This window comes from Oryctolagus cuniculus, chromosome 16 (genome assembly GCF_051225735.1).
Source record: "Oryctolagus cuniculus isolate XC-2025 breed Fujian yellow rabbit chromosome 16, ASM5122573v1, whole genome shotgun sequence".
Lineage (NCBI taxonomy): Eukaryota > Metazoa > Chordata > Mammalia > Lagomorpha > Leporidae > Oryctolagus > Oryctolagus cuniculus.
In genome coordinates, this window is record NC_142882.1 from 77,864,190 (window position 1) to 77,988,208 (window position 124,019).

Consider the following 124,019-nt stretch of genomic DNA (forward strand, 5'->3'; position numbering starts at 1 on the left):
GGTGCTTCTTCCTGGTCTCCCATGCAGGTGCAGGGGCCCAAGCACTTGGGCCATCCTCCACTGCCTTCCTGGGCCACAGCAGAGAGCTGGACTGAAAGAGGAGCAACTGGGACTAGAACCCAGCGCCCATATGGGATGCTGGCACCGCAGGCGGAGGATTAACCTAGTGAGCCATGGCGCCGGCCCCACTCTAAATATTTTTTTAAATGAACTTATCTTTAATTCCATTTTCCCATGAAATTTTTTAAAGATTTATTTCTTGAAGGACAGAGTTAGAGACAGAGAATGAGATCTTCCATCCACTGGTTCACTCCCCAAATGGCCACAACGGAGGGAGCTGGGCCGATCCAAAGCCAAGAGCCAGGAGCTTCTTCTGGGTCTCCCTAGCTGGTGCAGGGGTCCAAGTCCTTGGGCCATCCTGTGTTGCTTTCCCAGGCCATTATCAGGGAGCGGGATCATAAAAGGAGCAGCTAGGACTTGAATCAATGCTGGCGCCTCAGGCGGCGGCTTTACCTTCTATACCAAGGCGCCGGCCCTACTCTAATTATTATCTTTTAAAACCCAGATAGGGGCCGGCGCCGCTAATCCTCCGCCTGTTGCCGGCACACCAGGTTCTAGTCCTGGTCAGGGCGCCGGATTCTGTCCCGGTTGCCCTCTTCCAGGCCAGCTCTCTGCTGTAGCCAGGGAGTGCAGTGGAGGATGGCCCAAGTGCTTGGGCCCTGCACCCATTGGGAGACCAGGAGAAGCACCTGGCTCCTAGCTTCGGATCAGTGCGGTGCGCCGGCCACAGTGGCCATTGGAGGGTGAACCAACGGCAAAAGGAAGACCTTTCTCTCTGTCTCTCTCTCTCACTGTCCACTCTGCCTGTCAAAAAACAAAACAAAACAGGTTTGCGCTGCTGCTCTTTGGGTCCAGCTCTCTGCTATGGCCTGGAAAACAGTGGAAGATGGCCCAAGTCCTTGGGCCCCTGCACCTGCGTGGGAGACTGGGAAGAAGCTCCTGGCTCCTGGTTGTGGATCAGCTCAGCTCTGGCCTTTACAGCCAAATGGGGAGTGAACCAGCACATGGAAGACCTTTCTGTCTCTTCCTCTCTCTCTCTCTCTCTCTAACTCTGCCTCTCAAATAAATAAATAAAACCTTAAAAAAAAAAACCCAGATGGTCTAGTCTCATGGAGAAGGGTATACTCTTTTGACCTGTGACTTATCAAACAAACAAAAAACTAATTTTATCATTTAAAAATGAGCCGGAATACACCTTGCCAAATAAGTTTCCCCAAATCACAACTACCCTAAGAATGAGCAATTAAGTCACATCTCTGTGCAACAATTTTTTGTATTTTGCAGAGAAGTATTCAAAGTAGAAAGATGGGCTGAATTGCTAATCAAAATTGGTGCTCTTCAGTCTTTGCAATTAAGCTAAAGGGTACATCTTTTCTAGAATGATGTGAAGAAATCAATCTCTTCCAACAGTTTCCCAAATCTGAGTATGATGCTACCCAACCACCTGTCACACAGCGGACTCCCATGTGGTGCATCCAGTTCATCAAGCACTGCACTGTCTGCAATGCAAGCCAGGAGACATGTCCACTCTATGATATAAATGACTACACGAGGTTCTTAAAGTTTTAAAGTGATTCTTATGTAATAGAACAAAAAATGGACTTTAGTTCCTTGTTCTTCCAAAAACATTAATTGCTGGGGCCGGCGCTGTGGTGTAGTGGATCAAGTGCCTCCTGCAGTGCTGTCCATCCCATATGGGCACTGGTTCAAATCTACTTGCAATCCAGCTCTCTGCTATGGCCTGGGAAAGCAGTAGAGGATGGCCCAAGTCTTTGGGCCCCCCACCCATATGGGAGACAGAGAAGAAGCGCCTGGCTCCTGGCTTCGGATTGGCACAGCTCGGCCGTTGTAGCCAATTGGGGAGTGAACCAGTGGATGGAAGACATTCTCTCTCTCTCTCTTTCTTTCTCTCTCTCTCTCTCTTTGTGTCTCTGTAACTCTGCCTTTCAAATAAATAAAAATCTTTAAAAAACATTATTAATTGCAATTTCCCTCTACAAGTCATATGTCATCACAATACCACTTTCAGCTCTCAGATTCACTAATTATTAAATTTGTTAATATTTGTCAATGTAAAATTTCAAGATATTCTCAATCCTCTCAGTAAACCATCTCCTTATGATGATCCTGACATAGGGATGTTTCGGGGTCTCCTGGTTACCAGAATTCTCACTGAAAACACAAATATAATTTTTCTAGGTTGGTTTGTTGATATCTAGGCTCTCATCAGTTGCAACAGAAAATGTCACATCGAGGGCCATTCCATCCTGAACGCACCCGATCTCGTCTGATCTCAGAAGCTAAGCAGGGTTGGGCCTGGTTAGTACTTTGGACAAAACGTCACAGATTGCATTTCTTACAAACTGTGTCAGTTTTTCAAGTTCTCAACTGCATCTTGATGTGCTGAGGGTGACGGCCATGTTCCCAGGGAGCTCTACATGCATCTTACTGTTTTGCAGGTGATTTCTGCTGTCGTCACAAATGCGCTTCTAAAATCCAATATGTATACATTACATGTTTTGATGTAATTTTTCATTTTATATTTTAATTTCACAGCATTATTGTATAATGTTTAAAATTTTTTTTTGAAATGTAGCCTTAGAGGCCAGTGTTGTAGCATAGTGGGTAAAGCTGCTGCCTGCAGTGCTGGCATCCCATATGGACCTTGGTTTGAGACTCGGATGCTCCACTTGTGATCCAGCTCTCTGCTATGACCTGGGAAAGCAGTAGAAGATGGCCCAAGTCCTTGGGCCCCTGCACCCACGTGGGAGACCGGGAAGAAGTTCCTGGCTCCTGGCTTTGGATCAGTGCAGCTCCAGTTGTTAAAGCCATTTTGAGAGTGGACCAGCGGATGGAAGACCTCTCTCTCTCTCTCTGCCTCTCCTTCTCTTTCTGTGTAACTCTGACTTTCAAATAAAGAAATAAATTTTTAAAAAATTAAGTCTTACTGAAATTTTAGGTGTTTATGCAATTTATTAATCTGTTTTTACATATAGTGGCATTTAGATACATATTTCTGTGTATTGGCACTAATTTTTAGAATAATTTGTTAGTTTGTTTTTGGTATTTCTTTGACAGTCATGTTATGCCTGTTGAATACAGAGGAATATTTTCAAATCTCACAAAAAACTAAAACATCTTTTTCTTAAAAAATACAGTTTTCTTGACTTACCTTTTTCAGTTTCCTACTTTTTATAGATACTTGATTCCAAAGAACAAATTCTCTATTATAAGCAAAATAATGAAAATAGTGTAAGTGCAATGACAAGTGGCCATCAACCTTCGTTCCAGTACAGAGTGAGAATGTAGTGGATGGTGGGGGACCACAGCGAGCAAGACTGCTAGGCTCTGACTGCCAGCTAGTGCTCAGCTCTGGTAGGTACTTGCCATTCAGAATTGCAAGACTCTCAGCCTGCTGCAGACACACTGCTTATGTGGCTGTGTTTGTGGGTTACCCTATTTTTTATGACACTATGCAAATCAACATGGTAAAAGCCAATTAGAATATATGAATCCCTAAGGAAAAAGAAAAGTATTTCCTCAACTGCCTCTTCATTTGCAGGGCTGCCCACATGCCTCAAAAATATGGTTAGTACTTGACATGGTTTTGTAGCATGCGCTGATTCATGAATTCAGCACTATTTTTGCAGCTGGAGACAGAAAGATGCATTCTAATGGGAGATGATGGAAAATGAAAGATAGTGAGGGGCCGGCGCCGCAGCTCACTTGGCTAATCCTCCACCTGCGGCACCAGCACCCGGGGTTCTAGTCCCGGTTGCTCCTCTTCTAGGCCAGCTCTCTGCTGTGGCCCGGGAAGGCAGTGGAGGATGGCCCAGGTCCTTGGGTCCCTGCACTCGCATGGGAGACCAGGAGGAAGCACCTGGCTCCTGGCTTTGGATCAGCGCAGTGCACCAGCTGCAGCACGCCAGCCGTGGCAGCCATTTGGGGTGTGAACCAACAGAAAAAGGAAGACCTTTCTCTCTCTCTCTCCCCCTCTCTAACTCTGCCTGTCCAAAAAAAAAAAAAAAAAAAAAAAAAAAAAAAAAAAAAAGTGATAGGAATACATATATCAAATAATAGAAAATAATCCAGGAGAATTGATTGTGATTTGCTCCTGCTTCCCTGCCCGTCCCCCGGCAAAGGTTTAACAGGACCTGTCCTGTACACATAGCTCCCTCTCCATCTCTCTCCCTCTCTCGTTTCCTTCTTTGCCCCTCCCCTCCATTCTGATGGGTCTCCCCACCAATAAACCCTTTCCCTTAAAAAAAAAAAAAAAAAAAGAATGACTGAGGAAGATAGGAAGAAAACAGGAGATGGGATGGCCTGGAAGCTTGGTGGAGACACTAAATCATCCACAGTGGATATTGCTCATAGGTTAAGTAGTGATGACGAAGAAATGATGGTGACTTTAGCAATATGGAGGTTCTTGTTGATCTTGACGAGCAGTTTGGGGATGCAAGAGAAAATAAATGAGAAAGTCGCTTTGGGAGCACAGGGGCAAAGAGGAATTTTGTTTTTAAGATGGGAGAAATTGGGGCCGGCGCTGTAGTGCAGTCGGCTAAGCTTCTACCTGCACGCCAGCATCCCATACAGGTTCTCCCTTCTGACCCAGCTCTCTGCTATGGCCTGGGAAAGCAGTAGAAGATGGCCCAAGTCCTTGCACCCCTGCACCCACACAGGAGACCTGGAAGAAGCTCCTGGCTCCTGGCTTCAGATCACCCAAGCTCTGGCCATTGGGGCCATTTGGAGAGTGAACCAGCAGATGGAAGACCTCTCTCTCTGTCTCCATCTGTAACTCTACCTCTCAAATAAATAAATACTTAAAAGAAGAAAAAGGAAAAATAACATCAGAACTTCTTGGCTGATAGCCAAGGTGTTCTATATCTACTTTCTGCCTAGCACCTTGCTTTATCCTTAAGAGATACCATCTTTCATAGAGTGGTGATCTTACTAAAGGAATGGATGCTATGACAACATAATGGGAACAGGTATTTGGTTTCGCAGAGAAGGTAAAGTTAAAATTCTGCTTTTTTAAAGAAGTTAAGTTTAGGCAGATGAAAAGACTGGGAAATAAGGAACAAGAGGAAAGAACAGTATACAATTGGGAGGTGGGATTCATGTGAAAAAGAAGTGGGTGAAAATGTTTGAATCTTGGCCGGCGCCGGAGCTCACTTGGTTAATCCTCTGCCTGTGGTGCCGGCATCCCATATGGGCGCCAGGTTCTGGTCCCGGTTGCTCCTCTTCCAGTCCAGCTCTCTGCTGTGGCCCGGGAGGGCAGTGGAGGATGGCCCAAGTGCTTGGGCCCCTGCACCTGCATGGGAGACCAGGAGGAAACACCTGGCTCCTGGCTTCGGATCGGCGCAGTGTGCTGGCCATAGCGGCCATCTGGGGAGTGAACCAACGGAAGGAAGACCTTTCTCTCTGTCTCTCTCTAACTCTGCCTGTCAAATAAAAATGTTTGAATCTCAGTAAAGAAAATCTGGCTTTAATATTTAGTCACTGGAGAGTAAAATAGTCAAATAATCTGTGATATCCCCTGGATCAAAAAAATCTTATTAGTATTTTTAAGAGAGCTAATTTCTTCTTCATAATTTTCATTATTAGAAAACTCTCTCAAATGTGTTCTAAATAAGGATCATGAGAGACCAGTGAGATAAAAGCTAATTCAACTAGGTGAACTTTTAAAAACTGTAATTATTTTTAAGCATGAAGATTTCATCCCACACATGACAGACACAATATAGGTAAGCACAATTTTCCTTTTAAAATGTTATCTACCCCATTTTTAATGCTCTAGAATAGTATTCCAAAATGTGTTATGAATTTAAAAGAATTGTCATAATTTCTTATTTATCTGTTAAGCATTTTATAGCTCATAATATTCTTAACTATCTTGGAAAATTGTCTCGTTTATACTCTTTTTGGATTTAACTTTTGTTTCATTGCAGCATGTTTTAACAGCAAGGAGCTTTGAAAAAATCTAAATGTCTATGAATGAAATTTCACAATGCTTCTAATTCCTGTCATGCAAGAAGAGATTTTGTTAAAAAGCAAACACAAAGGTGCTTTTCAAACATGTGTCTTAAGTTTTCATCAATCTTCAAACCACCCTAGTTATAACCCAGCTTAATATTTAGAATTTTTGGAAGTGCTGTTAAATCCAGTTCCTTAGATATCTATCCAAATTACATTTGCTTTTCAGATGGGAAGCTTTTGTAGATCAAAAATATAGCATATTAGCAATTTAATACCTTGGACATAAAAAGCCTAACTTGGTTCTTTGAAGATTCCCTAGATTGGTGAAAGTTCCAAATTTAAAGAGGGAGGGGCACTTTCATAAAAACTGCACATCTCTGCTACACTGCCTTTCATCTAGCAGTGTCTGTTCCATGAAGCCCTCGCCCTATCCTGCGGGTTTTTATTTATTTACTTATCAGTATGGTTTGCAATCTCCTAAATGTATTTATATGTATATATATACATATGTATGTATACAACACACACACACACATATAAAGATACGCCTGTTGGGGCCAACGTTGTGGTATAGCAGGTAAAGCCGCTGCCTGCAACACTGGCATCTCATACGGGCAATGGTTCATGTCCTGGCTGCTCCATTTCTGATCCAGCTCCCTACTAATGGTCTGGGAAGGCAGCGGAGGATGGCCCAAGTGTTTGGGCCCCTAAACCCACATGGGAGACCTGGAAGAAGCTCCTGAATCCTGGTTCCAGCCTAGTCCAGCCCTGGACCATTGCGGCCATATGGTGAACCAGTGGATGGAAGCTCTCTCTCTCCCTCTTTCAAATAAACAACTAAATCTTATATATATATATATATATATATATATATATATAATATATACACATATATATATATATGCTTGTTATCACAAAAGTTAACTTTATCAAGTTTAAAAGACTTCAACATCAGAAATAAAGCAGCATTTGTGGGGAAAAAATTCACCCATCTTCAAAATTTTAACACTTAAACTGGAATAGTGAGGTGACTCTTACTTTAGTACCAGCACAGAAAGTGAGCAATATGTACTAATTCTGAGGTACAATAAATGGTTTTAGGTGTAGGCTGAGTTTTTAATGCTTCTGTTGGCTATCCACAAAAATGAGAAAGTTTAAAGAAAACAAGGGATGAGTGTAGAATTGAGTCAGATAAGTTCCTTTTGGAGCCAGATGGCAGATTTCTGAATGTGATTTCTATTACAGAAAAATCTAACTCCAATGAGTTTATCTCAATTTTAGCATATCCAAATATTCTGAAGAACGGCATGACTGACTAATTCCACTGGTCAGTATATGAGACAAAGCAGGAAAAAATACTAAGATATTTACCAAACATAATTCCTATCATTGTGGCAATTTCACAATAACCTCTTATCCATAAAAATCCAATAAGAAAATAAAAAATGTATTTTTAATTAAAATATAGTATTTTAATATTACTTTAATTATTATACAATTATGTTAAAAAATAATGCTGAATATAGAATAGGAACATACAATAAAGAAACAAGGATTACCAGGTAAATTTTAGGCTTCAGTCCAAATAGGAGAGAAAAACCTATATATTCAGCTGGGTGTCATTACTGGAAGACATGTAAGTGTTTCCAAAAAACCAGAAAGATATTGGTCATCTTTCTTTTTCAATTGTTTCAACAGGAAGAATCTTTTTTAGATGATGAAACTTATAAGCTAAATTAAAATACACTTTACTCATTGGCAAGTTACATGAGCAAGAATAATGTGAGCACAGGACTTGGAAGGTTTGATTTATAACTATACTACTCTCTACTTACAAAGCTGCTGTCGAGGAGGCAGAGCAATGAATCATTACAATTGTCTACCTGGGAAATGTCAAAAGATTAAGTCAGGGCAGAGGAGAGAGAAAATGAAAGAATACACAGTTCTGTCCAAGAAATGCCCCTCAATGAATGGAAATATAGTTAGCACAAAAAGCCAGTATTACAGAATTAATGATTACATTTTGAAAATCTTCATATAAAATTACTAATAAACCACAATGCTTTAAACTTCCTGAGTAGAAGGCAGATTATCCTTAGAAGTCCTGCTAACTGAATTATTCCTTATTCAACTATCACCTAGTGATCTACCTCTCTATACTAAGAGTTTGAAAAACAAATTTAAGTCAAAATATAATAGAAATTTGATAGAATTTTTAAGATTTATTTAATTTATTTATTTGGAAGGGAGTGCCAGAGAGAGAGAGGAAAAGATAGATTTTTTTTTTTTTTTGTGGAAGACTTATTTGTTTATTTGAAAGGCAGTTACAGAGAGGCAGAGGCGGGGGTGGGTGGGGGGAGGGAGAGGAGAGAGATCCTCTAACTGCTGATTCACTCCCCAGATGGCCACAATGGCTGGAGCTGGGCCAATCCAAAGCCAGAAGCTTCTTCTAGATCTCCCACGTGGGTGCAGGGGCCCAAGGACTTGGGCCACCTTCTACTGCTTCCCCAGGCCACAGCAGAGAGCTGGATTAGAAGCGTAGCTGCCGGGATGCCAACAAGAAGTCATATGGGATACCAGCACTACAGGTGGCAGCTTCACCCACTATGCCACAGCGCCGGCCCTGAAAATACAAGCTTCTGTCCGCTGGTTCACTCCCCAGATGGACACAACAGCCATGGCTGGGACAGGCCAAAACCAGGAGCCAGGAGCCAGGAGCCAGGAGCTTTATCCCACGTGGGTAAAGGGGCCGATATGGGATGCTGATGTTGCAGGCAGTGGTTTCACCCATCATGCCACAATGCTGACCCTCAAGATAGAAATTTGAACCAATCATTAATGGATCCAGCTTTATTTAAAAAAAAAAAAAAAGGTTTAATTGACACTTTGCCAATACAAAAAATAATCATTCACAGAACATTTATTTACCGCTTAAATTACTCCATATTTTCACATACTGTGAACAGAAAATATTTTACCCCACACATAGAAAAGCAAGTAAGTGCAATCTTTCAAACATTAAAAACCATAATGAAATCTGTACAACAGATAAATAAAAGTATACCTCTAACGGCTTATAAAAACAAAACAAAACAAAAACATTTATTGCCCAAAGTCACCAGTTTACTTAAATTCTATTATGGTCATACAACTCAATCATAACAATGTGAATCTTTAGCACACTGAACAAGTTTAGGTTCATAAATATTTTTCTTTTTAAATAGGAGGAGGAGTAATAAGAAATACCAAAATGGCTATAAAGAGCTTTCCAAACATTGGAAATAATATACAAAATTAATTAGAGGGGGGAAGCACATAAAATGGATCCACAGGGTATCTGCTATTACACTGCTATAGCTTAAGGAAAGGAGAAAAAGTACATGTTTGGATTGGACAGAAAAGTTGGCCGTTTTTTACAAAGAAGCAGTGATAACATCAGCAATGACAAAACCCTGTTGTGGAGCCTTAGAAGAACTCTGTGAGACAAAACGTACAAGGATTCAGGCTTGCAAACCTGAAAGCCAGAGCGAGGAAGAAACACCATGTCAGGAAACACAGAACATCGGAACATGAACGCACATTAATAAAAGGCCTACTGTTCAGCATTCCACACCATTGCACATATGACAAGCAAACAATACTGCAGTCATTCTTGAGTAAGAACATTTCGGTGAAGTAGGAAGTCCCATGAGGAATACGGATGAAGACAGTCTCATTACCACACATTTAGTAAATATCAAAACACCCAGCGGTGTTGGCTAAGCTAATTATCTACACTTTTCACTGGAAAGGTAATCATTTCCCTGCCTTCATATGTTAACTTAAAATCATTTACAAATGGCAATATTGATCCAGTAGAAAAGATTTTTCACATGCAATCCTTTATGAACCTCTGTGGTTATTTTTTTGTTTGTTTTCTTTTTTCATTTTTAGTATTTCACATGAATATGTACATGTCCAATATATACATACAACCACACATATTCAACAATGTCACCGAACTTCCTCTTGCCGCACATGTTTATATTTACATCTCCAGACAGATGCTCTTCTCCTCTACGTGGATACAATGTAAGCTGAAGAGTTTGTTTTTTAGGATTTTATGAATTTAATGTCTTGATTTATCTTGAATGGATGATAAGACGAGAAGTCCGCAAAAAAACACAGCTATCCCTGCCAACCTTTTCAAGAGGGCTGCGTTATCTTTCGGAATAACGATCTGGGCAAGATCATTAGTAATCTGAGAAATTTCATGTGCCACACAGACAAATATGAAAGTGCTGACAATGATGTTGAGCATAGGGTTTCCAGGTATGAGTACCAAGATACCCCTCGTGTCTGCAGCCAGCCATATGTGATATTGGCAAATAAACAGCTAGGAGAAAAAAATATTGAAAGTTAGGTATGTACCAAGGGTCCATGAGTAAATCGCATTTTTTTCTGATAAACAATTGGTAGCATAATAATGTTGGAAACCTTTTCCAAAATCACTTGATTCAAAATCACTATTGCTCTGAGAAGTCTACTTCAGAGGCAACTTCTACGTCCACACAATCTGTGCTATAAAAGAGACTGAAGAAAATAATGTTTACTCAAGAGCACAAAATATACTTTTCCTATTTTAAGACAATTTAATAAATTTATACTCTAAAATGTACCTCTTGTGATCACAATACTTTTTAAAGATATTCTATCTCAAATAATAAAGCTCAGGCCAATCAGAACATACATTAAAACCTATTGTTTAAACTGATTTTGTGGATAAACTCACACTGTCTTGCATAGAATATTTTCACACAATATCTAAACATAGGGTGAATTTTATTATGGTAAACATCAATAAAATTTATTCCAGTAATATGTATTTAGTTACAGTTAGACAACAAATAAACTTTCAGCTTGATTTCTTCAAATTCTGGTCTCAAGTTTTTGTTTCCTGATCCCAGCATCTTGGTCATGGTTGTGCTAAAGAGCTTAATAATATTAAGAGTCTCCCAATCTAGTCACTTTAAAAGAAAGGCTTTAAAAACATCCTAAAATACGTTATTGATAATACAAGTTCTAAGTCTCTCCCCCTAAAATTCCATAAATAATAGCTTTGGTTTAAAAGAAAGTATATGTCAGATTTACACATGCATAACACACACATACACATACATGCACAAACATATATTTAAACCTGACTAAAAAATAAAGCAAAATCAAAATATTAATGTACCAACCTCTAATGAAATTTTCCCAAACCAGGCAAAAAATGAACTGTAAACTGAACGGGCATAGCCAGGAATATTCCTTATAAGGATGAAGGCTAAAATCTAAGGAAAAGCAAAGGTAAATATTAATAATCTATTTGTTAAAAAGTAGTTTGCATGAAGCTTTCCTTAAAGTGATATATTATCTTTATGTCCCTTAACTTGACACATGTACAATAGTTTTATAAAACAGGCAAAGTATTAGCAAGTTAATTTGCTCCTGTGTTTCTTAATACATGTTGCAAAATATATGTTGCTTCCTATACCAACGTAGGCTGAGTTAGTACCTGGCTGAACATTTCTATTTCGTGTATATTAGGAAAAACATAAACCTTCCTGAAGCCCTTTGTGATATTAAATAATGTTATAAAATACCATATTATTATTTCTTTTATAAAGTACATGGGAGTTTCAAAGAGTTTATGGAAAATGAATATTTTATGCAGGGATTTCAAGCCTTTATTTTCCAAAATAAGTTTATCTTTGAATTCAGTGTTTTGATGAACTTTCTGAAGTATCCTAGTATCTGTCTGGTTGACAGCTACCCTCTCATTACTCGCTTCGAAATGCTTCTTCTAACAGCCACACTGATACGGAAAAAGGGTATGGTCGTGAATGTCTTCATGTTTGCTCTTCATGGCCTGGAACATGATATCTGGAACCGCATTCATATATAGCCTACTTCCTTTCTGCATCTCTCCCTATCCCAAAAAATCTCCAGTTTGAGGGCTCCTGGCCTTCACCCCTCTCCCTTATCCTTTGTATCAGGTACAGCAATTTCGCTTTTTTCAACATTCCAATTCACAGTCTCACATTAACTAACCAGTTTACCAAGGAAAGGACTCTCCTTAAAATCCTACCCTCCTTATAAAGAAGCAAGAAACTGTAAAGAAAAAATGGTTTCCACTTTCACAACTACTTTTCAAGCACTCTTAGAAAAGGACTGAAACTCTTTTGACACTTCAGAACATCTCCATATTCACTGTTGACCACGCTGGGCATTTTGTAGAAAGATCTGGAAAGAACCTGTGGGGTGCATAGAAGATGAGGAAATAGGGAGAGGCATGTGGAGAACTGTCACTGGGAAAAAGGGACCCAGGGGAACTCCTCAGGTATAGACAAGGTGAACGACTCTCACAGGACAGACAGACTCCAGGTTACGTCTGGCCTTTTGCCTGCGTTAGTTCTGGAACTTAGGGCAAGGCACTTCATCTTTGGATCTGTTTCCTCATCTACAGCTTGAGGTAAGCTTAGCTTTGAAACATTGATGGGAATATTACATGAGAAAACATAGATAAGGTACTTAATATAATATACATTGTAAGTCATTTAAGGAAATGAATGAGACAACTCATAATGTACTAAATGATACAAGTCATGAAGGTGAAACTGAAATAAAGCCCTTAAACATGACACCAATTAATGAGTTATTATAACAACTCCTTAGCTCTAAAATGCTAGTCAGAATGACACATACATACAAATCAGTAGACTCAGCAACAGAAACACGGAAACTGTCCTAAGCAAGTCACTTTTCTTCTTTCTGCCCGTAATATTCCCCATGTGTATTTTATTTCCATAGCATATTCAAGTCTTAGGTTCTGTCATACGCTTAGTAAACAAAAGTGACTAGGGGAGTAGAAAATCAAAGAAATAATAACTATGGAGAAGACAACTGGAGTTTGGGGAATTACTAGCTTGATACAGAAATAATAAGGTTTAAGTTTCATCAGCATTTGTGACTTGACGAGTACTGTACTAAGTACTTTGCAAACATTATTTATTGTTCATCATTTGTTCTATAGCTAAGCCTTTCTGGAAATTTCTATCCAGACTAAAGGGCAAAACCAAAAAGTCATGATTTTGCCTTTGCTGGATCAGGCTGGGAAATGCTTTCCAATAGGAAGCAAGGATCTGGATGTGTGTCCAATCTTCAGTAGCCTCTTCAGATCAGTGGTCTAAAGATAGAAACCAATCATATCAGCGTGTGTGTATGAGTGTGTGTGTGTGTGTGTGTATATATATATAAAATCACAATGCCCTAGGGGATTTGTGTACACACACACACACACACACACACACACACGTCTGCATCTGAGAGTGCAGTATGCTCAAAATAAAGATGGAAACTTAGTGTTTGAAGCCACCGGGATGCTCTTGACTTTTACAATGGGGGACAAATGCCCTTGAAAAGTAACTGTGCTTGCATTTGTGTTCATAGTCCATCCTTTTACTCTGAGGTGAAAATCTGAGGCCTTTACAAAAAACTGAACCTCAGAGTTGTGAGTATGTGGGTGGTGGTGACTGGAAGGGCAAGCGATAAGCCTCAGGAGCACACGCTAGGGTTACTCTCCATACAGCCACTTTCATAGTCCTCTGTATTGGGCACTGTGAGTTGTAATGTCTCCCCCGTCATCCTGTGAGCTGCAGAAATGATACTAGATATGATATACAGAGAGTTACTGGTAAGAACTACTGCTGCCTAAAGAAGCCATAAAAATGTTAAATGAATATAGTAGAATGTCTAAAATTTCATTATCAATTGCTTTTGGAGTATTTATCAACTACCTGGTGGTACCAACAATACAGAAGGTTAAGGGAAATCAAACAGAAGTTAAAATCTAAGAAATTAGTCCTCTAGAAATTCTCCTGCTCCTGTTTGCCAGGCTACTCATCTCTCAGAGCGCAGCTCAGACACTGCGTCCTCCAAGAACGCTGTTAATATCCAGATAGGCTACTAGGAGGGCCAGGAAGCACTCCCATGTGCTTCCAAAGCAACTTGTACTAAACTATTCCCACACTCATCACAATGGCCTACGATTACCTGGGAGCAACCAGAAGCATTGTATCTCTGCAAAATGTCCATCTGATGTGAACTGCCTCTGGCATCTGCTTACGTCTCTATCATCATCACATACTTCTCTGGACCCCGGCTGTTTCAGTGCCACCACCACTCCGCCCCTCCCCTCTCCAGCCTTCTTTAAGCTCCTTGGATCTGCCATGCTCCAATCCATTTTAGGGTCAAAGTTATTTTTTTTGTAAAGATATATTTTATTTGAAAGGCAGAGTTACAGAGAGGCAGAGAGGCAAAGAGGCAGAGAGAGAGAGAGAGAAAGAGAGATCTTCCATCTGCTGGTTCACTCCCCAGATGGCTGCAACGGCTAGAGCTGTGCCCATCTGAAGCCAGGAGCCAGAAGCTTCTTTCAGGTCTCCCACTTGGGTACAGGGGCCCAAGGACCTGGGCCATCTTCTACTGCTTTCCCAGGCCATAGCAGAGAGCTGGACCGGAAGTGGAGCAGCTGGGACTTGAACCTGCACCCATATGGGATGCTGGCACTATAGGTGGTGGCTTTTACCTGCTATGCCACAGTGTCAGCCCCTTAAGTTCTTTTTTTTTAAAAGAATTATTTATTTACTGAATTGCAGAGGGGTCTGGTGCCATGGCATAGTAGGCTAGGCCTCCATTGCAGTACCAGCATCCCATTTGGGTACATGTTAGAGTCCCAGCTATTCTGCTTCTGATCCAGCTCTCTGCTATGGCCTGGGAAAGTAGTGGAGAATGGGGCAAGTCCTTCAGACCCTGTACCCATGTGGGAGACCTGAATGAAGTTCCTGGCCCCTGGGTTTGACCTGGCCCAGCCCTGGCCGGTGTGGCCATTTGGGGAGTGAACCAGTGGATGGAAGATCTCCCTTTCTCTTTCACCTTCTCTCTCTGTATTTATGCCTTTCAAATAAATAAATAAATCTTTTTTAAGAAAGAAAGAGAGAAAGAGAGAGAGAGAGAGAGAGAGAGAGAGAGAAAGAAAGAAAGAAAGAAAGAAAGAAAGAAAGAAAGAAAGAAAAAGAGCAACAGAGAAGGGAAGAGGGAGAGGGAGAGAAAGAAGGGGAGAGAGAGAGCAAAAAGGAGGGGAGAAGGATGGGAGAGGGAGGGACAATGGGAGAGAGGGAAGGGGAGGAGAGTTGGAGAGGAAGAGAGAAAGAGAGGAAGAGGGGAAGGGAAGAGTAGGAGACAGGAAGGGGGAGTGGGAGAGAGGGTTGGGGATAGAGGGAGAGAAGGAGAGAGAAAGAGAAATCTTCCATCCACTGGTTTACTCCCCACAAAGGTCTAGGCCACCCAAAGCCAGAAGTCTGGAAATCCATGCTCATCTCCCACAGGCATGGCAGGGCCCAGCAGTGTTCTGTTGCTTTCCCAGGCGCATTAGTAGGAAGCTGGATTGGAAATGAAGCAGCCAGGCTTGAATCAGCCCTCCCGTAAGGGATGCCAGCATCATAGGTAGTGGCTTAACCCTTAACCTGCTGTACACAAAGCTGACAAGGGCCCTCCACACCTCACCTCTCCATTCTCAGTGTACACTCCTTCTATTCTCCTATTGCATTATATACTTGTATTTATAATTATGTGGTTTTATATGATTTCTCTCCGAAACAGAATAATACAGACTCCATGAGGATAGGAATTATGTCTGATTTGGTTACCACTGTATCCCCTCGTATAATACCTAGCACATGGTATCAAATATTAAATATAGTTTTGAAATACATGAAAAAATATTTACATATTCATATCTTTATTAGATTGTATGTTTCTGAGGGCAGGTGCTATGTCTTATTCAACACTGAGCCTCTTACACCTAGCACAGTACTTAATAGCTGGTAGATAATTGATAAGCATGATAAACATTGAAATAAAGACATTTGAATAAGTGATGAAAAAGCAAATATGAAAATGGGAATTAACAATTTCCAGATGTCTATTAAACAACAACAACAGAGCTAGATTTCATATCTGTGTATGTGACACAATAACCCTTGAAGGAAACTTTGATATCTTACTGCTTCAGAGGAAGTAAGGACTTAAGATTAAGTTACTTCTCTATATTTTCTGGAGTTTGATCTGAAATCTCTGTGCCCCTAAGGACTATGTTCTTACCAAGAATTAGGAAGTAAAAAGTCTCTAAGTCAAGATAATTACCTGGACCACAGAAACAGATGGGTGGAGTTCATTGCACTCTGCTTTGTTTTTACAACTGCTGGCCCAGATGGAATAGGTCTAAAACCAAAATGTACAGGTCAGTTCATGAACACAGGGAAGCCTGGAAGAGTACAATTCTCACAATTTTCTCAGTTTTGTTTATAACTTGTGCTTCATTATGCCATAAAAAAGCATCAGCAAAAACTGCCCAAAGGTTTGCTTTTCACTTGTTTTGATTCACACAATTGCCCAAACAGAAGAAACAGAGAGGACAGCACAAGTCTGTGACTTTCTGGAAAGAGTGGTCCCAAGGCAGTGATGGCTCCTCATATCACAAACCTTATATTGTATTTTTCCTAAATTAATTTTATATATACTATATGTATATAATAAGAATATATTTACTTTGAAAGCCAGAGAGAGAGAGAGAGAGAGAGAGAGAGAAAGCAATTTCCTATCTGTTGGTTTACTCCCCAAATACCCAAATACCGGGGAGGGGCCTGGTTGAAGTTGGGAACCATGAACTCAACCTGGGTCCCCCACATGGGTGGCAGGGATCAGTCTAACTGGAGCCATCGCTGCTGCCTCCCAGGGTGCACATGAGCAGGAAGCAGGAATTGGGAGCAGAGCTAGAATTCTAATCCAGACACTGTGATGTGGCATACAGGTAATTTAAGCTCTGTCTTAACTACTTCTTCATATTTCAAATTATATATTTATTCTCTTTAAAAGTTATATCTAGTTTAAAAGTAAGGATAAAATAACTTAAAATTAAAAATTTATTAAAAATAATTGGTTACTTTCCCATATATTAAAGTAAATTTTCTATTCCATTTAGGGTTTTCAGAAATTAGATTACATCTTAAAACTTACCAAGAAAGAAACTACTGAAATAAACAACAGAAAATTTGAAATTTTGTTTGAAAAAAGAGGTTCGCCCTTTCCTTCAGAAAGGACCTGACGCTTCTGCAAAGCCAGATAAATAAAAGCAAACAGCATTCCATGGAAGACAACCTGAAAAAACAGAGAAGAAATCTGTTTTCAACAGCTACTGTGCTGAGGAATTATTGTATGTAAGCAGGTACGTTAAAATCTTTGAGGCTTGGCATTTCTAAGAAGGACTTAAGCTTCAAGAGTAAATCTTTAAGCAGTGAAAAAAATAATGATTGTCAGAAATCAGGAGCAATAAACAAGCAAACATCTCCCTAACAGTGTGAGACACAACTGGTTACTTCAGAGAGGTCTCCGCGGTAAGTGAAGTCATAAGGACAATTCAAAAATAATGGCAAAAAATCTGATAAAAATACATGATAATTTTAATGTGCCCAACAAAGAAAAACCACATTGTATACTGTCCTTTCAGTCAGAGGTTCATGAGGTAAAAGCCTTCTAGTGCTCTTACCACACACCCTCTAAAGAGAGCTCCCTGTTCCTTCTATCACGTGAGGACCCAGTGAGAGACGAAGGCCTTTATCAGATACCAGATGTGTTAGTACCTTGATCTGTTTTGTTCAGCTACCAGAATGGTGAGAAATAAATTTCTGTTACTTATCATCTATTCCGTCTCTGGTATTCTGTCATAGCAGCCCAAACAGATTAAGGTAATCATATCATAGTAGACTGCTCTAATGAAAACGTTGAGGATTTAAAATTATTTGATATGAAGACTTTAGCAAACATTTTTATTCATACGTAGTTTAGAAATACAATAGTGTACACTGAAAAGTGCTCAAAATAGGCATTAGGTTGTACATTAAGTGGCACAAAACAAGTATTAAGAACACACTTGCTGAAAGGAACAGAGTAGTCACAGAGGAAGGGAAAGGAGACAGAGTGAAGTGAAATAATGAATATTTATGTAGTAGTTATTATTTTCCAAATGCTGTACTACATGTTTTACATTGTCTTGGCCAAGTGAATCTTAATCATCTTTCAAGATGGTATTAATGGGGTAATCCAAGACATTCTTCTCTCTTCTCTGATACTTTTACCACAAAACTCATATTGCATATTTATTGCTTCATTCGAAATAATAATCTTGGATTTCAAACTAGATTGTTAAGGCTTACTAGAACCCTTATGGTATGTCTTCCATCAGGGTACATATTGAGATCCAATAAATATTGTTTTGAATGGCTGATGCATACATGTGATGGATTACCCATAAATCAAAATTATAACTCAGACAAAAGCCACTTTGTAATCAACATTTTTACAATATTTTCCTTCTGATATAAATACACATGCATCTCATGTGTATGCCATACAAGAAAAAGGGTTGTGGTGGACTTCTTTGACTTGCTAAAACATATTTTTTGTCCTAAAAGTAAGTAAAAATAGTTCAAAAAATTTCAAGTCATTTTCTAGTACTATCAATTGAAATGGCAAAATAGCACAGAGTAAATACATACGTAACGGTCTAACCTCCATCTGAACCACCACTCATACACATTCCCTTTCAGCTCGAAGCACTTGGACAATGGCCAGAGAGAAAATATCTTCTCAAATGCACCCTGAGAAAAGAAATCCAGAAAACACTAGATTAAGATGATATAAGTCAGTACTTTCTTTACCATTCTGTTATAAAATCTGTTTTCTAAAGCTAGGATAATATAGGTATCATACACAGTTTAAAAATTCCATTCCACTCAGAAACATGATTTCATTTAAAATTCATTTGAAGTTAATTTTTTTACCAAAGGCCATTAAAAATGACTTACAGGTTTTTAAACTTATGTTTACTTCATATGAAAGGCTACAGAGATTGCAATTTTTTTAAAACTGCTGCCTAAAAAATATTCTATTTAAATTATGGAAAATATATACTAATCAAATGAAAAAATGTAAAATACCTCAGCCAATATAGTATCAATAGCCTAAAGAATGAATGTTACAGTTTTTCTTTCTTTAATGCCCTTAATGTCTATTACTATAATTAACGATTTGAGTTAAAAAAGAGTCCTCTGAATTAGCTGTCTTAATCAGCTATACCTAACTATCATTACCAGCTTTTGAAACAAAATTTATAATTTCACTCTGGTCAAGTTAGTGATGATACCCTTTGATTAATCTGGAAAATCTGGGAACAGTCTCAGGTACATTCATGTACACTAATGAAGTTTTATAAAGAAGGGAACAAAAACCTCAATTTCCAGGCTAAACAATGACAACAAACTCTATTAAAGAAAGCTCCATTATTAGACCTAACGCCATAGCATATAAAAGTAACATCATGATTTTTAAAAGGCTATTAAAAAACAAAGAAAAATGTGAAAATAATATTATATGTTAGGTAACACAAAATCCTTAGGTCAGAAGAATTTTATTACTTTCACAAAATGTAAGTTTCCATGTGACATACGTAACATATTAAAAATAGTTCATATCAAAATCTATTACTGAGAAAATTAAGGATGACTCTTACCAAGAGTTCCAATTCAAACTACTTACAGATCATATATACACTGATATTAATATATATATATATATAATGGGCATATATCTGTTAAATATAGATATGATCTGATAGATGTGTGGCATATCTATCACATATGCATAACAATATTTTATTTCTAATTAAAAAAGTATTTCTTATGTGCTAAATAAATATTGAGTACCCATTTCACAAAAGACAGAGGGCTGCACTGTGTGTATTTTCTTTGTTGTTCAATGGTCAACACCAAATCAAAGCTGGAAAAACCTTCTTAGTCCCTCTGCTGAACCTCGAGTCAGCTTGCCTTTCTCTCCCTCAGAAGTACCCACAGAGTGGTAGGAATTTCAATGACTAACTGTCAAGTAGTTGCTGCTATTACCTGGCTATTTCTTTATGCATTTATCTGCTATCTCATTATTATTTTATTTATCTACGAAAGATCTCAAGTTTCTGGCAGAAAAAGAAATAATTCTAAGTCTGAAAATAAGCAGGGGCCAGGGCTGTGGTGTAGCAGGTTAAGCCGCCTCCTGCAGTGCCAGCATCCCATATGGGCACCAGTTTGATTTTCAGCTGCTCCACTTCCAATCCAGCTCCCTACTAATAGACTGGGAAAGCAGCGGAGGATGGCCCAACTCCTTGGGCCCCAGGACCCATGTGGGAAATTTGGAAGAAGCTCCTGGCTCCTGGCTTTAGCTTGCTTAGCCTTGGCCTTTGTAGCCATTTTGGGAGTGAACCAGCAGATGGAAGAGTGCGCTCTCTCTCCCCCTCTCTCTCTAACTCTGCCTCTCAAATAAAATAAATAAATCTTAAAAAAGAAAATAAGTGTAAAAGCCTATGAAAAAGCAAAACAAAACAAAAAACCTAAACCATCTTTTATTATTATTATTATTTGACAGGTACAGTTATAGAGAGTGAGAGAAAGAGACAGAGAGAAAGGTCTTCCTTCCGTTGGTTCACTCCCCAGATGGCCACCACGGCTGGCGCTGTGCCAATCCGAAGCCAGGAGCCAGATGCTTCTTCCTGGTCTCCCATGTGGGTGCAGGCACCCAAGCACCTGGGCCATCCTCCACTGCCTTCCCGGGCCACAGCAGAGAGCTGGACTGGAAGAGGAGCAGCTGGGACCAGAACCCGGCACCCATATGGGATGCCGGCACTGCAAACGGAGGATTAATCAAGCGAGCCATGGTGCCGGCCCCCTAAACCATCTTTATAGGACTGCACATACACATAAAATACTTATAAGGCACCTACACTCAACACAATTAGGTACAAAATAAAGTGTTGGAGATGTGAGTAAACTACAGAATATGTCACAACTATGAGCATTCAAATTAAGATATTTTGTTATAAAAATCCTGCTGCCCAAGTAATAAGTCTGCCAGATAGACTTAACCAGCAAGCAGCAGACTGCCGTCCTGCTGATACAACTAGAAAATCTCAACCATCCCAATAAGAGAATACAAGTTTAGAGCAAGAAAATGACCAAAAAGTTTATTAAATTAAACTACAAATATACAAACCCCCTTGCCCCTACGTTGATTTTACAAACTGCTCAAATTTTACTCCTTGCAGTTAGAGATACATCAAGTAACACTTTGATGCAATGAATAATGCACAAACTAGGCTGCGCATTCTGTCAGAATTTTGATCTCCACTTAGAGCAGTGTCTTATAAGAGGCATTCAATAAACGTGTGACTGATTTGATCAAAGTCAGGTAAAATGGGTCTGGAACAAGTGCCAGAGGAAGAGCTTTAAATGCTCTGACAACAGAAACAGTGCTAACAAAAGCAGAGAGGGCTCGAAGAACTCCAGTGAGTAGGCAACTGCAGAGTGACACTTTTATTGCAGTCATTACAAAATGGAGCGAAAAAAGCTCTCACTCTTCTCACATACTTTAACAGAACTGAACTTGATTACAAAATACAAACCGAAAATTGTACAAACCTGAGAATATGCCAAAAAACATATGCACAACAGCAAAAAGGCCAGTTTCAATAGTAAACCAAAATGCCACAAACAATTTCCTAAAAGGGAAAATATGTAATTTACTAAGAAATATAAGTTTATATTTGAAAACAGAGTAAATCTCTATTTATATTTGAATTGTTCTTACAATAATTTTAGGTTACTTATGAAACTGCACAAAATATATCTGGAAAGTATAAACTACAAATAGGGTAAAAGGAAAAAAAGATGGATGATTCTTTCTAGGAACAAGGCATAACTGAAACCCTATATATTTGCTAGTCATCTGCTATGAACATAATTTAAAATACCTCTGAAACTCAGTTATACCTATTCCACAATGTTCAATGTAATTTTAACAAATACATTGAGTATAACTTAGGTAATATTTCTTAAACATTAAAGTTCCAAAGAGAGAGTTTAAACTCTTTAATGAATTAGGGTCTTACCACAAGATATATTCTAACATACACACATTCTAAATTATGTATTCAAGGTTTACACATATTATTTATTTGATGGACATACTGGGTCTGTGTAGAGTAACTAAACTACAGAGGCTGCCCTAAGACCCTAGTGAACTTTATAATACAGATTGGAAACTCAACTCCCCCCAGAAAAATTATTTGCTAAAGGAATGGAAGCAAAGGAAAAATATTGTTTGATATGTAGTTATTTGGTTGAAAGAGTCAAGTTAAATGTATTTTTTTCCATAAAAGTAAAGATTTTAATGACATGATCTTAAGAGAAAAAAGCATTAAGATAAATGACTGTGGCCTTGCTCCGAGCATTATCAGTAGTAACAGGGTACGTAAAATAGAAAATGACAACTTTGGAGCTACTTTAGTTTCCTTATATGTAAAAGAGGTTGGTAACAACGGCTTAAACAGTTGTCTAAAAGATAAATTACATCAGTGCTTTTATTTATTTTTAATTTTTTTTTACCTTTTAACTTTTCATAAACACAAATTTAGGAACAGAGTGATTCTTCCTACCACACCCACCCACATCAGTACTTTTAAACTTTGAAATAAGAAGTCTTTTCGCAGTTGAATGTTTACTCAAATATACATAAGAAATATATACATTGATATATTTCCCAACACATATAAGAAATCAAATAAAGCAGATCTGCAGCTTGAAGCAGGCTGCAGGGGCATGGAATCCTATTTGGCTTTCCCTTCTCTCTTTCATTGACCTCTCCTCTGGCTCTATATCAGACAGTTTGAAATCTGTTGCATAAGGTAATATGAAAGGGAAGACACATATAAGAAAAATGTAAACTACTATTCTGCACTGGTATTTAGTTGTAATATTTTAGAAAAAGAGTTTAAGAATAGAATTTCAGGGGCTGGCGCTGTGGCGCAGCAGGTTAAAGCCCCAGCCTGCAGTGCCAGCATCCCATAGGGATGCAGGTTTGAGTCCCACCTACTCCAGTTCTGATCCAGCTCCCTGCTAATGCACCTGGGGAAGCAGTGAAAGATGGCCCAAGTATTTGGGCTCCTGCACCCACATGGGAGACTCAGAAGAAGCTCCTGGCTCCTGGTTTTAGATCAGCCCAGATCAGGCCATTGTGGCTATTTGGGGAGTGAATCAGCAGATGGAAGACATCTCTCTCTGTCTCTCCCTCTCGCTCTCATTCTACCTCTCTCTGTAACTCTGTCAAATGAATAAACTACATCTTTAAAAAAAAAAAAAAAAAACAAAACAGAATTTCAAAATGTCAAAACTACCCACAAATTTAAATTGCCTACATCTCTTATTAAAAGTAATAGCCTTCATCAACTAAAAATAAACCTAATACAAAGAAAGAATGTATTTAACAGTAGAAAGAGTATATTTACCATTTGCTTTTTTTTGGATTATTTGTGGCCATAGTGCTAATGTAACATATATGACCATAAACCATACAGTGACCAAGGGGACAAAGTAATAGAATTGGTAAGGCCGATCCATTACTATGCATAACACCACTACCAGGAAATTGAGACGAAATAAGACCTAGTAAAAAAGGAGAAAGATATGGTTTTCATTCCAGGAAACAAGCAAAGACAGATTTTCTCTGACAGTTTATAAATGTTTAAGACCCAAATAATGACTGTGCAGTATATTTTACTAATCCCTGATATTACACTTGTTCTATAATCACTGTAAAATAAAATATTTAAGCATCATTATTTTAACTAAATCCCAGCAAAACACCGGCCTGAATTGGCCTCCCACTACAACTGCCATCTTGTTAAATGTGGGAGAAAAACCATCAACCTCCTTTCCAGGGCTAGAAAAGAGATTTGATTACTTCAAGAAAGGAGTGTTCATTTCATCTCTTGTGTGATGTCGACTGACTCCATTTGGGATTTGACTGAGAGCTGTCATAGACACAAAGTAATATTACTCAAATTAAAAAGTGTCTTTGGGAACTTTGCAACATTCATTTTAGGTATTAGCTGATGCCATTTAAAAACACAGAATTTGAGCAGATTTATATTAGTATTACATCATTTAATGTTACCTTGGGACAATTATTTAAATTCTCTAAACCTCAGTTTCCTCATCTGTGAATATGAAGACATTTAGGATTGTAATGGGAGAAAGGGGGACATAAAAATAATCTTTGGAAATCTGCCTAGTGCATGGTGAAAACAATCAATACTAATTTTCCTCTAAAAAATCATAGCATATTATAATTCTAGATAACTGTTTATATTTCTATAAAACTAAAGTGAATTAGCAATGTTGTACCTAGTATACCAGAGTTTTTATTATATATTCATCCAAATTATATTTGCCTTCCACCTATAGTAAATTCTTTATCTCAAATTACTAAACACAGAAATAATATATTTTAGAATGTTATTTTATAAGTTCAAATGATTCATGGTCTTACAATAATGATATTTATATTTTCTTAACAGGCACAAAAGTATGTTAAATTGCAAGAAAAAGAAAATAATTAAATGCATTCTTACCTGACATACTCTATGGATTCCAAAGTCTCCTTTGATCCAAAAGTATGAGAAATGTCCATAACCTGTCTGAAATAAATAGGCAGCAACCAGAACTCGAATGTGCATGTACACAGGCAAAAACTGTGGACAAAAATAAACAGGTAAAATATATTATGTCATCAACTACACCTTGATTTATCATAAGAAGCACATTTAACAAAGACAATGAATATCATTTTCATTCTGGCATTAGCTCAATGAGAAGTTTTATTCTCAAAAGTTAGGTATTCTAGAAGTGATTATAAAATGTAGACTTTGGAATCAGATCCAGGTTCAAATTCTGATGCCGCTTCTGTCTAATGTGCCTACAAGGCAACAGATACTGGCTTGGGTGCTCCTGTTAATCATGTGAGAGACCCAAATGTAATTCCTGGCTCCCAGCTCCAGACTAGCCCAGCCCTGGCTGTTATAGACATTTGGGGAATGAACTTGCAGATGGAAGATCTCTGTCACTGTGCCTTTCAAATGAACAGATAAATCTTTAAAAAAATTAGTCAAATGAACATTTAGACTATTTATGCTGTGAAAGCACATTTTTGGCAAATGCATATGCAAATAATTTAGAAACATTACTTCTCTCTCACTCTTATTTATGAAACCATTTTGTTTTATATTCCTATGTAAGTACACCCTGACCATAACAGTCATTTATTAAGGTTTTTCAGATCATCAGATCTTCACAGGATATGAGCCACTGAAATGGAACCTGACCCACAAGTACTGCTTGTAACCTTGGAACACAGTCATTTCACCTGTCCAAAATCTACTGGTCCCTGTGGTGTACATTTACCATATCCACAACAGAACTAGTACACAGCATCTTAAGTGATTTTTTAAAAAAGATTTTATTTACTTATTTGAGAGGTAGAGTTACAGACAGAGAGAGGGAAAAAGAGGGGGAGAGAGAAAGAGAGAGAGAGAGGTCTTCCATCCACTGGTTCACTCTCCAAATGGCTACAAGGGCCAGAGCTGGGCCAATCCACAGCCAGGAGCTTCTTCTGGGTCTTCCATGTGGGTGCAGGGGCCCAAGCATTTGGGTCATCCTCTGTTGCTTTCTCAGGCCTTAGCAGAACGCTGGATTGACAGTGGAGCAGCTGAGACTTGAACAGGTGCCCATATGGGATACTGGGCGCCACAGACAGAGGCTTAGCCCACCACACCACAGCACCAGTCCCCTTTAAGTGATCTTTAAAAGGCCGGTTTAGTGACATGCAACCCTTGCAATTATATGGCCATACTTTGAGGGGTAATTAATAAGTCTGCATAAATTTATTTGGCTTCCTTTTTATGGACTCATCTGATCTCCCATGCAATGATTCAGCATGAACACTGCTTTTGGTTACTCTAGGTTAATGTGTCTCCGCCAAGTGATAAAATAATTAAGTGGACATCTTAAATAGATCTTGTAATTCCTGAATGTATATATCTTTTGCATACCTCCTTGAGTTCATTTCCTTTTCTGAGGGATAATATTTATTTTGGAAGAAAAAGCACCTGAATTGATAGAAGAAAACAAATGCTTACAAACAGCCTCTACTTTAACCAAACCGACGAATTGTTTCCTAAATGGCCCTTTTTATGCCTGCACATCAACTCTCTTTTGTGGATCTGTTTATTCTGGCCTAGAATGTTCTCTCTAGCCACATTTTACTTCTTCAAACCTCATTCTTTAGTCCATTCAAAACTCCATATTTTACTATCTGAGGAAAATAATTTTTCCTACCTCTGAGTTCCTACAGCAACAAGCTATATATGAAACAGTTTTATTTATTGCCTTTTATCATTAGTCTCTTAAGATGTCTTATCTAATTATTAGATCAGAAAATTTCAAAGAAGGCATAACATTTTAGAATCATAGAGATGAAAACAGGAAATTTAGTACTGAAATAACCTCAGAATTTATTTAGTCCAAAGGTGTCTCTATACCTCATTCTTGAATTCACTCTAAAATATCTCCTTTATGGATCTGATCCAACACATTTTAATAAAAAACATACAAACTCTCAAGGCAGTCCATTCTATTTTCAGTTGGTCATTAACTGCTATAACTTTTTTTTCATGAAAATTTGAAATCTATATGTATAAACTACCAGATTCAATACTCTACGGCAGCACTGTCTAACAAATAAAATGTGAGCCTTGGGGTCATCATTGTGGCATAGTAGGTAAAGCTGCTGCCTGCAATGTCGACATCCCATATGGGTGCCAGTTCAAGTCCCAGCTGCTCCACTTCTGATCCAGATCCCTGCTAATGCTTCTGGGAAAGCAGTGGAGGATGGCCCAAGTCCTTGGGCCCTTGCACCCATTTGGGAGACCCGGATGAAGCTCCTGGCTCTTGGCTTTGGCCTGGCCCAGCACTGGCTGTTGTGGTCATCTGTGGAGTGAACCCACTCATGGAAGAACTCTCTCTAACCATGATTTTCAAAATAAGTAAATAAATAAATAAAAAACAAAAGCTAAAGCAGGTAAAATTAATTTTAATTAATACATATTTTTATTTAACTCAATATATCTAAATATTATTTCAACATGTAATAAGGTATTTTACATTATTTTTATATGAAGTTTTTGAACTTAGTATGAATTTATCATAATTAATCATACTTAAGCTGGTATGTATGTCATAGTTTCAGAACATCTCAGCCAGGATAACCACATTTCAAGCACGTAACAGCCACACAGAGTTCATGGCTGCCAGAATGGAGCATCTAGCTCTGGGGTCACATGCCCGGGAAGTCCCCCTCACACGTGACAGCTTCACAAGCACTTGGGAGCAGACGCGGATTCGGGTGAACCATCCACAATTACCTCAACTTCTCAATATTAAACTCAGGTTGCAGGCCCCTGCAGGTTGGGGCTGGGACAGCAAAGCTGTTGGGCTTGGTTATTATATTTAAACAACAAATGCAATTCATTTAACTGAATTAAACATTATTACAATTTGCCAAGTTCTTATCAATCCTGGCCTGTTATACATTTCATGTAATATTTCTTTCAAAGTTTAAGGCATTTTAAACCAATAGAAAAGTTGTAAGGCTAGTAAGATGAACATCTATATACCAGGTTGAACTATTTAACATTATGTTGCAGACCAAATATTTCACTATGTATCTTTTAGAAAGAAAGAATAGTTTGATACATAATCACATTATCAATATCATGTTCAAGAAATGTCATATGAATATAATACTATTATCTAATCCATAATCAGATTTCTCTAATGACTCCAATAACAGGATTAAAAATGTTTTGGTTTTTGTCTAGGAATCTTGAATCAAGGATCACACATTGCATTTAGTTGTGAAGCCTCTTTAGTCTCCTTTCATCCAAATAATTTTTCCTTCTGTCTTTCATGAATCAAGTACCAGTTAGAATAAAATTTTAGTATAAAACTATATTTGAAATTCCAACTTCATTAAGTTTAATACCTAAGCTGAATGCTGTTTCTATTCTTTTTCTAGTCCCCAAATTTCCCCTCAGAAACTTTAACTCAGGTCTCATAGTAACAGGAAGTTAAAACTTGAAGGGGCCGGTGCCGTGGCACAGCAGGTGAAGCTGCTGCCTGCGATGCAAGCATCCCATATGGGTGCCAGTTTGAGTCCCGGCTGCTTCACTTCCCATCCAGGTCCCTGCTAATGCCCTGGGAAAGCAGAAGAGGATGGCCCAAGAACATGGGCTCCTGCCCCCACGTAGGAAGAGGCTCCTGGCTTCGGATTGGCCCACTCCTGGCTGTTGCGGCCATTTGGGGAATGAACCAGTGGATGGAAGATCTCTGTCTCTGCCTCTCTTTATCTGTGCCTTTCAAATAAAATAATCTTAAAAATAAAAAAAAAAAAACTAAAGAAAAAACAAAGCATGATGGATCACATAATCATATACTACACTTGTATATACCAAACTTGTAGCCCTAGTCATAATTTTTAAAGAATATTTATACCAACAAATAGGGTATTGCAGACCATGTGGATTATTTGAATAATTCTCTGGAATTTTTGACAGTTTCTCTTTTAGCATAAAAATATAGTACAACTTATTTTACCAAAAATAAACACATTAAGATTAGGTAATTAAAATAATTATGGCAGCTTAAGTTTTTTAATGTATTTTTTAAAGATTTATTTATTGTACAATTATTGTTTGTCAAAAAATACAAATAATCTAATAAAAAAGATTTATTTTTTATTTGGAAGGCAAAATTAGAGAGAGAGGGAGAGACTGAGAGAGGGAGATCTTCATCTGCTGGTTCACTCCCCAAATGGCAGCAACAGCAGGTGCTGAGGCAGGCTATAGGTGCTGAGCCAGGAGCTTTGCCCAAGTCTTCCACATGGGTCACAGGGGCCCAAGTACATGAGCCGTCTTCTGCTGCTTTCCCAGGTGCATCAGCATGGAGCTGGATTGGAAGTGGAGCAGCCAGAACTCGAACTGGCACCCATGTGGGATACTGGCATTGTAGGTGACGGCTTAACTTGTTACCACCATGGAAGCCCCTAAAAAGTTTTTAATAAGACTAATTCTTCAACTATCTAACAATCAAGTCCCCAAACGTAACTTATGCTATTAATGCTTTGCCAATGTAGAAGCAGGTAATTTCTAACCACGAAATCCTATAAAAAGGTATGAGGATATGCTAATTAATCATTACAAACGATTTGTTAATTAAAAGTATGTCCTTCCAGAACAAGGATATTTTAAAATTGCAATTTAGAGTGTATTGGGATGCAGTCTAAGAAGATGTATTAGAATGCTAGGTTGGTAAATGATTATAATAGAATGCCAAATTGCCTTCATCCCTTTATGATCTAAACTCTTTCTGGAATCACTGAATTGAAGAATTTTAATCTGCAATTAATTTTTTCTATCTAATTTTATAGCAGTTTTAACCTTTAATATGTCAGCAATTAATTATGTCTCTCAGTGGCATTTTCTTAAAACGAAATCCTTTCTTTCCTCAGATTAACCCAGTCTACTCCTATGTCAGAGATACTAATGGGATTCAAGATTCATCTCCACTTATTTCGTGGAAAATATCTGGGCATATTCTATAAATTCCAAGCTGGAGTCATAAACTAAGTCTTCCTATCTTTACTTCTCCTTCCAGACCTCTTTTACTATTATGGCTCTTCCCAAACCACTCAAATATACTAACTCCCTTCAACTGCAATAAGAACAGGAATATCACTGTTGCCAGTGATACCATGGTCATATAATTTCAGTAAAAATTATACACCATTCCTCTGCTCTCAAGAAAACCATCAACAATTTTTAAAATAATATACAATGAAGGATAACATCATTTTCCAATTTTTAGAGCTATCTGAAAAATCTCAGTAATAACATTATTTGCTTTCTTAACAGCACCTATGGGATTTTCAAAATATTCCTTTCTGGGCAACACTCCCCTCTTATATCAGTTTAGCATTGATTCAGATGCTGTTTACAGATATGTGCTTTATATAAGCAAACAAAGCAATAAAAAGCAGTTCAGGGGGCTGGCACTATGGCATTGCAGGTAAGGCCAGCACCTGCAGTGTCAGCATCCCTTATGGGTACCGGTTCAGGTCCCAGCTGCTCCACTTCCAATCCAGCTCTCTGCAATGGCCTGGGAAAACAGTTGAAGATGGTCCAAATTCTTGGGACCCTGCACCTGCTTGGGAGGTCTGGAAAAAGCTCCTGGCTCCTGGCTTCAGATTGGCCTGGCTCTGGCCATTGTGACCATTTTGGGGGTGAACCAGCAGATCAAAGACATCTCTTTCTCTGCCTCTGCCTCTCTGTAACTCTGCCTTTCAAATAAATAAATAAATCTTTAAAAAAAAAATCTAAAGGCCGGCACCGCGACTCACTAGGCTAATCCTCCGCCTGCAGCAGCGGCACACCAGGTTCTAGTCCTGGTCGGGGCACCGGATTCTGTCCCGGTTGCTCCTCTTCCAGTCCAGCTCTCTGCTGTGGCCTGGGAGTGCAGTGGAGGGTGGCCCAAGTGCTTGGGCCCTGCACCCACATGGGAGACCAGGAGGAAGCACCTGGCTCCTGGCTTCGGATCGGCGCAGAGCGCCGGCCGTAGCAGCCACTGAGGGGTGAACCAACGGAAGGAAGACCTTTCTCTGTCTCTCTGACTAACTCCGCCTGTCAAAAAAAGAAAAATTCTCTAAAAAGAAAAGCTGGATCCAACTTTTAAAATAACAACAGTTCAGGAGTTCACAAATAGTGAGTTTTCAATTGTATTTTATGGAAATCAGTTTGAATCTTCACTATAACTACTTTGGTTAAAAAGTGGTCCTTGGGGCCAGCACTGTGGTGTAGAAGGCTATGCCTCCACCTGTGGCACCAGCGTCCTACATGGGCGCCACTTCATTTCATGGCTGTTCCTCTTCCAATTCAGCCTTTTGCTAATGGCCTGGGAAGGCAGTGGAAGGTCACCCACGTGCCTGAGCCTCTGCACCCACGTAGGGGACCTGGAAGAAGCTCCTGGCTTCTAGCTTCGGATCAGCTCATCTCTGGCTGTTGCAGCCATTTGGGGAGTGAACCAGAGGATGGAAGACCTCTCTCTTTCTCTGCCACTGTCTGTCTGTAACTCTACCTCTTAAATAAATAAATAATCTTATAAAAATAAAAAAGTGGTTCTTAGGCCTACCCACAAAAGCTTGATTTAACTATAATGCAGTTGGAGTGTTCCAACTCAACTCAGTGAATACAGATAATGAGAATTCTGTCTTTTAAGACCCTTAAGGAGAAGGAAAAAAAAGAACTTCATCCAGGTAGTGAAGACACTGGGTGTCCTCCACAACATAGGAGATTAATACTGACAAGTATGGCATATACATCTGGTCTACTATGACAGACACCTACATCTAGATTCTCTGAATATAGGGGCAAGAGAGTTTGAAGGTTTTCTAAATGCAAAAAGCATAACGAAGGGTAGAATATAAAATACACTAGTGTAACTCAATTTTTTTATAGTAACTTGCCTACCCCAAATCCTTTGTAATTGTTATATACAAAGTTTCTTTACTTTAACTGTTCAACAAGATGATATGAAATAATATCCTTAGATATCAGCTATTTCTGCTGTATTAAAATTAAGGCCAAATAAATATAAATATATTATTGTCTTACCTTTTTAAGAAAATTAATTTTGCTTTTAAAATTGAAGAGTTAGGAGAAGAATGAGAAGGCAGAAAAGTTGAGTGGGAAGAAAGAAAGAAGGATCTCTAACTGGCAGAGAATATAAGTACAAAAAAACACAGTGCCCTACAATTGTGAAGTGACATTAGTTCCTATACTGCCCAAACTTAAATTCAAAATACTTACTGTACTTGCTCCTGAGATGTGATAAATCAAAATCACAAGTTGCATCCAGCCTTTCCATTCATCTGTTTGTTCTCTATTTAATACTTTAGTCTGTGTAAAGGAACAAAATCTGTTTTAAAATTCATAATAAAGTAATTATTTAGACAGTCTCTATTAACTATGCTAAAATTTTTTTGTAAGATATAAAGCTAATCTTTCTATTGAAAGAACTTTGGTGGTGATAGGCAAGGACAGTCAAAAATTATTTTACTTCTTGTTAAAAAATTTATAATAAAAAGCTTTTAAAAATACAATCCGAATTTGAAAAACAACTGTAAACTAAAAGATTTTGAACATTTAAGTTAATTCTTATAGTTTTATATTAGAGTGAAATGCAAACTACAATACATATGTTAAATCTAAAAATTAGTTTTGTTTAGTAAAATTTTAGTATTTCAGAGTTTAAAAAGTCTTATAGTTCTCTTACACTTCATTGTCAGAAAAAGTTCTCTCATTATAGTTTATTTTGCCTAGTGTATTCTCATCAGAAGTGAAGAGCTGATTAATCATCCTCATTTGGGAGTTATTTTAACAGTAGAATTCCTTAATTCAAATAAATCATGTCTTGTAAAGAAGTTACACACACATTCTGAAGTGATGACAGCAATTCTAAAATACAAACTTCAGAATATTTTTGGTAGCCATATCATTATGTAAGTTCTCATTTATGTATGAATGTTTGACAAATACATAAATATAAAATTTTTGTGTATACAGGCATTTGTTAATTTTTTTTTTTTACTACAAAAGATGCTAGTGCTTGCAGATGATCACAAAATCAGGAGTTTTTCTACTTCCTCCATCCCTAAGCAGGCAAAATAACACTACATCACAACATCTTTTTCATATGTCATATTTTCCAACTTTTCAACAATCTTCACTTGACTCTTCTCCAAACTGTCCCAAAAAAGCAACAGTTCAGTGTCCACTAAATGAAGTGCTAATTACAATAGTCCTTCATCCTCATCTAAATCCACATCCATATATTCTGGCACAATAAATGGCATTATTTCTTTAATCTAGAGATTGGAAGCAAAGGGATAACATGAACTAAAAAGAAAATGACTCTTACCTCTTTAGTATTTTCATTGTAAAATACTCCCAAAACCAAGATGTAGATAATTGGAATAAAGAAAGATGAATGTGTATAAAACTTGTTTTCCTTCATAAACAGATTTGCACGGTCACACATATAGAAATAAGCCATAATGAGGCCAAGTTTGCAGAGAGACTGTAAAAGTATTTCTAATGTAGATACAGGAGTACTGATAATATTTTTCTTTTCCTCTCCACTTTCCAAATCAGCACATGGTTTATTCTTCCGATGAGCATTACGATGAATTATATAAAAAATTAAATATCCAATAATAGACACAGTGAAGAAACAAGCAGCCAGTTTCTGTGTGAGAGTCAGAGGAGGGCGTGGCTGACAACAGGAGCCGTCTACAGGCTTCAGAATCTTATTGCAATACACGTTCATAAGAATCATTGCACTCTGCGAACAAATCGAGTTATTTGGTTATTATCTTGTCGGTGATGTATTCGGCATAAGATTTTCTCCTGTGAATACTGCTGAGTTTTCAGCACTGAAACCAAAATGCTTTCATACTTTTTGCTATAATTTTCCAAACCCTCATGCAAATAAATGATGACATTTCTTTAGTCTGCAATTGCTAGTTCAGGGTGTTTCAAATTTCGGAGATGTTGATCCACAATAAAATAATTTTATAGTGAACCAGGACACATTTATAAGAAACAATGCTGATCTTTAGGACTTACACCGTGCTCTAACACCATTCTATTGTTTTAAAACAACAACAACAAAAAGGCAAAAACTGATTTCATGGCGACTAATGGGTTGTGACCTTTAAGAGTGAGAACGTGAGCGGGAGGAGGAAAGGTTGGAGCATAGGCAGGAGGGGGAGAGGGAAGGGAAGTATCACTACATTTCTAATCTGTATATGTGAAATACATGAAACTTGTATAATCCAAATAAAATAGTTTAAAAAAATTTAAAAAGCTAAAAAAAACCACTGAAGTATGTTATGGGCTAAAGAATTTTAATTGGCAGGCTTCACTTAAGATATTGAGTCCCAGTTTTCAGAAGTGAAAAACAGAATGTAAAATAACTGCTACTGAAAAACTATTAACTCTTAGCTAAAATTGTAATATGCCTTTCATTTGGTTAACAGTTTAAAGACCACTTGAGATTCTATAATTGTTTTTAAAGATTTATTTATTTTCTTAAAAGACAGTTACAGAGAGAGAGTCAGAGAGATCTTCCATCCACTGGTTCAGACCCCAAAAGGTTGCAACAGCCAGGGCTGAGCCAGGCCTGGGACTCCATCAAGGTCTCCCATGTGGGTGCAGGGACCCAAGCACTCGGGCCATCTTCCACTGCTTTTCCAACCACATTAGCAGACAGCTGGGTCAGAAGTGGAGCAGCCAGGACTTGAATCAGTGCCCATATGGAGTGCTGATGTTGCAGGCAGAGGCTTAACCATCTGTTCCACAACCAGCCCCAGTATTCTGTATTTTATGACTTCTAACGTTAAGTAAAATGTAGAATCTTCAGATAGTTTGATTACAATAAAATTATTTTAGGCAAGCTTTTGAAATTCTGTCTGGTTGAAGAAGAAGCCAAATTTTAGTTGTATAAAACTCTTATAGCTTAGACTTTTGTGGAACTCTAGATGATGATATTATTTAAGGCTTAGCATTCAAAATACTCAAATGGTCAGATACATTACCCTTTTAGCCCCTGAGACTTCAGGAAGTTCTATGGTTGATACTCTTGAAGACACTAGCCTAAAAATTTCATTACAAAGTTAAGTAGCTTCTAAGCTGTCCATAAAGCTCCTCAGTGTATATAAAAAAACTATTTGTACATGCAAAAATATATATCTTTCTGCAGAGGAGGAATGGAATCATGGTCTTTATTAGATACTCAAAGGGCTTATGCAACCCTCAAAAGGTTAAGAAAAACTCTAACCTGTTCTACTGTATGTGAAAATGTACAACTATGTACTTCTCTTTCACACTTAACCTAAATCTCCTTCCAGCTGTTGATCTGGATCTGTTCAATATCTAATCTATACCTCGGATAATGGTTAGGCTCTATAAGCTGTAAGTAAATAATAGAAATTGTTTTATACCTTTAACAAATGTGCTCTTCATTGAAGCTTACTTTTGCAAGCTTAAGCTTTAATATTAGAGGAACAGGGTAATTTTCAAACATGAGGGTTCTGAGAACTTAAAGCTTCATATAATCAAAAACTAATATTGATTAGCACTCAACAAAAGAAGTTCTTCTTTCTCCCTTCCATAACTTATTTATTATGGTAGACTCTCACTCCCTGTATTTTCAGGTAGATGATAAAAAGCAAAGTTATTTCTAAAAGCATATCTAAATAAAATAAATGGCAATGAAAATGGTAATAAAGTAAATTATTTCTAATCATGCTACAGTGACTTTCGGCTTGAACCAACTGATAGTCTACGTCTATGGACAAACAAGAATTCTTACAGTTTCTCTGCTTGATTCAGGAAGATGTAGGCCATCCAAAGAGTCCATGATGGTTTCTTGAGCAATTAATTTGGAAACACTGAACATCTTAACATTTGATTTAGAATTTCTGGTGCTACTATTCAAAATACTGACTGCAGCTTCATTGTAGGCATCTATCTTCTCATTCGTGATCATTTTCCTATTTTCACTTAATAGAACTTCATAAACAGGATCTACATGCAAAACACATTTTTTAAATGGTAGAAACTGATCATGCAAGTTAGTTGATCCACATTTCATATTTTGTTCTGAAAGTCCAAATAACACCAGGTACTCATCATTTTTACAGAAAGCTGGCCAAAGTTTACAATAGATTTCCTATTTTATATTCAATTTTTGAGTACATTAACATTGTTCTCATATTTAAAGAACTTTTATCTCTATGTACACAGTTTTGCGAAAACAGCTTCATGTTCTAGTATATCTCAAGAGTTTAAAAATCTTAGATTCTGGGTTATACTGGGTAACAAGAAATTAATACTGGATTATGAAAGTTTGCCTAATAAATAGCAGCCAATTTAATTTTTTTCTGTCACTGCCTAATTCTATAAACTTTGTTCACAGGACTAGAAAGTAAGATATTTTGTTTAATTTTTAAGAGGGAGGGAAGAAGGGAGAAAGAAACATTTCCCAACTGCGGCCTCACTCCCCAAAAGGCTACCATAGCTGGAGCTGGCCCAGGCCAGAGCTTGGAGCTGGAAACTGGGAGCTCCATTTAGTCTTCCACACCAGTTGTTCAGGCTGAACTGCTCAGTCATTGTCTGCGGCCTCCGACGGTGTGCATTAGCAGGAAGCTAGCACTAAGTCGAGCCAGGACACAGGCATCCCAAGCAGCTTCTTAACCCACAGCAAATGTCAGTCCCCAGGTGGTAATGCTATTTGAGGACTGAGATGTCTATTTTTGTACTGCTTACGCTAAATAATTTAAATTTAATTTTTTCTCATCTTTATAAGAAAAAGGTTAACAATGAGTCTGTGAGTAAAATAGGGATTGTGGAGCAGATTATTATCACCCTTTCTTGTTCCATTAAATTTGACATTCAACGTGGAGATAATCCTGAGTTTCTGACAAATAACTTGAATTACTAAAATAAGTAAGGCATTTCATATTGTGTGAGGCATGAACTAATGAACATTCAATAAATTCCTGAAAAGAATTAAACTAATATTCTACTTTCTCTTAAGGAATTTCATTACCAAGTATAAACTAGAGGGTGTGAATTTTAATATATTCTAGTATACTTACTTCCCAAAGACTCTAATATTATGAAGCAGATGTTAGTATCTGTTCCCTAATCAGCAGAAGTGTGCTTGATAAGTAGTAAAGCACCAGTGAACAGACCTTTGTTACATTCTGCAGCCACGCTGCTTGCTGAAGTTCCTGATGAAATTTATTACTCTGTTGTTTAAATTTAAAAAAAGTAATTCAAGTTTCCTCTAATCTTAGACTATATTCTCATAAATTGAAACAAACACAAACCCACTCCTTAAAATATAAACAAAATGACACTTTCAAATTATTTGTTTCTTACCTTGTAAGACCCAATAAACATCACTAGTCTTTGCCAATTTTTCTAAAAGTGGTGCAATAGAGGTGATGTTCATCTTATACTGTGAAAGTGCTTCATTGCTCCCATTGTGAATCTTGATGGACCACTGAAAAGAAGTGAAAATTCAGCACTAATTTGGTATTAATCAGAGAAAACTTAATGTATATAATTTACCTAACATAACAAGGAATCTTATTTTAAGATAATTCCAATTTTTACTCAATATTGGAATAACACCTGGTCAAATTAGTTCATCAACTATATGAAGGCAGTCTAATAAAATCATACTTTTTTTTTTTTTTTTTTTTTTTTTTTGACAGGCAGAGTGGACAGTGAGAGAGAGAGAGACAGAGAGAAAGGTCTTCCTTTGCCATTGGTTCACCCTCCAATGGCCGCCGCAGCCGGTGTGCTATGGCTGGCGCACCGTGCTGATCCGAAGGCAGGAGCCAGGTACTTCTCCTGGTCTCCCATGGGGTGCAGGGCCCAAGCACTTGGGCCATCCTCCACTGCACTCCCTGGCCACAGCAGAGAGCTGGCCTGGAAGAGGGGCAACCGGGACAGAATCTGGCGCCCCGACCAGGACTAGAACCTGGTGTGCCGGCGCCGCAAGGCGGAGGATTAGCCTAGTGAGCCGCAGCACCGGCCCAATCAGACTTTCAATGTATACATTAATGAGGAATATAATTTTAGATATAATACTGATACATAACAACAAAATTCACTCAAACTTATTCAGATCTTTTTATTAAAATTCATCAGTCTGATGATTTATAACAAAAATAGGAATTAAGATATAAGCACAATTAAGAATTTTACTTAAAATAACTTTTTCAGCATGTCCTTAACTGTGGAATAAAATTATTATGTAAAAATACAGATAATAACTTACTGTGGCAGCTCCTGCTACAATCACATGGGGCTTTCCAATGGGATCCTAAAGGAAGAAAAACCTTTATAATAGTGTTAAAACCAGTTCAGAGAATGAATGTAAGTAACATCATTTAGTTTTTCCCTTGAAATTTAATTCTTCCTTCTAAGTGTATTTTAAGTTTTTAGAATTCCTTATTAGATACTTGTTACAGCAACATAAATATCCATGCCTAAAATACATGATTATACGGTTACACAGAATGGCATGCTGTTTATATGATTACCTCTTTGGTATTTTTAAAAAAAAACACTACTGAAATCTAATGTAAACTAATATTACTTTGGACTCTGAATAAAGAGTACATAAATCGTGTACAGTAAAGTTGTAGTGTGTTGTATTGGTCTAGTAAAAAGTATTCATGGAAACTTACAGGGTACACAGTGTTACACGGTAAATAAAAAACAAGGTCAGTGCCCTAAAGCAATAGACTTTTGGGAAAATTAAATTCAACATGTATTTAACAAAATAAATTCATAATTATTAAAATCCACATGTGAAAAAAACACTGAGATACTATGCATATCTTATCAAGCAAGGACAGAGCTCAGAACAGTAAGTAGGAGGAGCCCTGGCAGGAACACAGTCAAAACTTCAGGCTTCTGTCTTCTGAGTTCAGCACACTCTGAACCACATCAAAGACCTAACAGTACAATCATGTATATGCTGAATAACTAAAAACACACAGGAAATGTAATAACAAACCTGTCTCATATTTTAAAAAAAGTACAGTTAGTCTCATTACAACGGTAACACATGCTCAATGCAGCATGCTCTGAAAACAGTAAAATAACATTAAAATGGATGACCCAATGCTCTTAAGAGAGAGATTCCCATTTCTAGTTTAGCGATCTTTATTTTATTTAAAATTTTTTTTGTATTTTTTTTTTAACTTTGCCTCTCATTCTTTGGTGGCTCCATTTTTCATCCTCACAGTGGTAATCCTGATTCTTACAACCCCTACACGCTCCCTCTCAGAAGTCTAACTACCAAACTTATCAAGGACAACAGAACTCAGAGCTCCTGCCTGGCTGCCCCCATCTGACATCTCCACCTATGAACGTGCCCCTACTGCTCTCCGGGCTGACCCTTACTCAGGTCCAGACCTTCTCCCTTCTTACTTCTGCAGCCAGAACCCATTAGCTATCCTTCCTCCCTGAGCAGTAGCACCTCATGAGTTACCTCCCCCAACACTATCAGTCTCATCTAAAGCATGAACCTCATCCACTGTGAGCCCTCCCCCCAGTGTCAGTCTCATCCTCCTCCTCCACTCTCCCTCCTTCCCTCAGCCTAAACTGTTCGATCATCTTCACCCTCAGAAATCGTGCTTCGGCCCTGTCTTACTCTCAGTCTTCCATCTCACACCTGTAACCAACAGATGACGTGAAGCAGCATTCTGTTCCCACTAAGCCAATTCCTTTCTCTCTCACTTATGTCTCAATGTGCCACATTTGGAATTTGGCTTCACCTTTAAAACTGCTGTCAGGGGCTGGCACTGTGGCATAGGCAGCCAAGCCTCTGCCTGTGGCACCAGTATCCCATATGGGCACCTATTCACGCCCCAGCTACTCCTCTTCTGATCCTGCTCTCTGCTATAGCCTGGGAAGGCACTAGAAGATGGCCCATGTGCTTGGGCCCCTGCACCTGTGTGGAGACCCAAAGAAACTCCTGGCTCCTAGCTTCGGATCAGCTCATCTCCAGACATTATAGCCATTTGAGGAGTGAACCAGTGGATGGAAGATCTCTTTCTCTCTCTCTGCCTCTGCCTCTCTGTAACTCTGCCTTTCAAATAAATAAATCTTTAAGGAAAAAAAATTGCTGTCAGAACCAGTTAATGTAGTCTGGTCTGCTATGGCCTGGAGCTTTGTTACAGTTCAGCTAGTTTTTTTTGTTGTTGTTGTTGTTTTGTTTTTGGTTTTTTTTTTTTTTTTTTTTTTTTTTTTGACAGGCAGAGTTAGACAGTGAGAGAGAGCCAGAGAGAAAAGTCTTCCTTCCATTGGTTCACCCCTCAAATGGCCACTACAGCCGGCGAAGCCAGGAGCCAGGTGCTTCCTCCTAGTCTCCCATGGACCTGGGCCATCCTCCACTGCACTCCCAGGCCACAGCAGAGAGCTGGACTGGAAGAGGAGCAACCAGGACAGAATTCAGCACCCCAACCGGGTCTAGAACCTGGGATGCTGGAGCCGCAGGTGGAGGATTAGCCAAGTGAGCCGCGGCGCCGGCCATGTTCAGCTAGTTCTAAAGAGACACTGATTATTAGCCACCTCTCAAAGTTTTTCTCTCTCCTGTATGTGAGGTTATACTCTCTGCTCTCTTGCTTTTCTTCTTTATTGCTGCTTCTCAGAATCTTCTCCATAATTCCTTTCCCTACAAGCTCTCCTCTTGAATTCCTAACTCCTTTATCTATTCAATCTTTTCATTCATATAGCTTCAAATATCTCTTCAATTCATACCAAGACCCCTCAAATCCATCCAAGTTCAGACTTTAATAATTCCTATTCACCTACTTAAAATGAAATTACTGATTTCTATAGAATGTAGCCTAATTTCCTACTACTGCTCATCAGTCTCCTGTTTAAAACTTTCAATAGTTTTCCACTACCCTTCAACCCAAAGTCTTTATTTTTAGGAAACATGCCCTGATGTATTTAGAAGCAACAACAAAAATGGACAGACATAGACAGAGGTAGATAAAAATCAATGCCCCCAAACATGATTTAGCATAACACACACAATCTAGTACCTCTTACCAACTTCCCTCAAAATGAGGCTCACAAAAAGAACCACCAAAAGTGAACACAAATAAAGAATCACTTTGTCTTTCAGCTCCAGCCACACCACACAAGCTGCTGAATCCTGGCCCAGGCTGCACACTCTCCTTGACATTGCTGCATAGGGTGTTTCCTTCTCAAGGATGAATCCTACCTTTTACTCTACACTCTCACCTTTGAGATCGCTTTATCGGGAAACTGTAACAATCAGACTTACAGCCTATCCCCTGTAACCTTGTCCCTTGTCAATCGCTTCATCACCTCTACATGTCATCATCTGGAAGCCCTACACCAGTGACAACTCTGTCCCTCTGACCAGCTCATCAACAGTGTTCAGCCCAGGGCCCAGACTGTGGCAGGAGACTTCTAAATTTCTGTTGAATAACAGAGTCTTCTCAACTCAACTGTGCTTTAGGCCTACAGACTTTTATAAGGCTATTCTATTATATGAATTTATCCTCATAGTCCATAACTTTTCTTGAAATGTTATAGCTTTGGTGAAATCTTTTAGACCATCACCTATACTCTCATCACCCATATCCTTAGTTCCTCTTTTCCTTGGTGTTTTCATAGTTCTTTGTGCTTAGTTTTGTGTTAGACTTCAACTTACCTTATCATTATTAATCGACAAGTCACTCTCCACTGAACTGCACATTTTCTTAGGGCTGAGGCGGGGCTAATGCCCAACTACATCCCTAACATTCAGCACAAGGCTAGTCATAGTACATAAATGGTAAAAATGTAGGTCTTTTTATTTTCAGGAACTAGCAAAGTAGTACAGAAATAATGTAAAAATATATATACACACACATACGCACAAACACATGAGAGGTCTACAGAGTTCCATTATGAAAAACTATGCACAGATTAAAACTTTTTTTGTGCCAAAATAAAGTTGTTTTAAAATTCTCCTTTCTTATGAACAAAGTCCCTTGTACATACATACATACTTTGAGTCAATGAGAATCACCAATTAATCAATCTTAGGTGATTACATGCTTATATCTAAATATATAGTGAATTTTTCCCTTTTTCCAACAATCTAAAAGGAGTTTCACAACAGAAATTAAACACCAAAATTAATTTTAGCAAATTATGGGAACTGCAAATTTGGCTACATAATGCAACTCCAGGTTAGTAAGTAACATAAAAACTTAAAGGTTTGTGTGATCCTGCAGGACTTAACACTAAATTGATGTTTAACCATGAATTTCTATTCCTTTACAAGATATTCTTTCAATTTCAGCCATAAATATGAAGCACATCTTTAAATTATTTAAAAAATACATATAATACTGCTGTATACTTCTGGACATCAACAAAAGCAAAATACATTAAGTGCAGACCTCAATTTATCAGAAAGCTGAATTCGAGAAACTGTCCCTCCAAGTTTTATTTTGTTTTGTTTTTTTGAGACTTGGACACCTTTCCTCAAAGAAAAAAGTTAGAAATACTGGATAAGTTCTCACATGATTCTACAAAAACCTATTCATTGTATGATGTTGACTGCAATACTAAACATTTTCTGTGAAAAGAAGCAAAAAGAAATGATGTTGCAGAACAAGCAATTACACAAAACAAGGTCAACAAAATTGAATATTGGTTCATCCACTTCAAATGCAAATGCCTCTGAAGAAGAAGATTGGTTTAATTACAGACCTGACAAAGAGCTATATGGAGACTGCTGTAGAGATTGTAAACTTGTGAGAATTTAGGGGCTTTCTGAGGTTAACAGGATGTCTGCCCTTATATCTAATTTATCTCTGCACATTCTGAGATGAGACATAGTAGCCTCATTTCTTCTGGTACAAATGCAATGATAAAACAAAAGAAAGGCTAAGAAAACAAAACAAAAAGTTTCCTTAAGTATCTAGGCATGAGTTTGAAGGACAAAATGAGAAATGGCTCAAGAGAACAGTGAGCTGGAACAAATTACCAGGGTCTGAATGAGCTAAACTATACCAGTAACAGAAAATTGTAAGCTTGCAAAGTCTGGCAGAAGCAAAATCTACCTTTCCACCTTTCTGTTGGAATGGTGACAGCAGGGCAGAGACAATGGATCCACACTGTTTCTTCCCAATGAGGTGCTACTAACAGTGTGGATCCATTGTCTCTGCCCTGCTGTCACGGCTTAGTTGTGATCAAGAAGGTAGGGACAAAGTACAGGACAATGCGACCATTAAGTAAAGGGAAGAAGAGCCACGAATGCTCATGGGCTTTTAAAATTATTCTCAAAAGGGAGAAAAAAAAAAAGGCCTACATTTTCAAATACAGACCTCAGTCCATACTTTGATGCACTGTTTCATAGAACCATTAACTTCTGGATGCCATAGAAAATCCTAAAAGAGAAATGTCAGAAGCAAAGACAAAGTCAAACCCCTGAAAATGAACTTAACATTCTCTTACAGAGCACTTAAAACTAGATCACCACCCTAAGACATTTTCTTATCTTGTCTCAGCTGGGCAAGAATCTCACAATGGTTCTTGTATCCACTTCTGTCCTGTAATCTACTCCTCACATTTTTGGCAAAGAAATCTTTCAAAAATTTATGTCTGGGCCTGCCACATTCTGTTTAAGTACCCAGTGACTTTTATTTACCCTAAGAATAAAATCCAAAGTCCCTACAATTGCAGGAAGGTACAGGATTTGACCTGCACTGTCTTGCACTTTCCCCTTGCTCTTTGGGTACCATTCAGCTCCTGGGATGCTGTCTGTACTCCTTGGTCACCAGGACTTTGCACCTATCATTCCTTCTGCCCCTAATGCTTGTAGACTCTCTCACTGAATCTGGCTAAGGCCCACTTAGCCTGAGGCCACAGGTGAAACATCTACACTTGGAGGAGGAAAATGACTTGTGGTTCCTTGCTCTGTACGTTTCTATTGCCCCACTGTTCCACTGCCATTCGGATGCAACTGGTACTTGCGTGCAGGAAATTATAATTTCCTGGAAGGACATTTTTCTCTTGATTCTAACTGAAGCCATATATATTCTGTTAAAGACAATAATATTGAACATATAAGAGCTTCAAATGTCCATACAAGATTCTTTTTGCCGGCGCCATGGCTCAATAGGCTAATCCTCCGCCTAGCGGCGCCAGCACACCGAGTTCTAGTCCCTGTCAGGGCGCCGGATTCTGTCCCGGTTGCCCCTCTTCCAGGCCAGCTCTCTCCTGTGGCCCGGGAGTGCAGTGGAGGATGGCCCAAGTGCTTGGGCCCTGCACCCCATGGGAGACCAGGAGAAGCACCTGGCTCCTGGCTTCGGATCAGTGTGGTGCGCCGGCTGCAGTGTGCCAGTCGCGGCGGCCATTGGAGGGTGACCTTTCTCTCTGTCTCTCTCACTGTCCACTCTGCCTGTAAAAAAAAAAAATTCTTTTTTCTCCTGGATAAAAATTTAAGACACCTGGGGTAGGTATTTGGCCTAGCAGTTAAGTTGTTGGTTAAGACACTTGCATCCCATACTGAACTGCCTGACTTCAAGATCCTAGCTCTGTTACTGCTTTTAGCTTCCTGCTCATGTATTCTCTGGGAGGTAGCAAGTGATGATTCAAGTATTGGGTCCTGACACCCATATGGGACCTGGATTAGATTTCCAACATCTGGCTTTGGGTTAGCCCAGCTCTGGCCACTGCAAGCATTTGGGGAGTGAACTAGTGGATGGGGGAGCACTTCTCTGTCTCTCTCTCTCTCTCCATCTATCTCCTTAACAAATAAAAATTTAAAAAAAGATTAGAGAGCCCAAGTTTTCTACTTTATTGCACAAAACAACACAATGTATTCAATTATCTTACCATTCACATCCACTCTTAAAAATACACTGAAATATATTTAGTGTATACAAAGCAGTAGCTGAACCACAAATAAGCCAATGACTATAGCTTCAACATTATAAAACATCCAGCTTACTATCACATTAACTTACCACTTTAACAGAAGAAACCTTGTCTTCAAAAGGAATGTTCTCATGCTGCCATAAAAAAGATGACAGAGAACATTAATGCACACATTAAATCCACATAAATTACTCCCCTTCTACCTGCTTTTGTTAATTTATTTTCTTTATCAAAGCTCAACTATCTATACATTCAACCTGAAGGCAAACAAATCTATATGGAATATAAAAAAGTGACATCAGTTAAATTATTTATATGTGATTCCAACATCTAAGATATGGTTCCAAGATAAAAACTCAACTACAAATAAGCAGACACATGAATATGCCTATATAAACTATTGCCAAGCTTACCAGGATTCCAGTTTCGTCCTGTTGTTACCACCTATGCAGAGACAGGCTGCTTCCCTACATTTTCTGAGTCTTCCAGTTAGGCAAGGCCTCATGACTAGTTCTGGCAATGCAATTTGCTAAATGCCACATTGACACTTGGCAATTCTCTGGTCTTTATTGTGATCTGATGCAGTGACTGAGGAGACTAAATGTTCCAAAGTACACAGGGCCATGGCAAAAATTCCAACAGCAGGAACTCTCAAATAACTGTAGTACAGAGTTTTTTCCCAACCTGCCCAGCACATGAGTGCTAAGTGGGAAATAAACTTCCACCTTGTTCAGACTGTAGAGTGGTTTATTGCCACAGCAATATCTGATCCATTCTCACCAGTACACTAGCATAGGCCATGGTAAAACAGAAATGGGCATATATGATGCTAGGTTATTATAAAGTTCACTTTGAAGACACTAAATAGTTTACTTGTGGGAAAAATTAAAACTTGGAGACTACAATTTCTTGAAACCGGATGTCTCATATAGAGAATGGAAATCCTTTCAGAATTGGAAATCCTGGGTGGGAATGGCCAATACAATACAAAGCTAATTTTGATAATTAGAAGGAGAAAGGCTGATGCAGAAAATGTTAACTGGGGTGGTGGTGCTGTGGTGCAGAAGTATAAGCCTCAGCCTACAGTGCCAGCATCCCATGTGGATGCCAGTTCTGGCTGCTCCACTTCTGATCTAACTCTCTTCTAAGGTGCCTGGGAAAGCAGCAGCAGATGGCCCAAGTATGGATGAGAAGTTACAGTGTTTATATTTAAATCACTATGAAATATAGCTTTCTTTTTTCAACAGGTTAACTTTTTAGATTCCTTTTCTTCCTCCTCAAACATCATATCTGAAAGAAACCTTGAGACCATTAATTTTAGGGAACCTCAAGGTATGTTGCATGAAAACACTTGCTTGAACAAATACATCTGGGAATAATTGGGTCAATCAAAAATCACACAGATGTTCCCCTCCTACTCTTCCATCCCTGATCTTTTTAAAATTTATCCTCAGAGAAATAATGTGTCATAAACCTTCTTTTAATTCAACTCAATTGCTTATTTTCCTTTATTATTTAAAATTTTTAAAAGATGCAGTTATTTAAAAGGTAGACTTACAGAGAGAGAGAAAGAGAAAAATGAGAGATAAGACAGTCCCCTGCAATAGCTGAGGCTGGGTCAACCCAAAGCCAGAAGCCTGGGTCTCCCACCTGGGTGGCAGGGGTCCAAGTACTTGGGCCACTTTCCACTGCCTTCCCAGGCCATTAGCAGGGAGCTGGATCAGAAGTGGAATAGCCAGGACTCGAACCATTGCTCATTTGGGATGCCAGCATTACACCAGTGGCTTATCTCACTGCACCACAATGCTGGTCCTGCCTTTATTATTTTAATATAGCATTTGACATATACAAAAAAGCCACATATATGAAAGCCACAAAGCACAGCAAAAAAATAAATACTCATGAGTCCACGACACAAATCAGAGCATAACCGAGAGACTCAACTACCTATGTGGTACCCTCCCTGTTAACTCTCTGCTTTACCCAATGGAAATGGTTTTGAATTACATAGTACTACTTGGCTTTTTTTTTAAAATATAGTTTTCATCACATATATGCAATGTTAGATGATATAATTTTAATTTTGAAAATTTTCAAATGTGAAATATTTGACAGTTACATGAACACCCAAAACCCTTTACCAGTGAAGGTTTTCTTTTTTTTTTAAAAAAATTTATTTTCTTTTTACAGATTTATTTATTTATTTTAAAGGCAGAAATACAGAGAGAAGGGGGATAAAAGGGGGAGGGAGGGAGGGTGGAAGGGAGAGAGAGAGAGAGAAAGAGAGAAAGAGAGAGAGAGAGAGAATGAATCAATCTTCAATTTGCTGGTTCACTCCCCAAATAGTTGCAAGGACCAGTGCTGGGCCAGGCTGAAGCCAGGAGCCAGGAGCCAGGAGCCAGGAGCTTCCTCCCGGTCTCCCACATGGGTACAGGGGCCCAAGTGCTTGGACTATCTTCTGCTGCTTTCCCAGGCACATTAGCAGGGAGTTGGATAGGAAGTGGAATAGCCACAACTGGAACCCATGTGGGATGCCAGCACTGTAGGCTGAGGCCATGGTGCCACCTCCCAATAAATATTTTCTATATCAGCTTTCTCTTCTTCTCTCTAAAAACACATATACACAGTTTTTCTATTTGTTAAACTCTGTGAAAGTAAATTACAGATATAATATTTCACCCTTAAATACTTCAGTATATAACTCCAAAGAACATAGGCATTCTCAAATATAACTACGATACTAGAATCCCATCTAAGAAAAGTGATATTGATAAAATACTGTTAAATTGTAGTCCATATTGAAATTGCCCCAATTTCCCAATAGCAGCCTCTATTGCTCTTATATTTTAATTTAGAATCCACTTAAAAATCAGGTATGATGTTTAGTTGCCATGTCCCTATGTCTCATTTAATCTAGAATATCCTCTGGCCTTTAAAAACTTGTATGTATCAAATTATTAATAAACATATCAAATATATTATTTGTGTAGTGTCCAGGTCAATTGATACAATATATCATAATCTAGACCGTTAATGGCAGTTATCTTCTCATAGATGTCTCTTAATACATAAGTAAAAGCTTTCCTGATGGTTCCATAAGCTATACAAATATTATCCTCATATGATAATACAATTTATTTATGTAATGCTATTATTTATTTATTTGAAAGGTAGTCTCTCTCTCTCTCTCTCTCTCACACACACACACACACACACACAATCTTCCACTTGGTGTCACTCCCCAAATGCCTGCCAACAGTTGGGCCTGGCTGAAGTCAGAAGACTGGAATTCCATACAGATCTTCCATGGGGATGGCAGGAACACAAGTACTTGGGCCATCATCTGCCGTCTCCCAGACACATTAGCAGCAAGTTGGATGGGAAGAAGAGGTGGGAACTGAACCCACACACTCTAATATGCGATGTGGGTGTTCTAAGCAGCCACATAACCTACTGTGCCACAATGCCCATCCCACAAATTATCTTCTGAAGTGTGACCATCTACAATCTCAAGTTTATAAAGCATCCACTGATACATAGCCCTCTTTAATAGATTTCACCAGATATCATATTTTTTGCTATTGACAGATTCACTTTCTGCCATTATACTTCATCTATGGCCTCAATCCACAATTCCCTGATTACTAGTGACGTTAAACATCTTTCAGACTTACATCAGGATCTGTTTTTCTACTTCTGTGAAATGCCTGGCCATGCTTACTGCTCCTCCCTCTTTTGTCTATTGGGTTGCCTTTGTTAATAATTTGTAGTTCCTTATATTTCTTGGATATATGTTGCAAATATCTCCTCCCCATTTGTAACATGTTTTTTCCTTTAAAGTATCTTTTGAAGAATATATACTCTTAAGGTGGGTAAACTTTTATTTGTATGGTTAATATTTCCTGTTTCTTACTTAAAATGCTTTTTCCTATTATGAATAATAAAGATATTCTTGGAGCCAGTGTTGTGGCATAGCACATGAAGCCACTGCCTATGACACTGGATCCACAGGTGCCAGTTCACATCCTGGCTGCTCCACTTCTGATAAAGCTTCCTGATAATGGCTTGAGAAACGCAACAGAGGCTGGCCCAAGTATTTAAGCTCCTGTCATCCACATGGGAGACCCTGATAAGGCTCCTAGCTTCAGCCTGGCTTAGTTCTAGGCAATGTGGCCACTTGGGGAATGAAACAGCAGATGGAGGACCTCTCTGTCTCCATCTATGTCTCTCTCTATATATAACTCTGATTTTCAAATAAATGAATAAAATTTAAATAGAGGAATAAATAGCTTAAAATACATTACTTTAAAAAAAAGATATTTTCTTAGAATTCTTTTCTAGAAATTTCAAAGCTTTGACTTCCACCTTTAAATCTAAACTCATCTAGAAATTATTTTACTTAGTGGTGTGAGGTGGGGATCCAGTTTCACTTTTTCCCATGCATATAACCAACTGCTTCAGTGTAAATGATCCAACAGGCCATCCTTTCCTCAGCAATCTTCAACTGTATATCTGTTTTTAAGTCTTGGTACACGTGTGTGCCTATTTCAGAGCTCTGTATTCTATTTCATCCATTTATTTAACTCTACACCAATACTACATTGTCTCATTACTACAGAATTAAAATAAATCTTGATTGTACAACAAGTCCTTTCCACTTGGTTCTTCCGATTTGTCATGCTTATTCTTGGTCGACTGCTCTTCTGCATAAATTTTAGAATCAACTGGTTACGTTCTGTGACAAATCCTGTTAGAATCTTATTGGAATTACATGGAACCTGTAATCAATTCAAAAATAACCAACATCTTTATAACACTGAGCCCCCCCATCCAAGAATATAGTATACATCTTGCATTTACTTATGTCTTTGTAAACTGTCTTTTGATAATTTTATCACTTTTTTGCATGTTTTTTCCACATTTGCTAGGTTTAGTTCTTTAGAACATATAGATTGTATTACTATGACACATGGTATGTTTTAAAAACATTTTAACTACATTGCTGGTATATACATATGCGATTAACTTTTAGCAGCTTATTGAGGTTTTGCCATTAGTATTTGTTTATCTTGTAGTTCACTACCTTATAAAAATCTTTATTACTTCTAGTAAATTTTCAATAGATTTTTGGGGATTTTCTGTGTAGGTACTTGTATCATATGGATCCCTGAGATTTTGTTCTCTCCAATACCTACATCTTTTTATTTATTTTTTTTAAAGATTTCATTTATTTATTTGAGAGGTAGAGTTGCAGACAATGAGAGGGAGAGACAGAGAGAAAGGTCCTCTGTCTGTTGGTTCATTCCCCAATGGCTGCAATGGCCAGAGCTGCGCCTATCTGAAGCCAGGAGCCAGCAATACCTACATCTTTAAAAAACCATTCCTTCATCTGGGACTTTTAACTATAATGATGAATAAAAGCATCAATAATGATCATTGTTGAGGCAGGCGCTGTGGCGCAGCAGGCTGATGCCCTGGCCTGAAGCGCCGGCATCCCATATGGGCACGGGTTCTAGTCCCGGCTGCTCCACTTCCCATCCAGCTCTCTGCTATGGCTTGGGAGGGCAGTGGAGGATGGCCCAAGTGCTTGGTCCCCTGCACCTGTGTGGGAGACCCAGAGGAGGTTCCTGGCTCCTGGCTTTGGATCGACGCAGCTCCAGCCGTTGGGGCCAATTGGGGAGTGAACCATCCAATGGAAGACCCCTCTCTCTGTCTGCCCTCTCTCTGTGTAGCTCTTTCAAATAAATAAATAAATAAATAAATCTTTAAATAATGATCATTGTTGCCTTTCCCCTTATTTTAATGGAAATGTGTCTATCACTTCATCATTAACAACATTTACCACAGGTTTCTAGAATGTTGATCAGATAAGGTTCAAATATAAAGTTACTTACCTAAAAGAATAACAATACCAATTCTGATACTGTTTTTTTTTTTTAATTTTTATTTATTTGAGAGGTAGATTTACAGACAGTGAGAGGGACAGACAGAAAGGTCTTCCATCTGCTGGTTCATTCCCCAGATGGCCGCAATGGTCAGAAGTGAGCCAATCTGAAGCTAGGAGCCTGCAGCTTCTTCTGGGTCTCCCACATGCATACAGGGGCCCAAGGACGTGGGGCATCCTCCACTGCTTTCCCAGGCCATAGCAGAGAGCTGAATAGGAAGTGGAACAGCCGGGACTTGAACAGCACCCATATGGGATGCCAGCACAGCAGGTGGAGGACTAACCTACTGCGCCACAGCCCTGGCCCTCTGATACTGTTGTAACTTGCCTAATGGCATAATATATGATCAAAAAAATATTCCACATTACTTTGTAAACATATATTCTCAATTTTAAAGTGTATTCTCTAAGTTATTAAACTATAAGTTTATAAACCAAGCATGTTAATATTCACTTTATGTTTACTACTTTCACTTCCTTGTCCTTTCATTGAAGGAGCAATGAGCAATTCTCTCATTATAATAGAAAAATAAATTCTTATAGAATTAATTTTTACTACTTTATTTTAAAGGCTAATTTACTAGATGCTTACAAGTTTAAGATCTTTTTATTGATATGGATTGTCATTTGAAATGATTTATTTAATAACTCTTATAATGCTTTTGCCTTAAAATTTATTTTTTTGGGGACTGGCGCTGTGGTGTAGCAGGTTAAGCTGCCACCTGAAGCACCAGCATCTCATATGGGTGCCAGTTCCAGTTCTGGCTGCTCCACTTCTGCTCCAGCTCCCTGTTAATGTACCTGAGAAAGCAGCGGAACATGGCCCAAGTACCTGGGCCCCTGCACCCACGTGAGTCCACGCAGGAGACCTAAAAGAAACTCCTGGCTCCTGGCTTTGGCCTGGCCCAGGACGGAAGATTTCTCTCTCTCTGTTTCTCCTACTCTCTCTGTAACTCTGACTTTTCAAATGAAAAAATAAATCTTTTAAAAGAAAATCTATTTTGTCTCACATTAATACGGCTTACCTTTCTAGAGTAGGTATTTGGGGATTCTTCATTTGTAATTATAGCCTTCCTGTGTCTTTTTCTTTTTTATGTATGTGTTTTGCAGTAGCAGAAAGTTCTTTTGAAAAGCAATACGAAAAATCTAATAGCAATATAAAAAACCCAAGCTCACAAGCTTAGGTTACTTGCTCTTATTCTGATTATGTTTCTACATATTATTTTTTTAAAGATTATATTTATTTATTTGAAAGTCAGAGTTACACAGAGAGAGGAGAGGCAGAGAGAAAGAGGTCTTCCATCCTCTGCTTCGCTCCCCAATTGGCCACAATGGCTGGAGCTACACCGATCAGAAGCCAGGAGACAGGAGCCTCTTCCGGGTCTCCCACGTGGGTGCAGGGGCCCAAGGACTTGGTTCATCTTCTACTGCTTCCCCAGGCCACAGCAGAGAGCTGGATTGGGAGTGGAGCAGGTGGGACTAGAACCGGCGCCCATATGGAATGCTGGCGCTGCAGGCAGAGGATTAATTAACCGACTGTGCCACAGCTCTGGCCCCCAGTGTTGCTAATGAGAAACATGCCAGCCCAAGTTTAGTTTTCTACATATGGAAAACTGTAGCTACTGGCATCTCCCCTGCTTGCCAACCTCACTGCTTGCATCTCTGGCCTTTGTTTGCTTTTATAAGTGTGTATGTGTGTGTGTGTGTGTGTGTGTGTGTGTGTACATGTTTATATATACACACATTTTTAAAAATCCAAGGTCTAGTTGGCTTAAAGCAGAAGAAACAACACAAAGCAGGTCTGTCTACTGTCAGACTTCCCAAGTTTTTAATATCCTAGCCTAAATTAAAACCATCTAAAAGGGAGATATGATATTTAACCTTGCTCAAATTCATTTGATTAGTTTCTCACAGAATTAGTCTTCCACAAAGTGTGTGTATGTATATATATATGTATGTGTATATATATATGAGTGTGTATGTGTATATATATATATTTTTTTTTCTAAATGTCAGCTCCAAATCCTATTCAAGAAAAAACTTACCTCAACACTAAAAGGAAATCAAATGCAAACAAGGAATTATCTTCATACACCTATTCCATCCAAATATAACCACACCAAAGCTTGAAAAATATTAGTGAGCTTTTATGGCATGACAGACTCCACTAGGAATAAGAAATGTCTTGGGGAAAAAAATTTTAAAATGTGCGGACAGTTAGAGTCCCAGCTGGTCCATTCCAGCTCTCTGTTATGGCATGGGAAAGCAGTAGAGGATGGCCCAAGCCCTTGACCACATACCCGCCTGGGAGACCCAGACGCTCCTGGCTCCTGACTTCAGGTACGTGCAGCTCTGGCTGCTGCAGCCAACTAGAGAGTGAACCAGGGGATGGAAGACCTCTCTCTGTCTCTCTGCCTCTTCTTCTCTCTCTGACTTTCAAATAAATAAATAAACCTTTAAAAAAAAAAAAGAGATGTGCAGAGATAAAAGAATACATAAAATACAATTGGCAAATGCTTTAACAGCAGTTTGAACTAAATATTTTCTTGATAACTGCCTTTTTTTTTTTTTTTTTTTGAAAGGCAGAGTTAGACAGTGAGAGAGAGACAGACAGAGAGAAAGGTCTTCCTTCTGTTGGTTCACTCCACAAATGGCCGCTATAGCCGGCACGCTGCGCTAATCCGAAGCCAGAAGCCAGGTGTTTCCTCCTGGTCTCCCATGCGGGTGCAGGGCCCAAGCACTTGGGCCATCCTCCACTGCACTCCCGAGCCACAGCAGAGAGCTGAACTGGAAGAGGAGCAACTGCGACAGATCCAGACCCCAACCGGACTAGAACCTGGGGTGCCATCACCGCAGGTGGAGGATTAGCTAAGTGAGCCGCAGCGCCGGCCAATAACTGCCTCTTTAAGACTGGGATACTGGGGCCCCCGCTGTGGTGTAGCGGATAAAGCCACTGCCTGCAGTGCTGGCATCCCATATGGGCACCGGTTCTAGTCACAGCTGTCCACTTCCAATCCAGCTCTCTGCTATAGCCTGGAAAAGCAGTAGAAGATGGCCAAGTCCTTGGGCCCCTGCACCCGCATGGGAGACCCAGAAGAAGCTCCTGGCTTCGGATTGGCACAGCTCCAGCCACGGTGGCCAATTGGGGAGTGAAGCAGAGGATGGAAGACCTCTCTCTCTGCCTCTACCTCTCCTTCTCTCTCTGTGTAACTCCGACTTTCAAATAAATAAATAATCTTTAAAAAAAAAGCCTATAAATTAAAATGTACCTTATTTGATTGCCATAAATGGATACTTGTAAAAAACTTCAAACCTAAGTGTTATAACTAACACTAAGAAACAACATACCATACTAGTATATACTTTAGTCTATGGACTAAACCATTACAGCTTTTTCAACTATTACCCAATCTATTATTCCAATTTCCAGAAAATCACATGACTCTAAGCTCAGAAATAATTAAACTATTTATTTGAAATCAGAAAATTCTTTTTCAATTTTTTAAACTTTAAGAAATAATTTAATGTCCTTAAATTGTTCTGACTCTTCTATATAAATCTGTGTGTATAAATAAGGATGGAAAATAACACAGATAACAAATACAACGCAGAGTTGCCTTTCCTGTTTTCCAGTATTCTCAGAAGGAGCAGTCCCTAAGATTTCAGATAGGGTACCACTATCTCTTGGTAAAGAGTTACTTAGCTGTGATGTCCCTAATTCTGCAACCCTCTATTACAGGGCAAGTTGCTGGGTCTAAGTAGATTTTCATCAAGAATTCATGAGCTGCCTCTTCTGCAACTTTGAACTTTCTTATATTTTTATTTTTATCCCCTTTGCATTCCCCACTCCCAGTCCTGTGTTGCCTGAAAACAGGGATTAGAACCTGGATCTTACAAAAAATGTACAAACTGAGGAATTTGATGAGAGAATTCACCAGGAAAAACCACCTAATTAATGCACATAAAGATAGTAATCTTCAATAGCTTTCAAAGAAGCATGTACTTTTCAAATCAGAAACTATAGCAGAAATGTATTGTGTTGTTGTTCATCTGAAACCAGAAAAGCCCAGAGAATTAGGCTCCGACATACACTGCTAACCAGAGCATAATGGAAATCACTCAGTAATCTAATCAACAAGTTTTTTTTAAGTGTTTATTTTTTTTTTTTTTGACAGGCAGAGTGGACAGTGAGAGACAGACAGAAAGGTCTTCCTTTTCCATTGGTTCACCCCCCAATGGCTGCTGCGGCTGGCGCACCGCACTGATCTGAACCCAGGAGCCAGGTGCTTCTCCTGGTCTCCCATGCAGGTGCAGGGGCCCAAGCACTTGGGCCATCCTCCACTGCACTCCCAGGCCACCAGAGAGAGCTGGACTGGAAGAGGGGCAACTGGGACAGAATCCGGCACCCCAACCAGGACTAGAACCTGGGGTGCTGGTGCCGCAGGCGGAGGATTAGCCTAGAGAGCCGAGGCGCCGGCCTATTGTTTATATTCTTTAGCTTAGTGTTTGCATTGTAGAGATCCCATCCTAAGTATCTAACAAGCAACATTTACACACAAAGTAATTGGAGATGCCCTTTTCTATTGCAAAAAAAATGTTATAAAACTACAAAAAGCTAGAGAAGGGACAGTTATACAAAATCATATCACATCTACTCAATGTGTGTTGCCATTAAGAAGATACTTAAGTTGATGATATAACAATATGGTGAACTGTGATAAGCAGAAGAGAAACAAAGTAAGATATAAAATTACACATTGAGGCTGCAAAATATTAACAGGAAAATAGGAAATATTTTCTCTGTCTACTTAAATGTTTTTCCATGGTAAGAATTTATGATTCCTGACATTTAAAAGTTTAAGTTAATAAAAACCCTACTAATACCATACTCTCCACTTGTTTTTATTATGTTCCCTATTATAGCAAATTACCCCCTCCCCCTCAGTTTTCCCAAAATTAAAGTAAAACATTCACAGTTCCTACTGTTACTCACTTCGAGAGTCACATTCCTCCTATTGACTATTCATTCGGGCACCCTCTAAAACCAAACACTACAGAAGGGAACAGACAACTTTTACCTTATTTCCTTCTTCTTTGAACTGAGGATTAATTATTTTTACAAAAGAATAAAACAACTGACGAATTCTAGAATCTCCAATAAATGCAATATGTTTATCAACAAGGCAGTTCTTTGCTTCACTGAAATCAATAAAGAAACATTAATTAAGATAAGTAAAATCAATATATTGGCACTTCAAATACATGGTTAATAAAGAAAGCTGCACAGAATTCTCATACATATGGTTATGTTGCTTTAGAAGGAGAAGGCCAGGTTCGTTTAAGGTACCAGGCCATCACAGTAGGTATTGCTAACTCTCACTGCTAACTACCCCAGTTATTAAGCGTTTAAGATGTACCTGTGTTAAGTGCTTTATAGCTACAAGGGAAGTATCCAAGTCTCTAAGCAAGCATCCTTTGCTCCAGGGCTATTGCCTTGGGCCTGGTAACCTCACACTTGGCCAGAGTCCTTTCTCTCCGGCTTTTAGGGGCTTGTGGATCAGCTCCACCTCTACCCTCAGTCAGCAAATCTCTGCCACCAAATAGAAAAAAAGTACAGTGCTCTCTCTACTTCCACAATCTCTCTCTAGTAGATAATACAATCCACTATGAAAAGGAAAACAAACAACAAGATGAAATTTTACCTGATTTTGTATTTGTGCATCATACAACTGTGAGGTTGCCAAACTTTCTCTCCAAGAAATCTGCCACTTGAGAGAAGGTATTCACATGAATCATTGCCTGTAATAATTAAACACAGAGAGTACACAGCTTTCCATACTCTACTACACCTTTGAGGTACGTGTTATTCATTCATGAGAAGCACTGTAAATAATAATATTGCCATAGGCTACATGAGGACATTTTGGTCAGTATCAGTCCGCATATATAATGGTGGGACCACGATATTTTAACCAAGCTGAAAAATTCTTATCACCTGCTAGCACTGCAGCCCTCATAATGTTGGAGCAAAATGCAATTCTTCATGTTTGTGATGTCGCAGGTTTAAACAAACCTACCGCGCTGCTGTTTCTGGCCATTGGGGCCATCTGGGGAGTGAACCAGCAGATGGAAGACCTCTCTTTCTCTCTCGCTCTCTCGCTCTCTTTCTCTGCCTCTCTCCTTCTCTTTCTGTGTAACTCTGACTTTCAAATAAATAAATAAAATAAATCTTAAAAAAAATAGCATATGCAATTATGTATGACATACAGTGTTTGAAAATGGCAATGACATAGCAATTGTTACTGGTTTATTATTTATTACAGTATGCACTTACTTTGCCTTTTATCATTGTTTTATTTTATTATTTTTATCGTTATTTTAGAGTGTGCTCTACTTACTAAACAAAATTTACTATAAGATAGTATAGTTATCCCAGTAGCAGCCTCAAACATCTTGATAACTACCTCTCTCAGTTGAATAAAGAGGTTATATGGAGTGACTACCCGAAACCATCTAGGTTTGTGAAAGCACATTTTATGATGTGCACACAATGATGAGATAGCCTAACGACATGTTTCTTAGAACCTCAGAACTAATGCTGTTGTTAACTGACCCATGACTATGCATGTAATATTCAAGAGGATTAAGCTGCAGTCTGCAATGCTGGCATCCCACATGAGCACAGTACCAGCTCTAGTTTCTCAACCTCTAATCCAGTTCCCTGATAATGTGCCTGGGAAAGCGGTGCAAGATGGCCTGAGTGCTTGAGACCCTGTCATCCATATCTCCTCTCTGTAACTCTGCTTTTCAGATAAATAAATAAGAGGATTTGAGCCACTAACGGTTATACATCCCCCTGTAAGAGACTCCAAACTCTCAAATGCTAAGTCTACTGGTTTAGTAGTCCCTTCTGCTTCAAGTTTTTTTTCTAGGGACATCATTTGAACTTCAAACTAGCATTTACATCTGTTTATCACTCCTACTTCTAAGGAAAGCTTAAAGGATAAAAGAGAAGATGTTGGAAATGACTTGCTTTTTAGCCATTATTATACATAGTACATGAACTGTAGAAAGCTGATTTTAAACACAAAGTTCCAGGGCTGGCGCTGTGGCGTAGTGGGTAAAGTTGCCACCTGCAGTGTCAGCATCCTACATGGGCGCGGTTTGAGTCCCAGCTGCTCCACTTCCGATCCAGCTCTCTGCTATGGCCTGGGAGGGCAGTGGAGGACGGCCCAAGTCTTTGAGCCCCTGCGCCAGCATGGGAGACCTGGCAGAAGCTCCTGGTTCCTGGCTTCGGATCAGCACAGCTCCAGCCATTGCTACCACCTGGGGAGGGAACCAGTAGATGGAATACCTCTCTCTCTCTCTCTCTGCCTCTGCCTCTCTGTAATTCTGCCTTTCAAATAAATAAATAAATCTTAAAAAAAAAAAAAAACACACAAAGTTCCATAACTAGCAAACTTTTGTGTCCTGTGTAACCTAGTTTGGCAAGAGGAACACTATAGAACAGAAACAGCATTGAGATACTCAGATATAGAGAGCGGAAATCCAGAGATATTGAAAGGAGAGCACACCTCTCTTTTCAGAGACGTTATTCTCTGATTTGGTCGAAACACAGACAAAAGGTGAAACCAACCTAATACAGGGGTGCATAAATACTGACAGTGTCATTCCTCTGGGGTCATAAATTCAAAATAGAACAGGAAGAAAAGTGAAACAATTATTAGTGGAAAACTGGAAAATGAAAGCAAGATATTGGTTATCGAAATTTTGTGATTACATATGTAGCTTAAGTAGGAATTTTGGGAATTTTTTGATGGTTTTATTTTATTTATTTATTTATTTTTTGACAGGCAGAGTGGACAGTGAGAGAGAGAGACAGAGAGAAAGGTCTTCCTTTGCCGTTGGTTCACCCTCCAATGGCCGCCGCGGCCGGTGTGCTGCGGCCGGCGCACCGCGCTGATCCGATGGCAGGTGCCAGGAGCCAGGTGCTTTTCCTGGTCTCCCATGGGGTGCAGGGCCCAAGCACCTGGGCCATCCTCCACTGCACTCCCTGGCCACAGCAGAGAGCTGGCCTGGAAGAGGGGCAACTGGGACAGAATCCGGCGCCCCAACAGGGACTAGAACCCGGTGTGCCGGCGCCGCAAGGCGGAGGATTAGCCTAGTGAGCCGCGGCGCGGGCCTTTTGATGGTTTTAATAACTTGTCTTTAAGTAAACCATAAATAATTAGTTCTTAATTCTTTTTAATTGTTAAAAACTAATTCTAGTTCTAAAAAACAAAATTAAGCTACATAAATAAACCAAAGTTGAGTAAAAAGGACTCCAGGCATACAATTAAGTTATTTCTCTTAAAACAGCATTCTTTTATAGTGGCCACATAGTAAAATCCTGCAAAAAACTAATAAAAATTTAGAATTTAGGAAGAAAATCACCTGTACAGCATTTCTAGCTGTTCAAACACATCTGTTAAACCAAATTAAAAGTTAGAAACACATCTATTTTCCAAAAAAACTATAATTTGCCAATAATTAGGTATTAATTCTGTGGGCTCCATCAGCTTTTCTTTTTCCATTTTACTTGCCTCTTAAAGAAAAAGGCAGAGTTACAGAAGGAGAGAGGAGAGAGAGAGGTGGGAACGAAGGGAGGAAAGGGTGGGGAGAGAGAAAGAGGGAAAGCCTTCCATTTGTTGATTCACCTCCCAAATGGCCACAGTGCCAAAGCCAGTGGCTGGAACTCCATTCAGGTCTTCCACATGGGTGGTAGGGCTCAAGTGCTTCACTCATTTTCCACTGTTCCAGGCACATTAGCAGGGAGCTGGATTAGAAATGGAGCAGCCAACCACAGCAGAGAGCTGGACTGGAAGAGGAGCAACCAGGACTAGTACCCAGCGCCCCAACCGAGACTAGAACCCGGGGTGCCGGTGCCACAGGCGGAGGATTAGCCAAGTGAGCTGTGGTGCCGGCCACAAAGTTCTTTCTCCACAGGAAAATAGACTAGAGTTGTCACCAACCAAGAAGACTACACAGACAGTACTATAGAGACTACTGGTCTTTCCAAGAAAGAAAATCTCAATTTGCTACTGAATGCTAATTGATGATCACTCTTCTAAATAAATTTCATAATGTAAAGTTTTTCTATAAGCGTTGCTTGAGCTGAATTAAACAGTTTCTGTGTCATATAAGCTGGGTCTGGGCAGAAGACAGAAACTCTACCAGTTATTTTAGCAGAGAGAATCCAACATAAAAAATTATTAGAGAAGTAGAAGAATTGCTAACCACACAACCAGAAAGACAAGGATGGCTTTAGTTGTAATAATAAATACTATCATAATCTGATTAAAAATAAATTAACCTGATATAGAAAGCTCCACAAAATTCCATACTATTAAATAATTTCTCAAGAAAAAAAATTACTTTGTATCAAATCACTAAATGTAAACTAATATGCTAAAATAAAATAATATGCTGTATTTTTTATGTATCATAACTATTTATAAATATCTGCTAGCATGTATTATCCTTTCCAAATTTACCCAAAACCAAATCCCCGGCCATTATTCTTAATTGCCTACTATAATTTTGATAGCTACTTTAATGTAACCAAGGTGAGGTGAAAGTTGCCGAGTGTTCAGATAAATCAGGCTAGGAACACAATATAAAAGCAACTAAAGCTACTTCAGTTATCTCCAACACTAAGATCATTTAAATGAATAGCTAACTTCCTCTTTATTCCATTCTCTTAAGTGTAAGAATTTGGTTTATCAATTTACATTCTCAGATTTTTATGCATGACTTTTCTACAATAGAAAGATACTTTAAAAAGCCAGCAGAATAAGCAAGAAAGCAAACAGAACAAGCTAAACACACAAAAGCAACAACTAAAGAAAAACCTGATGTCCTAAGTAGATCACAACTTGTATTTTGGTTTGAATGGGATGCCTCTGACACACTGTTTCTAAAGGCTGAATCATCTTAACTCAAACTGTGTGTTTTCTATTGCAAGCCCTGAACACCCCAGATCATAAAGTTTACAATTTGGCTTGTAGAGTATTTTGTTTGCCTAAAATCCAGTTAGTTGTACTTCAGTCTGTACTGGAAACCAACATTCAAATTTTCTTTAGACAAGCTAGGAGGCACTCACCACAAATGGTGTCATAGACACCAGGATCCTTCCAGCAGTCAAAGAAAGAAAAGGCTATGAGACCAAGGGTGGCTTTCTTAAAATTCTGAAACATTCAACTTATTTTTCTCCAAAGCATGCAGAAATATTTAACACTGGCATTTAATATCCTTGGTGACAGAAAGGCATTCAATTTCCACAACTTTAAGACATCTGAAGCAAGTTAACTTTATCAACTTAAAAATTAAAGCTTATCCAGATTGGAACCATACTTACTACTACAGATACTGGCCTGTTGCCCCAGAAATGATGTATTTTAATCTATAATTCCACTACTAATAGACATTTTAAAATTCAGGAATGTTGGAGATTGGTAAAAGTTAGAAAAATTATAGTTGATAGTAATTATTTTATAAATGTCATTGTACTCTGTTGTGTGAAAATATTAATAATGCAATAAAACACTCCACCGTAGTTCCTAAAATTGAGATTACAACACTAAATTCAATAAAAATCACAAAAGAATCAAATGCAGGGAGGGAAATGGAAGAAAATAAAGACTATGAAGTCTATTTATCCAATAGTGATTTATGGAGTTCCTACTGTGTGTCAGGGTCTAATGATCTAATGATGAATAAGATACTTGTAGAAGCTCACAGTCTGTGTGGAGGAGGCAGGTACCAATTACCACAATACAACAAGATTAAGTAGGTCCAAGTTGCTATAGCAGAACTAAATTCCTAATCCCCACTTCTGTGGTAGTGACATTTGAACTAGGCCTTGAAGAAAAAACACTGACTTTTTTCCAGAGTATGAGGTCTCTGAAGGCAGAGCAAATCAGATAGCTGTGAGATATCTAAAATGGCAGCATGTTTAGACTATGAGCCTGGAGTTTAGGAAGGATAAGGAAAACACAGGTAACCACAAGTAGGTCTGGTTCGGATTTCGAAGTTTTACAACTTTTAGAAGATTACCTCTTGGCTGACAAACAAAAAACTCATGGCAGGCACTGAGTTTTTGTGGAGGTTCAATCTGTGTTTCTAAATTGTTTAATCCACGTCCCCTCCCCTAGAAAGTGCTGTCCCACTAAACTGTCTACACTTCCCAACCACCAAGAAGCGCTGAGAAAGGCTGACCAGAAGGCAATGGCATGGGCAGACAGACCGGGCTCTAAACTCTATGTAGCTGCACATCCTCACGTGATTTCCATACCCTCTCATGCCTCATCTTTAAAATGTAAATAATAGTGTAATTCACGGAATCCAAGGCCACTGATTATAAGACATATCATTATTTTATGTCATAATAAGAAAAAATGTCACCAATTAAACTTTGACATGCAATCAAAGTTTTAAAGACTCATCCTGATTACAGAGATGTTAAAAATGAGAATGGGGGGGGTGAAATATGATAATCGTATCTCCCTCAGAGTATGTTGTAAAGGCAGATGAGCTGAAACATTCGCCTTTAGTAGAACAGCGCCTGGACATAATAAGGGTTCAGTGTTAGCACTCAGCATTGGCCAAGCTTTACTTTCTGTAGTGTGTAGTTCCTTCTTGTACTTCCTGTAGTGGTAAAGTAAGAGACGTGGAACATGTGTACTCAATACTGCAGTCACCCTACCTTGCCTGAGGCACACTCACAGAAACCCGTCCAAGATCCTAACACCCAATCTAACCCCCTTCATCTAATACAAAGTCCTTTCTTACCCTAAAGATGCATGGGGTAGCTCAAATGCACGGATATCTTTTAGTGACGGGCATTGTACCTGACTTGGTTCGACAATGCCATAGTATGAGGATGGTGAAAATGTTCCTTGCAAGATGTTTATTTTTCCTAAGTTCTTGACATTCAGCCTGGGCAAGCACACATGCCAGGTGTACTGCTTCACACTCAAGACACTAAAGTACCTATGAAGCTGATGACTCGCTTCTGGAGGAGGCTTCACAAACAACCCCAGATTGCTACACTGACTCATAAAATCCCATCTGACATTCTGTTCTCCCTGCTGATGACAGATCTTGATAAGATGAAATATATAATCTAAATGTAAGAATCAGTATTCTGTGCTGATCAAAAGCAAAAAAACCAATCAAAACAGAAACTAAATATCTACCTTCAGGAAAAGAGCACTCATTATAAATTTATCTCTACTGCTATCACAAACACAAAACTGAGTTAGATTATTGTTATATCATACCAAAGAAGCACACAATGATTAATAGCAGTGAAAAACAAGTATTTCCTCAAAACTACCCCAAACCAATGCATCAACATTGCTAGTTTTATTTGCACATGAAAGAAAGGACTAGACCCAAGCCAGACCCGACCACATGGCTGCCATCTGCGAGGCCCTGGAAGGCCTTGGCCTGGAGAGGCCTGGAGGAGGAAGAAGACCAAAAGAGTATAAAGAATCCATCTTTTCCTAACAGTTTAGAAGAATTCTATTAAGAGCTGCTCATCCAGTAGGGTACTGCAGTATGCTATTTTTAACCCTCAAGAGTTGGGGAAAACAAAGCAGCAACATTGACCAAGGTGCCGGGTACCTGCAGGCCATTCTCCAGATAGCTTGCCAAAGTGGGCGTGAAGTTAAACGGGCACAGCGTTAATGTGCACTTTCCATCTGGGCTAATCGATCGCCCAGTCACCAAGAGTGGGCCACATAACGGCTTTGAATAGTACTCCAAAGATCCCATCATTAGTATTCTCCATCTCTCAGCCACTTTCCTACTGGCATTTTTACACAGTGAAAATTGTAAAAAGAATCAATCAACGAGGACAAGCAAATATCCCTTCATCACTGAAAGAGAATTTGTTCTGAAATAAGGAGGTCAGACTTCCTTTTCCCCACCACACCGATTCCAACACCCAAGGCTTGAAGGCCTACTCCCAAACTGCTTGCAACTTGGCTTCACTGCCCACTTCTGCTGTCAGCCCAGAACTGGTTTTCAAACACCTGCCCCAGTGCCTTGGTTTGTAAAAAGTGTGCAACCCGAACCCTTGAAACCCTTCTGACTCGCAAAGGCGAGGGGGCACCTCTGGCTCCGGGGCCATCTCTGGCCAGCTGTCGCCTTTTTGGCAAAGGAAGACGGGACGGCCCTTGCCGCTGTCCAACAGCTCGGCCCTGCTGCGACTGGGCAGAGGCCTCGCACTAAACAAAGCCAAAAGAGCCGGACCCTGAGACCGCGCTCCTGGCGCAGGTGCCCCCGGCAGGGTGGCCTCGGCCCACGCGTGCCCCGGGCAGCCCCCCGAGGGCGGCCCGGCCGACCCAGGCGCCGAGCCCGGGGCCTGGCAAGGCTCCCCGAGCCTGTCTCCCGCAGGAGCCGGACCCCGGCCGCCCCGCGCGCCAGGCCCCGACGCGGGCGGCTGGCCCTGCCTGGGGTCCGCCGGGGGCGCGGCCGGCCGCGGGGCCGCCGGGGGCACGAGGGGGCAGCACCTCCCCCGCGGGCCGGCTGGCGGGCGGGCGGGCCGGAGGCCGCGCGCGCGTGGGCGGTGTTGGGCGCGGGGGGCGGCCTCCCGCAGCCGCGTCGCCGCCTCCCCCGGCCGGCCCGGGCAGGGGGAGGGCCCGCTCACCTCGGTAGCGGCGGGAGGCGAGGTGGCCCGCCGCGAGCAGCAGCACGGCCACCAGCGCCAGCACCTTGGCGCTCCTCACGCTGAAGTAGTGGTTGATCTCTCGCTTGCCCAGGTTGTAGGCCAGAGCCGCCATCTTGGTTCCTCCATGACAACAGTGCGCGGCGGAGCGGGGAAGGGGCGCCGCACAGGGGCAGCACTGGGGCTGCCGCCGCCGCAGCCAGCCCAGGACCCACGGCCAGCCCTCGCGGCCGCCACCCGCGCCACTCGCCGGGGAGCCTGACCCCGCCGCCGCGGCGCCCCCGGCCTCCGCCTGCCCCTCCTCGGCCGCGGCCGCCTCGGCGGCCTCCCCCCAGCCCCGCCGCCGCTGCTCCGCCGTGCCGGTTCCCCAGGCGCCCCGAACGCCTGTCTCCTCCCCTTCCTCCTCCTCCTCCTCGTTAGCCTCCTGCCTTAGTAGCGGCTGCGCCTGCGAGGGGCCTCCGGATGCCCAGGGCTCCGGGGTCACCGGCCCCGAGCGGCCCTCAGGGGTCACGGGGTCGCGGGCGGCGGCGGCGGCGGCGGGCGGCAGCAGCAGAGCCATGGGGTCGCTGAGGCGAGGGGCCCAGAGGCGTGCCCTGCCCGGTCTTCTGGTGAAGTGGCCCCTACCTGAGCCCAGGTTGGGGCAATAGAGCTACAGTTCCGGGAGAAAAGTACACATCGCCCGGCGCCCTCCTTCCCTATCACGCCCTAGTGCCCAGAACCCGCCCCGCGGGATGCAAAGGCCACCCCAACGTTCCGCTCCGGGGACTTGAGTCGGGCCGTGCCGACCTGCCGGGCCAGTCTGGCTGCCCTTGGCGCTCGCTTGCCAGGTGTTGGGTCTGGAGGCCTTCTTAGCCCCCAGCCCGGGACTCAGCCCTTCCGGTTCTCTGGGAACTTTGTCTTCTTGTGAATGACCCGTTTGCCCAGTTCCCCGTGGGCGAAGGCGCACGGGGAGCCCGACTTCGTGTGGGCGTCGCTCAGAAGGGCACGGTTCTCAGACGGGTTTGCACTGAGGTCTGCTAGGCGGATGCGCCAAAAACAAAAGCAAACCAAAAAATCAGCTCTTTAAAAAGTGTGGCCAAATGTTTAATTGTGATGTTTAACGGACATCCTTGCAGTTGAAGATGACACTTTTAAATAAAATTCTCTCCTAATGATGACTTGAGCCCTGCCACTCGATGGGAGAATCAGCAGAACCTGTAGGATCTTATTTGGAATTGACATTCTCTATTGTAATTTTGTTCCTGTTTATTTTTAAATTTTCTTTTTGTTTCACTGGAAAAGAAAGATGCTCAGTTTTAAACGTTAAAAGTGTACAAGTTGCTTTGTTACAATAAAACTAAATGTGTACAAAAAAAAAAAAAAAGTGTGGCCGACAGCCCCGAAGGTTGCCCCCGCGTTTGCCCATTTTGTCCTTTATCTTTCTTCCAACAGATGGGGTGGCGGGTATGCCTTGCAACTTTCCCATTCAGCCCTTTCTGAAGTGCCTAAGGGCCACCCCTCTTAAAATTATAGATCGTTAGCTATGAAGGGACTGTCGAGATCTTGTCTAGTCAATCCCATTTCTTTTCATCCAAAGGCTTTTTATTATATTTGCAGCCATTGGATTTCATATCTCACAAGATTTTGTCACTTAAATGAAATCACATATATCACTGTCACGCGTGTAATGCTAATAAGCAATAAAGTTAAATAAGTGTACAAACACTTAGGCGCCGTTCCCTGCCAATGGTCGCACAATTTTGGCTGTCATTCTTCGGATCTGAGGTTGAGCCTGTGCTGGAAGAATTAAATCAGATATTGTAAAAACCAGATAAATAACTCTGCTAACAATATATAGCCCGCCAATCACATCCTCAATATTCCTGTGATGTCATCAGCAGCAAATTAGAATTTCTGATCAGCGTTCAATAACCGCTGTTAGCCCACAGGGTTGATTCAATGCCTGCCAAAAGTAAAGAAACTTGACATTTTATTTAATTGCAATTTCCATAAGGCTCCCTGAAATATTGTAAATAGCTTGTGAACCTCTTTTTTTCCCCCTCTTCCCTGTAGCCTAATGGTAACCTCAGCCTGCACTGTGGATCTCTTCCTGTCCCTCTTCTTGGAGGCTTTGCTGCTTCTGTCTTTACGCTTCACCTCCGTCATCCCCTGTCTGTGTCCTCTTTCAGCTCTGCCTTTCTCCTGGCTGGTTGCCCTTCACCAAGGTATTTCTCTGTTTAACGAAGAACATCCGTGGACTGACCCTCTGATGCTGCGTGTTTTCTTCCCCATCCCTTCCTCCACTGACAGGCGTCTAAAGAGTAGCATTGAGTTGTGGCTTTCACTTGCTCCACTCCCATTCTCTCCTCCGCCAGCTCCGTTGTTCCTAGGTTTTTGTGACATGACCCCTTGTTAGTGCCAAAGGATGCTGTGTGTTCTCTGTCTTCCTGGGCCATTTTCTACCATCTGACACTGCCGTTTTTCTTATTCGGTATCCAACCATCTACCTACCCATCCTCGGGGTTTTCCCTCCTCTCTGGATCTTCTCTGGATCCCTCCTTTAAATAATGGTACCAAGAAGGCATCTGTTGTCAGCCCACTTCTGGCTGTTCCTAAGTGCTCTTTGGGTCTGTTAGCCATTACTTTGTGGTTCTTTCACCCCCATAGGATCGCTTATCTTACACACACACCCCTCTGATTATTTCAGTCCATATTTATCTCTTCATTGGTACTGGAGAACCATCTCCCTACTGGATCTCTCTACAGGTATATCCCTCAGATACTTAATACTTACCATTTCTAAAACCAACCCAACACTTTCCTTTCTTTCCTTTATCTACTTTTTTTTGAGATTTAAAAGCAAGATTTATTAGAGTCCTGCTTTTGACCCATGTACTTCATCTTTCCCCCATGAATGCAGTCATCTAAGCAACTTTTTGAGTCATCTTTGCTCTCCTCTAAATAACTCTCAGATACATTGTCCCCTCTTTGTCTCCTTCCTGTTACCTTCTTAGAGGCATGATTTTTGGCCTGTACTTCCTCCCTAATTCTTCTGCCTCAGGTATGTCCCTGAAGTCCACTCCTATTGCCAGTTTCCATTCCTGTTGCTTCACTTCCTGATTATCTGAGAGAGAAAGAAGCAAACCATCTGACAGAAACTCTCTCCACTGAACTACTTTAAAGCAGATTTCTACACTTTTATCTCTTCCCTTCTGACCTAAAGAAAAATTCCTCTCCCTTTCCCAAAGCTGTAATTTTCATCTGTGGGCTTGATCATATCAGTATCATTGGTTTGAGACTCTGATCTCACGAATTCCCTCTCCTTATTTCACAGTAAGGATAGGCAGAACAAAATTTTAAGGCTGCTGTTTATACCTAATTCCTAACTACAGTAAATACGATTTCATTAATATATAATATGAAGGAAACATCCATTTATCCTAGGATAAACAGCCATTTATCCTAATATGAAGGAAACAGCCATTTAACAGCAGGTTAAGATGCCTGTATCCATCACGCTCAGAGTACTTGGGTTTGATTCCTTTTTCTGTCCGTGGACTCCAGCTTTCTGCCAGTGCAGATCCTAGGAGGCAGCAATGGTAGTTCTGGTAATTGGGTTCCTGCTACCCAGATGGAAGACCTGATTGAGTTTCTGGTTCCCAGCTTTTGCCTTAGCCCAGCCTTAGCCATTACTAGCATTTGAGTGGTGAACTACTAGTGAACCAGGGGATTGCAGCTCCCCACTTGCTTGCTTTCTTCCTTCCTTTCTTTTTTTTTTTTCTTTCTATTTTTGTCTCTCAAATAAGTCAAAATTAAAAATATTTAATGTAAGAATTACTGTTGGTACCCTGACTTGGTCTACATGTTGAATCATGTCAAGTTCAGTTACAGAGGAAAGAGAGGGAATTGCAATTGTGGAGGGGTTGACAATGATCCATTTATTTGTTCACTTTCAACAGACTGTGCCTATGAGCCCATCAAATGGATTAACACTGTACTATCTACTCAGATTTAAACTCCCAGAATGTAAAATTATTTCAAAATTTATCAGGGAACTGTGAATTGAAGATGATTCTACTCATAGTACTAGTATACAAGAATCTGTAGAATGGAATTGTCTCTGAATATGAGGTATTTATAATCTTTTTACATTACATTGTTTAAAAAAGGTGTGCATGTATGTATGTATATATAAATAATCATAATCTGACATATGTGATGAGCACTTAAGTCTGCAAGAAATTAGCAAAAAATGATGGAATTATCATATATATGATAAACACTTAAATCTGCCAGAAATCAGCAAAAAAGAAGGAAGAAATTATCATATATATTATGACTGATGGCCACTTAAATCTGTGAGAAATCAGCAAAAGATGAAATTATCAAAACTGGAGTGAGAATTTACATCCACTCATTGTCAAGTATAGATCTTGCTAGAAGTGCACAGTGCCTTGAGATGTGAGTTGCCACTGACATAGAACCATCAAAATTAGCAAGACATTTGTAAATCAAACATCTAAAACATGAGTTAAGTCTTATTCTTTGAGAGCAAATGATTTGTGAGCATGTGTGAATGTTTCAAATTACATGTATTATATTAATAAATGAGAGCAATTTATAATTTATAACTGAATATGTGTAAATTAGAGGGGCGCATGCTCAACTTTTTAGCTGATATGGGTGCACTGTCTAAAAAATGGAATCACTTGCCTAATGAATTATCAAATCCCCCTCCCCCCTTCTCCTCAGCATGCTGGTTTAGGCTCCAGACCGTTGCAACAAGCTTCTACTGGCCTCCTTGCTTCTAATTCCACATTTCTTCAATTCTTGTTTTCAAATTGGTACCAGAATTCTCTCTTCAAGACTTATATTTGATCTTGTCACTTCCCTGGTTTAAAATTTTGATAGCTCTTTATTGGAGGAAAATGATACCAACATCTCAGTGTGTCTGGTTTGTCTTAAATTTCTCTTTCCTTGCAGCTCTCATTTCGTCCAAACATGCTAAACTGCAAGGCAAGGACATTACCTATATATCCGTCTTTTCTCTTACCATTCCCTTAGCTTGAAATACTGTCCCCCACATTTCCTAGTCTGCTTATTTAGAATATTTCTTCTTTAAACACATGCTACGTTTCTTTTTCTCTTGTGATTTCTCATAGCCGTCTTTTTCTATCTATTCCTAAGTATGCATCCAGCACAGGCACCACTCAGAACAGTTATCTTTTTTCTACTTGTACATATTGTATGTATTGGGTAATTATCAGTTCTACTTTTGAGGAATATACCACTGCACCTTATAATCTACTCAGTTATTTTTATTTTTCCTTTCTTTATTCCCTTTCCTCCAGCTTTTATGGATTGGGGCACAGGGACTTAGTCTTTTTTGTATTACTTGTTAGGAAAACTTGTAAAAGACTTTGAAAAAGATGAAAATATTGTGGTTATCTTCAGTGGAAAACTGAGCATTGTCTAGATGACCTGATTCTATGGAGTCTCTGTGCCCTTTATTTTGCATTGCTGTAAATTATATAATACTTACAGTAATGCAAATTATTCTCATCCATAGAAATGCAAATTGTATCTCATTTGAGATTCAGCTGATTATTGCTCTGTGTGTATAGAACAGATGTGAAGTTGTACATCCATTAAGCATATTTATTTCACCATTCCTGCTAACTCATAAGTGTATGGTTCTTTAGATTTTTCCTTTGAATCAGTTGTACCATCTTGATGATCCCTCGATAGTTAATAGATTTAATAAAAGTTTTATATCTTTGTGAAAGCCTTGATGATCTTTTTTAAAAAATGTATTTATTTGTAAGGCAGAGTTAGAGAAAGAGAGAGAGAGAGAGAGATTGTCTTCCATTTGCTGGTTCACTCCTTAAATGGCCACAAAAGCCAGGACTGGGCCAGACTGAACATAGGAGCCTGGAACACCACCCAGGTCTCCCAGGTGGGTGGCAAGGGCTCTAGCATTTAGACCATCTTCCTCTGCTTTCCCAGGTGCAATATCAGGGAGCTGGATTGGAAATAGAGCAGGCAGGTCTTGAACCAGTGCTCCGATGGGTTGGTGGCATTGCTGGTTGTGGCTTGACCTGCTATACCACAAGGCCAGATCTATGGCTGTTTCTTAAGCTTCTAAATATTAATATTTCTTAAATTTAGATTAAAGATCATTTAATGAAGAAGAGTGGAAGAAATTGAAATACTTTTCTTAGAATTTTTAAGAGTATGGAGTGGAGAAATATTCTCTAAACAGAATTTTTGCTTGTCTAAATGAGGGATTAGTTTCTTTTAGAAGATTGAAAAAGACTTATATTCATCACAGTAAATTTTAACATCAGCTTTTAGATCCTTTGATTAAGTGTATGTGCCCAAAACAAAAAAAAAATTCCAAATTGTACTTACTCAACTATTTAAAAACTAAAATAAAAAAGTAGATTTAAGAAATTCTTTAAAATGCTTCTATGATTCAATAATCATTCAATATTTTCTTATACATTTTAGTCATTTTTAAAAACTTTTAATATTTCACCTTGAAAAAAATGACACAGAATATCACTAATCATTTGGAATTTAGTCTATATTCGTACATGTCCTGTTTATCTTCAGATTAAAAGTGCTTGAGATTCAACTTTAAGTCTTTTATCCTTTCTAAATTCTCTACTTATGATAAGCACATTCTTTTTAAGCTTCTATTTTTCCTTTAGTCTCTCAACTGTAGGGTTAATCAAATCCACTTCAGAGGACACACTTCCTGCTCCGGTGGCCACATTTGTCGCAGACTCTTCAGCAATGGTGAGAGCTGAGGAGATGAGGGAAAGTGGACAGACTGGAGATGGATTTTAGAGGTCAAATTGACCATTGTCACAGATGGACTTCCCATGGGAGGTGAGGGAGAGGGAGAATCAAGGTTGACTTCTGGTTCTGGTCCAAACACTCGTGGCTTCGGGGACCACTTACTGATGTGGTAAAGATCCAGTAGGAACAAGCTTAGGAAATAGCATCACACTATCGCTTCAGTGTATTCTTGTTCGCAGTCAGATAGGTCTCCAAGTCAAATCTTAGAAAGTACAACTCATACTAAATTTTTATATAGGAAACTCTGCCCTACCTCACCATCCTTACTACCCTTTCCCCAGGACAGAAATACAAAATGTATATCATCACCCACTGTGTTCCCAAGCTGCACACCTTTTTCAGGTGAAATCAATGTTTTTCATCAATGAGTTAAACAAAAGGGTGGAGAGGAATGGTAGTGGGGCAAGTATGTTGTCCTGGGTCACCCTCAAAGGCTAAGACAAACTCTGCTCTCCTTAGAACAGTCGGTGGAAAGTAGCTGGGAGTTCACAGTTCACTGCTTTGCCAAAGTCCCTGTGTCCCTGGGGGAAGGTGACTATGAATAGGCTCCATTGTGTCTTAGGTGAAGGATGTTAACCATTGGTCAGACCAGGGTAGGGGCAATTTGAAGGGGAAAAGAGAATTCTAAGTGATATACCCAGTTTCACAGCGTCGTGGCCTGAAAGGTACTGACATTTTCATTAAGCAGGCGAAGGAAAACAGTAGAGGTTAATTAACTTAGCGGTGTTTTAGCTGAAATGTCCCCAACTGCCCTAGGGCTTAGGTAAGTCTAATGCTGTTAGCAGTCTTGGCCTTTCGCTTTACACTAGATCACCTTTGAATGTCTGTAAACAAATTAGGATTGCTTTTTGGGTAGAGCTGTGTAGCTCACAGGGATGTGGGAAAATGTATTAGGTAATGTCTGTAAAGCACTTTAAATGATTTATTCTTTAGTGGATTTTTCTTAAGGGATACTTTGTCTCACACACTCCTAATTGCCATCTAGCTAGATGACAAAGAGCAATCTTCTACTAAACACTTAGTGGGTTGCAAGCGATGACTCATCGATCTTCCCCTCCCTGCACCCAGAACATATACTTACATTTCTCATCGTAAAATTCCACCTTCCTAACTAGCATATTTTTGGTGACATTTAGATATCATTTTCAGTTAGCAAAAGTGGCAGGTATAACTTTGTGGTCGTTAAAAAAAGTTTTTACTATGGGGGTAGAATAATGTAGTAAAAAGAGCGTAGGTTTTAAAAGAACATTTGGGATTTGACACCTGTATCTACCATTTACTAGCTAAATAACATGGCAAATCATTTTACCTGTTGAACTTCAACTTCTTACTTGTAAAGTGAAGATAATAACACCTGTCACTCAAGGTTGTTTTTATGACTAAATGAGGAACATATAGTTCTTGACATTCGAGTGATGCTCAATAAAAAAATTCTTTTTTTCCTCCTTCAAACTTCATTGTCACTGGTAAATTCATGAGCAGTTGTTCTTGAATTGCCCTCTACCACTGTATATCTACAAGTAAATTTATGTGTCATAGAGACTGGATATCTAATTAGCAGAATATAGCCAAGTCACATACAGACACATCTCCGGGATAATTAAATAATCCTTGGTTGAACCTGTTTTAAAGAAAACATAACTCAGTATGGCACCAAAGGAACCCCTCTTTTACCAATTCCCTTTTATACTTTATTTCCAACTTTTAAGTAATTTTGTTTGAAAGTCTCCTCTGTTGATCATAAATAACCTCTGGAGATTATTGTTGATCTCTCTCTCCCTCTCCCTCCCACTCTTTTCTCTCCCCCCTTCCTTCCTATCTCTCTCTCCTCTCTCTCTCTCTCTCTCTCTCTCTCTCTCTCTCTCTCTCTCATACACACACACACACACACACACACACACAAGAATAGTTTCATTATATGGCCTGATTGTTTACATAGCTCAACAAGAGGTATTAAATAATTCTGTATGCTTCCTTGAGCACTCAACATTGATTTACTACAAAGGCTGAAGAACTAAATTCTGCTAGATGACTTCAGTAAGGAAGATGGGATTCAATAATTTAGAAGCCTCCACTATTTCTTTCCCCTTCTCTTTCAAGACAAGGAAACCAAGCCCAAGAAAATCTGTCCACCATGATTTTACCTTCATAACTTATGGATTTGGGTGACTTCTTTTCTATTTGAAGTCTATAGGTACACTGAAGTTCCTAGCCTGTTGCTCACCACCTGTGGGACTTCAGCAGTACAAGAAGCCCATTTTCTTGGGTGAGATTTGTAGGCAAGATGATAGGCTTTCCATATTTGATTAAATGCTTTTTATTCTCAAAGATGGCTCCAAGTATGATCTTGTATGGCAATGTCAAAATTGAAGACAGCAAAATTCTTTATTGTGCTGTAATACATAATTTTTTTTAAAATAAGAATTTGATTCCTGGTGAGAACTTAGACAGTTTCTTTATTGCTTCTATGCAAGTAAATTTATTTCCGTGGAAGATGTGGAGACAATAAAGGTATTTGGCTCTCTGAGACTTAGAGAGTTAGAAATAAATTACAAAGTATTAGAAAGGACTTCTCCATATGCTTGTCAGAAAAGAGGCAAATTACAAATAAGTGCCAACAATATTCCAAACCAAAAAAGTATAATTAAATTCCTCTCATCAGTGCATTTAGTTTATCATTTATTTCTTGTTCTGTTGACTCTTGAGTGGTTTGGTTGCTTTCATGAATTCTCTGCTTCTGTAATGAAAGGAGTAGCAGAAATCCCAGCTCAGTACCCACATACAAGTTTATCTAAAAAAGTTCATGGAAGAATGGAATTAAAAGACAGCTTTATTTCAGGCGAAAAACACTTCAAAAATCTGCATAGTTTTTTCATAATACTTGTGATTTTTTAAAAGATTCCTTGTACATCTCAGTGTAAAAGCCAAGCTGTCTTTTTTATTTTTGAGAGAGATGGGGATGGAGAGATTTAAAAGAGAAAGGAGTGGGAGAGAAAAAGAAGAAAAGGAAGAGAAGGAAGGAAGAGAAGGAAGGAAGGAAGGAAAGAAGGAAGGGAGGAAGAGGGGCCGATCTGTAGTGCAGCAGGTTCAAGCCCTGTCCTGCCGTGCGAGCATGCTCTACTTCTGATCCAGCGCCCTGCTAATGTGCCTGGAAAACAGCAGAGGTTGGCCCAAGGCCTTGGGCCCCTGCACCCCTGTGGGAGACCCGGAAGAAGCCCCTGGCTCCTGGTTTCAGATTGGCTCCGGCTGTGTGGCCATTTGTGGAGTGAACCAGTGGATGGAAGATCTTTCTCTACCTCTCCTTGTAACTCTTTCAAATAAATAAAATAAATCTTAAAAGAAAGAAAGAGCTCTCATTTGCTGGTTCATTCCCCAGACGCCTCTAATAACCCCTGGCTGGGGTCGGGTGGCGTTGGGGGTGAGTGGGGGAGTGAGAATTGGGAACTTAGTGCAAGTCTCCCCTATGAGTGGCAGGAACTCAATTATTTGGGACATTACCGCCACCTCCCAGGGTCTGTATTACCAAGATGGAGAAGGGAGTCATAGACAGGAGACTTGGGTTTCTTAGGTGATGTCTTAACCACTGGGTCGAAACTCTGTCCCAACCAATGTTATCTCTATACTCCAAAGCTGTTACTCATGAGTCATTGAAATGTCAATAATTCAGATTGCCTGAGATAGTCCTTTCTTTGAAGTTCCTAGGCTGAACTTTCCAGAAGACAAAACTCAACTCCTGAGGCTTTTTGCCAAGCATCAGAAAATAACCAAAATCCTCTGCCAACGAGACTAAATGATTATTATTATTGCCAGTTAATTCACTGGCAAACCAGCAGTGTCAAATCTGAACATTCTCCATTAGAATGAAACATCTTTTTTCTCATTAAGAATTTAGCCAGTGTCTTTCTTGGGAGTAAGAACATACTGTGGCCAGTGAGAGTATGGGCAGATGTATGGCTTCTTGGTCATTCTCAAGTGGATCCTGGATCAGAAACATGTACATGAGTCATATTTTACCTATGAAATTTATCTTTTAATTGGACCATTCTTTCGGTTAATTTTTACAATAATGTTGAGCTAATTAGGGAAAAATGTCAGGAAAGCAAATGTTTTGGGCATCACTAATTTTATAAGGCAAAATAATCATTTGTCATGATTTTCCATGGGTTTTATAGGAAATTGTGACTGTTGTTTTATGTGAAAACAAAACTCTGAAAATTTTATTTTTCTGGATCTGAGATATGATTGTGGGATTGAAAAATCAAAAGAGTTATCACAGTATTTTTGTATCACCTACTAAGACAGGATCAGGCTGGCGCCACGGCTCACTTGGCTAATCCTCTGTCTGCGGCGCCTGCACTCTGGGTTCTATTCCTCGTTGGGGCACCGGATTCCGTCCCGGTTGCTCCTCTTCCAGTCCAACTCTTTGCTGTGGCCCGGGAGTGCAGTGGAGGGTGGCCCAAGTGCTTGGGCCCTGCACCCTCGTGGGAGACCAGGAGGAGGCACCTGGCTCCTGGCTTTGGATCTGCTCAGCGCGCTGGCTGTAGCGGCCATTTGAGGGGTGAACCAATGGAAAAGGAGGACCTTTCTCTCTGTCTCTCTCTCTCTGTAACTCTGCCTGTCAAAAAAAAAAAAAAAAAGACAGGATCAGGTATGTTTGAGAAACAGTAAATCAAATACCTATTAGTCAAAGTGACAATACAATGCTTTAAAATCAAAGAAGGCACAAAAAAATGGAGTTCTAGCTCTTTAAGAAGTGAAGAAATTGGAAGTTGTTACTTACTAGTTAAGGACTTAACAAAGTCAGTATGAAACACATAAAACAGTTTTGATGGGAAATAGCATTTCTGCCATGTAGGCAGACCACATAAAATGTAAAAGAATAACCTTTTACTGCCTCTTGTTAAGAGAAGACCAAATAGTTCAAGATAAGCTGTCATTTTAATATATAGAAAACAAAATTCTAGTTTTACATTAATAGTATGTTAGAAGAAAAGGATTCAGAGCTCCCTGTCCTACTTTTAAAATTATCTTATATAAAACCCATGAAAACTGAGTGAACTTTGGCAACATTTGCATGCATTTTGTTGCTTCTTCTTTTCCAACTCATTATTTTCAGTTGAGGCAAGTAAAAGTGTTTTCTACATACCTAAAACTTTCTGTATCTATTCAAGACTTTTGTTGCACAATTCTTTTTCAAAGTGTAGATTAAGCACCAGAATTTTTACTTTAAGATAAAGCTATTCTTCCCTTGAAAATAACATATTGCATTATCTTATGTGCATAGTTTTCAGCTACTATTGCTTCAGTAGTCTTTAATTACCTGCATGAACGACAACTTTCAAGTTAGCTAATTTCTCTTTTTAAAGAAAACTGGGAGTAAAGTATCTATCACACACAGTTTAGGGAATTAGCAAAACTCATAAATACACTCATAACTCCCCTACTGTCACACACATCCAGTTTTTATTTTTTAAAATCAACAGTATAAACACAATCATTAACATGACCATCAGATATATGCACTGTAAGAAACAAAATGCATGTACTGAAAATACTTTGGATGAACACATTTCAGTATTCCATTTCAGCTAAAAATTATCTAGGTGTTCAAGACTATCCATCAAATAACTTGATTTAAGAATAGTATGAGGTTTTAAAGTTAAATAAGGAGGATTTTGGTTACATTGACGAACTACAACTTACAAAATCACTTGCTGGTATATTTTCACTGTAGTTTAAGAATGTAGACCATTTGTATTCACATAGCTTATTGATTGGGACTGAGAACGGAGAGCCCCCCCTATCAGTTTGACTTAACTATTCTGAGAAATTCTTGCCCTAGAACATAAAGCTTTAAACCAATAACAACTTTATTATTTACTTCAGGAAGTTTCTGAAAAGTAATTTATCTATATAGTTTGTTTTTCTGGCCAAACAACTGTCCCATCAGGGTAATAGATTATTCACATAGCCAAGTAGATAGCTTATTAAAGAAATGCTTCCCAAGACTCACATCAAACAGCTGGCATTCTTGTGTCTCAGCCTTAAACTATTTTCTCATGGACTGTCCTCCAGCTCAATCCATTCCCTATCATCATAAACCTACTTAAACTCTTAAGTCCAGATCCCTAAGCCTCGTAAATGCCCTGTTTTAAAAATGTTTATATGCCTCTATCTTTATTTATTTGAAAGTCAAAGTGATAGAGGAAGTCAAGAGGGAGAGGGCAAAGGAGAGGAGGAAAGAGAGAAGGAAAGAGAATCTTCTGTATACTTGTTCACTTCCCAAATGCTGAACTAGCAGAGGCTAGGCCAGGCCAACATCAGGAGCCAGAAACTCTCATCTGGGTCTGTAATGTGGTTAGCAGGAATTCAAGACACCATCTGCTGTCTCTCAGGCATGTTAGCATGAAGCTGGCTTAGGAGAGGAGGCAGGACTTGATCCTAGGCACACTGGTATGGCATATGGGCATCTCAGGTGGCAGCTTAGCCTGCTGCAGCAAGGCACCATTTACCCCAATATCTTCTTCTTACTGTCCCATTTTGACATAGTTCTAGGATCTCTTTAGGTGGTCTTCCTTACTGCAGTAGGCCAAATAAACTTAGCTTTGATTGGACATCAGGGACTATGAGTTGTTGGTAAATGTCTGTTGCTTTAAGCGGAGGAGTTTTTTGGTAATATTACTCCATAGCAATACCAGACCAATTGCAGTGCATTGATAAAATGAGAGAAAAGTCATAGAGCGGCTGTCAGATTGAAATTTATCAAACAAGCCTAATCTGTGAAGATTCATCTTCACAATGTGAACTTGTATTTTATTACTAACCTGGGGTTGATCATGAGGTTTCCATAAGAATTCCCAAGTTTATGTTTTTGATATTCAATTTTTTTTCCTGAGAAATTTGGGAATATTAGAATTATTTAAGTGTTTCTTTCTATGAGCCAAATTATAATTTAACTTATTTAAACACTTTAGAAGTTGAGAAATGTCAAACGTCATACAAAAAGAAGTAAAGGTTTTTCTCAGTCTTAGATATTTTGAGAACCTAGATATTTTGAGAACTTGCAGTTTCAGTTCCACAACCTCAACAGGAAATGCAGAATCATAAAAATCACTAGTTTAGATCTCAAAAGGATGTTTTACTCTCAATGAGCATAATTTTTTTTGCTTAAATTGAGTTGACCTCATAAATAGTTAAAGAAACAAAAAAGGCTAGCAAAACATTTTTAAAAAATAATTTCTCAGTGCCAGGGCCACGGTGCAGTGGGTTAAGCTGCTGCTGGCTATCCCGGCATCCCACATGGGCACCGGTTCGAGGCCCGGCTGCTGCATTCCTAATCTAATTCCCTGCTAATTAGCCTGGGAAAGCAGTGGAAGATGGCCCAAATGCCTGGGCCTCTGCACCCATGGGGGAGACCTTTAAGAAGCTCCAGGCTCCTGGCTTCAGATCAGCCCAGCTCTGGCTGTCGTAGCCATTTGAGGAGTGAACCTTAAGATGGAAGACCTCTCTCTGAATCTCTCTGTCTCTCTGCCTCTCTCTCTCTCTCTCTCTCTCTCTCTCTCTCTGTGTGTGTGTGTGTGTCTCCCTCTCTGTAATTCTGAATTATGCATATATAAATATTTTAAAAAATAACTTCTCAGCTAAAAGAAACTGAGATTGGTCGTTATGACTATACCATAAAATTAGGTTCCCAAATACTGTTCTCATCCATGACAGCTGTTGTTGGCTGTTTACTACCAGACTTTCGCACATATGAAGTGCTTCCTTGATGATGGAACTGAGACTGTCCCAGTTGCTTCATGTATCCACTTGTCCCTGAGTCTTACGGAATTTGAGAAAATATGAACGATTGAAAAGTCTTAGTTAAGAACAAGAAAAAAGAAACAAAACTCCAATGTTACACCTGTATCCAAGCAGTTATGAAGAACTCATTTATGCTCTTCTAATCTTCATTGCATTCAGTACTTAGTACCCAAGGATTAAATCCTGGTCCACCACTTGTATGCATGTGCTTAAATAGTTTTAACTGACATCTAGGAACTGGATAATATATCTGTTTGCTAAGATATTGAAATAATAAGTCCAAGTGTTTTTATAAATAGTTCATATTAATCATATCAAAGGAAGGCTATTAATTTTCTAGCATATATAAATTGTATAGAAGTAGTGGAAGCATGTCAGCTCAAAGTCCTACTCTTTGGTGTTTATTGACTTAACACCCAGAATAAGAAACCTTTCCTCTTGGATTTAGCTTTAAACTGCAGAAGTAGGAATCTCTGCCCAGAGCAGTGTGCACTGCGTCTCATTAGAGTGTGGTTCTATAACCAAGTTAAAGCATTCGTGCACTGCACAAGACGTGTGCTCAGCTCTCCCACAGCAATGCTCCCAGCTTCTTCTCTAATATGAATTACAGACCTCTCCGCACTCTCAACACAGTCCTTAAACTTCTACCTGCTACACTGATGCAAATAGTCGCTCTGAATCCAACGTGATTCCTTTCAGTTAATCCTGGAACATTAAGTATTGCAGCTGCCTCATAGAAGAAACTGAGAAAAAAAAAAAAACAACAAAATCTCTGTTCAGTATGAAAATAACTCTATAAAGCTCATGATAAATGAAGGCTTATGAATAGCGTATCAGATACTGCAGTCATCATTATAGCAGTCGATTTCCTTAGGTTCTGATGGGAATTACTTTCTTTGGCACATTCTTGGGAATTGTTTCCTGCGTCCCATTAGCTCCACCTGATGACATTCTGAAATGACGGATGCAGTCTTTTTGTTTGGTTAGAGTGCTCTATTGCTGCTCTTGGAGCTCCTCATTTGAATGTGTATTATATTCTTTTTGAATATTATCTGAGAATATGATTCATATTTTAGTCTTAATGTTTTTGAAAAAAATCACTTAATGAACAAGAAGGAATCATGTTCTGGTAGAAGAGTAATAAGCAGTCGAACAGGTAATCCTCGTTCTAGTCCTTATCCACCGCTAACTGTGTGGCCTGTGGCAGGTTGCCTTATGTCTCCTTATCTGTAGCTGATTTTAAAACTCTTCCTCAGTTCACATTTGATATTAGTCTAAGATTTTTCAATATTTACTAGATATTAGCTGTAAAATCCTGTTGCTGAGCCAACATTTAAGTATAAAAATTATGGGGGTGTTACGTAAGTGAGCTCTGACTTATCTGGTACATGAGTAAGGAATGGTAACCGAAGCAGCACAAGTTCATTGGCTGATTTAGGCACAACGGGTGGGAGTGGGTGTGTTTTGGAGACATTGGGTGCTTTCGAAGTCAGTGGGATGCTAGGCTGGGAGCCAGGCTTTGGGACTGAAAGGACCCCAGGAGCTCTGAAGAACAGAGGCTTAGGAGTGTGGGCTCTGTCACATGGCTGGCCCACTCTGGTCAGCACTGTGCTGTTAGGTCACTTATGAGTGTCGGATACTCATCTTACTTTCTCATCACTTGCTTCGATACCCCTTGTGGGTCAGGAGTGTTCCACAGGCCACGGTAAGGTCATGAGCTCACCCCGTGACTGTGCTTATTTATAGATGGAAGCCTGACGAGGCAGGCACCTTCAGTCACTCTCCAGTTGTTATCACACGTTGTGGCATGGTGGGTAAAGCTGCCACCTGCAGTGCCTGCATCCCATGGGGCACCGATTTGAGTCCAGCTCCCTGCTAATGTGCCTGGGAAAACTGTGGAAGATGGCCCAAGTCCTTGGGCCCCTGTACCCACATGGGAGACCCAGAGGAAGCTTCAGGATCCTGGCTTTGGATTGGCCCAGCTCCAGCCGTTGTGGTCATTTGGGGAGTGAACCAGTGGTTGGAAGACTGACCTCTCTCTATCTACCTCTGCCTCTGCCTCTCTGTAACTCTGCCTTTCAAATAAGTAAATAAATTTTGAAAAAAAAAAAAAAAGTTAAAGTGCAGTTGGGGAAGAGGAGAGAAGAAAGTTCAGTGGAATCACTGAGTGATTTTATAAGAATTAACAGAAGTTGGGATGAAGTCAGTGAAGGGGGATAAAAAATGCTGTCCCACACAAAGGAAGGAAGGAGGGAAGGAGGGAAGGAGGGAAAGGGGGAAGGAGGGAAGGAGGGAAAGGGGGAAGGAGGGAAGGAGGGAAAAGGGGGAAGGAGGGAAGGAGGGAAGGAGGAAAGGAGGGAAAGGGGGAAGGAGGGAAGGAGGGAAGGAGGGAAGGAGGGAAGGGGGAAAGGGGGAAGGAGGGAAGGAGGGAAGGGGGGAAGGAGGGAAGGAGGGAAGGGGGGAAGGGGGGAAGGGGGAAGGGGGGAAGCTCCGGAGGAAGAAAAGAAGGAGCCAAGAGGAGGGCTTGGAAATTCAGTCTGTGGAACTTTCGGTGTTTTTCCAAATCTGTGACATTGCATCTTTCAGCTCTCAGGGGGGCTTTGCAGTCACCCATGGGAAAGCGAACAGTACACATCTTGGCACAGTCTGTTCTTCATTATCTTCTCATCAGAAATCACTCTCATTCTTTTCCAAAGAATAAGAAATAATCCTGACAATGCATAGTCACACGCCCTAGGACACTGAAGAATTTGTGGCTCCTCGGTCTCACCACGTTTTCTAAAGACGTGTCATTACCTGCGTGACAGTAGCAATAAGCACAGTGACATATGACAAAAATGTCTAACATAAGAAATAAGAAAGTACATGCTTCTGTTTTGTATATCCTTTATTAATTGTGCAAAAAATTGTGGACTTTTTTATGTAAATAATATTTTAATGATTTTGAGTGGGGTGACTTATGCTGTGATGTTTCTTACAGCTTCTAGCAAAGAAACATACTTTCTTCCCTAAGGATTCCTGGCTATGCATCCTGGCAGCGATCCCTTGATTGTAATGATCCATAGAACCAACAGGACTTCTATGGTTGAGATATCTCAGTTGAATTTTAATACCATTTCACTTACTGTATAGTTAGAACTGAAGCTTATAAATCTTATTTCATTTTTAACAGAAAAAAAACCCAGACTTCTAAAGTAGCAACAAGAGAAAAAATGAAGGCCCCCACCAGTCCTGTCTCAACAGAAGTTCAAGTAAACATATAAAACCTGCTTCGCATGTAGCATTTTAATGAATATATATTTGAGAATTTCTCTGTGCTGAACATATGTATTAGGAACTCTCTCATATATGTGTGTGTATGTATGTATGTATGTATATGTATATATATATCTCAGTTGATTTAATCCAAATATATCTGGAAACTGATAGAGAAGTACTTCTTCATGTTGGTTGTCATGAAATACATTAGTATTGTTTGTGGTAGTCCTATAAAGAAGAGCTCTCACTTTTTTTTTTTTAAGAAACAATAGCAAGATCAAACAATTCTCTGGGTAACACTAGTAATCATGAACCAAAAATAGTTATAGTATATTATCCTGATGACAAATTTGTGTATCTGACTGCTTTCAGATTTCTCAAGACAGAAATTTGCAAAGAAAGCAAAAATTTGTATTTCCTTTTCAAAACTGGCAAAAGTCAACATGCTATAGTAAATTGTCAAAAGCCCATTAAGTCTGGAATACTTGGTATAAGTGCTCTGTGGGGCAGGCATCTGTGCAGTGGTTAGTTCACGTGGGATGTCTTCATCCCATTCCGAGTGCCTGGCTCAAGTCCTGGCTCCTGTGCTTCGGACCCAGCTGCCCGCTAATGCACACCGCAGGAGGCAGCAGTTGATGGCTTAAGTACTTGGGTCCCTGCCACCCATGTGGGAGACCTGAATTGAGATTGGGGCTCCTGGCTTTGATCTGACCCAGCCCTGGCTGTCGTGGACACTTAAGGAGTAAACTGGCAAATAGATGATCTCTGTCTCTCTGCCTTTCAAATAAAATAATCAGATAAAATAAAAACAGTTTTTAAAAAGTGTTTCTTACTTAACAGCTCAGTGTGCTTGGTGACAAAAGTAAGGAGGTGATTATTAATTTCACCATCTTTAATTTAGTTTTCCTCCCTGAAAATGACAATTGACATAAAATGGACTGAGAAAACAACAAAAGTACATTTCCTACCCAATTAGATGTAAAGAATATGTGTTGTTTGTGACAGATTTCTTTGCAGAAGGCTGATGAGGATGGTGACAACTAGTGGGCCATTACAGTTAACACCACTGCATGGAAGCACAAGACAGAGGAAGACAGGTCGTCTACAAGTGTGGTATTATCAGGGACAGGCCAGCAGCTGCCTTTCAGAACCCCTCACACAGCCCCGCAAGGGAGCTTTCCTTGGGTGAATTTATCACAGCAAATGATTTGGCCCTGAGCTTGTCTGGACTTGAAATCCTGAGTTTTTGTCAACTCACAAGAATGCATGCATTTCCCAGTGACAGACCCAAGCTCACAAAGTTCAAAGTCTAAAATTGAGTGGCAGTGTATTAATTTTAATGAGAAACATAATTGTCTTACCAAATAGAGAGCTCTGGCCTATGACTGCTCATTCTCTTTGTATAGATTATTGAGATTTGGATGTCGATTTATGACCTGAAGCTAGCCTGATGAAATTGAAATCAGAACAGAGGAATTGGTTAAATCAACATCCTTTAGCTGTTCATGCATCTGAAGATAACAGTTTTATTTTCCAAAAAGTACTATTTTCCACTTTTATACCTCTTTTCTTAGACACTGTGTGCAAACTTATCCGTTTAAACTTAAATTTCTGTTATCTCCCAGTCTAAGGGAAAACTAGAATCCTTCAATTCTACAGAAAATTTTTACTTTCACTTTTGATCCAGCAGGGTATCAGTTGTAAAATAATGAGGAACTCAGGATTATAATTACACTTTTAAAAATGTGTTGATAGCCTTGTTGGTGGGAATGCAAATTAGTAAAGCCACTGTGAAAAATACATGGCAATTTTTTTAGAAAACTAAAAATGGATTACCATAACATCCAGCAATCCCAGGACTGAGTATACATCCAAAGGCAATGAAATCATTTTATCAAAGAGGCCTCTACACTCCCATGTTTATTATCCCACTACTCACAATAGCCAATACATGAAATCAATAAAGGTGTCCACTAACAGGAATAAAGAAAGAATGCAGAGTATGCACATTGGAATATTATTCAGTCATAAAGAGGAATGCCATCCTATCATTTGCATCAAAATGCAAGGAAAAGAGGACAATATGCTGAGCAGAATGCCAGGCACAGAGACAAATACTACACCTTTCACTCATTTGTGGAAACTAAAAAACTTGATTGTGCAGAAGCAAGAGAATGGAACAGTGGGCACTTGAGCCTGGGTGGGAGGGGTGGAGAAAGGGTAGGTGAGAGGCACAAAATCCAGGCAGATGAGAGGAGTTAGTACTGGTGTTTCTAACTCTAGCACAGCAGGGTAACTGCAGTCACAAAAAGGAAAAAAAAAAAAAACACACACACACAAAAATACCCAACTAGAAAAGAGGAGTCCAAGTTTCTCAACATACAGAAATGATTATTGTTTGAAGGGGATGGAAATTCTAATTACCCTGATTTGATCATTGTACATTATTCACACTATCAGAATTATCATACTGTATCTAATATATATGCACAAATATATGTCAGTAATTTATTTTTTATTTATTTTTATTTTATTTATTTATTTTTGACAGGCAGAGTGGATAGTGAGAGAGAGAGACAGAGAGAAAGGTCTTCCTTTGCCATTGGTTCACCCTCCAATGGCCGCCGCAGCCGGCGCGCTGTGGCTGGCACATCACATCATCCTGATCCAAAGTCAGGAGCCAGGTACTTTTCCTGGTCTCCCATGGGGTGCAGGGCCCAAGGACTTGGGCCATCCTCCACTGCACTCCCTGGCCACAGCAGAGAGCTGGCCTGGAAGAGGGGCAACCGGGGCAGAATCCGGCGCCCTGACCGGGGCTAGAACCCGGTGTGCCGGCGCTGCAAGGCGGAGGATTAGCCTAGTAAGCTGTGGTGCCAGCCTATATGTCAGTAATTTAAAAAATTGTATCTAGGTAGCACATGAGTATTCTCAGGAGGTTGAGTGTTTATCCAAGTTGAGAAATATGAAAATTGAGTTGGCTGTTATCCATTATTAAAGAAAGCTAGAAAGATTGGAAAGGTTGTCCAGTTGCATATCAGGAAAGACACCAGATCTGAATATCTGAAAATATTCTGACTTCTGAAGAAGTATTCAGTGCTGAGAATTCTTGATCATGCATCTTTAGGACTGGGACAACACATCCGTAAGCCTATCCATGTAGTTCTCCTTGGAGTCCAGCCCCGAAGTACCTTGGGCAGCAAAGGTAGTACCCTGTACTATGCATGGTGGTGGAGCCACTGTGTAGGTAGAATTAAGTTCTGCTGTTGCATGTGTCTTGTTGACCTCTGGATTGTTGGGAAAGCTGCATTCAATATGCAGTTTTGAATTTCTTGCTCCATACTCATCTTAACTTTCTCTCAGTGTTCTGTAAAATCTGATGTGTGAGGAAGGGCAATGAAGAAAGTAAAGGAAAGGATTTACTGGTTGGTCAGTGTCCATTCTGTGTGCGCCATCCCCAGGTGCGTCCCTGGATCCTTAGGGAGCAGCCTTCTAGGAGGTCCCTGATCCAGGCATTCTTGGCCATTATTTACATTTGAATTTGTAGGAGTCACTGTGAGGGGTAATACTGAATAGACCCAAATCCAAACAAATAAAAACAGTATTTACAAATAAAAACAACATCCATTCCTTCTAGTTTTAGAAGCATATTTTATTTTAATGAAAGGCAGAGAGAGAGTTCACTCCCTAAATACAACAACCAGGGTTGGGCCAAGCTAAAGCTAGGAGCCCAGAACTCCATCCAGGTCAACTGGGGGGCAAGAATCCAAGTACTTGGGCCACCATCTGCTGATTTTCAGGTTTGTGGAATCCAGCAAAGTGGACTGGAAAAGGAGGTGGAACTTCCCAGGCACCCAGCCAATGTGGTATGTGGGCATGCCAAACTGGGACTTCAGTGTGCTGCAGTGCCCTCTTCTAGAGGTGCATTTTATTCTTTTTAAAGATTTATTTATTTAGGCCAGCAGTGTGGCATAGTGGGTAAAGCCACTGCCTGCAGTGCTGGCATCTCATATGGGTGCTGGTTTGAGTCCTAGCTTCTCCACTTCTGATCTAGCTCTCTGTTATGGCCTGGGAAAGCAGTACAGATGGCCCAAGTCCTTGGGCCCCTGCACCAATGTGGGAGACCCAGAATAAGCTCCTGGCTCCTGGCTTCGGATCAGCACAGTTGTGGCCGTTGCAGCCAGTTGGGGAGTGAACCAGTGGATGGAAGACCTCTCTCTCTCTGCCTCTCCTCTTTGTGTAACTCTGACTTTCAAATAAATAAATAAATCTTTTAAAAAGGTTTATTTATTTATTTATTTATTTATTCAAAAGGCAGAGTCACAGAGAGGCAGAGGGAGGAACGGAGGGGGAGAGAGAGGGGAAGGGTGTCTTCTATTCACTGATCACTTCCTAAATGGCTGCAAGGATGAGCTTCGAATCCATGGGCCAATCCGAAGTCAGGAGCCAGGAGCTTCTTCTGGGTCTCCCACACGGGTGCCAGGGCCCAAGGACTTGGGCCATGTTCCACTGCTTTTCCAGGCCATGGCCGGGAGCTGGGTTGGAAGTGGAGCAACTGAGACTCAAACCAGTGCCTATATGGGATGCTGGCGCCGCAGACGACGGCTTAATCCACTGCACCACAGTGTGGGCCCCTAGAAGTGTATTTTAAAGGGGCTTTGTCCTTTTGTCTTGGCTCTGCCAGTTCACAGTCCAAAGAATCTCTGTAGATGACATTTCCTGAGGAGGTTCAGTGGCAAACAGTTGATTAAAGTGGAGTCTGTGTTTGAGGAAAAGCAGGGATATTCTGATTTGGAAAGCTCCTAATTCGGATAAAGGAAAGGGGAGTGGATAAAGCTCCTAGTTCAGATAAAGGGAAGGAGAATGGATTTTATTTTTTAGAGGGCAGGGAAGACTGGAAGAGCCTGTTTGCAAAGCAGAAGTCTCCCAAAGATACTGTGGGAGGAGCGTACTGTCCCAAGTCATGCAGACCTGTGGTTGAATTCCATCTTAGCACTTACTAGCAGAGTGAGGGGACAAGTTACCCGCTGGTCCACTTCCGTCTTCTTAGTAATGAGGGAAGAAGACAGCAGAGTCCGAATTCCCTGTCATGGCCAAGGTGATCCTATGAACTTTAAGTACTCATCGAGGTGCCTCGCCCATTGTGCCGTTCAAATGCTGGCCAAGTCCTTCCTCTTGCGCTGTGCTGGTTAATTGTAACCAGATGAAAAAGAGGACTTCTGGGATAATAACCTTGTCTCCCTAGTTGATTGAAAGTTTCTTTTACCTTAATGTGATTGCCCTGGTAAAACCCAGAGAAGAGCTCGTTCACGCTTTGTCTGCAGACATCCCTGCCGGCAACCTCTCCCCCTGATCCACTTAGCGTCTTCCCCTTGCTGTGATCACCCACACGAGAGGGAGATTGCTTCCATTCTGCAATGAGGAGGATATTTCACTCCCCCACTGCGGCAGTAATGGCCCTTCTGCCCTTGGGGAGAGAGATAATAGGGACTACCGAGTTACTGGAAAGTTCTATCTATATATTTTTGTCCTTTTCTACTTTTTGTCGTTTGATTCTGAGTTCCTTTTTTTTATTTTTGATATTTCTCGAAGGTTTCCAAGGCTGGGGTCAGGAAATGGTTCATGTATTGTTATATTCTCATTTGTGTTTTAAATCTTTCAGGGTGAATCTGGCCACATGAGCATTTTTATTGTTTTGAAATTAAGTGACTTCTTGCACACCCTCTTTTTTTTTAAGGTTTTTAAAATTTTTTTTATTCATTTGAAAGGCAGAGTTACAGAAAAACAGAGGCAGAGGCAGAGAGAGGTCAGTCTTCCATCCACTGGTTCACTCCCCAGATGGCTGCAATGACCAAGGCTGGGCCAGGCCAAAGCCAGGAGCTTGGAGCTTCTTCCAGGTCTCCTACGAGGTGCAGGGGCCCAAGTACTTGGGCTGTCTTCTGCTGCTTTCCCAGGCGCATTAGGAGGGAGCTGGATTGGAAGTGGAGTGGCCAGGTCTTCAGCTGGTGCCGATATGGGATGCTGGTGTCACAGGTGGAGACCTAACCTCCCATGCCACAACACCTGCCCCTTTTTGCACCCTTTCTTAGACTTCTTTACCTTTTGTAAGTGTTCCAGAAACTAAAAGTTTTACAGTGAAATTCATTTTTACTAGGAGAATAACATCAAATCTCACATAATTTGTTTTCCAAAGCTGTGATTACCTAGGGGCCCCAGATAAGATATGGGAATAGGAAACCAAAAGTATAAAAATAAGGCAGATTGTTTTTCAATAGGAATATAAACATGTAATTAAAGTGATTTTCAACATTCTAGACTCAGGCTAGCTTTGACTATATCCTGGATAGCAAGGGACACAATGAATATGAATATCTTTTTTTTTTTACCAGTATAGAAAATTTATCATTAAAATATATTTTCAGCCATAATGTCCTATACTGCAAAGGCAATTACCTACATAGGAGAGATTTGGATAGAGTATAATTACTGTATATAAGCAAAGAAAACCAACTTGGAGAGGGCTGACCACTTGATTTTCATAGAAAAGGTAATGATTTGCCACAGTCACTGGAGAGACCTCAAAGTACCTGTGGCATGTTTGCAATTGATTTTAAGATACAGAAAATTCTGGTAAAGTTTTTCAATTTGTCTTTAATAGATTGAGTGAATCAGAGATGAGAAATGTTCTAGATCAATTACAACATCCTGAAGTGAGTTTTATGTAATTCCTCAAGAAGAAGTCCAGGAGACTGCACACAACATGACTTCCTGTCAAGCCCGGACAACGTGCCACACTGTTCCCAAGAGAAGTGAGCACGTGGAATGAGAGCAGGCTACCCACTTGGACTGCTATTGCTTTCCACAGGGTATTTTCTATCCTGCTTGCCTCCTCCATCGATTTCTCACCCCCTGCTGCTTCTTTCAGTGCCAGCATGGCAGAGAAAAACAACCGTCGTTATTGGTACATATTGGTGGACAGTGTGCATATAGGTATTTTGCGTGAAGGTTTTCTTGTTCTGTTCACAATGCAGGGAAACACGCAGGGCAGGGGAGTTTTTCTGCAGTCCTAATGGTCCCTTTGCCCAGAAGCTGACTGATAACCAGCTGAATTCAGAAAGTGTTATTTAGGATAACCTTTAAAGGTATTGTGTTACAGATAATTAGGTCTTACATTAGATTTCAGAGAGCCAGCATGGCAGGGTGGTTAAGAAATAAGCTCTGGAACAGACTCTTCTTTCTATACTTTATGAGATATGTAGCTTTGGGTGAATTTCTTCACATCTTTGTGTCTCAGTTTCCTTCACTGTCAAATAACAGTAATCAAAGTGGCTACCTGTAGACTCATGGTGGATCAATATGTCATATGTAAATCATTTAGAACATACCTGGGCCATGCAATTTATTTGCTATGGGAAGTTTGTAATTCCTGATTTGTAATTTTAATATTGAAAAGCTAGGGACAAAAAACCCTTGGTGCGTATTGTAGAAAGCTTACTTATTAGCAAGCTCTGATGGGAACTGATTTGGGGCAACTTGTAGACTTATTTTCTCACTTTGTGTGGATAGTCATATATATGGTTGAAGAATTATTATTGTTTTTGGTTAAGACCTTCTTCTAGAGTCCCCTGGGGTTATCATTAGTGTTTTGTTGTATGTTTTATAGTCTTCCAAAATTATGATTCCGTTGCTTATTCAGCAGGTACTAACATTTGTTCAATTGAAGCTTCAGACTGTCTCCTTGTCTGGATTTTTTTTTTATAGCATGTACATGATTTAGGAGTCACCTAGAAATGTAAGCATATATTTTTGAGATATAATTTGTAATTTAACATAGCATTACCTAACTCAGTGTAAATATACAAGTTAATATCTTTGGTGAATTTGTGTATTTGTGTTACATCACCACAATCATATTTTGGAACATTTCCATGATCCCCTTGCCCTACTCTGTGTGTGTGTATGTGTAGATTTTCCTTTTCTAGAAATTTCCTATCAGTGGAATAATGTATTATGTGTAGCCATTTGTACTTGTATTCTTTCACTTAGCGTATATTTGAGATTTTCTATACTGTTGCCTATATCAGTGGTTTGCTCCTTTTTATTGCTGAATATTATTTCATTGTGTGCATACAATACATGTGTTCATTCATTCATTAGTTGATAAACTCATGAATTGCTTCTAGTGTTTAACTATTTTGAACAGTGTTGCTATGAACATTTGTGAACAAGTCTTTGTGTGAACATATTTTTTTTTTAACTTGCTCTATCTTCTTTTAAATTCATGTATTGGATTCTTTTATGAGTTATTATCTTTTCCTCTTCTGTGCTTTCTACTTTATTCTTTTTAGTGTATTTCTGTTTTCTTGTACATTCTGCATTCTTCAATTTTCATAAATTTCTTAAACATTGTTATTTTAAATTGTCTAATGATAATTACATTATCTGGATCATCTTTAGTTCTGTTTCTGTTCTCCAATGCTCCCAGTCTTTTGTTCATATCTTTCAATTTCTTATCTTGCCCAGCAATATTTGATGGATTACTGGACATCCTGTATGAAAAATTACAAAGCCTTTTGATGATGATGTCTTCCCCCAAGGGTAATTTAATTTAATTTAAATTTTTTCTAGAAAGAAATTACATTAAGGTTTTATTGGGTAACTAATGGTCTGTAGTCCAGGCTGTTAGGCCCAGTATTGTTGACCACAGTCTCCAGGAGTAAGCTTAATACAGTCAACTAAACAAATGAATCATAAAAATCTGTCACAAAACAACATCACGGAAAGAAACTTTGGTTAATGTGTTGTAAACAGGTGTTGAATAAAATCATTTTGTACCAAGTCATCACTTGGTTTCCTCTCCATATTTACCTTGTTGTAGTTGTTTTTTTTCTTCTTACTATTTGTTGAACTCTTTAATTAGTGTAATTTTGGCGAGCAGATAGGGTGGATCAGCTCAGTCTTGTCAAGAGGGGATTCTATACTCTGCTGGGGCTGGTCTAGTTCTACTTCACTTCACTCATAGGATTTGACCCTTATTTCTAGAGTGTAGCCTTTTCTATCATTGTAGGCAAAATCGTGGGTGAGCTTCCCAGGTTCCTTCAACCTCTGTGAACCCTGAGCTACAGTTCTCATGCCCTCTGTCCTGCCTCGCCACTTCGTCTCTATCCAGCTCTCTGGCACACCACTGTGTCCTGCTTTCTCTCTGGCAGTCTTACTTTGTGTATATGCATTTTTGGAGCTGGAAATCTCTTTGCAGGGAAATTGCATGCAGAATTTCAGGCTGAATTTTGTGTGTTCTTTCTTCTTTATCAAGTCTTAGCCCTACTGGATGCCCCCAACCCCAAACTCTGTCTCTTTTTCCCAGTGAGAGTGATGTAAACCAGGTTTGTCGTTCTGTTTAAACTCTGTTATCTTTCAGCACAAATCTGCAGATGCTTTGAAGGAAATCACAGGGCTCAAGTGTAGCTGGGTCTGCTTCCGTTCCCTCCAGGAACAGAGGTGCTGCTTCTCCAGCCCCGTCTTCCTCCGCTGCTGACATTGTCAAACTCTGCTTTCATGCATTTTATAACACATTTTGGCAAAAGTCTTACTCTGATCTAAGTTCTCCTGGAAAAGCTACAACCAGAGTTTTCCCAGCTTTCTTTGGGAAAATATACAAGGAAATTCCTACTTTTTGTTGCAGTTATAATTCTATCATATCAGTGAATAACTATTTTTTAAGAACAAGATACTTTCTTTCTTTCTTTTTTTTTTTTGAAAAGTTTTATTTATTGATTTGAGAGGTAGAGTTACAGACAGTGAGAGGGAGAGACAGAAAGGTCTTCCTTCCATGGGTCATTCCCCAAATGGCCGCAATGGCCGGAGCTGCGCCGATCCGAAGCCAGGAGCCAGGTGCTTCCTCCTGGTCTCCCATTCGGATGCAGGGGTCCAAGCACTTGGGCCATCTTCTACTGCTTTCTCAGACCACAGAAGAGAGCTGGGTTGGAAGAGGAGCACCTGGGACTAGAACTGGTGCCCATATGGGATGCCGGCACTGCAGGCGGAGGATTAACTTACTGCGCCACGGCGCTGGCCCCCATAAGAACAAGATACTTTCATGGTGCTTTAATTTTTAGAGTTTTGTTTGTGTCCCAAGGACTTGGCATCAAGTCAATCTGAAGGAGAGCTCCCTAAGTTATAGATCAATGCTATAGAATTTATACAAGAATATGATCATTTAAAGTTGTGAAAGCAATCTGAGTTTATGTGTGCTATCTACATAGGAACTTAATATATGTGATATGTAATATATTAAAGGGGAAACTTCATTGTACCAATGTTTTGATCCATAGTTACTACGCCAGCTACCACTGACATTTAGTTTAGTATATTTTCATCTTAGAATGTGAAAAAGAGTTAAAGAATGACAATTTTGGGTAGTTCAGTTATCTTTAAAGTGTCCTTAATAAAATTGGAACTACTTTGCACATTTTCTCTTAAGTAACCTTTCTTGAGAATTGGTAGAATCTTTCTAATGCTCTTACTTCTATTCAAAAACATCACAGCACATATAAAAACATTTATTGCTATTGCTGTTGATGACTATCACAATGTTTCTTCTGCTAAACATTACTTTAAAAGTAATAATTGACAAAAGTTTTTCTCTTTTTGTCCTTGCCCAAGTTTTTGTGAACTCTAAGCACAGCTACTAAGTATCAAGATAGGAAAATGATCATTTTGTCCTACTCACTGTCATTGATATTTAAACAATTATCCAAAGTATTGACATTTTATTATAATTCACACAAATAATGACTATTTCCTTTAAAGAATCCTGACTTATGGAATTGCAGAAATATTTATGGCAGTTAAGCACTGTAAGTGATTTAAGGGATAGTTGTAAGGGAAAATTTACGACTTTGAAATAAGCCAAGGAGGTTAGCATGTAAATATTCAATGCAGTGCTGGAGCCCTCGGAGAATATTGCACCTGTAGGAATGCGCAACTAAGTCTTAGAAAATCTATAGGGCCAGCTTTGTGACTTAGCAAGTAAAGCTGCCACCTGCACACCAGCACCCAATGTGGGTACTACGTGGTGGTGTAGTGGACTAAGCCTCATCTTGTGGTGCTGGGATCACCTATGGGCACTGGTTCAAGTCCTGGTTGTTCCAGTTCTGGTCCAGCTCCCTGCTAATGTGCCTGGGAACGCAGAAAGAGTTGGCCCAAGTACTTGGGCCCCTGCACTGGTGTGGGAGGCCTGAAAGATGCTCCTGGCTCCTGGCTTTGGCCTGGCCCAACCCTGGCCATTTGGGGAGTGAACCAGCAGATGGAAGACCTCTCTCTCTCTCTCTCTCTCTCTCTCTCTCTGTGTGTGTGTGTGTATCTCCTCTTCTCTCTGTAATTCTTTCTTTTCTTTAGAGATTTATTTATTTGAAAGTGAGAGTTACACAGAAAAAGAAGGAGAGAGGCACAAAGAGAGAGAGAGAGAGAGAGAGAGAGAGAGAGAGAGAGAGTGGGAGCTCTTCCCTCCACTGGTTCACTCCCCAATTGGCCACAATGGCCAGAGCTGCACCAATCTAGGTCTACCACACAGGTGCAGGGACCCAAGGACTTGGACCATCTTCTACTGCTTTCCTGGGCCCTAGCAGAGAGCTGGATCAGAAGTGGAGCAGCCAGTACTCAAACCAGCGCCCATATGGGATGCCAGCACTGCAGGTGGCAGCTTTACCCACTACCCCACAGCCGGGCCCCAATGCTGTCTTTCAAATGATTAATTAAAAAAAGAAAATCTATAACAATACAAATCATTGTTGTCTTTAGACAGGCAAAGAAATTCTGTCTACAGAGATAAAATACTTTCCCTTCTGTGAAAAAGCCAATTTTACAAATTAATTTTAATATTCCAGACTCTTTTTTTGAGATCTTTTGTACCCATTGTAATAGGTCTCTCACTTAATATTCAATCTGTTAAGGTTAAAGAACATCTTTGACATGTTTTCATTTTAAACTTCTATGAAAGTCATGTTTTTCCGTGTTTTGAAAATTATCTCACTTAAAATTTCTTTGGTCTTGAGCATCTGTACACACATTTAAGGAAGATAAAATTTGAATGAGTGGGATGATGATCCATAAAAAGTGAGATAGGCAAGACCTTGCGTTGCTCTGTAGTCTTAAAATACAGATCCATTCAACATGGTAAGTAGGTCTATAAGATTACAGAGATCGCACAGGGTTTTGTTGTTGCTGTTTTAGTAGGTGTGTATACAAAATCTGTTTCTGCATTCAATCTGTTATACAAAGTGCAGTCAGGATTCCTTGTCTTACTCGTCAGTTCAAAGTTTATCAGTTGGTTCACTAATGAAAACTGCCTATACTGGAAACAACTATCATTCAAGAGTAGTGGAGTTGTTAGTATAAGCTGTTATGTATATTTGCTAATCATTCATATCCAGGGCAGTCTCATAGGCCACTAACAAAGTCCTGTGTATTCTGCACCCCTTCCCCTGCAGCAGAAGTGTAAGGAGTCATTTCCCCTCCAGTCCCACTTCACTTCATGGCCAGGATCTCATCACTCTTGGCCTTGGCTTTGAAGAGTCCTGAAACGCCATCATCATCAGGAGGGGGCTTTGGTCCACGGGATAGACAGACAGAATTTAGTAAAATCTTATGACCCAAGAGGCATTGTCCCTGCCCAAAATCAATAGGTGAAGCACTAAGTTCTAACAGAATTCTTTCTTGCTGCTAAGGAGAGAATCACTGTCGGTAGGGAAAACTACTGTGTGCTCAGCTCATGTTCACTTCTGGGGCACTGGGTCGTGCTCCTAGCGGTGGCCCTCAGTTGGGCCCACCTACTTGTTTCTTTCCAGACAGCAAGCCCTCGCCTGCTCTTTTTAGACTGCCAAGCTTCTGAGACTCTGCCTGGGATCCCTTTTGTTCATTCAGCCACCGACAGAGTAGGAGGCATACAGCCCACTCCTCTCTGTTCAGCTTTCCCTCGCAGGCACCGGCGCCGTGTCTTCCCTTACACTCAATCCTCTTCTTTGTTCACAATAAATTTTGATCGCTCATTACCTTAAGAGGCTGAATCATTAACAACAAAATCTTAGTTCTTTCTGTTAATATTCAAACGCTACCTCTAGACGAGGGAAAATATTTGCACTCCATCAGTCTCTCCCTGAAAGAAAAAACTAAACAGTTTGTTTACATATTATAAATGTCACAGAACTGGTATCTGGCTACACACACAAAAAATATTTGATTGGTTTTAGAAGGTACAAAAACATGTATTGTAGTGGAAAACCTGTCCTTATTACCCTGTTTTCTTAAGTCAGACTAGAGAAGAAATACTATATTGCTCCAGAATCTTTGCAATCTACCTGAGCTCTCTCGTGTGTTTCAGAGTTAAGCATTTTCTTAGCTTTTACACTGTTAATATAAATCCATGCAACAAATGTGAATGTATTATGTTATTTCTTCCAGGGACATTTGGAACAGTAGTGCTTAGTGGAAAACATACATATCCACATTCGCCAAACACATATGAATAGCCACCCTCTATAGAATAAATAGGCTTTAAAAGGTCTCTTGTCCAATTAACATCAGCTTTCACTACTAAATTATTTCAGGTCATATTGTCTGTTGCCGTTAAATGAATTTTTAAAGTAACTACATTTTCAGAGTTTTCTAACTTTTAAAGTTTTGAGGGCCAGCGCCATGGCTCACTTGGTTAATCCTCTGCCTGCGGTGCCGGCATTCCATATGGGTGCCAGGTTCTAGTCCCGATTGCTCCTCTTGTAGTCCAGCTCTCTGCTGTGGCCCAGGAAGGCAGTGGAGGATGGCCCAAGTGCTTGGGCCCCTGCAGGGGCATGGGAGACCAGGGGGAAGCACCTGGCTGTTGGCTTCAGATTGGCGTACTTCCCGGTTATAGCGGCCATTTGGGGGGTGAACCAAAGGAAGGAAGATCTCTCTCTCACTGTTTAACTCTGTCAAATAATAAAAAATAAAAATAAAAAAAAGTTTTGAGTAAGCAATTTAGACTTCTGTATATACATCAGTATGTATGTATATATTTATGTTAGCAAACATTAAATTATGTTGCTTATACTTGCGTATTTTAAATCTGCTTGATCTGTAGCTGTCTGAGAAAGATGTTCTAAAGATTCTTACTGTAATTGTGAAGTTGTTAGCTTCTCTTTAGAGTTCTGAAGATTTTCCTGTCTGATAAATGTTACATTGATTGATGCTTAGCATTTCATGACTTCTGTATGAATAAAATATTTCTCTCCATTTCTTACTGACTTTTGTCTTGAATTGTTTTTGTCTGATATTATCATCTTTATTTTGTTAGAATTTGCCTCGTGTTTTTCCCACTCTTATAGAATCTGCCTGTGTCATCTTGTCTAAAATATGGATCATGTTAACAGCACAAAATATTTTATTTTATTATTTATTTATTTATTTATTTACAGGCAGAGTGGACAGTGAGAGAGAAAGACAGAGAGAAAGGTCTTCCTTTGCCGTTGGTTCACCCTCCAATGGCTGCCATGGCCGACGCACTGCGGCTGGTGCACTGCGCTGACCCGAAGGCAGGAGCCAGGTGCTTCTCCTGGTCTCCCACAGGGTGCAGGGCCCAAGTACTTGGGCCATCCTCCACTGCACTCCCTGGCCACAGCAGAGAGCTGGACTGGAAGAGGGGCAACCGGGACAGAATCCGGCACTCTGAGCGGGACTAGAACCCGGTGTGCTGGCGCCGCAAGGTGGAGGATTAGCCTAGTGACCGCGGCGCCGGCCACAAAATATTTTATTAACAGAGCTTGATCAATTTAAAACTGGTCAGTTTTATTCAGTCACATGTTCCATATTACAGTTGTTTAGATTTATTTCTGCCTTTTCATCTCATATTTTCACTCATTATAAATGTATTTCTTTTTCCTCCCACGTTTTCCTTCTTATATTGCAGGTAAGAAGGGGTTTTCCTCATTTTCTCCTGCTGTTTAATTTTTTTCCCCACAGTGGGAAATAAGGGAGAGAGGGAGAAAAGCACGCCCTCTCCTGTTGTGCTGGGGACAACCTTTGGTGTCCTCGGGAACATCCAGGGGTCGCACAGTGACCTCGGGGAACCTGCTCGTGCTTGACCTTCTTCTCTCTGATTAGAGTCCAGTCACTATGAAGTTACAAGTTACTTTGCAGATTTTGTCCACTAGGAATATGAACCTACCCATAACTGTTCTCTTTGCCTGTAGAACAGTTGGTACTGTTAAACTAACCAGGAAAAGCACCTGGCTCCTGGCTCCTGCCATCGGATCGGCGCGGTGCGCCGGCCATTGGAGGGTGAACCAACGGCAAAGGAAGACCTTTCTCTCTGTCTCTCTCTCTCACTGTCCACTCTGCCTGTCAAAAAAAAAAAAAAAAAAGTAAAATCATGACTCATCCAAAGTGGTCACTGTCAAAGATTTTCTTCAACTCATTTACAGTGAAGCAGTGAGTAAGATATTAGGACAAGATTAAATAGCATTTGAGGAGCTGTGTATTTGTGCCATTTATTAAAATGTTAGAAAAAAAAATCTAAGTATAAAACTGTTCAACATTTTACAGGGCAACAACTCATAACCTTTGAGATTATATTTTCTAGCAAAAGAAGTTATTTACCTCTCCACTGGGGAAAGTTATTATGTAAATTTATTAAATCTGGGACCTTTCACCAATAATAAACAGTGAGTCAAACAACATACATTTCTATAGATTAGGGGTTGATAACTACAGGCTGCAGGACAAAGCTGGCCCACTGTGGCCCAACCCAGCTATGCGTGTTAGTTCATGGTTTTGCTCTTTGCTGCTTTTGTGGCTGTAACAACAAAAATTTTCTAGGTCTTTATTGCTTCTAGCATATCAACTAATTCATTCTAGTCTGTTGGTTTGGTATTAGGCTTCTCAATAACAAGAAGAGAAGACAATGATTAGCATCAGAATGTTGAAGGAAGGTAATTTTGAAACTAGAAGTGTATATGCAGTCAAATTTGTCTGCAAATGGTGATACTCATTTTCTACAAATGAACTTTTTAAAGACCCCTCATTTGTGCTGAGCTGTGGCAGTCTTGTCCATGGAATCCAATTTGACGCTCTATGAGGACAATTTAGTTCACCTTATAAAACATAGCATTGCAATTGCAAAGGCCGTGTTTCCTTTCAGGATGTTTGTCTTGACTGCTTAGCACAGCAGCTGTGACATGCTCCAGATGCAAAGACCCCAAAGATTTCTGATCATCATGACTTCCAACTAGGCTGGCTTCCCACACAATGGATACTTTCTGGGTTTATACTTGTAGTTTTGGCTTCCCCTATAGCTACCAGTCTTTTAGCAGCACCTCACAGTTTCATGCCCAACATGTTTCCTGTCTTACTGAGCCTCTCTCTCTCTCCACCCCCACCCCCTTCTCTTATTCTTTGATTTGGTATCAGAGAAAAAGGTACAAACATGCGTTTAGTCTGCATCATACAGCCAGAATCAATAAATAAAATGTAGTACCCATATTATAATAAAGTTATATAGAAAATGTCATTTGATGCCTGCAGCTTCATAAAGACTGAAATTAACTCTTCACATTTTTAGCTCAAAGTCTCTTCCAACTCAGACTCATTCTAATCCATGCACACTCATATCTAGAATCATGTGGAAAACACAACTCCAAGGAGTCTAACTTCTTTAACAAGTTTAGGATCAATGCATTTATACGCCGATACAGGAGAACACTGGAAATTTGTGTGCCTCTCCTATTTGATTTAATCCATACTTTCTTTTTGTCTTTAAGTGAATTAAGTCTTTCTGGTGTTAAATAGCTTCTCCTGAAAGGCAGGCAAAGATTTTTGACAGATAGCTGTTTGGGGGCCTGACTATGGTTCTTTCTAAGCATATATCATTTGCATCAATTTCTCCAATCTTTGAGAAGTTGATGATCTATTAAAAAATTTTGGCAATTTGTATTGCCTTTAATTGCATTGCCTGACTTCTGCCAGGTAATCTTCGGTTACTGCTATCACAATAACAGTTCATTCCAGTGTGCTTCATGATGTAATCTTCTTGAAAGCATTTTAAGTGAAGATTCGGAATCTGATTTTAAGTCAATGTGCAGCTATAGAGGGTGATACCCATTCAAATAAAATGGCTGCAATGCAATGACAAGATTCCTTCTTAGATAAGTTTCTGTGCAAGCAATGCTAGCTATTTTATGATTTAATCCTCAAGGTTTTGTTGGACATAAAATGTGAAAAGGTATAATTTACAGTCAAGGACGTGGTATTTTTGTTAAATATCTAATATACTTAAACGAGGTAACAGAAGCAAAAACAATATAATAGGGTATGAAAAAGCACCAAATTGATGCTTATGTTTGATTGATCTTGCCAGGCCCTGGGAAAGGAAATCCAACTTGGAATCTCGTAAGAGGAACATGTTGGCTCACATGACAGAAATCATTAGGGGTTTGATGCTGGACTCAAATACTATCATCAGGACTTAGCCTTGCCACACCTGTCCAGCCTTCTGTGCCCTGTGATAGCTTCATTTCTCAGGCCAGCCCAAGGCCTACATCCTTCAAGGTTCAAGTATGGAGGAAAAGTCAGAAAACAGCTTCTCCAGCAGTTTTCACACAAATCCTGGGGGCCTTTGTCACAGGACCAATTTGGGTCTTGTTGTGGTCCTTGGGTCGGGGGTCTGCTGCTGTGAATGGCCAGGCGCCTGGGTGGTGTGCCACCTAAAACACAAGGGTTGGGAGTTGGAGGCTGAGAAATAGTACTTCAAGGAAGTGTGTGCCCTTTAATTTAAAAAATTAAGAGATGGATATTGGGAAGTTAAGAGCAGCAACATGTCTTACAGATACAGTTGGATGGGGAAGACACAGGATAGGCTTTTAAGTTTTTTCTTTTTAATAAAAAGTAATTTATTTGAGAGGAAGGATGGGAGGGGAAGGAAGGAGAGAGAGTGATAGAGAGAGAGAGTTGGTGAGAGGTTCTCTCTCTCCCATGTGCTTTTTTATTTATTTATTTATTTATTTTATTTTTTGACAGGCAGAGTGGACAGTGAGAGAGAGAGAGAGACGGAGAGAAAGGTCTTCCTTTGCCATTGGTTCACCCTCCAATGGCCGCCGCGGCTGGCGCGCTGCGGCCAGCGCACCGCGCTGATCCGATGGCAGGAGCCAGGAGCCAGGTGCTTTTCCTGGTCTCCCATGGGGTGCAGGGCCCAAGCACCTGGGCCATCCTCCACTGCACTCCCGGGCCACAGCAGAGGGCTGGCCTGGAAGAGGGGCAACCGGGACAGAATCCGGCGCCCCAACCAGAACTAGAACCCGGTGTGCCAGCGCCGCTAGGCGGAGGATTAGCCTAGTGAGCCGCGGCCGGCCCTACATGTGCTTTCTTAGCCTTCAGATACCTACACTGGCTGGCCTGGGCTGGGAAAGCAATCCAGGTCTCCTGCCTAAGTGGTGGGAACTCAATTATTTGCGCCATCATTGCTGCCTCCAAGGGTCCACATTAGCAGGAAGCTTAGGCAGGATCTGGAGCTGGGTATGGAATCAGGCGCTGTGATATGGGAGAAGGGGGGCTTAACCACTAGGCCAAATGCCCACTCTGGCTTTTCAGTTTGTTTTTAACTTCTACTTGCTTAGTCTGCAGGTGACTATGAGTTGTGATTTTATTACAAAATTATAAAAATGTTTAATTAGTTTTCTGCCATCATATCCATGTTCATTATATAGAGACTAAACAGTATTTAATATTATTTAGCTCAATTTACTAAACTAAAAAAAAAAGGAAAATGTATAGAGTGAAACAGAAAAGGTTGATTTTTCCTTCATTGGTCCAAATGCTCTTCAACTGCCTTGCTCTACTTGGCTCCCTCTGGTGAGTGGGCAAATACTGGTGAAAGTTTTGTTAGAAATTTCTGGATTCATCTCACCGTTCTGGTCAAACCTCAACTATTCTTGTTTGGTGACCCACCTTGTAGCATAATATGTGTAATGTTGTATTCAAGTCTTACAATTGATCTAAAGTGTATTTTCTCTGAGATTTTCACCAAAAACAAAAAAAATGAACAACAAAAATCTAAGCGGTTCCTGACTTTCTTTACCCACAACATTCTTCCTGACCCTGTGGCTTTGCCCCTGCCCCACAGCCCTCACTCCCAGTGCTAGATAAACACACAGCACTCCCTTGCTCTCCCTTTGGAACATAAGCTCTTCACAATGCTAGAATGTTCTATGGCTCTCAGCTTTTCTAAGGCCTTAACAGATAGAAGGTGTGGCCCATCTTAAGGATATTTGCATTATAAAAGGGAATCCGTGAAGACTCTGAGTAAGTCCTGGGAGCAGTACCAGAGTGTGGGGAGGGCAGTTCTTGGGGAGAATGTGCCGCCTTCCGTTTCCGGAGGAGCAGCAGGCATGGCCCAGGAGTTTCTCACAGTGTTTCCGCTTATAGATGTAACTTAGCTGCCTGCAAGTACATCCACTTCTGGGCGTGTGTATGTGAGTGACCTAAAGACACTAGAATCCTCTCCCCTTCCAGTTGGTGAGAGAGGGAATAAATAAAGACTTGGCAGCCGTCCTACTGAGGCGGCCCACACCTGCTCAGCACAAATCCCAGGGCCATGTGCTCTCTTTCCTCATCGCATGTTCTACACGGAGGACTCAACTTTGTTTATCGTCCACGCAGCTAAAGAGATTATATTTCATGGCCAGCTGGTTCCCCTTTGAGACAGAATTTGGCTCCTTAAATATAGTACTTGTCTAGATAAATGTTGAAGTTGTTTAACAAAGAACACAAAAATCACTTTTTTGGGTGACTTTCTTCACTTTTCCTCAGTCTAACAGGAATTATTCACATGTTTCTTGATAATTTTTTGGGGGGTCATTTGCTTTCTCCCTTCTAAAAACACTATAAAAAGATGAAATAATTTCTGTAGAAGAATTCCTTCTACTTTATCATTCATTATTCATAACTCTTTCCTCTGGAGGTTGTAAATATTATTATAATAGGTTTGGAGTTATTAGCTCTCAATTAATATAAATATTCTCAACTGATTTGGGGAGAAACCTTCTTTGCGTATTTGCTATCTTTCTGCTTCTGTGTAGTGCTGTTTATACTGAGCTCTCTCACTATAATGGTGTGGGCTTAGAATTCACAAAGTTCCAGTGAAAAAAATCTGAAGACATTTATCTGCTGATAATGACTTATAAACATTTCTCAAAGCCCTGCAGTGAATACTCATAGTATCTATTTTTTTTTTTTTGACAGGCAGAGTGGATAGTGAGAGAGAGAGACAGAGAGAAAGGTCTTCCTTTGCCATTGGTTCACCCCCCAAGTGGCCACTATGGCTGGTGCACCGCGCTGATCCAAAACCAAGAGCCAGGTGCTTCTCCTGGTCTCCCATGGGGTGCAGGGCCCAAGCACTTGGGCCATCCTCCACTGCACTCCCAGGCCACAGCAGAGAGCTGGCCTGGAAGAGGAGCAACCGGGACAGAATCCGGCGCTCCGACCGGGACTGGAACCTGGTGTGCTGGCGCCGCAAGGCAGAGGATTAGCCTAGCGAGCCGCGGGCGCCGGCCTCATAGTATCTGTTGCAGTGCTTTGCTCATGTTTGCCCCTGTCTTGCCTGTGGTTTGAGCTAAAATGATGTAAATGGTTCTCGAATTAACCTGTGCTAATGTCGCTCAGTAAGAAATGGGTTGTTGACATGCAGCAGGTTAAGCTACCTCTTGGGATGTCCACATCCCATACTGATGTCCCTGGGGTTGTGTCCTGCCTCTGCTTCCCATCCAGCATCCTATTCATATACTTGGATTCCTGCCACCAACATGCAGGAAGACCTGCATTGAATTCCAGGCTCCTGGCTTCAGCCTGGCCCAGCCCTACTGATGTGGGCATTTGGAGAGTGAATGGAAGATCTCTCTCTATATATATCTCTCTCCCTCTTTCAAATAAATAAAAATTAATACATAAACATTATAAAATGAATCATAATCTCAATCCTTTTCATAAGTCTTATATTATGGATTGTTTTTATCTTTATGTAGCTCATTTTCACAGAGCTCTAACCAGCTACCACGAATGATGTGGGCTCAGGTATGACAACGCTTCAGATTGTTTCATTATGCCCAATCTGCCTGGACTCACATAAACAGGGAGCTGGGAAGTGCCAGTCCCTGAAGATCCAAAAGCAGCCACGACGAACCAAGCTAAAGGAGACACCTCTGGTTTGGAGGGTATGACAGAGACTGGTCGTGTCATACCATGGAGGGAGGTCGTGTGCAGAGTGAGTATGTGCATCTCTGGAATAAGCTGTCAGGACCCAGAGATTCCAAATTCCTTGCTGGGAACTTTCGGATGAGTTATTTAACATCTCTAAGCCTCAGTTTCCCTGCTTATAAAATGGAGATAATAATAGTCACTAACTCACAGGGTTGATGTGAGGATGACATGAGCTCATGCTGCTGGGGTACATGGACCAAGGTCTGGCACCATAAACACTCCAAAATTTGTGTGCTGCCAAGTCCTGTGTACTGTAACTACTTCTGGACTCAGCTACTAAAGCTCTTGGAATCTGAAGCACTCCTTTTGGCACTGGATCACCCATTAGTTTGTTTGTCATCATCAATCGAAGCAGTGTTAATCCCCCTTTGATTGCTGAATATGGCTTAAAAAGTGGTTGAGACAGTGAACGTTAGCACTGTTCACCATTAGACTCACCTCTAATAAATATTGACTTACAGCTCGATGTCAATACAAAAAAAAGCAAAAGGAGTAATGTGTTCTATTAATGAAGAACAAGTGTCCAGTTTATGGAAGTTGTGTTTTATTCCTCATTGCTAGAGTATGGGTTTAATAATGAGACTCTGTACCATAAGAACTGCATTAACAAGAGGCAACAGAAGAGGGCAGTGTTGCTGGGAGCGTCTGGATACCTTGTGTGCTATGAGCAATGGTGAAAGGACTGGAGGGTGCGGTGGATGAGGATTTCTCTTTGATGGTCCGTGAAATAGGACTCTCTCAGGCTGCCCCGGGAGTCCTCACTGACATAGGTCACCACGCTTTAAGGCCTGACGCTTGCCACTATCCTAGCTTTGTTTCTAGGCCAGCTTTATGGTCCTAGGTGGTTCCCAGTGGAGGTTTCTTGGTCTTCAGTCAACCAACCTCCTTGAGAGAGTGCCTGCCGGTTTGCCAGCAGATCTATGCATTGCTCAATGTGGAGTCTAGCTCACCTTATGTCTTGCTTCCACAGATCCAGCAGGCTCTAGATGAGCTGGAACCAACCAACTGTAGGCAGTCAGGATTCATGGTCAGTAAGAAGGCACTGGGCAGGTCAGAGTGGCTTCCAGGCCTTAAGCTTTGGATTTGAAGTTGAATCGTATCTTTGCAGCTATCTGTATTCTATGTGTTAGACTGCCTTGCACTTTGAGATTCTGGAGTCTGTCTCTCAGATGATTTTGCCATTTAGTTTAAGTTTCCAGTGCGAATAAGAGTATGGTTTACACACACGCACACACACACACACACACACACTGCCATATTTATACTATATTTGGTTTGAGAACTGAGTATGTGAATAGATCAAAATCCTTGGTGAAAGTGCCTGAAACTGCCTTCTTTTGTATCTGATGTTTGGGATTATTTTTGTATTGTGCATGTAAAAAAACAGTTCATTTTTGCTTCTACCATTGGAGCTCAGGGCCATTGCTAACGATGTTTTGCTGACTTCCTCACGTGGAAGCTCCGACTAGCATCCTTCTCCTCTGATGCCTTGGACCACACTGTTGGCTTTGCTATGTGCTCTGAATATTTTGCTCACTGACCACATTTTCAGATTTTTTTTTTCACTTCGTCACAATAACATTCTCCGTAATATTTGCTTTTGCCTTTAGGTAACAGTTAAAAGTCACTTGATTGTAAGAAATTCTATGTAAATTTCCAGTCGTATCTGAAATGTTGGAAACACTGATTTTTTTTTTTTTTTAAGGAGCACATGCTGCAGAGTACTTTAACACATAGCTTTTATTTTCACCAGCCCACATTAGACCAAGGTAATTTTGTTCCATGTTGTGTAATGTTCTCACTGTGATTATTCCTGCAGGTTTCTCTTTTTCTCGCTTTAATCACAAGTGCAGGGCAGCAGCAGCTGCTGGAGTTCGCTTGTCAGACATGTTAGGTGGTTTTTCCTTCTGCGGGAAACCTGTCCATTGAAAACACCAGGATGTGTATATGTTGAGGTTGCCACCCGCTGGCGAAAATAGAGAATTTCCATTTTAATGAGTAATTAAAACACACACACACACACACACTTGTTTTGTTTTCAAAATATGAATTTATATGCTTAGGTTCCTCAAAAATATGTTTCAAACTACCTTGGGAGAATAAAGAATGTTCTTATTATGAGCCAATTTAAAGCTCTACTGGAAGAATCAAGCAGTCATCATTAAAGACCTTTATTTACGTCCTTTGTAGTCTCTGCAAAGGGGGGAGTGAAGTAAAATCACAGAAATAAATATGCCAAAATGTTATCGTGGCTGCTGTTGTGTGCTAAGATTAAAAGGAATTAAAGTCATTTTCATTGCTTCTTTACACTTTTATTTAGTTCCCTGCCCCCCTCCCCCCGAACAGAAAGATTGTGCTGCTTTAAAAGAAAATATAAAACTGAAGAGGAAAAATAGCTGTATGTGTGTGTATAAATTGAAATGTAAGTCTTCAATAATAGTGCTTTATGGAGTGTTAAAAAAAAAGCAGCACCCTAAATCAGCGCCACATTTAACTAAACAGATACAAAAGGAACAAAAGCCCGGGGACCGAACTGCGGCTTTCATCACTCACTAGCACAGATTTTAAATTCAAATGCATACGTAAGAATTTATTATGTGATAAAGATGCCATTTCAAATCCATGTGCAGAGATGCTTGGTTACTTCACATTATATATCAAATACATTCCAGATGTAAAAAAATTGAAAATACATAAATGAATATTTAGGTTTAAAGAAAATTGCAAGGAAAAAATCATGAAACTATGTAAAAGCAGAATTCTGTGTATGAAGCTCACCATAAGAGCATGACAAAATGGAAAAAATACTTATGGCATACAGAACTGAAAAAATAAGACTTTTTAAAAAGGGCATAGGAACATTTGAAAAACATTAATCAAAGGATCGCACATTTGTTCAAAATGAAAAATTTACAAAATTGCCAAGACTAAGTATTTTATTTTTTTCAGTGTTGTGAAAACTATCATGCATTCTATAATGGTTCTGCTTTTTAAAAATTATCTCCCAAAAAGGTATGTAACATGGAAAAATGCTTATATTAAAATTAGGTTAAATATTGGGCTTACATGGTGAAGCAATTTTGTCTTTGTGTTGAAGGACATTATTCCAAAGTTTAATAGTGGTTGCCCATGTTAGTAGTTATCGCTGGCAATTTGCTTCTTCATTCATTTCTGCATTTTTTAAACTTTCTGTAAAGAAAAAAAATTACAAAGATAAAAACTGCATATTAAAAGTTTTAAAAGCTACATATAGTTTGATGACTATTTTAATAAAGTAATATCCTGTGTGTATATACACCTTTTTATATTTGGAAATTCATGTGTGTAGATTGAAATATATTGTCGAGTTCTGGTAATGATTATTTTACATGGATAACTCCATGGGTCTATTCCCATGGTTATAGGCGTCGGTTTCTATAGGTGGCCGCAGGGGATTGTTTTCCTCATCATTTACTGTTGTAATTATTTTACTACTGATAAATAAAAATGTGTGCGACATGTCTATGTATTAAAAATCATCTTTAGGAAGATATTTAATGACATGGAAAATATTCATGAAAGCCTAGTTCAAAACAGGAAAAAGTGCAGCTCAGTCAGAACTTGAAATAGAAGCATAATCTGTTTTATTCGTATTCACATAGAAGTAGATTCTGAAAACTTGCAAGTGCATGCTCTAAAAGTTTCATTAGGATGATCTGGTACCATGAATATAGTGCATAGCTTTCCTCTTTATTCGTTTCTAAAAATTTGATGAGAAACAATGCAGTCCACGTATATAATGGAGCCTTCAAAAAGTCCATGGAAAGTTCACATTATCTTTTAATTCTATTTCCATGCATTTTTTAAGTCTCAAATATATGCATCAAATTGTGTACATTAAATAAATATATACAGTTTACCATGTGCCAATTATACCTAAAATGGTTAAAAATTTATAGTATTGTCTAATAGAAAAATAAAAACAATTTTCATTGTTATAATTTCATTGAATAATAAAAAACCCACAGAATGCTTACTTTTTACTAGTTCTGTGTTCATTTCATCTCTTTTAAGAATACCCAAGACATTTCATTTCTTTGCTGACATTTGACACAGTAATGAATTAGCGGTTTAAACCGGTTTATACAAAGTTGGATGTGCACATTCTTTGTAAGGGTGGGAAAGCGAGCTGAGGGAGGTAGGATGCTTCTACTTATCAAGATATGTTTGTTCCCAGAAGAAATGAATATAACATCAAAGGAGCTGACTACTTTGTGGAAACATTCAGGTATTTTTCATCACAAGATGTGATTTCTTATGATTAGCAAACTTAAGCAAGCCAGCAAGCATGATATGAATTTTCAGAAGAAAAACACTTTAAGTCAGATGTTAGAGTTTCTCTTTAACACATCTTGTGTTTCAGCAGTAATTTCATTGATTATGTGAACTGTTAAATAGTCCATCTGCAATGCAAATATAACTTTACAATTGAAAACCTGACATCAATTTATTTTCCTCAAGCAACATCAGAACTAAATCAAATAAAACCCTTGATTTGAGGCAGCCAGCCTGTTCTGATAAAGCTTTCAAATATCCGGCATGTTTAAAGTGTGCTGCTAGGTACGTGAAAGATGATGGTAGACAAAGAATGACACTGTCTCAATCATTTTTTAATAAAGGAAAATATATAGTTCCCCTGTGCAGCTGCTCACTGCATGGCTGGTGGGCAATACTAATATGTGTTCTGGGATACAATGATGTATCTGCTCGTCTTGCTGAGCTGCGCCCAGACCTCCTGCGTGACAGCTGGCTGTGCAGCCGCTCTGCCTTGCTTGCAAGGCTCACACCGCAAAGCCCCAGCAGCTAATTTTTAAATCCGAATGCAAAGCACAGACCTTAAGGATGAATGGAAATCCTCCTCCCTGAGGCATGTCATGAGTTGATTACAATAAAAACTGCTTAATTATTTATTAGCGGCTGCTTTATCAATTGCTCACTCTGGTTTTGTTGGCAGTGGCAGAGCAGGGCTGGAGAGGTGAAACAGTCAGAGACACGGTGGTTCAGGCTTCTGGCACCGCACAGATGCCTTTTGACTTGATCTTGTAAGTGCTGTGGAGACAGAGATCCTTAAACAGGGGATTGATGGGCCAGATCTGTGTTTTCTCTTGGCAGCGGAAGACGGATTGGAGGGGGATGAGGACAGAGGCAGGTCTTGGTTTCGGGGAAAGACCACAAAAGCCTGCAGTGGCAAGTTGCAGCGCAGTGCAGCTGTAAAAGAAGGGAGGGGGCCACAAATATTTGGAAGTCAGAGCGTGCAGGCAAAACCTTTAGGAGGGTTTAGTGATTAATCGGACACGGGTGTGGGGGCCAAGCCGGGGGAGAATGGAGCTCTCTGCGTTGTGTGGGGGGGTGGAGCCGGGGAAGACAGTGGCCCCCTGAACCGGGAGCCAAATCGCAGGTGCAGATGCCGATTTGAAGGGGAAACAGGAGTGGCTGATTGACCTGCTTTCCTAATGGACACATGCAGTCCCCAGACATTTGACAAGAGCTGACTGTGTGGACAAACACACAATACAACGACAGTCAAGTTACAAAGCCCTCCGACTAAATCACAACAGCCAGGAAAACACGAGGACCTCTTCAGGAAGTGTATGTCAGGGACGTGGACAAGGACGGCTCAATTAGACTGGGTTAATTGTTACTTGTGATGTTGCAGTGGGAAAAAATTTGCGCGCTGGAGTAATGAGCACCGTTAGAGCAGACAGTCTCATTGTATCTCACCTATTCATTCATTAGAATGAGGTTTTATTTTTTTTCCCTTTACAAAGTAAATATACAATAAGATCAAATCAATTTTGATGATTGCCAACAGATGGTGAGGGGCTCAACCCCAAGACCACCTGATCTTCTGCTTTTCAGTTCTTTCCGGCTGTTCTTTCTAGTTAATTACCTTACCCTCACTTCCTAATCCCGTCCAAGTAATTCTACACCAAGATTGGGTCTAGCACTCTCTATTAATTTTCCAGAGTCTACGCTGCTTTCTGATAAGATAGTCTCTCTTTGTAGCTGTGTTGCTAATGGATCTGAACAGCCTGGTTTTAGCAGAACCTTTCAATCCTACTTGAACCATGTCTTTGCTCAATTTATTAATTCCGCTTAATGCTGAGAATTTAAAACTTATGCTTACAATCCAATCTCATTCCACATCTGACAAATTGGATCAACCAGCAGTGATTTTACATAGTCAAAGAACTATTTTAACTGGCCTGTCTATGAAATTCTTCTCATATGAGACATTTATTTTTCTCAATCATTAAAACAGACTTGAATGATGTATGTGTTTCAGTTAGAAGTTCCCTTCATTATGTGAATGTATCTATACTCGTTTTATGAATGAAGCAGAGAAACTATTGCTATAATATGCATTTTACAGTATTTCAGGGAAGCACATAAAGGAATAAATTTATAGAGGCTTGGAAAGCACATCCTAAGGCAATTTGCTATAGATTCTGCATGTATGTTTATATAATCTCTATCGAGGTAGAATCTTTCTTCCCCACAGCAAGTGCGTGTCAGCGTCTGGTTCAGTATCGAAAGGCTGTTTCGTGTTCTGTTCCATATTCCTAATAGCACTGCTGTACCAAGACAGACTAATAGAGCCCTGTTGATTGAAACATCCGGCAGCATAGGCGTGTTTTCTGGTCTCTGTCATTTTTAGCAGTAATCTGTTTAAACAAGCACTTGTTTTCTTGAAGATGGAAATTTTGCAACCGAAAGCCATACATTGTTAAGCATCTGCAGTGAAACAAGACTTAATTTTAAAGATACCATCTATGTTCCGTGTGTGTGCCATTTTAAAAGTCACCAGGTGTTTCTGATAGGGAAAGCATTAATATATGTTCTTTTAATATTTTGAAAAATACAGAAAGATAAAAAAATACACCTGACAATATCCATTACTCACTGGAGATGACAGTTATTAATACTATTATACACACCCTTTCTGGATTTTTGTGCCTGCTTATAAAATAAAAGCTAAACACACTTGGACTTACATTGTATATAATGATTTATAAAGATAATCACTATACACACTTACTTTGGGTGAAATTTAACTCTGTGTGTGTGAGAGAAAATTGAAATAGATTTTTAAAGCCCCCCCCCTTTTGCACATGAATGTGTGCCTTGAACTGTAGCTGAGGTGGGGATGGGAGTGTTGCTGCCTTACTTTCCAATGTCTCTTGCTACAGCGTGTCCTGTTAGTGTCACTATGATTCTGATGGTAACAATAAATGCAACACTTTCTTACAAACTTCTGCTCTAAACTAAAAGCTGCCTGCCTCCATGCTTAATCACAGAAGCTGCTATCATCTGATACTGGAAGCAAAACTGTGCGGAAGTTACGGTGTTTGGTTTCTGACCTGGATATTTTCAAGGGTAATGTCGACTGTTCAGACAAAGTGCTTTTTTCCTGAGGCTGGCATTGTGGCCCAGCAAGTTAAGCTGCCACCTGCAACGCAGGCATCCCATGTTAGCCACAGTTCTAGTCCCTGCTGCTCTACTTCTGATCCAGCTCCCTGCTCATGTACCAGGGAGAGCAACAGAGGATGACCCAAGTGCCTGGGCCCCTGCCACCCACATGGGAGACCCGGCTGGAGTTTTGGCCTGGCCCAGCTCTCAGTCTTGTAGCCATCTGGGGAGTGAATCAGTGAATTAACAGTCTTCCCCTTCCCCCAGCCATAACTCTGCCTTCTAAATAAATAAGTAAATTTTCTTTTTTTTTTAAAGTGTTTTATCCATCACGTGCTGACTGGGAAACATAACTTCTGCAGGAGATGCAGAACATCTACTTATTTTCTTTAATATATACTAATCAAGTTTTTCCATATCATTAAGTATAGTTTGAAAACATTTCAAGTAACTGCCCTGCCATGTGTCCTATGGAGAGCTCTTATTCATTCACTTTAACCAAGGCATTACTACCAGACACCTGGTTAACTTCCAGTGTTTTGTTACAAATAAGGCCTGGACAGCTGCTGTGTCTGTCGTTGGAGGGGAGGATCACTCCTGATGTTTGCACATGTGCTCCATGCTCTTCTAGGGTTTTACAGGCATTTTCCCACTCTCTGGCTGATGTGGTATAAGAAGAGAGGGGATTCGAGTTCACAATAACCACGTGGGAGTCTTGTTCAATGGAAGAGGAGAAAATAAAACTTGAACTGTCCAATATAACATTTTGGAGACTTAGAGAACGCTTGACGTGACACCTGTTCAGAGGGCTGGACTGGCACTTACTCCCATGGGCCCGTTCACAGTGTGTTTGCTGTGGCTTTGTGACAGCTGCAATGTTCTAGTTCTTTCTGTCAGCTCTGTGCTGCAAACAGCCATTGCATTTCCCAAAGTTAGGAGACTTCTGTGACTCACGCGCTTGTTCTTCGAACCTGTGTCGTGCTCCCTCCAAGTCTGGGTTGCCCTGGAGGACAGCTACAGGCTGTGCTGACTTGAGCAGGGCGGGGGGGGGGGGGGAATGCCAGCAGCACCGCCTCGGCAGGACATTTTCATATGGATTCATCCTGGTTCAAAAGTCTTCAGAAAAATCCAGGATTCATTTCCTAGAATCCATCCCTACTTGTGGGGTTATAACTGGTTCAAAGTACAACCTATTCTAAAGCTTTGGATACACACTAATAAACCCCTCTTCAGAAATTTTATACAATTTATGTTCACACCGGTTGTACACGAGAGTGCACGTATGGCTACACTCTTATCACCACTATCGTTTTTTAAAAGAAGTAGAGCTGAACACGAAGTGAGGTTTTACTTGTGTTTCTTTAATTTGTAAAGGAGTTGAACACTTTTTAAGTGACCTTTCATCTTTTGTCATTTATGCTAACAAGCATTTTTCAAAATTGATATCTAAGAACTCTTTGTATTTTAAGTCCTTATTTAAAGACAAAGTGTTCAAACCATGTGATGATCTATGGGGGAGGAGGGGGAGAGGAGTCTTCAAAAAGTTCATGGAAAATGTGTATTATGAGAAATCTATGCATGATTTTCAAATTGTTTTGTGCCCCATTTAACTCATCATGTAGTTCATTTTTTTCCCATGAACTTTTGAAAGTATGCTCGTATTTTTCACGGACAAAGAAATGGTGGGATGGGTGACTGTAAAAAGAATGGTTGGGCAGCAGGACATTATGGCTTCTGTGGTGTGGCTTGTAATAGAGACTTTACTTATGGCTTTCATGCACTTGCACCCTTTAAAAATTGTCCTGTCTGCAGCTTCTGCTGCCAAGGTGGCCGTGTTTTATACTGCAGGAGTCTCGTGATGGGGTGTCTACTCAAAGGTCATCTGTTAACAGGGCACCTAGGGATTTATGAACTGTGCCAGAATCTCTCCCGTAGGAATTGGAACAGCAAGTTTTTTTTTTTTTTTTTTTTTTTTTTTTTTTTTTTTTTTTAAGTGCCAATTAACAGCAAGTCCAACAGAACAAACATGCAGAAAGTGAATGAGCCAGGCTTTTGGAGGAGCTGCGAAGGAAAGAGCTGAACTCTGGGCCCTGAGATGCCTGAGGCCACCTTTCGGTGGTGAGCGTGCCGTGTGTCTGGTTTCAGTGGCTGGTTCCTTCTCCTGCTGCTACTGCTCTGTGAGCGCCCTCGTCACCTGAGCCGTCTCGATCAGATCTAGGTATTTACAGTGAAGTGAACTGGGAGAAGCAGGATGGTTCTAAGGGAAAGAACTCTCAGTTCCTGCAACTCCACACGTACCCCAGCAGTTAGGTCTTTGAGTCTAAGTCTTGTTCAATGGTCGAGTCGAGTCTATGTGTACTGGGTACTGGGACGGGAGGGTAGAGACACGGAGACAAATCAGACAGTCCCTGCCATCCGAAAGCATGTAGTTCAGTCACACTTTCTACAAAGTGTGATTGTTCATTACTGCAGATTGCTGGATCAATGGGGACCAGCTGGTTGCTAGGCAACTTGAAAGACAGGAACACAGAATGGATGCAGCTTCGTTCTGATATGAATTCTCTGAAATGTTTGTCAAGAACTGTGAAGGATCTGAAATTTTCTCCACTTTAAAGCTAAGATATTAGCCTGTCACAGTTTAATAGTTGCTGGCATAAGACACGCGACTTCTGGGTCATGGAGACAAAGGAGTTTATTACAGCAAGGCAGGAACATGGGCTTTCTGTTTGCTTCGGTCCCCTGCCTGCAAATCCCAAGGGGAAAACACAGAGCAGCCCAGGTGGAATTGAGGAACCCTGAGCATAGGGAACCCCAGTCTTTTAGTATGTGTGGCCGGTGGACCTGCTTGACATTTGGCCTGAAGGGCGACAGGACAAACACAATATCTTTTTTTTTTTTTTTAAGATTTATTTATTTATTTGAAAGGTAGAGTTAGAGGCAGAGGCAGAGAGAGAGAGAGAGAGAGAGAGAGAGAGAGAGAGAGAGAGTCTTCTATCCCCAAATGGCTGGAACTTGAACAGGTGCCCACATGGGATGCCAGCACTGCAGGCAGCAGCTTTACCTGCTACGCCACAGCGACAGCCCCCCGTCGCAGTATCTTTATGATACTGGACAGCAGCCTGTGCTTTGCCCTGGAGGCAGACATGATCCCTCTCCTCCAAGGTGGCTTACTTTCATGGTGCCAGCAGGCACCCTTGAATAGACAGTGCAGGTGGAAGTTTGGCGCTGCCCCTGCTTGCGGGAAAGGCAGAAGCGTCACTTGTCCACAGAGAATTAGCTCCCAATAATTGTTCTTTCAGTTTTTAAAAACCATTTGAAATTTGTTAATTCTGCTTCCTCTAAGATGATCCTATATCCCTCTGCTTGTCCCATCCTGCTTACTAGGTGTACTCGTTAAAATTGCCTTTCTGGTTTGGTCTGCTTTACCCAACAGAAACTTAACTTCTTCAAATGGAAACCGACAGGAAAGTTAGTGGAAGGATGATTTCCTAATTTAAAGGAGAACCAAAAACCCAGAGCCCTTCAGCGGCAATGATCCGCAGCAGGCTCGGGAGTGCAGCTGTCATTCTCTGTGGAGTTCTACATTCTCAGACGCGAGGAGCTGACCCAGGCAGCTTGGCTTAGGCTCCTGGTTGGGCTTTGCACTCTGCCCCGGGGGGGTGGGGGGGGTGAGGTGATCAAAGCCCTGGCTTAGTGAACCCTGGCCGTCCCCACAGAAGGAGGAATGGTTTCTTGGGAGTTTGGGGGGCCTTCCCAATTGTTTTCTATTATATCTGGCTTCATTGTGATTAATATCCCATTGCTCATAAGAGAAATACAGTTACTGTTTCGAGCATTATTTCTATTTTTAATAAATTATGTACACGTTTGCTTCATGTGTCATTTTCTTGGCCATCTTCTCCCATTTCCCATTTTCTTTTTTGGAGTCATTTTGTGAAGTTAGTCTGATTTAGTGATTCAAGAGTTTTTGGTAAATATAAGTAACCCTTGGTAGTTGTGGACAGATTTACTTTTCTTATCAATCTTTCTACTCAAGCCAAGCAAGACTTAGCCCGAATTTTTTTTTTTAATATGAAGGTACGGAAAGGTCACACAGTTATTAACTACTCTTTTTTTTTTTTTTTAATTTGACAGGCAGAGTTAGACAGTGAGAGAGAGAGAGAGAAAGGTCTTCCTTCCGTTGGTTCACCTCCCAAATGGCCGCTACGGCCAGTGCTGCGCTGATCCGAAGCCAGGAGCCAGGTGCTTCTTCCTGGTCTCCCATGTGGGTGCAGGGGCCCCAGCACTTGGGCCATCCTCCACTGCCTTCCTGGGCCACAGCAGGGAGCTGGACTGGAAGAAGAGCAACTGGGACTAGAACCCGGCGCCCATATGGGATGCCGGCGCTGCAGGTGGAGGATTAACCAAGTGAGCCATGGTGCTGGCCCCCCGAATTTTGTTAACATTAAGTGTTTATTAACTAGCCATGTATCTTCAACAGCATCATTTTGGCAAAATTATTTGTAATGTCTTTTATGCTACTTAACACACCCTCTGGTGTAGATTTCAGTAATGCTATTTGAATTGCCTGAGTGGTTACCTCTAAAGCTGTGGGTTTTCCAAGTTAGTGATTTTCCAAGGTCACTCACTCAGCCTTGGAGTGTGGTCCAATGTTCCTGTACTGCCCGTACGCACATACATGTATGAAACTTCCTGTGGAAGTGTTTTTAAAGTACATCGTCAGACAGACAATGTAATAGGTCTGAATTTAGGGACTTGGTCATGTGCTCATGCTCATTGCCATACTCCTTGGTAATTAACATTCCTCCTGACTGGATTAATTGGGTTTGCAATAAGTAATCACATTTGTAATACTGCAACTGTTCCCAAATTAATTGCTCACGTGTTCAATGAGCCATTGCATGTTCTCTTTTAAAGCAGCTCCGAGAACCCTCAATTTGAGAGCAGTGGTCCTAAACATTTTGGGGAGAGGGATGCAGAATCATCTGAGAACATGAAGACAGCGATAGATAAACCGGTGGTTCACAAATATTAAGAGCCCTTGAAAATCACCTTGATGTAGAATTAAAAATGCACGTATCTCGGCTCCTCTGCCAGTAATGCTGTCTTGGTAGGTATGGTGCCAGATCTGGGAAAACTCCGAGGAGCACTGTACATCATTTTCCTAGAAAAAAAAGGTACATTAACACATACTTCCCTCATCACCAGTGATTTTAAAGGATGCTTTCAGAACGCTGTGGCGCTAGTTCGGTCAGATAAGTTTTTCTCAAGATCTGCAGCAAATTATAACTGCCATGGGAATTGCAAGCAGTCTTTCAAGCCTTGTACATGATAACAGGAGTAGTATAAGGTGCCCAAACTGTCTGCATGTTTTTTCTTTTCCAATCCAGGATGGAAACTAGAGATATTTTCCCAATGTATCAATAGATTTGACCAAATTAAATTCACCTGATAGATACCTGGAAAAACTGATAATAAAAGGAAGTCTGGTAACACTATAACTATCACAAAAATGCACAGCTTGATTTATGTATTGGTAAGAAGGCACAGCATTTCTGGCATTGATTTGTCTTTTCCTCTTCAAAGGATTTAGTGGACTTTGTACTGTGTCTGACAGACATCCCTCCTCAGTCCGAGAGAAGAAAGGCAAGACTTTTTTTTATGATTTACAGTGTCAAGATGACTGCTTATTGTGATATTTTCGCTGGAGGTCTAAGAAAATATGTGGAGCTTAAAACTGGCCAGAAGTTCCCTGTATTTTAATAACATGCCCATCAGAAGGTAAAAGTAAATATTCATTGTGAATAATCCGAGAAATAGTTAAATGGGGAATTTTCTAGATGTTATCTGGGGAAGGTTCTTTTTAAAAAAAAAAAAATCTTTTGAGGCCGGCGCCGCGGCTCACTAGGCTAATCATCCACCTTGCGGCGCCAGCACACCAGGTTCTAGTCCTGGTCGGGGCGCCGGATTCTGTCCCAGTTGCCCCTCTTCCAGGCCAGCTCTCTGCTGTGGCCAGGGAGTGCAGTGGAGGATGGCCCAAGTGCTTGGGCCCTGCACCCCATGGGAGACCAGGAAAAGCACCTGGCTCCTGCCATCGGATCAGCGTGGTGCACAGGCCGTGGTGGCCATTGGAGGGTGAACCAACGGCAGAGGAAGACCTTTCTCCTCTCTGTCTCTCTCTCTCACTGTCCACTCTGCCTGTCCAAAAAAAAAAAAAAAAAAAAAAAAAAAAAAAAAAGAAGCAAAGCAAAAACAATCTTTTGATTAGGAACAAATCTTATGATGAATAAAGTAGAGGATGGAAACTTTAATAGTTACATTTGATAAAGTTTTAGAAATTATTTCAGACTTCTGCATTATAAGGGAAATTAGATCTATAATCAGCAATAGAAAAATGATGTTGGAAATAACTATAATCAAAGCTGCTTCTGAATTTCTTTGAAGTGGTTCCACTTATATTATTACTCATATAGACATTCGGAGCTCTGGCAATAATAGGTGATTCAATGATGTGTAAAGCCCTTGAGTAAACTCATACAGGCCAAGAAATTTCCCTAAGGACATGAATGTAACAATTATGATCATTGCTTGTGCAGACAACTCTTGAGTAAGGATGTGCATTGTCAGAGATAAAATTTTAGAAAAAAGATTGTAAAAATTAAGTGTCAGGAGTTTGGCAGATTCAACATGTGTGAGTTATATAGTCCATTTGTGTTGGAGAACTGGCTTCCACGCAAGCAAAGGGGGCTCAGAAACTTCTCTCCCTAAAGTTGGATGCCTCTAATGGCATGGGACAGCAGTCAGCCAACTGCAAATTTGTCCTTTTTGTCAGCAAGTTTACTTTTTATTTTTTACTGGAAGGTGGATTTTTGCAAGAAAAATCGAAGTGATTTTCATAGTTCTAGTGGAGATCAATGCCTTTTTATGGGATTGGAGAGGAGGGCTCTCCCACATGCTGAGGGTTTGAAAGTCTGCAGGAATCTGTCAGGTGTAAGGGGATTTCCTGGTGAGGAAGCTACAGGCTGGTAGCACGGACTGACGGCCGTGGTCCTCAGGAGACGCCGCTGTGCGTTCCCATCTCCTGTCCTCACAGTCCAGTGGGAGGTGGCATCCTTACCCCCTTTTCAAAGACGACGGGGCAGATGGGTTCAGATCCAGAGAGCTCCACTTGCTCAGCCTCCCTTTCTTCCGTCCTAGCCTCTCGTCTGTCTGTTCCGAATAACTTCTGCTTAAACCCTCCAGGTTCATCACTGTACCTTGGGGCAGCCTTTGTAGCCTTAAACTGCTCTCCACGCCCCAAAGGCCACTCTCTGCTGGAGCTTGGGTGCGCCTCTTTGTGACTTCTGTTTTATTAGTTCCATGGAAGAGAGATATTCAAGCTAGATCAGAGAGGGCAAGGAAGAGGGAGAGCCGAAGGCGGCTGTATGACTGGGAGACGGGAAGCGGAGAAAGCGAATTTCCCTTCTCTGACGTGCCTTGGGCAGGGTGAGAGGTCTGGGGTGTTCTGTTATCCAGCCAGCAGGGGGAGCAGTGGACTTGAAGTGACATTCCACGGGGCGAGAAAGGCCATCCGTTAGGCACAGTGGTTTAGAAGGCTGTTCTCATCTTATCCGGCATCAATAGGTTCCGTTTTAGAAAGATTATTTTTGTTGTGTTCCCACATCCTGGTTAGGGTTAAATAAGCCACTGGGCACCAAGAACAATAGTGCACTACAGGAAAAAAAAGTTATGTGTGTCAGTAAAAATGTATGGTGATGAATTTCTTCAAATACATGGTGAATTGCAGTTTCAAGGTTACCTTTCTAGATTCCAGCAGGATTTTAAATTCTAGCCAGCCAAAATACCTTGAGTTCAGAATAATAGGCTTTATTGGAAGCAGTCAGCTGAGGGGTGAGGCTTGGAAGATCACTGGAAGACAGTTATTGTCTCTAGGACCTAGTGTGGTGCCAGGGATTGCAATTCACTTCAAGTTAAATTACATACGTCTTTAAGAAACATTAATTAACAGATGCATATTTTACCTAGAAGAGATAGCTTATTCATCGACCTCCCTGGTTGAGTTTGTCTGTTGTTCTTTAAGTTTCTATGGTCAGGTGCATCTTTTTAAAAAAATTTTATTTAATTTTTTTTTATTTGACAGAGTTAGCGAGAGAGAGAGAGAGAGACAGAGAGACAGAGAGAAAGGTCTTCCTTCCGTTGGTTCACCCCCCAAATGGCTGCTACAGCCGGCGCTGCACAGATCCGAAGCCAGGAGCCAGGTGCTTCCTCCTGGTCTTTCATGAGGGTGCACGGCCCAAGCACTTGGGCCATCCTCCACTGCCTTCCAGGGCCACAGCAGAGAGCTGGACTGGAAGAGGAGCATCCTGGACTAGAACCTGGCACCCCATATGGGATGCCGGCACCGAAGGCGGAGGGTTAACCAAGTGAGCCAGGGTGCCGGCAGGTACATCTTTTTTAAAAAAAGATTATTTATTCGAGAGGTAGAATTACAGAGAGAGGCAGAGAGAGAGAGAGAGAGAGAGAGAGAGAGAGAGGAGAGAGAGTCTTCCATCCGCTGGTTCACTCGCTAAACGGCCGCAACAGCTGGAGCTGGGGCAATCCAAAGCCGGGAACTTCTTCCGGGTCTCCCATGGGGGTGCAGGCCTTTCCCAGGCCATAATGGTGATCTGGATTAGAAGAGGAGAAGCCGGATATGAACCGGTGCCCATGTAGGATACCGGTGCCACAGGTGGAGGCTTAGCCCACTACGCCACAGCGCTGACCCTGTGAGGTGCGTGTTTGATCTTTCAAGGAATAAGACTAGATCATAAGGTATCTATATGAAGCCTCGTGGAGGCCTGGGGCAGGGTAGTGATAACAGGAAAGTGGAAGAATGAACGACAAATATCTATTTTAATTCTGGCTGGTGCAGATCGCACCTCTGAGGTCTTAGGATCGGAGAAGCAGCAGGTTCTAAGTAAGCCGCCCAAGATGAGATATGAAAACCATAGTTGAGCAAAGTAGGGGGTTTATGGAGTGAGTGGCACTTCTTTTGTGCAGTGACTCATAGCATCTTTTTGTATCACGGCCCCCTTTGTACATCTGAAAAAAAAGTTGGGGAATTTCTTCTAAGAAAAATGCACGCACGTACAAGATTTAACAAGTTGTGTCAGGAGTCTGCTGGTGCTGCCCCTCCCCTGAAGCTCCTCCTGGATCCTAACCTGGAGCAGAAACCTCTGAAATGGAAGGGGGGGGGTGCACACACTCCAGGAAATGTGCAAATTAACCCACCAGAGTGTGGACTCCTCTATTTGCATTTATTTATGTGTTTTTAAAATTCTTTTTCTGTAGAAGTTTTATATTGCACATATGTCTTCGTACAGTAGTACATGCCTAATGCGTATATTGATAGATAAATAAAATTAATTGTAAGTGCGCAAAGCTTTGCTGATAGGGAGATAATTACATTTAAATTTGAGACTTTCCTCTTCCTAAATTGGGGGGGGGGAGTGAGAAGGTATAAAGTCACGAGGTTACTGCCAGTGACGGGAGGGCTCGGCTCTGATGATGACAAGGGACACTGCTCGTTCCCTCGGTGATTTCACACCTGGGCTCCCTCAGTGGTGCTGTGAGATGGGCAGAAGAGGCGTGCTAATGAAAACCTTGCGAGCGGGTGTGTTCACCAAATTCTCAGGTTTTCCTGGGTGGGTGCTGTGGCACAGCTGCTTTATGGGAGTGCCGTTTCAAGTCCCAATGCAGCTTCGTGATAATGCATCAGGGAGAGCAATGGAAGATGGCCCAGGTATGTGGGCACCTGTGACCCATGTGGGAGCCCAAAGGGAACTCCTGTCTCTTGGCTTTGGACTGGCCCAGCCCTAGCTGTTGCAATATTTGGGGAGTGAACCAGTGGAACGAAGATTCTCTCTCTCTTTCCCTGTCACTCTACCTTTAAATAAATAAACAAACAAATAAATAAATATCAGAGAGAGAGGTTTTCCCAAGGGCCTTTGGCTAGGCAATAGTGGAGTTGATGCTCATAACCATGGCTGCTGACCACAAATTCTGAGCTCATTTCACTGAGCCACAGAGAGAAGTCAATCGTTAGGGGATGTTTGTGCCCCACTGCTGCAGTTACAGGTGTTCACCAATGATGTGGTGCTGTTGAGTCCCTGGCTGATCAAGGCACGGGGACAGAAAACATATTTTTGCTAGTTGATCAGAGGGCCAGGAAGCCGAGCCAACAATTCAGCATTAGCCCTCTCCTGTTGGTACTGTAATACCAACATATTTCAAAACAGATAGAGGGCTCTGGAAGGGTTTAGATACAAGTATGTACGGAAAAGATTTACAGTGTGTTCTTAAGTGGGAGTTCTGAGGCTAGCTTCCCTGGAAGTGCCAACTGCTGTTGCTCCCGAATGTCCCCTGGTGCCAGTGTCAAGGCCAAGTCCTCATCTAGATGGATGTCTGCACTGACCCAGAATGACATTTCCAACTTTTCTTATATATAATCCAATTTCTGTACTTCCTTTTCAGTGATATTAAGTGGAATAGCATAAAAAAGTCTTTTGGCATTAAAGATAATAAATGTATGCAGCGTTGCCTGGGTGTCTTTGCTCTTTGCCAGTGCATTAGCTGTATTGATTTTAGAATTTTAAATAACCCTCCTCCCCAGACTTGATGAATACCTCCTCCCCAGATCCGGGCTACCACTCCTTTCCTTTCCCAGGTGCAGTCTCCCCTCTCACACTTCGCACAGGTCACAGGTGGCCCGCCTTCTCCTGACCAAGCACTGGGAAACATCGTGAGTGTCCTGGGGGCCGGGGATTAACCTTTGAAGAGGGGGCCTGATCGCAGAAGGGCCAATCCTGCAGCACATGCCCCCATGTCCATTCTAGTTCAGGCCCAGGGCACACTCACAGTGGACCTGTTGGCTTGGTAAATGCCAGACCGTCCTAACATGTGACTTCCAGAGGGGAAGCATTTGCCACAGGGCCCAGAGGGGAAATGAGATCTCTAGCCAGAGAGACCAGTTCAGTTCAAACATCACCCTTACAGCATACGACCAAGGTTAATTTCTCGAGATTTCCCCTAATTAATTAATAGTGCCCTCTGCTATCCGCAGAGGACACCTGGTTTAAGACGTTCACACATTATTTTCATCTGTCTCTGTAAGTGGACTTTGAGGTCCCTGAAGACAATGCTGCCTGGTTCAGCCCTGTGCAGCTTTTCCGAGGCCCAGTGTGACAGCTAACAGCCCACGATGATTCTCAGACAGGCTTTTCCTTCTTTTTCAGGAAATAGGAGTGGGAGGTTGAACTCCCTTTCCCTGGCAATGGCCACTCCCCATAGGGATTCTTTCCAATTGTTGACTATTTATTTCGTTCCATAATATTTTGGATGTAAATATTTTTGGCAAATTATAATATAATTACTTAACAGCAAAAGTCATCCCTAACTTTACTACCCTAATGCATGGACTCAGCATTTTTTACGTTCATCTGTGGTACATTTCAAATGACAGCATACTTGAATGTCAAGATTAAACATTCTGTCGCTCCCCGTCTTCGTGGAGGAACGACACAGGACCCTGCACTGTTCTTTCGTCCGCTCGGCCCTCCCCGGGTTTGCTGCTGGTTCTTCCCGGGTTGGCTACTATCCCTTCCACCTCCGTGGAAGGGCAGTTCCCCCTGGCCACATTCCCCACTTCCGCAGGGGAGCGGCACACCGCCGGCCGGCTCTCTCGGGGGCTGCACGGGTTCCCTTAGATGTTCCCCACAGATGTTCCTGGTGCATGCCGTCTCTCTCCTCCTTTATAGTCCTCCTCCGCCAATCCCAACTCGGCTGCCCACACGCCGAGTACGCTGCTCTCCAATCAGGAGCAAGTCCTACAGTTTATTAGTTGAACTGGAGGCAGCTGCGCGGAAGCTGTTTACTTCTCTCCCAGCGCCATATTGTGGGAGAGCAGATGCATAGAATAAGTCTTAATTCGAGTAACTTAGTCTAGTCCGGATTGCTCCCCACACATTCCATTCTAAGCACCTCTTCTTTTGGTCTGTCACCCTCATAAATGTTAAAAGGATATGAAAATTTATTTCACTCTTTATCCTTCTGTTATCTCTTAGATATACCATGTTTTGTTTCTTCATTGCTGTTAGTTGTGCCATTACTTAGCTATTTTTCTATTGTCTCTCACTAATGACTAAGTGATTATTAAGAGACTGTTGGCTTAGGAAATCTGATTCAGATTCAGATTCATAAAAGATGTTGCTATTACACAGCATAGTGTCAGGCCCATTGTTGTTACTTGATAAGCGTTGGTTTGCTTGCACTGTAAGCCCGAGGACATAATTTACATTTAAACCTGAGCTTTCTAACTGCACTGCCATGTCGATGTTCTCTGGCCATTTCAGTAACTCCCCTGTAGGGAGCAGTCACATTCTGATCCCAACGTATATTTGGTCAGGGATCTTAATGTATTTTTGTTAGACGGAGAATGTTGGAGCTACAAAGGACTACAGTAATAACTATATCCAGTGAGTCCCAAGTTGGTGCATGACAGAATTTCCCAGGGTGCGTAAGAATGCTGAATTAAATGTGAATTTGGTGACTGAGGACTGGTTGCCTGCACTCCAACAAGCATCCTACTGTTCTTAACCAGGTGGTGGAAGGACCACACGTTGAGGTTACCATGTGGCTAGTACATTTGCTAACTTTTTAGAGTTAATGCTAGATTTTCATTATGTTCAATCTTTTGCTTTTAAAACAAATTGAATCTTGGGATGACTTATAATAGCAGGCAAATATCACAATCACAATTACGTTCTGCAACAGGAAGTAAGTTCTAAATGAATCTTAACATTTTACTTGACACATTACTACGTTTAAGTGTATTAGAGATGTCATTGAAAGGTGCAGGGGAGGAAAATGAACTTGCTTTGGCAGGTAGGTGTACGTGGTACTATTATCCACACCTGTCTACGCTGATTGACAGCCCACACATTATCTCCTAACAGGCATTGTACTCAACTGCATCAGATTTAAGTGTATGGCATTTTTACTGAATATTTGAAACTGTTTTACTTAATAGCATTAATTGTGCA

At 40.5% G+C, this 124,019-nt stretch overlaps 1 protein-coding gene across 6 annotated transcripts; it reads right to left on the minus strand.

The window, feature by feature from the left end:
• Positions 1-8,871: 8,871 nt before the first annotated feature.
• On the minus strand, positions 8,872-65,178 carry CASD1 (CAS1 domain sialic acid O acetyltransferase 1). 6 transcript variants are annotated; one of them, XR_016222790.1, is made up of 18 exons: positions 64,939-65,074; positions 56,306-56,402; positions 55,682-55,802; positions 44,749-44,793; positions 43,105-43,167; positions 38,019-38,063; positions 37,112-37,235; positions 35,538-35,752; positions 33,084-33,506; positions 31,973-32,062; positions 24,629-24,748; positions 23,504-23,660; positions 21,639-21,718; positions 18,685-18,773; positions 17,134-17,274; positions 16,261-16,338; positions 11,259-11,351; positions 8,872-10,411 (listed from the first exon to the last, which is right to left on the minus strand). XR_016222790.1 is itself a non-coding variant. In XM_051852982.3 (18 exons), the coding sequence occupies exons 1-18, from the start codon at positions 64,871-64,873 to the stop codon at positions 10,145-10,147; spliced, it is 2,838 nt and encodes a 945-aa protein (XP_051708942.3). In that variant the 5' UTR covers positions 64,874-65,178; the 3' UTR covers positions 8,872-10,144. The 6 variants fall into 6 exon arrangements, 4 of the variants coding, with proteins under 4 accessions (XP_051708942.3, XP_051708943.3, XP_089171887.1 ...); XR_007922246.3 differs by having other exon boundaries at positions 64,297-65,013; XM_051852982.3 differs by having other exon boundaries at positions 18,672-18,773; positions 64,297-65,178.
• Positions 65,179-124,019: the final 58,841 nt, after the last annotated feature.

Bases quoted from the DNA above. Each gene is read 5' to 3' on its own strand.
- CASD1 (XM_051852982.3), bottom strand. From the start codon at position 64,873: ATGGCTCTGCTGCTGCCGCCCGCCGCCGCCGCCGCCGCCCGCGACCCC. The intron at 35,753-37,111 runs GTAAGAAACAAA...TTTTGCATGTAG, and splicing joins TGTTTATTGGGTCTTACAAG to ATCCTGTTTATGAAGTTCTA. The intron at 23,661-24,628 runs GTAAGAATGCAT...CTTTTTTACTAG, and splicing joins GAATCCATAGAGTATGTCAG to GTCTTATTTCGTCTCAATTT.